We start from the raw sequence: 144,179 nt of genomic DNA, 5'->3' as shown, positions 1-144,179 counted from the left end.
CGGAGACCCGACGCGAACTCAACGGAGCACCTTTGAGATGAGTTACATCGCCGACCTCGCTCCAGGCTGCATCTCTGGTTTCGCCTCTTCGGGAAGAACGGATAGCCATTCCTCCACAGACATTCAGCGACGTCAATGAAAGTATCCGCAGCAGAGTTCGAGCCATGATGAAAAAGAAACGTGGACAGCCGCCATATTGACGTTCACTAAAAGATGTCCGGTTCCTTTTGACCATACTGTGTAAGCTCTATGGATTTTTTACGGGTAAAACTGTTCACTACATTTGGTTTAGAATCTCCGTGACACTGTTACTCAGACTGTAGAAATCCGCGACGAATCGCGGGTATCTTCTTTGAATGATTCTAACTCTTCCGTTAATCCAAACTGGTAAGGATTTCAGAACGACGATCAATACGACAAAAAGGTGTTAAGCAAGAGTTTGTAAGTGACCTCTTTCGTTCGTGAATTACACTTATTCGGGATTCTTGCAATAAGTGAGAGACTGGCATATGCCTTATCCGTGGCTAGGTTTACGTGGTCGTTCCTCCGCAAATAGCTCCGAACAAAATCTCCTAGATACTTGAAGGCCAGGAGTGATTCCAGTGACTAACTAACGATTACTTAATAAAAGATATCGGATCTATTGTTCTGTTTACGCCGAGTCGTTACATTAAGTTTATTTATTTTTACAGTCAACTGTGAATCTTTGGCCGGCCGCTATGACCGAGCGGTTCTAGGCGCTTCAGTCCGGAACCGCGCTGCTGCTACGGTCGCATGTTCGAATCCTGCCTCGGGCATGGATGTGTGTGATGTCCTTAGGTTAGATAAGTTTAAGTAGTTCTAAGTCTAGGGGACTGATGACCTCAGATGTTATGTCCCATAGTGCTTAGAGCCATTTGAACCATTTTGTGAATCTTTGCACCAAGCACAGGCCACCTATGAGAGTCTCTAGATTTCGCAACAAGTTTGTAATGACGTCACATCCCTGCACACGACTGTCGCGTTGCGCCGTAGAACTACATACGCCATCGGCCAGGTCGTTTGTGTAAGAAGTTTATGGACAGATGATCACAGCCGTTTGAAATTATAACAGACTGTAGACAAGGGGATGCGATCTCCCCTCTGTTTTTTTGATACTGTCTTTGAAAATATGAAGAAAGAAGAAGATCGAAGTTGAGGCAAAAAAATGAAATAGCATTAGAAAGATCTCATAAATAACGTTCATCTGGCATGTTACAGGCATGGTACACTGAAACAGCTGACGTAAAGACTAAAATGCTGAAAACCATCGCTGAAAAGAGAGATTTAAAAGCATATACGAAAAGATAGAAACAATGATTCAGAACAAAATAATCAAAGTGTAAATATTACAGATTTTATCTAGCGGAGTGGATAATCTCGAGCTACAGAGTATTCTATTGCAGGAAACAACATAATGGATGAAAACAACATACCAATTATGAGGAACTGTCTCTGATGGAAAAATCAGTTGCATCATCAGTCAGGGAACATCGTGAGCTCACCTCGCTATAAGGCGGGCGGGCGCCACCTCTACTTCTGACGATGCCTCGCTGTCAAGAACGCCGTACTGAGCTCTGTTTGCTAGGAAGCATTCAGTCTAATCCCCTGTCTCTTCGAATATTCTATTAGCATGTCTTTTCTTTGCTATGCTAAGGGGCGAAACTATAACACTTACGAAGCCTTCAAACCCGGCATCAATTTGAACTGCGCTGTCTGCTTGCTGCCTTCTGGATCTGGCGATGAGCACAGCAAGCTGGGTCCCGCACAGGCAGAGCCTGCGAGGAACATTTTGATTCCTACATATGAGTTCGGTTTCCGGAAAGTCATCATATGCAAGAACAAAATGTGTTGCGTAATACTGTACATGCCACTTACTGCGGACGACTGTCATTGCCTTTAAGTTAGAGTGGACAGTACGGGACGATACATCGACAAGAGATGTTTATCTTGAACGTCCTGCTGTCCACTATATGGTGATCTCATGAACAAATGGATGCCTTTGGTTAAAGTAATACAAATAGTGAAATGTTAACGTTGCGCTTACGGAGCGGTTGTGAAAGATTGCTCAAGGAGTCCCAGACCCTCAAGGTCAATATCTCACATACAGTGCAGACACATTAACTGAGACTTTAGAGATAAGGAATCAATGGTCGGGAATGAATATATCAGGCGGTATGAGCTTTTGATGAGAGTAGTGAGTCTGAGACACGTCCTTGTGAACTGGTTATGTTTCATAACAAACAGCTGCTTGCAGTGTTGACATTGGTGACCGTACCTAAAAAAACAAAAGATAACTCTATCAACGATGGAGTGTACGACTGTTTACTATTCACCACTGTGGTCATCATTTATTGGAGCATTTAAAATACAATGCCCAGACAGCTGGACGTATTTACAGGGTAAATTTTTGCAACATCCATCTTCTTAAATTGAAGAAATTTGTAGCCATGGATAGAAACGCACGAAAAGCAGTGTTATTCAAGCCACAGTATGGTGGGAATGATCCTCGGTAAAGATACGTACTCGCCTCAGAATTAGCGGTTATTCGGCTTGGCAATGATCGGTAGGGTTATCGGATGCCCTCCTGAGGCATATCGTGCCAAATTCTGACCAATTGTCTCGTTAAATCGTTAAAACCCCGAGATGGTTGGAGAGCCCTGCCTATAATGCACGAACGGTCTCAATTGGAGAGATCTGTCGACGTTGTTGGTCAGGGTAGGATTTGGCAAGCACAAAGACAAGCAGTACAGACGCTCGCCGTGTGCGGGCGGGCATTATCTTGCTGAAATGTAAGCCCCGGATAGCTTGCTATGAAGAGCAACAAAATGGCGTAGCAATCGGCCGAGACAGACGCAGCAACAGGGAAGTAATCGATTTTGTGACTTTTACGAGTTCCTAACCAATAGCGAATTGTATAATTTCATCTGTGTGCTTTGATAGTTTAGTTTCTTGAGTTTCTGCGTGCTAATTTAATATCTAATAGCCACACTTCTCACCGTTTCGTTAGCGTCGAAAAGTAAACCGATTTTGTCATATATTACAAGTTCCTAGTCAGGGGCTAATTATTTAGTTTCACCTAAGTGCTTCGGTAGTTAGGTTTTTGAATCTCTGCGTATTAATCTAATTTATTAGACACAGTTTTCGTCAGTGCCTACAGTAGAGTTCCGCAGCACGTGCTGATAGTCCGGTACCCGGGTAGTTTAGTTTCCCACGGTCTTTGGTATGGATAGGGACTGTGACTGTTGTGTGTGGATGCGAGCCGAATTGGTTCAAAATGTTCAAATGGCTCTGAGCACTATGGGACTTAACTTCTCAGGTCATCAGTCCCCTAGAACTTACAACTACTTAAACCTAACTAACCTAAGGACATCACACACACCCATGCCCGAGGCAGGATTCGAACCTGCGACCGTAGCGGTCGCGCGGTTCCAGACTGTAGCGCCTAGAACCGCTCGGCCACCCTGGCCGGCAGCCGAATTGGTGACACCCCGGTTAGTCTGACAAACAGGTTCCAGGTGCTGTCTGTTGCTGACATTGTCGCTCAACCAGATTCTGTCTCCTGACCTGTATCACGCCTGCAAGATCCGGGTAGACACAGAGGGTGGGATTATTGATAATTGGAAGCTCCAGCGTTAGGTGCGCTGTGTACCCCTTAGGGACATGGCTGCCAAGAAGGGAAGCAAAACGAATGTGCACTCCGTCTGCATACCGGGTGGAGTCATTCCAGACGTGGAACGGATCCTCCCGGATGCCATGAAGAGCACAGGGTGTAGCCAACTGCAGGTGGTTGCTCACGTCGGTACCAAAGATGTGTGTCTCTTTGGATCGGAAGAGATTTTCTCTGGTTTCGAGGGGGTAAGAGAAGTGGTAAAGGCTGCCAGGGTCGCTTGTGAGATGAAAGCAGAGGGGACCATTTGCAGCATAGTCGTCAGAAAAGTTCGCGTACCTCTGGTACAGAGCCGAGTGGGGGATCTGAATCAGAGGCTCATCCGGTCCTGCGGCCGTATAGGCTGCAAATTCCTCGACTTGCGCCAAAGGGTGGTTGGGTTTCTGGTTCCGCTGAATAACTCAGGTGCCCACTATACACAGGAGGCGGCTATACGGGTAGTGCGGGCTGTGTGGCGTGGACTGGGCGGTTTTTTAGGTTAGAGGGTCTCGGAAAAACACAAGAAGGGCTTCAGTCACAAAGGGTGCAGGCCGAACACAGGAAGAACGTAGATACAGGAACAATCGGTATAACATATGAAAAGCACTAATAGAAAGCACTGATGCTCAAATCGATATAGGCACTGAAAGCTGGCTAAAGCAGGAGATAAGCTCAGCCGAAATTTTGCGAAGAACCTAACGGTGTTACGAAAGGATAGGCTAAACACAGTTGGTGGTGAGGTGTTTGTTAATTTAGAAGTAGTTTATCTTGTCGTGAAATTGAAGTAGATAGTTCCTGTGAGTTAGTATGGGCAGAAGACATTCTTGGAAATCGGAACAAAATGATAACTGGATCCATTTACTGACCTCATAATTCAGATGATACAACTGTTGAAAGGTCCCAAGAAAATTTGAGTTTGATTTCAAACACGTATCCGACTCATACAGTTATAGTTGGTGGTGACTTTAATTTATCCTCGATATGTTGGCGAAAATACATCTTTCAATCCGGAGGTACGCATAAAACATCATCCGCAATTGTGCTAAATGCATTCTCCGAAAATTATTTCGAGCAGTTTGTTCAAGAGCCCATGCGAATAGTAAACGTTTGAGAAAACACACTTGACCTCTTAGCAACAAATAATCCTGAGCTAATAAGAAGCATCAAATCCTCCAAAAATAAACGAAAAATATACCTATTCCAAAAAGCGTATAAAAATTCACTTGACGCCTTCCTGAGAGTCTCCACTCCTTCCAAATTAACAATGTAAGTGCAGACCAGATGTGGCTTGAATTCAAAGAATTCGGCAGCAGTTGAGAGGTTTGTACCAAATAAATTAACAAACGACGGAGCTGATCGTCCTTGGTACACAAAACGGGTCAGAACACTGTTGCAGGAGCAACGAAAAAAACATGACAAATTTAAACGAACACAAAATTCTCAAAATTGTCGATCTTCTATAGAAGCTCGAAATTTAGCGTGGACTTCAATGCGAAATGCTTGTAACAGTTTTCAAAACTAAACTTTGTCTCGAAACCTGGCGGTAAATCCAAACACATTCTGGCTGTATGTGAAGTGTGCTAGCGGCAAGACACAATCAATGGCTTCTCTGCGTGATAGCAATGGAGATACTATCGAAGACAGTGCTGCTAAATCAGAGCTACTAAACACAGCCTTTCGAAATTCCCTCACAAAAGAAGACGAAGTAAATATTCCAGAATTCAAATGAAGAACAGCTGCCAACATGGGTAAAGTAGAAGAAGATATCCTCAGAGTAGTGAAGCAACTTAAGTCACTTAAGAAAAGCAAGTCTTCTGATCCAGACTGTATACCAATTAGGTTCCTTTCAGAGTATGCTGATGCAAGAACTCCGCACTTAACAATCATATACAGCCGCTCGCTCGGCGAAAGATCGCACCCAAAGACTAGAAAGTTGCACAGGTCACACCAATATTCAAGAGAGGCAGTAGCAGTAATCCATTAAATTACAGGCCGATATCGTTAATGGCGATATGAAGCAAGATTTTGGAACATATATTGTGTTCAAAAATTATGAATTACCTCGTAGAAAACGGTATATTCACACACAGTCAACACGGATTGAGAAACAAGGTTCTTGTGAAAGACAACTAGCGCATTACTCGCACGAATTGTTGAGTGCTATCGACAAGGGATTTCAAATGGATTCCGTATTTCTGGATTTACAGAAGGCTTTTGACACTGTACCACACAGGCGGCTTGTAGTGAAATTGCGTGTCTATGGAATATCGTCTCAGTTATGTGACTGGATTCGTGATTTCCTGTCAGAAAGGTCACAATTCGTAGTAATTGACGGAAAGTCATTGAGTAAAACAGAAGTGATTTCTGGCGTTCCCCAAGGTAGTGTTATAGGCTCTTTGCTGTTCCTTATCTATATAAACGATTTGGAAGACAATTTGAGCAGTCGTCTTAGGTTGTTTTCAGATGGCGCTGTCGTTTATCGACTAAAAAAGTCATCAGAAGATCAAAAAATTGCAAAACGATTTAGAAAAGATATCTGTATGGTGCAAAAATTTGCAGTTGGCCCTCATCCATATGAGTGGTAAAAGGAATCCGTTAAACTTCGGTTACATGATAAATCAGTCAAATGTAACGGCCGTAAATTCAACCAAATACCTAGGAATTACAATTACGAACAGCTTGAATTGGAAGGAACACATAGAAAATGTTGTGGGGAAGGCTAACCAAAGACTGCGTTTTATTGTCAGGACACTTAGAAAATGTAACAGATCTACAAAGGAGGCCGCCTACACTACGCTTGTCCGTCCTCTTTTAGAATATGCTGCGCGGTGTGGGATACTTAACAGATAGGATTGACGGAGTACATCGAAAAAGTTCAGAGAAGGGCAGCACGTTTTGCGTTACCGCGAAATAGGGGAGACAGTGTCACTGAAAGGATGCAGGATGTGGGATGGAGATCATTAAAACAAAGGCGTTTTTCGCTAATCTTCTCACGAAATTCGAGTCACCAACTTTCTTCTCCGAATGATTTTGAGTCCGACCTACATAGGGAGAAACGAACACCATGATAAAATAAGGGAAATCAGAGCTCGTAATGCAAGATATAGGTGTTCGTTGTTTCCGCGCCTTATACAAGATTGGAATAATAGAGAATTGTGAAGGGGGTTCGATGAACCCTCTGCCAGGTACTTAAATGTGATTTGCACAGTATCCATGTAGATGTATATGTAGATGTAGACGTACTGCTGCATTGTAAAAATGCCGCGGATGACAACCAAATTGGTCCTGCCATGAAATGAAATGGCGCCCCAAACCATCCCTCCTAGTTGTAGGGCCGTATGGCGGGCAACAGGTTGGTATCCCACAGCTGTCCGGCGCGTCTCGAGACAAGTATCAAGTGGTCATCGGGCCTCATTTCAACTCCAGTCAGTGAGATTCCAAGGCCATTTCATTGCCATCCGCGGCACCCTTACAGCACAGCAGCACACCCACTATATCATACTCCTGTTTTGTGCTCTTCATGGAAAGCCATGCCGGCCTTATATTTAAGGATGATGATACCCACATTGATAGTTTCTCCTGCTTACCTTCGTGTTTTCCAAACCCTACCTTGGCCAGCAAACTCGTCGCATCTCTCCACAATTGAGAACGTTTGGAGCATTATGGCCAGAACCATGCAACCAGCCCGAGATTCTGTGGATCTAACGCACCAACTAGGCAGAATTTTTCCCGATATCCCTTAGGACGTCCAACAACTCTATCAAGCAGTGCCAAGCCGAATGACTGATTGCATAAGGCCAGAGGTGGACGAATGCGTTATTGACATGCTCCAGAAATGTTCAAACGTTCAAATGTGTGTGAAATCTTTCCGGACTTAACTGCTAAGGTCATAAGCCCTAAGCCTACACACTACTTTACCTAAATTATCCTAAGGACAAACACACACACCCATGCCCGAGGAAGAACTCGAACCTCCGCCGGGACCAGCCGCACAGTCCATGACTCCGCTCGGCTACTTCCGCAAGGCTGACATGCTCAGTTTGTGAAGAGATTTATCGTGAATAGATCGTCCAATTTTTCTGAAATTGTAATTATTTGTTTGTGTGTAGATGTACGTCACATCTACCGATATGCGTCCCTTTCGGATAATTCCTTCGTGGTGCGTGGTATTTTTGTCTTAGAGTGTATTTATTTATTTGTTTACGCATACATGTCACCCCTCTGACCGTTCTCTTACGGCTAACCACACATCGCCAGTGAGCTAACATTACTGTGTACATAATAAATGAGCAGTACATAACGATTTTTGCACGAATGACATCTAACAGAAACGTATGTTAGCAGTGTCCGGAGAGTACTGACAATTATAGATCTCATGTCATCCCTGATACTGAAAGTTTGTTAACTGAATTAGCCCATCTTGAGGCTATCTTTCATCAGAATGGGTGTTCTGGAAGACCCGTCAGACGCGCTTTGAGCGAATGACAAACTGTGTATCGGATGACTGATGAGAGTAGTGAAAGAGGTCGGAGTCTACAGGTTTTTTGCCTCATGAATCAGTGTTTCCAACAGAATTATTCATATTCTAACGAATCACAAGTGAGTTTTACGACCACCATCTGAAGTAGTGCCAGGGTCTGTGAAGGACAATCGGAGTTTACGTAATGTGGATGACTACTCTCGTAAAGTTTTGGCATGTCGCACATCAGTCAGAGCACCCTGCAGGACCAGTGTTTAGAGCATAACCGTCACACATTCTTACAAATGTTAGGTAAATCTGCGACTGAAGAATATTGCTTTTTTACCGGTCATCCTGGTGTGTGTTTCCAATTACTGGTACAATGTTATTACGAAAAGGGTTAAACTAGCAAGTGGCCAAGTGGCCTTGTAAAAAGAAGGGAGGTTTTTGCTTAAATTATGCCTGTAATGTTGCTCTCTCTCTCTCTCTCTCTCTCTCTCTCTCTCTCTCTCTCTCTCCTCCCGCCCTGGTTAAACAAAGAGTGACAAAGCACTACTCGATCGTTAGATGTTGGTTAGTATTCCACTCTCCATAACGTCTGGCGTTGATTGTCTTTGGTTGCGTGATGCCGCTAGTTGTGTACTACGTGTATTTCTTTCTGCAGTACGGTCTTTTGGTTTTCGCGTCGGTGCAGCCCCTCCCACTCGCCGTTTAAATTGCCATACATGCCGGATCTCGTTGTATTTCTGCCTTACAGATGACGAGGAGTTCTGTCTAAATATCAGTGACTGTCGAAGACATTTTTTTTCTCGTAACATAAACACGCGATACGCCGAAAAAAGCTAAAGTTTCAAATTAATTTTTTCAAGTCTTTAAACGTCGCACAATGCCGCAAGTCAAGTGTTTATTGCCGCGCTTTCTTAAAACGATAAACTGAGATATTTTAACGTCACAATTTTTTAAAATGCTTACTCTCACTGAAATTTCGACCTACATTAGAGACGCTTAATAAGCAGTTTGCTCCTTCATTTTAAACACTTACGAAATGGGCCCCTGAATTCGAACGTGGCCGTAGTTGGAGGAGAGCACAAATGAACACATCGAGAAATCGTACAGTATGCTATTGGAATAAATGGTGATTAAAGGTGTACAAAACAGACGACGTCACACAAATTCCAGGATAGAGACGATATTACATTACTGACCATTAAAATTGCTACACAACGAAGATGACATGCTACAGACGCGAAATGTAACCGACAGGAAGAAGATGCTGTGATATGCAAATGATTAGCTTTTCAGAGCATTCACACAAGGTTGGCGCCGGTGGCAACACCTACTACGTGCTAACACGAGGAAAGTTTCCAACCGATTTTCATACACAAATAGCAGTTGACCGGCGTTGCCCGGTAAAACGTTGTTGTGATTCCTCATGTAAGGGGGACAAATGCGCACCATCACGTTTCCGACTTTGATAAAGGTCGGATTGTTGCCTTCGCGATTGCGGTTTATCGTATCGCGACATTGCTGCTCGCGTTGGTCGAGAACCAATGACTGTTAGGACAATATGGAATCGGTGGGTTCAGGAGGGTAATACGCAACGCCGTGCTGGATCCCAACGGCCTCGTATCCCTAGCAGTAGAGATGACAGGCATCTTATCCGCATGGCTGTAGCTGATCGTGCAGACACGTCTCGATCCCTGAGTCAAAAGATGGGGACACTTGCAAGACAACAACCATCTGCACGAACAGTTCGACGACGTTTGCAGCAGCAGGGACTATCAGCTCGGAGACCATGGCTACGGTTGCCCTTGACGCTGCATCACAGACAGGAGCGCCTCCGTTGGTGTACTCAACGACGAACCTGGGTGCCCGAATGGCAAAACGTCATTTTTTCGGATGAATCCAGGTTCTGTTTACAGCATCATGATGGTCGCATCCGTGTTTGGCGATATCGCGGTGAACGCACATTGGAAGCGTGTATTCGTCATCACCATATTGGCGTATCACCAGGCGTGATGGTATGGGGTGCCATTGGTTACACGTCTCAGTCACCTCTTGTTCGCATTGACGGCACTTTGAACAGTGGACGTTACATTTCAGATGTGTTACGACCCGTGGCTCTACCCTTCATTCGATCCCTGCGAAACCCTACATTTCAGCAGGATAATGCATGACCGCATGTTGCAGGTCCTGTACGGGCCTTTCTGGATACAGAAAATGTTCGACTACTGCCCTAGCCGGCACATTCTCCAGATCTCTCAAAAACTGAAAACGTCTGGTCAATAGTGGCCGAGCAACTGGCTCGTTACAATACGCCAGTCACTACTCTTGATGAACTGTCGTATCGTGTTGAAGCTGCAGGGGAAGCTGTACCTGTACACGCAATCCAAGCTCTGTTTGACTCAATGCCCAGGCGTATCAAGGCCGTTATTACGGCCAGAGGTCGTTGTTCTGGGTACTGATTTCTCAGGATCTATGCACCCAAATTGCGTGACAATGTAACCACATGTCAGTTCTAGTATAATATATTTGTCCAATGAATACCCGTTTCTCATCTGCATTTCTTCTTGGTGTAGCAATTTTAATGGCCAGTAGTGTATATTTAACACATCTGAAGAAAGTTGGTGAGATTCCAGACAAAATGTAGTCCCCCAAGGGACTCCTGTCTTGGGAGTACGTCGGTGGCAACCACATGGGCCCTTAGTTAAGTCTGACATTACTTCCACTTACTTGTGTCAGACATCTTCTGGTTTCTTTACTATCGGTCTCCCTTGGCCAACTCTTACACTTTCGACACCAATGGTATTAGGTTTCGAGACCTGAGGGTATCTTTCATTTCTCTTTTCTATTCTCCAACAATCAATGGTTGGCAAAGGACCCCGACGTCTGCTCAGGCTGCCGATACCCGTTTTCAGAAACAAAACTCTGGGAAATGTCCACTGAAACTTGAGAAATCAATCAGACTTCAAGGATTTCAATGCAGCCTTGGCAACAAACCATACTCCCACATCCTAGAGGGCATGAGTCGTGAGGCCCCTAGACAATGCATGACAAACAATGGATACAGGCTACGAAGCCAACGGGAGAGGATGAAACGCGAACTTATTTCCGGCGCCTTTAAATAACCGGAACATATCGGCTAAAGAAGATAACCCCGAAAGAAAATCCCGGTCCTCCTAGAAAGGGGGCTGAGCAGATGGCTGGTAACCAACTCTCAGAAAACACAGACTACTCGCAGTGCCCAAACGAGCCTCGGAAACAGGGCGGTCTCAAATGTAAATGACAAGGCTATGAAAAAGGACAAACGAAAATCGATAAATGGACACATAAAAGTAGCAACCTGAAAAGTGAGAGGAATTTCTCAAAAGGAGGTAGAACTAGTAAATATACTAAGCGACATGAATATCGATGCTGTAGCACTCACAGAAACTAAAAGGAAATTAAGAGGAAATAAATATGTAGGGGTTTACATTATGCTCTATAGTTGTGTTGAACAACATAAAAGAGCAAGCAAAGGTGAAGCACTACTCCTGCATAAAAAATGGGAAAAAGACATTCAAGATTGTACATACATAAGGGAAGAATATTTACAGTCAGGCTGAAACTGATAAGGGGTAACGCCATCTTTATAAGTGTGTATTCACCTGAATAACGGAAAAAGATGAGTCTGAAAGCTTCTATGAAGAACTACAGAAGACTCAGTAAATACAGTGCAACTGATCGGATTATTATGATGGTTATTTCAATGCCAGAATAGGAAATATGTTAGTAACAAACGTTATAGGTCCGTTTGGAGAACCAATGTGTAATGAAAATGGGAAATCACTAAGAGATTTTGCTCTTACAACAATTTACAAATCCCAAATTCGTTTCTGAAGAAAGAGGATATACACGAGTACACTTGGGCCAGCAGAGGTCTTAGATCAATAATGGACTACATCTTAGTAAATGATAAGCTAACGGGCCGAGTAAGGGATACAAGAGTTTAAAGAGGACAAGATATAGGATCAGATCATTTCTTACTAATCTCCAGAATAGATCTTTTTACAAAACGGAAGAAAATAACTAAACAAGTAACAAACCAACAAGATCAAAGCGTTTATAGGGTATACTTGCTTGAAGAGGACAGTATCAGAACCTGTACCTAAGGAGATTAAATGAAGAACTGCCAAACTTAGAAACTAAAGACAATATAGAAGAAGAATGGAAAACTCTGAAGAATACTGTATGCAGAGTAGCAGGAGAAGCTCTCGGTAAAAAGAAAAGAATATGGGAAAGAAAAGGCCTAAAAATTTGGAATGAGGATGTGATGAAAGCTGTCAAAGGAAAACAGGATGCATATATAAAATACTTAAGCAATCCCACTATTGAGAACAAACAGTACTATAAGGAGAAAAGAAATAACGTTAAATGCATAGTAAGGAAAGCACATAAGGAACACTGGGATAGGTTTATTTCTAATATCGAATACGATATCCACGGAAGACGACAAATGGCATATAAAGTTTTAAAAACCTTAAACACAACAGAAAGAGATAAGTTACAAATAAATAGTATTGAAGAAGAACAGTGGATAAATCATTACACCGAATTGTGGTATGATCACACATCACAAAAAACTGAAATTGAACAACTAGACGAGAAAGGATTAGATGAAATACAGTCTGACGAATTAACAACATCTGCACTAACATCACTTAAGAACAGAAAAGCAACAGAAAAATGCTGAATTATTAAAATATGGAGCAACGACTGCTACATCCCTTCAACGAATGTTCGAAGAAGAAGAGTATACCCAAAGACTGGAAAACAGCTAGAGTGATATCAATTTTAAAAAAAGGCGATAAAAGCCTATGCAGTAATTATAGAGGAATAAGTTTACTGGACTCACCATACAGGGTGTATGCTAAGATTTTAAACATAAGACTTAAAAACATTAGCAGAAGCAGTACTGCATGAGGAATAAATGGGTTCTAGGAAAGGACGCTCCACAATAGGTGAAATTTTTATTCTACAGCAAATAATAGAAAAACGGAGAGACAGTATAATAAAGAAACACACATTGCTTTTATCGACTTTAAAAAAGTTTTTGACAATGTCAATAGACAGAAACTTTGGGAAATAGTGACGAATCGCGGATATCCAAAGCATCTAGTAAATGCTATAGGAAGTTTATATCAAGACACAAATACCACTCTAGATCTCAATGGCAAAACATCTAATGAGGCACCAACTAACAAAGGGGTATGACAAGGCTGCTGCATCTCTTCAACTTTGTACAAGATCTACATTAATGAAATAATACATATATGGAAATCAGAATTTTAGAAAGGCATCTACCTAGACAGGAACATTCATTTAAATAATCTACTGTATGCTGATACTGCAATGATTCTAGCAAAAAATAAAGAAGAAGAAATTCAGAAAGGAATCTACTTGCTACAACAGATGAGTGCAAAATTTAACATGGAAATTTAAGAAACTAGGACAATGGCGTTCATGGGGAAAGAACCAATCAGAACCAAAATAGTGATAGATCAGAAGATTTTAGAGCAAGTAAACCATTTAAATTACCTCGGATGTGAAATGACACACGGATACAGCAGAGATATTGAAACTAAGCTTAGTAAATTCAGCCGGGTATGCGGAACAATTAACAGAAACCTAAAAAACAAAACCAGGAAAGACACTCAAATTAAATTTTACAAAACTGTTACAGTTCCCACACTGCTCTATGGAAATGAGTCCTGGGTGATTACCAAGAAGTAAGAAAGCCGGATTCAGGCACAAGAAACGAAATTCCTTAGAGGTGTTAAAGGTTTCACAAGAGAAGACAGGCTAAGACATCAAGATATTAGAGAAGAACTGCAAATCTTCAGCCTCAATGATAAAATTCGAGATTACAGAAGAAAATGTAACGAACATCTACAAAGAATGGAGAGTGAGAGACTTCCCTTAAAGACAAGAAATTGTAAGTGCCATGGGAGAATATACAGAGGAAGACGCCGACAGAGATGGGTACCGTAACAGGCAATTCCTGCCTAATACCCGAAGAGAAGAAGAAGAAGAAGAAGAAGAAGAAGAAGAAGAAGAAGAAGAAGAAGAAAAGGAAGAAACTATGAGTAAGCTTTTGTGCAAGATTTGTGCCATATTTTTTGGACGGTAAACAAAAGCTAACGCGTAAAACCAATTTAACGACCAACTAAGTTCCTTACTTAATCGGCGATCAGGGACCTCGCTGATGACGCGCCGCCCTTACAGACTGCCTCCAACAGATCCTGCCCTGTGCAACTCCCATGCTGTTTCCCGTGATCCACAGACGTTGCAGGTCTTCTCGTAGTCCGTCCTCTCATCTTGTTCGCGGTCTTGTCCTGGCGTGGGTGCTTCGTCTTTGACCTTCCCACTAACACTTTTCTGGTTTAGCATCATCTGCCATCCTCTGAACATGTCCAGCCCAATGTAGTCGCATAACATCTGATTTTTTGTATAACATTGGGGTGGTTTATCATAGCGTATATTTCTTCAGTTTTTCGTCCCCTCCACCCTATTTCTTCCTTCACTGGCTCAAAAATCTTTATCGTGATCTTTCTCTCAAACATCATCAGTTTTTCTGGTACTCAGCGATTCTATGCCATGTAACAGCACTGGGCCGTTATTGTATTACACGCCTTCGTTATAACTTTCGTTGAGATTACCTTTGGTTTTATGTTTGGTTGTGGGCTCTTTTATGATCTGGTTTACGTCTAGGTGGATATTATCCCGCCAGCTGAAGTATGATTCTAAGTACTTGAAGTTCTCAACCATCTTCAGCTTCATCTCTCCCATCTCCTACTTAGTTCTGGGTCTGTCCATATGCTAGCATCTGTAGATTTCGATTTAGATTGATGCCCTTTCCTGCTCTTTTCATCTCGCGTGCAAGTTTTTCAAGAACAACGTGAAGTAATTTGGGTGACAATGCGTCAACTTATCGTGCCTCAGTTCGTACTTTCACTTCCTTTGCATTCCTTCTCGATATCTTAATTTAGCTTTCGTCTGTATTGTACATGCTTCTCCCCGGTTGACTAATTTCTCAGGTAATCCAAACTCCCTAAGGATGTTGCTGTATCTCATATTGAGACGCCTATGAAATAACACGCTCCAGCCGGCCGTTGTGGCCGAACTGTTCTAGACGCTTCAGTCTGGAACAGCGCTGCTGCTACGCAGGTTCGAATCCTGCCTCGGGCACAGACGTGTGTATGTCCTTAGGTTAGTTAACTTTAAGAAGTTCTAAATCTAGGGGACTGATGACCTCATATGTTAGCTCCCATAGTGCTCAGAGCCATTTGAACCCTTTTTTACACGTTCCAAATGAACAAAACAAAAGTTTGTTGAAATGCAACAGAACAATGACAAAACAAGAGACTTCTTATAACAAAACTTAGTACCAAACTCAATCAGGCGTTCACCTGGAGAAGAACTAAGATAATTAAGATGGTTGGGCTTAGAGACTAATCCGACGAAGTGTTCCAGTGGTAGGAAGGGGAGTACACTCGGCAGCAGCTGGCCAACGGTACCTCTCGGAAGCGACGTTGGATAGGTCCGAAGTACGGCTCTGACTCTGATTGCAGGACTAGTATTAGCCGGCACACGAGACTGTCTGAGCATCGGCGGAGAACTGCTGACGGGTGGAGATGCGTCGCTATAAACAGCAGGTGCCAGAGAAGTGTATTTGTGGACCTGTGTCCTTGGAACGTGATTAGGCGGAGGGGTGCAGGTGCCTGCCCGGCGAACAGCAGCTGTGGTCGCGCTTACCCCGCCGTCTCTCGGCTGCGATGCGGTACTCACCGGCGGTCGCAGTCCTGGGAGACGACGCCTGCGAGATATGCATGTTCGTGTGTGCCCAGCGCCCGCAGGGTTGCCGATCCGTCAGGCGTACTGCTGGTATATGACAGATGTACAGGTTCACTCCATGGATACCATTGCATGCCTTTGAGGAATCTAGGAACATGGCGAACATTGGTTTGTAAAATTCCCAATACTTTTCCTATACCTGTCTCATAATAAAAGTACAGTCGATCGTAGATTTTTCTGGCTTGATGCCTGCTTGGTAATGCTCTACTATTTCCTCAGTTCATGTCTTTAGTTTGTCTTACATTATCAAGGATAAGACCTTGTAGCTTGTGTTCAGCAGTGAGATCCCTATTTAGGTATTACAGTCCGTTTTGCTTTTCTTATTATGGACTTCTACAACCATAGCTAACTTCCATTCCGTTCGTATCTCCTCCTCCTTCCATAGCATTTTGTCTAGTCTTGTCAACTCTTTAACGAGCTCTTCACCCCCTTCATTGATCATCTCTGATGTTTGATCACCTCATGGCGTGTTCCTTTGCTTCAGAGTATTTACTGCCTATTGCTTATCCTCATCAGTAATGTCAACTTTTTCATAGTTCTTTTCTTGTTCTGTTTGTCGAAACATCTCTTCTGGTTCTTCCGCGTTTGTTAGACTAGTAGAGTATTTCGCCCATCTTTCTATGATTATTTGTTTGTCAGCTATCATCTTTCTATCTTTATCACTAATGATCGCAGTCTTGCCTCTTCTTCCACTTTTCTTTTGCTTGATAGGTTTGAACGTTTGTGTCTGTTATTTCTCTGAAGTGCCTCATTTACAACAGGCTGTTATTTCCGATTAGTACATTACTAAGCGCTTCCAGCTAGTTTATCTGCGTGTGATCACTGTCAAGCATTTTTTTTCTCACCCGCTACGATTTCCTCTGCTGCGCCAACCTCTTCATCTGAGAGAGCTTGTTTCACCGTAGGTCCTCTGTTATCTGCTGGATGTATTCCAATCTCTGTCTTCCTCTACGGTTTTTACCGTCTACAGTTCCCTCTAGTACCAGGGAAGTTATTCTATGATGTTTTCACACATGTCCTATCCTCCTGTCCCTTCTTCTTGTCAATGTTTTCATTACGTACCTTTCTTCGCTGATTCTGCGGAGAATGTCATTCTTTGTCTTATCAGTACAACATACCAGTACACCTTCAAACATGATAATACACCAGAATTAAGCATGATTCCTTCAATTTAATTGTGGTGTGCTGTTATGTATGCGGACGCAAACACAATGACGACACACCGAAAACTAGCTACTTGTACTAAATGAAGTACTTACTGATCGAAAATAACAGACTGTTGCAGACGAAGCTGTTTTATTTAAAATCGATGCTGTGGTGCTCTCCCGCAAGAAGTCAACCGGAAAACAATAGATAGGCAATGTTCGACCACTTTTAGAAGCAATCAACATGCTATTATTCAACGATTTTCTTTCTGTGGATGAGGCACGGTGCCGCCGTTAAGTCTGGCAGCCATATTTAGGAGATAGCTGTGGGCCCGCCAGCAGGTGGAAGGTCGCACTGCGTAGCAAAAAGCACTACTGGCTGTGTTTACTCCGCGGCTGTTGCAGACCTTGGCTCTGCGTTATCGCTGCAAGTCACGATTCGCCGCGCACTACAAAAAGATGTCACTCTGGCTGCGAGTCGCGCCAGCGACTTGCGTAACCAACACACGACTGAGATGTCCAGCGCGCATGGTTGGTTCCAGAGTACAGCAATGTAATTCGATCGAGTGATCGATCAATTCGATAAGTAGCAGTTATTCAAACTAATCTTTGAAAATAAGTCTAGATCGCAAAACACGTTTATTGAACGGTGACCGGTTTCGATAATCACACGACCATCTTCAGACCTACAGCCATTTTGGTGGACAATGCTTTTGCATGGAGCAGGAACCGCTGAATGACGAAAAATATTCAAAGTAAGTGGGAAAGAGCGTCATTTACCATGAACTGCGATCACAGATTAGTTAAAATTTGCTGTATACCAGGAAGTTTCTTTTCACCGAAAAAGGGACTCTGATGTGGTGAACAACCACACTATTTATGTTAATTGATTACCCGAACGATGCATGATGCATGGGGCATTTGTTTAAGTCTCTTAGCTCTCTGTCCATTAAAGACAACTCTGACTCAATACGTTTTATTAAAATGCCCTCTGAAAAAAGAATATGACAAAAGGAAGAGGAATTAAGCTTTAGAAGAATTTTGGCACGTCACGACCTCACATAGAATTTAATAAACCCAGTAAACTTCAAGACAGGAGGTATCAATGTTATTAACAGCGTGAAAATACTCCGAGCGTCCTCACTGAGTCGGACACAAAGGCAGACAGTGAAATTAGATGAGCCAGTCGCAGATGTGCAGTTGATTACACGAGCAAAGAAGGCAAGAAGAAAGAAAGAAATCGTCGAAACAAAGACCACAACAAGTAGTGTAGTGGCTGAGTTAAAAAAATGTTTAAAGTGAATGTATACATACATTATTGATGTATGTGAAGCGTTCACACCTTTGTAATTACATATTCTCTCATTGTAACTCAGTGAATTAAAATTACGTAACCTTAATGATATGTATCTCAACAAAATATTGTGTTATTCTTTTTACAGATGGAAGAAACCCTAATTATACCCAGTAACCCAGAATACGTTTTCCAAGTTGTTGTTCTCATCAATATACAGGGTGGTCCATTTATAGTGACCGGGCCAAATATCTCACTAAATAAGCGTCAAACGAAAAAACTACAAACAACGAAACTAGTCTAGCTTGAAGGGGGAAACCAGATGGCGCTAAGGTTGGCCCGCTAGATGGCGCTGCCGTAGGTCAAACGGATATGAACTGCGTTTTTTAAAAATAGGAACCCCCATTTTTATTACGTATTCGTGTAGTATGTAAAGAAATATGAATGTTTTAGTTGGACCACTTTTTTCGCTTTGTGATAGTTGGCGCTGTAATAGTCACAAATGTCTAAGTACGTGGTATCACGTAACATTCCGCCAGTGCGGACGGTATTTGCTTCGTGATACATTACTCGTGTTAAAATGGACCGTTTACCAATTGCGGAAAAGGTCGATGTCGTGTTAATGTATGGTTATTGTGACCAGAATGCCCAACGGGCGTGTGCTATGTATGCTGCTCGGTATCCTGGACGACATCACCCAAGTGTTCGGACCGTTCGCCGGATAGTTACATTATTTAAGGAAACAGGAAATGTTCAGCTACATGTGAAACGTCAACCACGACCTGCAACAAATGATGATGCCCAAGTAGGTGCTTTATCTGCTGTCGCGGCTGATCCGCACATCAGTAGCAGACAAATTGTACGAGAACTGGGAATCTCAAAAATGTCGGTGTTGAGAATGCTACATCAACATCGATTGCACCCGTACCATATTTCTATGCACCAGGAATTGTATGGCGACGACTTTGAACGTCGTGTACAGTTCTGCCACTGGGCACAAGAGAAATTACCGGACGATGACAGATTTTTTGCACGCGTTCTATTTAGCGACGAAGCGTCATTCACCAACAGCGGTAACGTAAACCGGCATAATATGCACTACTGGGCAACGGAAAATCCACAATGGCTGCGACAAGTGGAACATCAGCGACCTTGGTGTGTTAATGTATGATGCAGCACTATGGGAGGAAGGATAATTGGCCCCCATTTTATCGATGACAATCTAAATGTTGCAATGTATGCTGATTTCCTTCGTAATGTTCTACCGATGTTACTACAAAATGTGTCATTGCATTACAGAATGGCCATGTACTTCCAACATAATGGATGTCCGGAACATAGCTCGCGTGCGGTTGAAGCGGTATTGAACAGCATATTTCATGATAGGTGGATTGGTCGTCGAAGCACCATACCATAGCCCGCACGTTCACCGGATCTGACGTCCCCGGATTTGTTTCTGTGGGGAAAGTTGAAGGATATTTGCTATCGTGATCCACCGGCAACGCCTGACAACATGCGTCAGCGCATTGTCAATGCATGTGCCAACATTACGGAAGGCGAACTACTCGCCGTTGAGAGGAATGTCGTTACACGTATTGCCAAATGCATTGACGTTGACGGACATCATTTTGAGCATTTATTGCATTAATGTGGTATTTACAGGTAAGCACGCTGTAACATCATGCGTTCTCAGAAATGGTAAGTTCACAAAGGTACATGTATCACATTGGAACAACCGAAATAAAATGTTCAAACGTACCTATGTTCTGTATTTAATTTAAAAAACCTACCTGTTACCAACTGTTCGTTTAAAATTGTGAGCCATATGTTTGTGACTATTACAGCGCCATCTATCACAAAGCGAAAAAACTGGTCCAACTAAAACATTCATATTTCTTTACGTACTACACGAATATGTAATAAAAATGGGGCTTCCTATTTAAAAAAACTCATTTGTTGTCGTTTGACCTATGGCAGCAACATCTAGAGGGCCAACAATATCGCCATCTGGTTTCCCCCTTCAAGCTAGACAAGTTTCGTTGTTTGTAGTTTTTCTGTTTGACGCTTATGTCGTGAGATATTAGGCCCGGTCACGATATATGGATCGCCCTGTATATCTCAAAATTATATAAATTTCGACTACATTTACATCTTCCTTTCGTTATAATGATGAACATGTACTACAGTGCAAAACTACGTGATACGTGCTTCATTTTTGCGGAATCAGCCAGTGCCTTAACAAAAAAGCATTATTCACGTCTTCTCTGTTGCCGATTATTTGGTTGGTTTAAAGCAATATTCCTAATACCTGCAGAACAAACTGATTAAGAATTACTTTGCGATAAAACGGCAGATCGTTCACATATAACAGAAGAAGCGGCCGACCAGTAACTGACTTTATCGAAAACGCATTGTAATTTTCCTTCGTGCCGATCATGCAGCGTCAGTTGTCTGAAATAATGAATTTTGAACATGTCGTTTCTGAGTCTGTAAAGACGGGTGTTTACAGGAGTAATCACCCGGTTTGGAACTGAATTGGGACATAAATTTTACATCCACCTGAGTGTAATCGGACGGGTGACCGCACCGCGGGAGGGGACTTGTTGGCCGTCACCGAAGCAAAAGTCAGCGTTCGCAGTAGGGACGGACTGCTCGATGTTGTTTGAGGCTGGAAGCTGATGTGTTGGCGTCCCCAAGTTCATAGAGCGTGCTACAGTGTGTGAGTGCAGAATAATGTGGTTGGAAACTACTAGGCTTGCTTAAGTGGTATACAATTTCTCATGGCCATAGGTATTGTTCGACAAACCATAGATGGAAAATAATGCTGTGAGAAATTTCGCCGGAAAGCAGCGCTTACTAGAGAAGTGTACAAGGTACAACTTTCTCAGGTCTTTTTTGAGGATGATTTGAAAAATACGATAGCTCTCTAAATGTATTTTAGTTAAATGTATGCAGATATTTCCTGCACACGAAAAACTGTGATAAAAAATTAATTTTTCATTCTTCAGGTTCTTCTTTTTGATTTAAACTCATCCACTACTGGACACTGCTGAGAAGAACGATACCGGTACGTCTAGCCGTGAATAGCAGAATCTTTGGAAAGACAGCGATGTTGCTGATGACTGAGGTGGAGTCTACACGAAGTATTCAGCACCTATTACATTTTACATCATCTGAGGACCCACAAATTAAAAAATAATTGAATTTATGGTGATGTCAAATATAAAATGTTATCTATAAGTATTCTCTCTGATGGGCCAAACTGTGAGGTGAATAATAATTATTGTAAATATATAAGCATCGGTGGAGCAGGCTGTCAAACATCTATGACTGTTATTATAAGCGTGATCACTAACATATGTAAGTATTATTACAAACGTGATCACATGGGAGAAATACCAACATCATAAAAGCTGACAGGTAATTAAACAGGTGCTCCAGGATGCAATATTTTAATACACGTCGTAACATCTTAGACGTAAAGCAAACACCTATTAAGATATACGATCACCTGAAAATGGTGAAAATTGACGAAACGAGCTCGTCCTAAATTTATGTAACAAGTTAATAAAGTGCCAATTGGAGCAAAAACCTCGTAGAATATGTATAATATTAGTGAAGCCTGACATTGTCACGAGGAGACGGTGGGCTTAATGTGGTTTATTAAATAATTCTTTTTAAATAGACCGCCAATTTTCTATCACAATTATAGTATTATAACTAGTTTTGGTTGCTATCTGCAAGCATCTTCAGACCGTTCAAGATGTGAAAAAGCGGTAACTACGCATTGGAAAGCATCGTTAGCTGTAGTCATGCAATAACAGTATATAGTTTAAAAATACCACCGTGAGCAAGGCAGGTTGAAGACCTAGTCTGTCAGGAAGACGGTAATGCAACTGGACATTTTCCTATGTCACCGTGGTCCTACGAGTTTACGGTCTTCAACTTGGCTTGCTCACTTTGACGTTTTCCAGTTAAATTATATTATTGCTTGGTATTTGCGAATGCATGTTATTGAATGACTACAGCTGATGATGCTGTTCAATGCATATTCAGCGCCTTTTCATGTTTTCAACTATCTGAAGATGGCTGCAGACACCAACCGAAACTAGTTATCTACTCTAATTGTGATAAGAAAATTGAGGTCTAGACATTAAAAGTTTTTTACTATTAAAAATTTTTATTTAGTAAATTCTATAATATGATAAAGTTTCATCTTTGGTAGACATACATAACGGATGTGCGCATTAAATTCACCCATATGTTTTGCCAGATATTACATAGGCAATGTCTGTAACTGAATTATTGTTTTTGGTACACGTCGTATTTTTATGTGTATTGAATAAAATGAAATAGGAAGAGATTATTTTTGTAGCTATGAAAGCAGAAAAAATGAATTAAACGAAGTAGATTTTATGTTCATTATAAGAGGACATAGGTGAATTAAATGAGATTATTACTCCAATGTTTAAGTATCTGACATTTTTGTCAATATTGAATTTACTGTAGATTCAATGGAAATTACGAGACAATTTTTGTGCACTTATATCCCGCGGCCCTTTGTGTCAGAAGTATCTTGTAACCTTGTCAGTGGATGTGGGTACTGTGCTCCTGGGTCGGTTTTGCCCTTTAGGAGCGTAATCTGTTAGTACTACACCACGAAAGTACCTAAAACCACGCAGCATCATCATGCCTACTAATGGTTGGATCTTCACCTTTTGCGGCGGTGACGAATCCACGTGATTCAGCTGCTTGCTTTGCTCCTTTGTCACAGTGAAACACCTACTCGTCCACCGTGATTAAGTGGCTTAAAAGACATTTTCTATTCTGAAAATGTGTTCGCAGTTGCGAATACGGACAATTATCACTTGTATAATGGAATGACGATAGGGAAATTTGCACCAGACTGTGACTCGAACCCGGATTTCCCACTTTTCGCGAGCGGTCGTCTTAACCCCTTTGGCTATCCGTGCACGATTCACTGCCAGACAAAAACTTCCACATGTAGTCGTTCCTGCGTCACAACCTGCACTCGTACACACATTATGTAATTCCCGTATAGTGGATGACATTTGATTGTAAGATACGATACTGAAGTGCATGCGTGTCCGAAGGAACATCGCATCGCGCTTCTTAACAACACAGGCACTGCAGTATCGTATGCAACATTTCCACTGCTGCTTCGGTTCGGTGTGCTTTTCGAATGGCACCCAATGGGCGAGGACACTGCTGGCCATTAAAATTGCTACACCACGAAGATGGCGTGCTACAGAGGCGAAATTTAGCCGACAGGAAGAAGATGCTGTGATATGCAAATGATTAGCTTTTCAGAGCATTCACACAAGGTTGGCGCCGGTGGCGACACCTACAACGTGTGGACATGTGGAAAGTTTCCAACCGATTTCTCATACACAAGCAGCAGTAGACCGGCGCTGCCTGGTGAAACGTTGTTGTGATGCCTCGTGTACGGAGGAGAAATGGGTACCATCACGTTTCCGACCTTGATAAAGGTTGGATTGTAGCCTATCGCGATTGCGGTTTATCGTATCGCGACATTGCTGCTCGCGTTGGTCGAGATCCAATAACTGTTAGCAGAATATGGAATCGGTGGGTTCAGGAGAGTAATACGGAACGCCGTGCTGGATCCCAACGGCCTCGTATCACTAGCAGTCGAGATTACAGGCTGACAGGCATCTTATCAGCATGGCTGTAACGGATCGTGCAGCCGCGTCTCGATCCCTGAGTCAACAGATGGGGACGTTTGCAAGACAACAACCATCTGCACGAACAGTCGACGACGTATGCAGCAGTATGGACTATCAGCTCGGAGACCATGGCTGCGGTTACCCTTGACGCTGCATCACTCAACGACGAACCTGGGTGCCCGAATGGCAAAACGTCATTTTTTCGGATGAATCCAGGTTCTGTTTACAGCATCATGATGGTCGCATCCGTGTTTGGTGACATGGCGGTGAACGCACATTGGAAGCGTGTATTCGTCATCGCCATACTGGCGTATCACACGGTGTGATGGTATGAGGCTGCCATTGGTTACACGTCTCTGTCACCTCTTGTTCACATTGACGGCACTCTGAACACTGGACGTTACATTTCAGATGTGTTACGACCCGTGGCTCTACCCTTCATTCGATCCCTGCGAAACCTTACATTTCAGCAGGATAATGCACGACCGCATGTTGCAGGTCCTGTACGGGCCTTTCTGGATACAGAAAATGTTCGACTGCTGCCTTCACCAGCACATTCTCCAGATCTCTCACCAATTGAAAACGTCTAGTCAATGGTGGCCGAGTAACTGACTCGTTATAATACGCCAGTGACTACTCTTGATGAACTGTGGTATCGTGTTGAAGCTGCATGAGCAACTGTACCTGTACACGCCATCCAAGCTCTGTTTGACTCAATTCCCAGGCGTATCAAGGCCGTTATTACGGCCAGAGGTGGTTGTTCTGGGTACTGATTTCTGAGGATGTATGCACCCAGATTGCCTGAAAATGTAATCACATATCAGTTCTAGTATATTTCTCCAGTGAATACCCGTTTCTCATCTGCATTTCTTCCTGGTGTAGCAATTTTAATGGCCAGTAGTGTACGTCCAAAAGCTCAGGCACGTCGTCCATCGTTGTGGTGAATGTGCCTCACTGTAGGGTAAACGTCTGGAGTCGGCCTCACAAGTTCTTGGGACAGATTTTTGCGAGGCTTCGAGACTACCACTCGTAAAGGCCTGGTGATCAGCTTGATTCCTCCACGGTGATAAACGTCCAACATTTCCAGATAGGAGCGCCAGTAGTTGAGTAATAGGTCTGCGCCGCTGCGGCGGGTACTCACTGCCCAGGAGAGGGTGCGCCGGCGGTCTGCCCAGGGGTTGTGTCCGGCGGCTCCGGCGCCGCAGTCTGAGGAGCCGCTGCTGGACGCCGTGGTGGACTGCGCAGGCGCGCGCACGCTGCCCGCAGACAGCGCCCCGCTGCCCGACAGGATCCACGACACGTCCGCCCCTGCACAGTAGCGGCCGACCACTGACATACAGTACAAGCTTCTCTACATAGTACCACACTCTAACATAACAGTCGCGACACTTCGCCTCGATTTTGTTGCCTACCGTGCCAGCAGCGCCCCAAGCGGCCAGTAACAAACTGTGAGTTCGGCGCGATCTTGAAAGCCAATAGTGGTTGTTTCTTTTGATTGCTACAATGGTTTTTACAACCGGGACCGTTTGTAGCGCAATAAATTGCAGCAACAACAGGAGGAAGACACCACAGCTGTCTTTTTTTTACATTTCCTAAGGATCCTGAGAGGTATATACCATCATGTTACTAAACTGTATCGTCAGGATTCACTTGCAATCTACATGTGTATAAATGATTAATGTTTCGTTTTAGGAGCAGAAAATGGCTAGTTAATATCGGACGAGAAGACCTTATGAAAAAATACGCAGTTTGCCTGTATAATAATATTAGGTTTTGTTCTCTACATTTCGAACAAAACCAGTTCATGAACGCAGACAATAATAAATTCGTGTGGAATGCAGTACCCAAACTGTTTGACATCCCAAATAAACCACCTCAACTAACGATAAAGAGGAAACTGCCACAAAGATTCGACAATCCATCTAAAGCTGTAAAACAGTCCTATGACACAGAAGCAGCCAGTTCAGCTCTCCATGTATCAGTGCCAGAGTCGTGTGAATCGTCAACACAGACCTGCTTTGACGGTGAAGTGGTTAGATTAAGTGCAGTTATTCATCTCTTACAAAAGCGTAATGTATGGTATGTATTTCATTCACTTCTGTTGTTGCTTACTTAATTTTCCTTGCTTCCTTCGTGTGATGACATTATTTTATTAGCTCCTTGTTCACTGACAGATTGTTTGAAAATTATTCAAATATTTGGTTTTGCGTAAAATGTAATGTAATCAGCTCATTATAATGTTTTCAACATATTCCACCCACTACTTGGCAGTTGCTTGTACTACTTAGAATAATATAAAGATTAAGGTCGTACTTGTGGCAACAGGCGACAATGTCAAACACAGTAGGCCTACCGAACGATAAATGAGCTGTCGATCGCTTTTGCATGTAAAGGTACATGTCTGTGCTTCTTACGTGTGAAGCTGTGTGTTTATATTTTTTTGATATCAACGACGTAAGCTGCAATTCTATCCAACGTCACAAGTGTTTCTTCACGAATGTGTTGTAGCTTGCCACTCGATTCATAGTTTTTATCCATACTTGCGCTTATTTTAGAATCATTTTTAGAAACATATATTCCTTCTGATACTACACAAACCGTTGAAGGCAAGAAAATAACTCAAATATTTCGTAAATTACGTAGGAAATGGATGCTAAACAAACATTATGCTTACGACGCGTCTGATGTTCACCTTACTCAGCGCTTGGAGCGCTAGTGTCGCTCCATCTGTCAAACGGTAACAACTTTTACAGCAGTGAGTGTCGCGACTGTTATGTTAGATTGTGATAGTACACTGTGAATACAATTCTTTTTTGGTACTATGAGCTAGGAATGAAAAAGTAACAGTTAAATTTTATATCGTTTCTATTCGTCATTCTCGACACATATACCTGTTTCAAAATATTCGTTACCTGTTACTTTCGTTACTGTATGTCTTTACCGATAGCTAAGCAGTATCTTCCAAAACGCCGGGGCTCAACCCCCGGGTTCTGCTGCTGATACAAAAATAGGGTCAAGTATTCTGGACGGCACTTGGGCTAGCGACCATTGGTATACCAAACAGAAGCATCGCCTTATTGTCACTATCCTACAGCACAAGGTCAAAGTTTAAATATTACACACTTTCTCTAGCTTAGGCAAATGCAGCAAATCACTTGGTACCTTTTCTGTTAGATGTGGTCCACCGAGCGCCTTAAGAAGGTTGTGAAGGCACCATTTCCACTTAAGAGCCAAAGAAACTGGTACACCTGCCCAATATGGTGTAGGGCCCTCGAGAGCATGCGGAAGTGCAACAACAACACGTGGCATGGACTCGACTAATGTCTGCTGGAGGGAACCGATACCATGAATCCTGCAGGGCTGTCCACAAATCCGTAACGGTACGAGGGAGTGGAGATCTCTTCTGAGCAGCATGTTACAAATCATCCCAGATATGCTCAGTAATGCTTATGTCTGAGGAGTTTGGTCGCCAGCGGAAGTGTTTAAAGTTAGAAGAGTGTTTCTGGAGCCACTCTGTAGCAATTCTGGACGTGTAGTGTGTCGTATTGTCTTGCTGGAATTTCCCAAGTCCATCGGAATCCACAATGGACATGAATGGATGCAGGTGATCAGACAGGATGCTTACGTACGTGTCACCTGTCAGAGTCGTATGTCCACTTATCAGGCGTCCGATATCACTCCAACTGCACGGCATTACAGAGCCTCCACCAGCTTGAACAGTCCCCTGCTGACATACTGGGTCCGTGGATTCATGAGGTTGTCTCCACACCAGCACACGTCCATCCGAACAGGCAACATCTTTCCAGTTATCAACTGTCCAATGTCGGTGTTGACGGGCCCAAACGAGGCGTAAAGCTTTGTGTCGTGCAGTCATCATGGGTGCTCGAGTGGGCCTTCTGCTCCTAAAGACCATATCGATCATGTTTCGTTGAACGGTTCGCACGCTGACATTTGTTGATGGCCCAGCACTGAAATCTGCAGCAGACTGGGATAGGGTTGCACTTCTGTCGCGTTGGACGATTCTCGTCAGTCGTCGTTGGTCCAGTTCTTGGAAGATCTTTCTCCGGTCTCAGCAATGTGGGAAATTTGATGTTTTTCCGCATTCCTGATATATACGGTACACACGTGAATTGATCGTACGGGAAAATCTCCACATCATCGCTGCGACGGAGATTCTGTGTCCCATTGGTCGTGTGCCGACTATAACACCATGTTCAGACTCACTTGAATCTTGATAACCTGCCATAGTAGCAGCAGTCTACGCACGTCTACGCACACCATCACACAGGAATTACTAACTGTATCAGGATCCACTGAAAGTACTATGGCAGTTAGGCGGGAGGTGAGAAAACTTGGATTTCATAATCGAGTGGCTGCTCATAAGCTACACATCACGCCGGTAAATGCTAAAACGACGCCTCGCTTGGTGTAAGGAGCTTAAAGATTGGACGATTAAACAGTGGAAAAACGTTGTGTGGAGTTACGAATCACGGTACTTAATGTGGCGATCTGATGGTAGGGTGTGGGTATGGCGAATGCCCGGTGAACGTCATCTGCAGCGTGTGTAGTGCCAACAGTAAAATTCGGAGGCGGTGGTGTTCTGGTGTGGTCGTGTTTTTCATGGAGGGGGCTTGAACCCCTTGTTTTTTTGCGTAGCACTATCACAGCACAGGCCTACATTGATCTTTTAAGCACCTCCTTGCTTCCTACTGTTGAAGAGCGATTCGGGGGTGGCGATTGTATCTTTCAACACGATCGAGCACCTGTTCATAATACACGGGCTTTGGTGGAGCGGTTACACGACAATAACATCCCTGTAAGGGACTGGCCTGCACATACTCCTGACCTGAATCATATAGAACACCTTTGGGATGTTTTGGAACGCCGACTTCGTGCGAGGCCTCACCGACCGACACCAATACCTCTCCTCAGTGCAGCATTCAGTGAAGAATGGGCTGCCATTCCCCAAGAAACCTTCCAGCACCTGACTGCACGTATCCCTGCGATAGTGAAAGCTATCATCAAGGCTACGGGTGGGTCAACAGCATATTGAATTCCAGCATTACCGATGGAGGGCGCCACAAACCTGTAAGTACTTTTCAGCCAGGTGTCCGGATACTTTTGATCACATAGTGTATCTCTGTATTTGAGTACGCATGCATGTACCAGTTTTTCTGGCGCTTCAGTGTAGGTCATGGGTGGATCCTGAGAAAAACCAAGAAAATGGTTTTATTCCATTTCTTGGCCGTCAACCGCGGATATCTGACTAACCAATCATAGCAAATTGCGGAGCTTTAAACGGTATAGTCTCTGAACATTAATCTCGAAGTATCGTCTTCCCATTTTCAAAAATCCTTATCCATAATCGAGAAACATATGGCTTTTGAGTACCAAATCCGAGCAGTGGATTCCAAGATGGCTATGCAGTGCAAATGGCTCAAATTCTCACGACATATTGATAAGATCCAGATCTCGAACAATGTTGAAAATTTCCTTGACATCTTCATCCATTTCCAGAATACATAGGTTCAACCTTGAACTACTTGTACACGTAAAATGCGCATTTAAAAATCCGGCTTGAGGCGAGAACGTAGTTTATAAAGTCTCGCAGCACCTAGGAATAGACTGTAAAATGTCTTCGTTATCATCGGAAGGGTTCTGGGTCCCCATGTTGTAGTACTGAGGCACATGCAAAATTTTTGTGAACTTAAAATCCTGTCTGAGGTGTTAACTTAGTTTTGCATTATTTCAGTTTCACCCAAGCAGGCTATCAAAATTTTCAGAATGAAATTTTCACTCTGCAGCGGAGTGTGCGCTGATATGAAACTTGCGGCCATATTAAAAAGCTGTGTGTCGGACCGAGACTCGAAGTCGAGACCTTTGCCTTTCTTCCAGGAGTGCCAGTTTGTAAAGTTCGCAGGAGAACTTCTGTGAAGTTTGGAAGGTAGGAGGCGATATATTGGCAGAATTGAAGCTGTGAGGAGGGGGTGTGAATCGTGCTTTGGTAGCTCTGTCGGTAGAGCACTTGCCCACGAAAAGCAAAGGTCCCGAGTTCGAGACTCGGTCCGGCACACAGTTTTACTGTGCCAGCAAGTATCAAAATTTTACTGACCTATCAAATTCTTTTCATATGAGTGACATGCCCTGCTGTGGTAGGGAAAAGCAGGGAAGAGGAAAAATGCCCCTATCGGGTCACTAAAAAGGCGAATATGCTCCTGTTTAAAAGATTCTGAAAAACTGGGTTCCTGTTTAAAAGATTCTTAAAAATGTGGTACCAGCTGCCTCATTCTACCTTACTCAGCACTTTTAAACATTTTCCCAAAAATTTCGGCCTGCGAAGTTATTCGCGCTGTTTTCTACTGACAGTGAAGCATTTAGTGGCAGTGGGAAAGAGACGTAAAACTAACAAACACTAGAAGACAGTGGTTTTGTTGTAGAAAGAGCGAAGGAGACGATGGCGACGTGACAGAAAGAGAGAGAAACAGCGGCACTGGGATACAGTTGACGCTGACAGAACAGTGCTAGGAAAAGAGTGATGGAGACAGTGCCAGTGGGAGAAGAATAAAGAGATGGAAAAAGTAGAAGTGAGCGAGAGACAGAGTCTATGACAATGACAAAGGGGAAGAGAGAGAAATAGTGACAGTGAGAAGAGACAGCAGCAGTGGCATGGAATGAGTGAGATAGCAGCAGTTAGAGAGAGAAAGAGGGAGCTTGTGACAGTGCGAGGAGAAAGGAGTAGTCGTAGGACAGAACGAAGGCGACTGTGAGTGTGACATGGGAGACAGCGACAGTTACAGAGACACAAAAAGATAACAACAGTGAACTGGGCTGAGTGAGAATATGCAAGTGGGAATGGGTGGGTATGAGCGACTCACATTGTTAGACTAGTGGGTGTGAACGAGTTACGGGTAGGGGAGCTTGTGGGAGTGACAAGAGAGTTGCTTGTTAAAGTCCGCTTCCATAGCTCAGCAGATGCCGGCACGGTAGCTCAGCGTGTTCGGTCAGAGGGCTGCATGCTCTCTGTAATAAAAAAAACTGAGTCAATGCATCAAAGATCAACTTGAACGGTTGTCTTGTGACGTCCGCCCAGACCAAACGCAACGAACTATATCGAACAAAATGGAAAAAAAAGCGGTAGCGTTATCGACTACCACGCAGGGGGCCCGGGTTAGATTCCCGGCAGGGGACTGGGTGTTGTGTGTCTTTCATCAACATTGACTCGCATGTCACCGATGGGGCGTCACCAAAAAAGGACTTGCAGTGGCTGAACTCCCCCAAATGGGGCCTCCCGGCCAACAATGCCATACGATCATTTCATTTTTTGTTTGTTAAAAAGAGTGCCGAATATATTCGCTTTGCAAAATTTTTGGAAAATACTTCCAAGTTGTTGAGGAATGTAGAATTAGGCTGCTGATACCCAGTTTTTCAGAGTCTTTTAAACAGGAGCATATTCGCCTTTTTTGTGTTCCGGTAGCAGCATTTTTCCGCTAATGATTAATCGACTAAAAAAATCCATTACCGCTGAGCAGTATGACTCCTTCCGAACGTGATCCATCGGATTCAGGTGGGGCCTCTGGGCAGGCCAGTCCATTTCAGGAATTTTATTGTCTACAAACAATTGCCTCACAAACTGCGTTTTATGACATAGTGAACCGCCATGCTGATGAAAAGAATCATCATCTGCGAATTGTTCCTCTACTGTACACAGTGCAGAATTCTGTAAACTGTGGTCAGACTCTTCAGCATTTAGCGTTTTCTTAAGCGCAATAAGGGTATCATATCGTAAGTATGAGAAACACAGCTATAGTATATCATCAGCTGATCTGTAGTTCACTACAGGCTGTACATTTGATGGTAGGTGATGTTCTGCAGGCAGCTGCCGAATTCAGACCACTCCATCGGATTACCACAGGGTGTGGTGTGATATGTAACTCCAAGCCCCTCGTTACCAGTGATCCACTGTGCAGTGGCTTCGCTCTTTAGACCACCTCAATCGTCGCATAGCACTGAAGACGGAAATGTGTTTCTTATGGGGACCTACTCCACCACTGTACGCCGTTATTTTTAACTCCTCACGCACAGTTATTATGTCGGCTGGACTGGTGGGCTGGCAGCACTCTGGAACTCACGACTGAGTCGTTCCGCTGATTTTATGCGATTTCTTAGAACGACCCTCGATAAACCTCGACCGTCGCTCTCTGTCATTACACGAGGACTGCCTTGTCTCCTTTTACCTGTGATTCTCCATTCGTGATTCTGCTTCACTATGGCATTACAAACAATCGACTTAGGAGGTTCGGAAGTGTTGAAATATTCCTGTCATATGTGTTACTCAGGTGATAACAGATGACTAGTCCACATTCGCAGTCACTGAGCTTTCTGCAGCAATACATTCTGCTGTCACTATTTCTCTGCTGGTGGCACAATATCTCCGCCTCCTTTTCTACTGCCGAGTCTGCCGGTCGTGGTATCTGGTTGTGAATGTAGCATTACATAGTTTTCGAAGAGATTTCAGGATTGCAGCCGGTTGCCATAAACTTCACTCCACAATATTCCGACTGGGCACCTGCCAGCCATCTTCAGGTGAGCTGTCGAAGAGTGACAAATACTTTTTTTTCCTTTATTGTAATTTCATTCCCCTGCACCACATGGGCAGGGGAGGGCTGGCAGTGGCACAGCCCACCACTCTACAGCCAAATGGCTTTAACAGAAATACAAGGGGAGCTCTTACATAAAAAATGGGGGAAAAAGGGGGACATAAAAATACAGTGATGGGAGTTAATATATACACTAATATGGGGATGTTGGTGGACAATTAAAAAGTCGACATAAAGTTAAAAGAACACAGCTGGCAATTCGTTGTGTACTTAAAATCACTGGAGTCAAACACAAGTTAAAAGTCGGCCACAGTATAAAAATCACACAAAGCAAGACATTTAAAAAAACAAAACCACTGGAAACAAGAGAACACTCACAAAGAATAAAAACCACTGGTAGGGACCAGCCAGAGGACTGGAGGTCGGAGAAGAGGAAAAAAGAAGGGAGGGGGAATGGGGGGCGGGAGGAAGAGGAAAAGGGGGGGTCAGGGGGCGCACCAACCGGCAGGAGACGGTCAGGGTGGGAGATGAAGAGCGAAGACAAGGCAGAAGGGAGTGCAGAGACACTGAAGCGAAGCACAGGAGAGGGAGGGGCATAGGAGGGGGAAAGCCGCTCAGGAGAAGGGAGGGGGAGGAGGCAGGAGGAAGGTGGGGTTGGAGTTGGTAGGAAGGGTAGACGTCAGGGCGAAGTTCATCATCCGGGAGGGGTACATGCTGGAAGTTGCGTTGGGAAAGAAGGTGGAGGGTGTGGAGATGAAGAGAGAGAGTGGAACACAATGGTAAATGCACGGCAATGAGGCTGGGGGTGGAGAGGAAGGGAGACACCAGAGAGTGAGGGGGATCGAGTCGGCGGACAATATACAGGGTGCGGATGTGTTCAAGGAAAAGGAGAAGGTGGGAAAAGGGGATGAGGTCATAGAGGATGCGCGTGTGGGACGGGAGGCGGGTGGAGAAGGCGAGGCGGAGTGCATGGCGTTCGACGATTTGGAACGCTTTATAGAACCTGGGAGGGACGGAAATCCAAGCAACGTTGGCATAACAGAGGATGGGGCAGATCAAGATTTTGTAGGTGTGAAGGATGGTGGAAGGATGCACTCATCATGTCTGACCAGCCAGGAGTTTCAGTAGGTGGAATCTGTTGTGAGCTTTGTGTTGAATTGTAAGGAGATGAGGAGTCCAGGTGAGCTGGTGGTCGAGGGTGAGGCAAGGTATTTGACGGTAGGAGTGAGGTGGATAGGACAGCCATAAATGGTGAGGTAGAAATCATGGAGATGGAAGGAGCAGGTGGTGCGGCCTACGATGATCACCTGAGACTTGGAGGGGTTGACACAGAGAAACTACTGGTTGCACCAAGCAGTGAACTGGTCAAGGTGGGTTTGAAGGGTACGTTGGGACCGTTGAAGGGTTGGATAAAGGGCGAGGAAGGCGGTGTCAACGAATACATTAGCCGGTCTGCCCCATATAATGCGCTGAGACTACTGCTGCGCGTGCGTCAGAGGGACGGCGTTGCCGCTCGGCGCAGTCATCGTCTGGAGCAAGTGTCGGAGATGACTGGATTCCGCGCATCATTCAGCTGGTAGCATCTGTCACGATTCATTAGATTTTCCGCGATGCATATTTCAACGAATTCCTTTATAATGGAGTCCCAGAAAGATACTGTTTTGTTATACTTAATTGTACGGCTGTGGAGATAAAATGTTCCGCAACTGCAGACTTGCTGCGTTGTTGAGTGCAACGTTTATGTTCCGTGCAGCGTTCATCCACTGAGCGTGTTGTTTGTCCTATATAGGCCATACCACACTCCGTGAAGTTGTCAACGGAACTTCGTGCAGCTGTTCCCTGTGACGACGTCTGTTGTGGCACCAAACGATCAAATTTTAACATCTGCCGAGAACTTGCATCCTTACGTATCCAGTCAAACTTGGCTGGAGGCACTCCATCGAACCAATCCCAGGATAAAGGAGAGAGAAGTGCTGCAACGTTCGGATATAAGTGGAACATTTCTTCTGAAATGGCATCCAATTTCATCTCGTATAACAGATTCTCTCCTTAACAATAGCATGACTGACCTTCTCCGTTATTTTGCTTGAAGTGGCAGTCTTAACAAAATGTGTCACTCTGGCTCTGACCCTCGCGCGGGAATACTACCAGCACGCTGTAGGGGGCGGAGCGGTGGACGTCTTCGTCAGTCTTCCGTGGCTCATGTGAAGACGACTGGCAGGTGTCCAGTTGAAATATCGTGAAGCTTACGTCGACCGGCTGCAATGTCGAAATCCCTTCGAACATTTAGTTCGCCGGAAAAATTTTAAATTTCGCGTTACATAGGGTGTCCGGATATTTTTGACCAAACAACGTAAGCTGGTTACATCTAGAAAGCATAGTTTTAATACATGTGTATAATATTAGACTCTGACTCTCTGAATCACAAAACATTGCAGTGCATCTGATTTATAGATTGGAAAGTGTGTGGACCCTCTTTGCGAAGGTCATTTATTAATCCGAACTACTGTAGATAGTCTATGAAAAAGTGAGCGATCTTCAGATCTGCGGCAGACAGAGCAGAGGGTACCTTGCGGGGCGGCGAAGGCGGCGGCGCCCCTGGGCAGGTGGAGGCCGTAGCGCAGCAGGCCGTCGGGCGCGGGGGCGGGCAGCTGGGGGCGGGCGAGGCGGGCGCGCGCGGCGGCGGCGGCGGCCGGGGAGCGGCTCTCCGCCAGCCCCCGCAGCGCCGCCTCCAGGCGCCGGGGGTCGGCGCGCGCCGCCGCCGCCGCCGCCAGCTCCAGCGCCGCCTGGCGCACGCGCCGCCGCCCGTCCAGAGACAGCTCCAGCGCCGCCTCCAGCAACGCGTCCGCCTCCGGCGGCGGCGACGGAGGCGGCTGCAGCGTCGCCGCGTACAGCGCCACCAGCAGCGCCGACTCGCGGGCCTGGCGGGAAAGGAAAAGCAACGCGCGCGCTCCTTAAGGCGCCCTCTACGTTGTGATGACCTCAACCCACAGCAAAAATAATTATCAAAATCTAAACTGTGAAGTCATTCAAAATTCTAGTTGGAAAACCACACTCTTTGTTATACTTCTCAATTGGTCACGATCCCACTTTGTTTATGAACTGAAAACTCTAATATTCACGAGAAACTGCTCTGAAATTGTGTATACAGGGTGTTACAAAAAGGTACGGCCAGACTTTCAGGAAACATTCCTCACACACAAATAAAGAAAAGATGTTATGTGGACATGTGTCCGGGAACGCTTAATTTCCATGTTAGAGCTCATTTTAGTTTCGTCCACCAACGCTCAATGGAGCACGTTATCATGATTTCATACGGGATACTCTACCTCTGATGCTAGAACATATGCCTTTACAAGTACGACACAACATGTGGTTCATGCACGATGGAGCTCCTGCACTTTTCAGTCAAAGTGTTCGTACGCTTCTCAACAACAGATTCGGTGACCGATGAATTGGTAGAGGCGGACCAATTCCATGGCCTCCACGCTCTCCTGACCTCAACCCTCTTGACTTTCATTTATGGGGGCATTTAGAAGCTCTTGTCTACGCAGCCCCGGTACCAAATGTCTCTACGGCTGTGATACAATACGCCATTCTCCAGGGCTGCATCAGCGCATCAGGGATTCCATGCGACGGAGGGTGGATGCATGTATCCTCGCTAACGGAGGACATTTTGAACATTTCCTGTAACAAAGTGTTTGAAGTCACGCTGGTACGCTCTGTTGCTGTGTGTTTCCATTCCATGATTAATGTGATTTGAAGAGAAGTAATAAAATGAGCTCTAACATGGAAAGTAAGCGTTTCCGGACACATGTCCACATAACATATTTTCTTTCTTTGTGTGTGAGGAATGTTTCCTGAATGTTTGGCCGTACCTTTTTGTAACACCCTGTATATTCTCTGAAACTTCAAAGAATATCTGAAAGGAATTAGAAAAAGTGACAAAATTTCGTGAATCACACTCAATACTGTTAACAATTGCACGAACACTGGGGAGTTTCACCATACATACATAACCAGTGTCTCTTAATACTACGACTCGTAGCAATACAATATCAAAAACTTTTACTACTGGGTAAACAGTCCCTACGTGATTTGACAGCTGACGTTTATAAGTCACGCTCACGTCGGGAATAGCAGCTTTTACGTTATTGGTCAGAACGCAAACAATTATGGCGGTCGCCGTAATTTTCTCGCGAAGCCATATTTCGCTACAAAATACTCTTATTAGTCACTGTCATATATCTAGTCTCGTAACAATACATAAAACTACATAAAATAACTACAATAATTTTCACATGCAAGGAGAATTAGTTCTAATGAGAGGAAGAAGTTTATTTTTACCGGTGTTTCAACAATGACTACCAGGCAACTTTTAATTCACTGATTGTAATTTTATTTTCGTTAGGAGAAAGCAAACATAAACTAAACAAAGAATTTATTTGAATAGAGTCTGTAATTCTTATACTTTTAATAGACAAAGAAAGTTTCTAGGTCAGGGGATAGCGTTCGGCGAAATCTCTTAACTTTTTGTTGCATACGAAGCGTTGCGTTGGGCAGCACGATGTCGGCGGGTTACGATGATGAGAGCAGGATGCAGGCAGTTCCGCTGGGTAATCTTCTCCGGCGAAACGCATATAAAGTTCCGGCACAGCTGTATCATTAACCCCGTCGTGATTAACAAACCACAAGACGCCAGTATACGACCGTTGTTGGCATGCCCTCTCTTTCAAAGTACATTACGTAGACATCGATCGTTTTTACACTTTATGCACTGTCCGTGTCGCTATCGTCTATAATTACACAGTTCGTCACATTCATATAGTCTTAGCCACAAATACACAGTTCACAGAATTATTCTTGTGTGTGAAGCACACCGTAAACAATGTCCACTCTGTTCTCGCATTTCAAACTTCGACAACGTCACTGAAAGTCATTTATATTGCATAGTTAGTTAAAGTCTTCACTTTCACGGCTTGATAGAATGTGATAGACAACAGTTCCACCACACAAAACCAATACCAGCAAAGTTCATTCGCATGAAAGCACTGTTCGTGTCGGCCACAACAAAGTATTGTTAGCGGCATTTTCGCAGTCCGGTTTATTTGCTCTTAAAGTTCGCTGACGATGGCATTACATACCGCAGTGGTAAAGAGAATTAACAATCTGATAATTTGGTATCACTGTCCATACAATTACGTATGCTTTTCATAAAACACAGTACTATTTTTTCCGCGCACGCTTCACAGACACACCATCTACCATCCCCTCTACTACACAACAACCTTTCGACTATCGATATCACTATCGCTGTCCCCTGTTTATAGAAGTTATATCGTTATCGTAAATTACATAAATCTTTATAATTGTTATCGACTACATTTTTCACAATTAATAATATTCCAAAAGAGAACTTTACAAACTTTACCACAGGTACAAAGCAAGAAACATATTTATCCATTGGCAAACGAAATAGTCACAATTACATCTTTACATTTAAAAACCACAGTAGAATGTTACATAATCACAATTAGAAATGCCCATATGAACAAAAGAAAAAGCATAGAAATCTAAAGAAAATCACGAAAAAAAATATTTATATGCGTAATTAGGAATGCCTTCACAACGTGCGGCAGTGCCCACATAAAAGTTAGACATTAATTCTAATTTTGTTTCGGGACAGGCTTTAATTTTTGCTCGTCAGCTCGAAGCTGCTGTTTCTGCCTTCAGATACGGCACGCAGCTGCACAGGGTGATCAGAAGCAGCCTTCAAAGATCGGGCCGTTGCGTCCGCAAATTCGAACGGCCCGTGTCTAATTTTTGTATCGCCGTATTGGTCGCTTTTAGGAAAGCAATCGAAGTACAAATTTGGCGGCACCGTCTGTGGCGTGCCGTTCCAATTCGCACTAGCAACGGCCTGACTGCCTAACTCCAGTACCAAGTAATTCGGAAACAGGGCAACTTTCTGACTTTTCCTCTGAATACTTATTTATCAGCACAACCCACCCAGCAACACCATTGCTAGATTTTCAGGCTGTTTCCAACCACCTTGTCTGCTGCCAGATTCCAGTGTGGGAACGACAGCCCACCTGTGCGGTCTAACGCACGGCTTTGCGGGCGGGAAGGAGCGCCTGGTCCCCGGCACGAATCCGTGCGGCGGACTTGTGTCGAGGTCCGGTGAGCCGGCCAGTCCGTGGATGGTTTTTAGGCGGTTTTCCATCTGCCTCGGCGAATGCGGGCTGGTTCCCCTTATTCCACCTCAGCTACACTTAGTCGGCGATTGCTGCGCAAACAAGTTCTCCACGTAACCACGTACGCGTACACCACCATTACTCTACCACGCAAACATAGGAGTTACACTCGTCTGGTGTGAGACGTTCCCTGGCGTGGGGAGGTCCACCGGGGGCCGAACAGCACAATAACCCTGGGGCGGCGGAGGGGTGAAGTGGACTGCGGTAGTCGTCGAGGGGTTGTGGGCCACTGCGGCTGTGGCGGGGACGGAGCCTCTCCGTCGTTCCTAGGCCCCCCGTGAACATACAGTACATACATACAATGGGCACCAAACGTCTATGCTCAGTCGCCACAAAAGGACGCATATGCTCCCACGATAAATCTGGACTCGTTCACTTCACCCGACTCTACTTGGGAACTCGGAAGAGACTCATAATGACGTGTGTTCCATTAAAACTCGATGCGAGCACTACACTCGATAGCAATCAATAAGCGAAGAGCTTAGCATACGATATCATGAATATACGTGTTTCGTTGTGTTTGTATTATAACACTCATGTTACCGATAGTATGGCTTTTCAAGGCAACATCACATTAAACGTTTATCACACACATGTAGCTCGTTGTACGTACTGTTACAATAAATGTCAGTTAATGACACATTGGAAGTAAACGTCGTAAGGACGTCATAACAGGAAAGGTAATGTCAGAAGACGTTAATACAATAAAACCGTGCTCTGCAATATTATTTACATTTTTAATTAACAGCCGACCGGGGTGGCCGAGCGGTTTAGGCGCTACAGTCTGGAACCGCATGACCGCTACGGTCGCAGGTTCGAATCCTGCCTCGGGCATGGATGTGTGTGGTGTCTTTAGGTTAGTTAGGTTTAAGTAATTCTAAGTTCTAGGGGACTGATGACCTCAGAAGTTAAGTCCCATAGTGCTCAGAGCCATTTGAACCATTTTAATTTACATATGAGTCCTGTCTCTCAACATTCAGTGTCTTCCATTTTGCGACTTCAGTCACGACATTTCTATTCTTGTTTGTCTCAAATGTATGGCTGTCTTTTGCGATTATGTTGTGATTTCCAGGAATGTGGTCAGGCGGGAACCTAAGAGCACAGCTTGAATTGCTGTGTATGAAATGAGTGGCACTGACATTCACACTGTTGCTTGTCAAGAATATACGACTGTTTACATGCTAATATGTCACGATTTCCGTTGGTTTGTTTCGGCACGAACCTAAAACCACAGCTTAAGTTGCATCAAACCAAACGAGCGGCAACAGCAGTAGTATTCTTGCTTGTCACAAATAATATCGAGGGGAGAAAGCAGTTTCACCAACCTCTGGATGTGACACGCCATCACGAACCTCGATAACAGTCGAAAATTTTGACGTCACTTCGCAGCAAGAGATTCCCCTGTAAGTCATTTGCATCCGACGCAGTATGCTCTGACGCCACGGAGGAAACTGATTACGGGGACTACATTTTACTTCCGCCTGACATCAGAAAACGGTTCGAAATGAGTATTTGTCCACCAACCACTGACTTAAGCGGACGCTCAATCCCACTCGGCCAGTTGTCACAGCACGGAACACAGCACTTCCCGTCAGCTGGTATCACTTCTTGCGACTGTCACCAGTTATCCAGTGGTCGCCGAGTGGTCACAGCGTGCACTACTAACGAGCCAGGACTTCACACACGGTCTCCAACACAAGAATAACACTGGAACTACTATCGGATTAGTTATTCATCATTCACAAGACCGGTGTTCAGAATTTTGACATCAGCGCCACGCCTTCACATCTTCATCGTACTAAATCTGAATATTTATACATCATGCTTTCAATGAGTTACTTCTGGGATTCGGGCAGGTCTGACAGCCCCCCGGTTCGAATCCACCTAAAGGGTTAAGGATGAGGGCTGGTGCGTCAGTGAGCCTGGATGTCGTTTTTATGCCGTTTTCCACATACGACTATGTAAATACCGTGCTGATCCGCAAGTCCTGCCTGAGTAACGCGATTCGCAACCATTCGTGAACGTTGGCATACACTACACGGAGACAGTTAAAGTACCCTTACTTCTTCCACAGGGATTACTGGGTCAGACAGGAACGGCGTCCTGTCACCCCTCCAACTGACCGTCTTATGTACCCACAGCAGATGTAAGGTACCCTTGTTACGTAAAACATTGTTCTTTTATGTGACCCAAACATGTTTCATAACCTCTGCGCCACTGTCTGTGGGTTTCCTTTACTAAAATCTGTGAACATGTTTTGAGTAACTAATCTACGAAAATTAGGCCTGAAGGACATTTTTCTCTGTTTTCGTCATTACGTTATTTTACATTACACTCTTCCGCAGGTCCGTTTGTAGATTAGATGTAAAGGTAACGTCTCATCTGCAGCCAAACGTTATATGAATTTAGTTTGTGTTTAAACAAAGTTTTGATGTGCCAAGATATTTCGCTCATATATTTTCTGTTCTTACGTTATGATTTGGCAGGTCCGTTTTCGGTTTTGATCCCATGAGTTACTGAGGAGCACACACACATACTACACATATTTTGCAGACTCTGTCTGTAACGAACGCTTTCACTTTGCCAGAACCTATTGTCAATGTTGTAATTGTGAGTAATGTCCCAGTTGGTGTTCACTTGTTCTCAGGTGAGTTTGACACAGAATTTGAGTTTTGTTTACACTCTGTCTTTTCTCGATCCTCTCTCTCTCTCTCTCTCTCTCTCTCTCTCTCTCTCTCTCTCCTTCTGTGCGTCTGTGTGCGCGTGCGCTTGTGTGTGTGTGTGTGTGTGTGTGTGTGTGTGTGTGGATTTTTAGCTGTATGTGTTGTCTTTTCTGAAAAGTTTTTTTAATGTATTAAACAGTGTGTTTTTGCGTAGCGTAGTGTACTCATTTATTACCTGTTTTCCTTCTGCTGTTGCCTTTGTATGTGGAAGTTTTTCTTTATTACTAGTTTATGATTTAGGGTGTGACTGGTTTTTACTACATCAACTCAGCTTAGTTCATCGTTGTAGACAACTCTGTTTACTGTGTTGTATTTCCGTCAAAATAAGTTCTGTTTTGAAATTTTTGTCTCGAATGTTCTTCAGTTGACACTGAAATGCGTTGTTACTCGTTTTGCATTGTGAATAAAACTTTTTCACCGATGTTTCTTAGTTCTTCACGTAAGGAAAAACTCTCCTAAAGGTCAGTCGACGTTCGTGGGGTGAGTCCAAAACCATGCATTTCTTTTGTGGTTCGAATTTCGACGAGTCACAATGATGTGAAAACAAAACCAACGGAAAAAATGGAGTCATTGTTACGTAAGGTGGCTCTAATTGGATAGCGGTGAAGATCCCTTGCTGCCAGGGACAAACCCAACAAACAGGAAAAAAAAACAACACGGAAACAAAAGAAAATGGAGCGACGCAGGGATCTCATCCTCTGAACTAGTTTGAACTGCAGCAGGATCCAACCCATCACTCGACACTGTTTTATTTACTTGTCCCGCAGTGTTTGGGGCTACGGTGATTCCGTGCATTCTTCTTTCAGTTAAAGTGGAAGAATCAAAATGGAAGCAGCTTAGGGACAAGGACAACTTAATAATGTTATCATCGAACGATCCAGAAAAACGTCCATTGAAACGCAGTTACACATAGCTTTGGATTTATTGCGGTAATTTCCTAAAATAAATACTATTCGTAAGAGCTATGACAATTTGTTCGAAAGTGGATATAGGGTCGCTCTGAAGCATATAAGTATTAACACCATGTGGTAGTACACTTCCTCAGAACTACAAAATCGAAATTGTCAAAAAGAACATCTTGCATATAACACAAACTTAGAAATAGAACATCTATAGATGTAGTTACATTTTTCAGCATCTGCCGTTTTTCATCTCCTACTAGAAAGGAATTGAGTAGAATATTATTAGAGTCTATCGATAGCAAATTCTCATCTTAAATTATTCTTCTCTTCTGCTTCTAAATAAGAAATGTACATTTCAGGATGTGGATAACAAGTTGCGGCCGTTGTGGCCGAGCGGTTCTAGGCGCGTCGGTCCGGAACCGTGCTGCTGCTACGGTCGCAGGTTCGAATCCCGCCTTGGGCATGGATGTGTGTTATGTCCTTAGGTTAGTTAGGTTTAAGTAGTTCTAAGTCTAGGGGACTGATGACCTTAGATGTTAAGTCCCTTAGTGCTTGGAGCCATTTGAACCATTTGATACCAAGTAAATGTTTACCTTTTATGCTGTGAGGTGTGGTCCACTGTAAAACCGTAGCAGGTGATTGGCCAGTTAAATTGGATTTTGTCGAGAGAAAAATTCGTACATATTAGGATTTTTCGAGACATGAGTAATTAAAATAATACGAGTAGCCAACCCTAGGCGTGAAATGATAGCTAGTTACTCGATTCTTACATCCTGCAGTGTTTGATACTACACTGAAGCAAGCCAAACCTGTACCCGTAGGGTTACTATCGCGGCATTGACGCCACTCAGTAACTTCCATTTGCTTGTGAATGGACACAGACATCAGTGTCACAAACATTTCAAAAATTATTTTGTGCCTTTAGCCACGTTTCACTCGCAATAATGTGTGGTCTAAAACGTATCTAACAGCAAGCTACTCACTATCAAACATTTTCTTTTGAAGATTTAAAAATCAAGCGCACGTGGTTGACGAATAGCGTCATTTCACGATGACTGTTTCGTCTTATGGAAAGGTAAATGGTTTATTAACAATATAAGATGCTACATTATCAAGCGTGCAAAAATCAGATTTTTTAACCGCATATTTTTTTTTCAAAAATCGATTCAGAAACATTATGGAATTAAAAAAATTGTACAAACGAAAAGTAGGGGCTTTTTTCTCACGAGGAAAGTAAAGCTTTTAAGGAAATAGCAAGTTCATAAAACGATGTGGCGTAGTCTTCGCCAAGAGGTTTCACAACATGAAAATCGGACACATGGATTTTCCCCTTTCTCTTCGTACCGGACACGGTGCGCAACGTGAACACCCACGGGAGAGGCTTGAGCTGGCTAGGCACAGGCCGTATCGGTACACACGGTACCAGGTGTAGCAGTATGAAACCGGAATTTCGTTGCGATAATTACACGTCTGTTGTTTGAAACCGTTAAGCAATATTTTATTCAAAATAATCTGCATTGCTATTTATAGATTTCTTCCACCAGTCCGGCAGACTACGAGTACCACGCCAAAAAAAAAAAAAAAAAACAGTTCTTCTTTTGAAGCGAACGAGTCAGCGAACCATTTTCGTACATTTTCATACGAACTTAAGCGCTGTTCAGCGAGAGCGTGTCCCAGTGATGCAAACAGATGATAATCGGAGGGAGTCAGGTCTGGAGAACAAGCCGCATGCCCCAGCATTTCCGAATTGAACGCCTCGATCGTTTCTCTGACACGTTTTGCTGTGTGATGGGGCGTTAACGGTTTCACCAGGTTTTAGCAGCTCATAATAGATTAAAAACTTTCTGGTGCCACCAAACACAGAGCATTATCTTCTGTCCAAAGCGATTTGGTCTTGCAGTGGATGTCGATGGTTTGCCTGGATTCACCCACGATTTAGGACGCTTTGGATTCTCAAAATTTATCCATTTTTCATCACCTGTCACCATTCGATGGAGAAACCACTTTCTTTTGTGTTTGGCGAACAGCACTTCATAAGTGGTCTTTCAATTTACTTGCTGTCTTTCATACAGTTCATGTGTAACCAATTTTCCCACTTTCTGCACCTTTCCCATAGTTTTCAACCGAAGAGAAACGGGTTTCTGCGTCACAGTCAATTTTCCCGCGAATTCCTGTTAAGTTTGAGTATCATCTTCATCCAATAAGGCCTGCATTTCGCTGTCTTCGAACTTTTTGGTGCTTTCTAGCGCTCGTCGTTTATCACGTCAAAATCACCACTTTTGACTTTTTGAACCACTCGAAAGAGTATGTTTCAAAATGGTTGAAATGGGTCTAAGCACTATGGGACTTGACATCTACATCATACTGTCTATCTATCTATCGCTTGAGCCTTGTCCCGCAGTCCAGATTTGGGTAAGGGGTTGCTGGATGCCCTTCCTGCCGCCACCCCGTACCCCCCGAGACGGAAATAGTGTACCCCAATTGTCAGCGTCGAGTGTAATCTATGGAATAGTGCGAATGTGTTCAGAAGTCCGCGAGCTGTGTCACTGAGGTGGAAAATGTGGACCAGCCCGGTATTCACCTAGCGGGGTGTGGAGAACCGCCTCATACACTTTCTCTATCTGTTCATCTTCAGCTTGCGACGTCGGCATGTATACCTGAACTATCGTTGTCGGTGTTGGTCTGCTGTCGATTCTGATTAGAACAACCCGGTCACTGAACTGTTCACAGTAACACACCCTCTGCCCTACCTTCCTATTCATAACGAATCCTACACCTGTTATACCATTTTCTGCTGCTGTTGATATTACCCGATACTAACCAGAAATCCTTGTCTTCCTTCCACTTCACTTCACTGACCCCCACTATATCTAGATTGAGCCTTTGCATTTCCCTTTTCAGATTTTCTAGTTTCCCTACCACGTTCAAGCTTCTGACATTCCACGCCCCGACTCGTAGAACGTTATCCTTTCGTTGATTATTCAATCTTTTTCTCATGGTAACCTCCCCCTTGGCAGTCCCCTCCCGGAGATCCGAATGGGGGACTATTCCGGAATCTTTTGCCCATAGACTTACAACTAGAACCTAACTAACCTAAGGACATCACACACATCCATGCCCAAGGCAGGATTCGAACCTGCGCCCGTAGCAGCAGCGTAGTTCCGGACGGAAGCGCCTGGAACCGCTCGGCCACAGCGGCCAGGAAGAGTATATTTTCCCAAGAGCACGTTCGCCGAAAGTTTCGACAAGCATTCTATGGGATTCGATTTTCTTCAAATGATAACAGAATACCTATACTGCCCCAAATCGCAGTTCGTAGGCACAAAACTCGACGTGTCTACGGGTTTGAAACAGATATCGATGTATGGAACTGTGTATTGACATTTGTCGTCAGCCGTTACAGGAAGCAGATGGCGCTGCATACGCGGTCTTACGGGCCCTGCACTGACGGGTAGCACCGTCTATCGGGAAATTCCGGTTTGACACTTCTACACCTGGTAGTCATACAGGTCCGGCTCCACGCGCAGTGTGAACGCAGCCTTAGCAGCAAGCCCGGCAATACGGGAGATCCAATGTTTACAGAATCGGCGATTTGATGGGATTTTCGTAACTGAGACATTTACCTGCGTACAAATGACAAATTGATAAGCCCCCCCCCCCCCCCCCCCCCGGCACGGAGTAGGCTCGTGCTGACCTTGGCGTTGACCTGTCGCGCGGCGTCCTCGACGGCGATCCGCGCTACGTGTGGGGCGGCGCCCGGCAGCGCGGTGAGGCGTCGCGCGGCCCCTGCGGCGGCCACCCTGACGGCCAGCTGGTTGCCGGCGCCGGCGCGCCGCCCCACGCCGCGCACCGCCAGCGCCAGCCACGGCGCCGCCCCCGCCGCCGCCCCCGCCTGCTGCTCTGCGGCCGCCGTGGCGAGGCGTCCCGCGGCGTCGAGCGCGGCGGCGGCCACCCTGGCGTTGCGGTCGGCCGCCAGCCCCGGCCGCGCGCCGCCGTCTCCCAGCAGCGCTGCCAGCAGCGCCGCCACCTGCCGCGGCCGCACGCGGGACAGCGACGCCGCCGACGACAGCTCCCGCACGCCGCGCAGCCGCGCGCGCCAGTCCTCCTGCAGAACACACGCACCCGTCTCTCATTCAGACCGACCTAGCGTCTTCTCTTTTTTTCAGGGTTCCGTACCTCAGGTGGTGAAAACCGAACCCTTACACGGATACTTTGCTGTCGGTCTGTGCATTAAAACATTCAAGATTTATTAAGGAAAAGGAATTCTTATGAATTGTTGTCCAATGTACGGGAAGGCGGGGCAAGATGGGGAAGCTAACTTTAAACCCTTACAAAAGGGACAAAAATAAACAAATTCAAGTAGGTTTGATTATCATTTGTTTACTTAACCACTGAATTACAATGGCCTGCAAAGAAACCTGCAAACTTGTTACATTTAGTTAGAAATATCTCGATTTGAAACATAAACTACCAATTCCCCGTCTCGCCCCATATGCGGGGAAAGATGGGGAACTAGCATGAATTCATCTCTAAAATAAGGACTGGAATAACGAAATCATGTGACGATAAGGTTTTGAAACATGGTTCTGCGAATTGTAGAATCAGGTTTAGGCCTCTTACTCTCACATAGTACACAAGTGTGGACAGCCTCGTCATCATCACTTTCTATCCCTGCTCAAGTGTCGTGGGCCCAGCGTCCGCAGCTAATACACCGTATCCAGCCTCCTTCAGAGAAGTCATAGCAGTATAAACATTCTTCACTCTCTTCCTCGTTGTCATTCGACCTCAGTTTATTATCCCTTGAGCATGAAGGGGTGGTTGAGACGTCAGTAACGTTCGTCACTTTTTCGTTGTCATTGTGTCCTTTTGGTGGTATCCCAGGTTTATTAAACGTCTTTGAGAAGAGTTTTCGTTTACATGCAGCACGTTTGGGGACTCCTTTTCGTTCAATTTCTTCAGATAGTTCACTCCTATAAGGAGATTCGGTTAAAACAACGGGTTTTCCACGCCTGTTAGATGGTTTCCTTTTGGTTTTTTATCCACCTTTGGAATAGCCAACACCATTTTAGGGCTAGTAATCTGAAAGTTAGACGAAACAAAGGCTTGATCGTCAGTTGTTAATTGTTCGGGTGTTTTACGTCTTGACAACGTTTCTGGTATTTGGTCTTCCGTTTCTGTAACTTCAGATGTGTGAGTTTGATGAATGTCTGTAGTTCAACAGAGAAGGTAATCACTTTCTTGAAACACATTTCTGTTTACAGGCCAAATGCCTGTTTTCCGAAACCCGTTCACTGCCGTGGACATTGTAGCTGAATCAATGAAGGCTTCGCCGAATAAACTTGCTATCTGATGCAGCGTAACAACTTTTCCAGGATGGGTGCGAAGCCACGATCTTACTTCATCTTCGTAAAATTTACTGAGAGGTTTCATAAATGCCACGTCCAATGGTTGAAAACAGTGTGAGCACTGTGGTGGCAAACACAGCAAGAGAACCCCATTTTCACGGGCCACATATATCAGTTCTAAATTCTTCGTGTGCGTTTTGTGGCCGTCCAATATGAGAGCTATTGGTATTTCCTCTGACGCTCCATTAAATGCAACAAACTTCTTAAACCAAGTCAAAAATAGTTCTTTCGTCATCCAACCAGTTCCTTGGACTTCTGCCCAGGCACCAGGGGGCAGGCCAGTCTCAAACGCTTGTTGCATTCGTTTTCGAGGATAAATTAACATAGGTGGTACGAAGCACCCCGACGCTGAAACACAGATTTCTGCAGTCACAGTCTGGCCTCTTTCTGCTGAAGTAACTGCTCCCACCTGTCTGCGCCCTTTCAAAGCAACCACTTTTGTGTGACCTTCTGGAGTGACTGTTAAACCAGTCTCATCGCACATCGCAATTGAAAATTCTGTCTCCCGTAAACTTGATAGTGTCTAATTGCCTTTCTAACTGATCGAAAAACCGATCTACAGCAACTCGATTAAACCCCATTGCTCGTGCGATTGATGTGGCCTCTGGTTTTCGTATTGTTAAGGTAGGATTTCGTGCAAGAAACCCATTTAACCAATCTCTTCCAGCAGATTTGGCTGCAGTATTAAATGGATGTTTGATGTTGTTTCGTTCAGCTAGGTGAAAAGCAAGCTCACGAAGTTCTTTAAGTGTTAGGCCAAAATAATGTCCTTCCATCCGTGTTAAGTAGTCTCTAATTTCTTCTTCTTGTTCTGGGGTAAACGCACGAATGATTGGTCCTAACCTTTTCACAGCTGTATAGCCAGGATTAGCACGTTTCTTTGCCACATGTCGTTCAATCGTTGTCTGTGGCACGTTCAACTGTCGAGCAGCCCTGAAAGAACCCATATGACCTTCTATAACAGCATTTACAGGGCCTTCCATTGACTCCAATGACCAATGTTGCCTAGCCGTTTGTCGCCGATACTTGCGAACCATCTGAAATAACACACTTGGAACGTACTATTGAGTCAGATCATTCCTGGTAATCTATATTATATAGTAAATACCATATTTCCAATAGTCAGTCGTTAAAGCATAGCAAGAATACTGACTTTGCACGTTTTGTGTATTTTTATTCGCCATATAGCCTAAGGCATACTTTGTAATTAATTAGAAAACGTTTGAATAACGAATACCATTCTATATACAATTGTATTCAACGTATAGTGTACGTGTTCAAAACCCGCAGCGAGGTAAACACATGAGACGATAAGAACGTAATGGTTGGACAAATACAAATAGTAGGGGCAGCACGGGGAAGCTCCCCATCTTGCCCCACCCCGTCTTGCCCCCTACCATGCTGTCAGGTTATGTTACGCCTACACGAACACTATTTAGTGAACACTGGCTACTGACACAGCAGTTTACTGTTAATAAGACGTACTATTTAGTGATATACAGCCTGGACAAATGTTCACGAAACACATGTTTTAGGACCTCGAAAGGTGTAAAACATTGCAAATCAGTATAACATTTGTACGTACCTTGCAAAGCTCACAGAAACCGCCGCGAAACTAAGGTTCAACAATGTCAACACACTGGGACCTGTGTATTGATGATGTTGACGTAGCTATCCACAGATGTCAGCACTCTTAACTGTAGCTTACAGCCCTTCCCCGTCTTACCCCACCTCCCAATCCTGCCCGTCTTGCCCCGCCTTCCCCTAATATTAAACCACTTATTGTGTTTATTTACTTCTAGTTTTATTTAACGATTTTCAACACATTGTTTGCATTTAGTTCATCTTTTGTCCCTGACCACTGTTAATATTGCAATGATACCTCATTTAAATTAAATTAAATTTTTAATATTGTATTGAGGAATTTGGTTGTGTTCAACTTCCAGCTACCTGAATATTTGTGTATCTATTCTTGTCTGTGTAGCCGACCGGTGTGGCCGAGCGGCTCTAGGCGCTTCAGTCTGGAACCGCGCCACCGCCACGGTCGCATGTTCTAATCCTGCCTCGGGCATGGATGTGTGTGATGTCTTTAGGTTAGTTAGGTTTAAGTAGTTCTAAGTTCTAGGGGACTGATGACCTCAGATGTTAAGTCCCATAGCGCTCAGAGCCATTTGAACCATTTTCTTGTCTGTATAAAAATTTTGGCTTCAGTTATTACTAATAACTTTCAAATGTTATCTTTTACTTCTATCGTTATATGTTAATATTCATATTGTTTTTATTATTCATGTGAAATTTAAACCTCATTTATAATCTCATTCAGATAAATCTAGTTACGTTAAACTTCAAGGCACATACACCTCCTCTGTATTCTGGAATTGCGTGAGTGAGAATTTCGTTTCAGGTGACACCATATATTTTAGAAAATTCATTGTCTATTTTTATTTTCTTTTATACTTAGTATAATTACAGTATTTTTATTAATTATCCTAATTTTGGTAAGCCTTTGTCTCTAACCATTGTTGATTTGTAATGATATATCATCTTTAAATTGAAATTTTAAAATTAATTTTGTATAGGGGAATTTGGTTATGTTCAACTTTTAGCTACTTGCTTATGAAAGAATTTTGGCTTTAGTTATCACTATCACTTATCTTGAACTTCTATCATTATATGTTAATATTCATATTGCATTTATGATTAATGTGAAATTTAAACTTCATATATAAACTCATATAGAGAAATCTAGTTTTGTTCAACTTCAGGGCACATGTAGAGCCTTGCATTCTAGAATCGCATGAGTGAGAACTTGGTTTTATTTGACACTATAAATTCTAGAAACTTCTCTGTCTATTTTACTTTTCTTTTATATTTTGTATAATTATATTGTTTTTATTAATTATGCTAATTTCAAACATCACTTACAGTATTATATAGTGCAGTAACACGCAGAGCAACAGCCAGGGCAGAAATATTAGAAATAGGTCCGCCTCCTCGTGGCAGGGGCGCGCAACGGAATGGGCGCTTCCCAAGCTAACCTAACTTGTGAACAGCCATGACGGCAAAGAGACCTACACGCTGCCTGGCTTGTTACTTGTCTTACGTAGCACACGGCCCACCTTAGTAACCCAGGTGGTGTGCTGCTCTGAAGTGTTTAAATGGAAAGAAATGTCCGTCTGTTTGACTGTTCAAAATCCTATTTTCTCAAGAACGGATCAAGCTGAAATTTATGTCACATACTGAGGCCTACGGTCGCTTGCCACCGCAGCTTCTAATTAAATGCAATCAAAAGATACGGCCATTTATGTCACACGTTTAGATACTCACGAACTCGCTTATCAAAAGCTATGGGGTACTCCCCGTTGACATAGCACCGTGAAATTTGGCAGAAGCAAGGTTTCACAGAAATGGAAGAGGCAAAAATACGAAAAATGTTCATTTGTAGGTTTATCACAGGAAAGATATTTCTGTTGTCATTTCTTATCCGATGTCAAACTTGAAACTAAAATTTTGCAGCATTTTGAAATCCCTAGGACCAATATCTTGCCAGTATCAATAACAGACAAAAATCGTCAATTTCCTCGATTGCCAGAATCGATTAACTGTCCCTATACGTAATTAAGTTCTTACGGAAACCTCAGTGCGCGAGTCCCACTCGTATTCACCGCATTGTTTTGTTTGTTTTAAATTTGTTGGCTTTCGGAACTTGCCCAATGGCTATACCGCCACCTCAACATCGGATGTGTTGTACCGTATTTGACAATTCACAGCTAAAATAAGCTTAAGTCGTAATTCGGTCCGAAATTAATTAGGGTTAACGAAGAACAGCTTCCGACACGAAACAAATTTTCACATACGCTGTATACTGAAGGAAGTAAAGAGGACGAAACTTTAACACGACGTACGCAGGGGTAGTATACTACAAGAACCCTACTGGTAACACAGTAACATGTGATAATTCGCCGTTGCTACACATTTGTGATATTCCCAGTTAAATCCATATTAATGACTATTGTGTGAGTGAGTAGCCTCCGGTTGTATGTGTGTTATCGTAAATACAAACCTGGGAATGTGAACTGACGTTCTAAATGTGCTACTCAGCTCAAAGCCACATCACTTACATGAAATTGAAAAGAATCCTATGTGTGTGAAAACTGATTTCATTCGTCAGCAAATAAATAAACAAACCAATAATTTCACACTCACAAGGGGAAGGCCTCAGACACGGCCAAAGGATTCGGCTCAAATTTGGCAGGTCGCTTGTGTACAACCTAAAACGAAGGAATCTAAGTTATTTTGGCTCAACACCCCTGAGTTTTTGAGAAAATCACCTCTAAAGGTTGTGAAGAGCAATCTACTCAACATTGGAGGGATCGATAGATAAATGTAAATAGAGTATTTTTCGTCATCGGGTATGGGGTCCGCAAACGCAAACTTTTCCAGAAATCGAGGAAAGAAACTTATATAACTGCCGCTTCTGTACCCACATGGTAAACGCTATTCTGCGACAGCGCTGATAGCGCACCGGCCTAGGTAACTGGCTGGGACTCGAAGAACCCGGGTTCGAATCTCGAAAGAAATGACACAACAAACAATAATTAGTTACTACAGCATAAAAAGACGAGCTAATTACTACAAACTACATACGTTACTCGCCATATGTTACTTACGAAAGGACACTGTATTCATCCACAAAACGTATTTCATTCGGCGCATTAACGATGGAAAAATCACTACATGTATCCGCGAGGTTCGCGGCAGCCTAATGACGGAAAACAACTCTTTCCGATTGACTTCTATAAGGCTCGTGCTGGACACCTTCACCCTTCCAGGTTCACAACTATGATATGACGAAGAGGCAGCCGGGACAACTTCACTCTCCGCTCGTACATTCTGTCCCGTGCCTCGCTATAAACAAGCGTCGCGCGGCTGGCTATCTGTGATCCCTTGTGAGGAATTCGTAGCATTCTTACTAGGAGTTGTTTCCATGTGACAAGGCTTAAAAGTTTAATACTTTACTAACTCACGGCGTTTGGGAAATAAGTTTGCCTACTTTATTATTATCATTCCTTATTGATTTACTTACCTTATTAACCCTCCTATCCCTATCAATTGAGATAAGGAAATATACAGACGAAAAGAATAACGTCCGCTAGGTTTCTTCGAGATTCGAACCTGGGTTCTCCCATGCCGAGCCAATTACCTTGGCCATTGCGCTATCGGCGCTGCCGGCGAAAAGCGTTTTGCATGTCGGTACAGAAGCGGCAGTTGTGAAAGTTTCTTACCCCAATTTCTGGAAAATTATGCATTTTAGGACCCCATACCTGATGATGAAAAATGCTATCGATCCCGCCAATTTTGAGTTGATTGCTCGTCATAACCTTTAGGGGTGATTTTCTCAAAAACGAGGGGGTGTTGATCCAAATTATCTTACATTCCTTCGTTTTAGGTTGTACACAAGCGACCTGCCAAATTTGAACCGAATCGGTTGGCCGTGTCTGAGACCTTCCCCTTGTCAGTAGACTTGGTCAGTGCGAACTGCTCGAAAAAAAAAGTAACTCTATATATAAACACTGTAGTGTCGACCTGTATAAGAATGTAACCTTAAACACACGAAAATTTCTGCACTGACATATGGCTCTGGTAAAATAAAGAAACTGACAGAACCTACATTGCGCAAAGAAAACGAAACAATCACGTATTATGAATCTCGCCTGCAAAGTGAAGTAGTGGCAGAAACAGCAATAAATCAAGACTGCACAAGAGCTAAAAAAATACTGCTAAAAACTAACTACAGTTGGTCCAGGAAAATTGGGTTCACTATCTTGACACAGAATGCCAATGAAACACATTACTCAACCTTTAAGTTCTGAAATTTCAGTCAGGATGGAACATACAAAAAAAAAAAGATACATTATAATATGAAAATTCGCTTAATCTAGTAACCTCCACGGTACAGCAAATTAACTCAGAAGATCAATCAATAGAATAATGATCAAAAACTCGACTGTGACGATTGTGAAGTGGACCAGCAATAAAGCCTACAAAATTAAAAATAAACATTTTACCTCATAATACCTTGTTCTTCATTTCAAAATCTTTTTTACGTCCGTATGCTGTCCAGCCATTGTTCTGAGTCATCATTCCTCGTTGTAATAAATCTGTAACTCACATACTTCCAAAATTGCGTCCGTGCATTACACTGTGCACTGAACGAACTCCCGCCTGCTACACGCCGCACCTATCATCTGCTGACTGTCCAAGATTCTACAGATCCACAGTGCTGCCATCGCAGACACAGATACTGTTGCCTAACAACTGTTTCTCCAAACACAATTCTTCAGATATATCATTTTTCTTTGCAAATATTAACACATCCAATAACTTCATCAAAAAATAGTCATCTTAACTATCTATCAAACTTATCATTAACGTGCTGTAAGAATAGGTTCAAAAGCTGCGGATAGAGAAGTGAATATTTGTGCAGGTCTGCAAGTACCATCTATATAGAACATGAGAACATTATATAAGAACCACACGTATATATACAGTACTATTCAGTCACATACTTACAGGAGGTACATAGTGCCAAGCATCTACAGCAGCCTTACGTCTTTTTTTATCGCTTCAGTTTTGTTAAGGCCACTGACTGTTATATCGCAGCATCAAGTTTCACGAACCGCAAACTTTTCGGAGGACGAGGGCGTGCATTTCTCAACAATAGCCATAAGGTAGGCACGATCCCAATGGCAGAGTATCTATGGGTACACCGGTAAACATGTGGTCCCTAAAGAGGGGCAGTAGTTACTCTGGACGATTGAATGAGCTGGCCTTGTGATCTGAGCCAACATGGTCTTGCTGTGCCGCTACTGCGAAAGGCTAAAAGGCAGTGGAAACTACAGCTACTACATGTAGCTCTACTGTATGGTTAAATGCTGATGACGTCCTCTTGGTTAAATATTCCAGAGGTAAAATAGCACCCCCCTCCCTTTCCATTCGCATCTCTGGCCGGCGACTACTGAGGACGATGCCGTCACCAGGAGGAATGGGACATGGGTAAGCTGAAGTTATATAGAGTGGGAATTAGTGATGTTCGGTGGCATGAGGAACTGAACTTCTAGAAGATGAATACAGCGTTTTAAATACAAAGTAAAATAGGGGTAATGGAGGAGTTGGTTTAATAATGAACAAGAAATTAGCAATGCAGGTAAGCTTCTATGAACAGAATAGTCAACGCATTGTGATAGCTAAGATAGTTACGAAACCAACATCCATCATAATAGTGCAAGTTTATATGCTAACTGCCTTTTCAGATGATGAAGAGATTGAAGAAAGTATGATGAGATGTTATAAATTATTCAGACAGTTAAGGGAAAGAAAAACTTAGTTGTGTTGAGCGACTGGATTTCGATAGAAGGAAATGAAAGATAGTTGCGCAGTCTGCACCAGTAGAAAACAATTGCTTGGGAGGTTCCTGGTTGAATGTTGCGCAGATCATAATTTTTTCACCGCTAACACTTGGTTTAAGAGTCACGCTTCGATAGCTCAGTCAGCAAAGCTCTCGTCCGTGTAAGGCAAAGGTCCCAAGTTCGAGTCCCAGTCTGGTACACAGATTTAACGTGCAACAAAGTTTCAGATCAGCAAATAGTCCGCTAGAAAGTGAAAATTCATTCTGGAAATCTTGAAACAACGTTCTATACATGGAAGAGAACTCGAGATAGTGGACAATTCCAATATAATTCTAACACAGGGATTTCGGAACCATATTTTAAACAATAGGACATTTTCGTGGGCCATGTGTACACTGAACATAATTTATCAAAAAAATGGCTCTGAGCACTATCTTCGGGTACATTACACTTGCTTCCTACAAGGGGTGTCGTATTTTATTTGCTCCGTCGTACGGGGTGGAAAAAGACAATTCACACCAAGTTCAGGCCAGAGTATGGGACGACGGATCCAGATAACGATTTCTCGGTAACGCAACATTGTGCAATTACAACCATAAAACGGCAGACAACGACGAGGGGGCAGAAATACGTCAATTAAAAAAAAAAAAAAAAAAGGCTGAGAGGCATGTTTGGCAGTGCAGTTTTGTCTGAGTAAGCCGCTGCTATGAGCTTCGAGAGGTCGCGGCATTAATTCTTCAATGACGTCAAATTTGTAGATGTGTTAGAGGCAGAAATGGCGAGCATTTGTGATATGAGAAAGAAAAAGATTGTTTAAATTTAATCTCTGGTTTCTTTCTCACGACTGTCTTACAACGAGAGACCACGAGAGATGGATTTCTGCGCCCTCTATACACTGAAGAGCCAAAGAAACTGGCACACCTGCCCAATATCTTGTAGGGCCCCGGCGAGCAGGCAGAAGTGCCGCAACACGACGTGACATGGACTCGATTCATGTCTGAAGTACTGCTGCAGCGAACTGACACGATGAATCCTGCAGGGCTGTCCATAAATCCGTAAGCGTACAGGGGCGGAGATGTCTTCTGAACAGCACGTTGCAAGGCGTCCCAGATACGCTCAATAATATTCATGTCTGGGGAACTTGGTGGCCAGCGGAAGTGTTTAAACTCAGAAGAGTTTTCCTGGACTTACACTGTAGCATTTCTGGACGTGTGGCGTATCGTATTGTCCAGCTGGAACTGTCCGTCGGAAAGCACAATGGGTATTAATGGATACAGATGACCAGACGTGTCAGAGTCGTATCTAGACGTATCAGGGGTCCCATATCACTCCAACTGCACACACCCCACGCATTACAGAGCCTCCACCAGCTCGAACAGTCCCCTGCTGACATGCAGGGTCTATGGATAAATTACGTTGTCTCCATACCCTTACACGTCCATCCGTTCGATGCAATTTGAAACGATATTCGTACTACCAGGCAAAATTGTTTCCGGTCACCAACAGTCCAATGTAGGCGTTGACGGGCCCAGGCGAGGCATGAAACTTTGTGCCGTGCAGTCATCAAGAGTACACGAGTGACACTTGTTGATGGCCCAGTATTAAAACAACTGCAATTTGAGAAAGGGTTGCACTTCTGTCACGTTGAACGATTCTCTTCAGTAATAGTTGGTCCCGTTCCTGGAGGATCCTCTTCTGGCCGCAGCGATGTGGGAGATTTGATGTTTTACCGGATTCCTGATATTCACGGTACACTCGTGAAATGGTCATAGGGGAAAACCTCCACTTCATCGCTACCTCGGAGATGCTGTGTCTCATCTCTCGTGCGCCGAGTGTAACACCACAGTGAAACCCACTTAAATCTTGATAAACTGCCATTGCAGCAGTAACCGATCTAACAACTGCGCCAGACACTCGTTGTCTTATATAGCCGTTGCCGGCCGCAGCGCCGTATTCTGCCTGTTTACATCTCTATATTTGAATACGCATACCTATACAAGTTTCTTTGGCGCTTCATTGTACACTCCTGGAAATTGAAATAAGAACATCGTGAATTCATTGTCCCAGGAAGGGGAAACTTTATTGACACATTCCTGGGGTCAGATACATCACATGATCACACTGACAGAACCACAGGCACATAGACACAGGCAACAGAGCATGCACAATGTCGGCACTAGTACAGTGTATATCCACCTTTCGCAGCAATGCAGGCTGCTATTCTCCCATGGAGACGATCGTAGAGATGCTGGATGTAGTTCTGTGGAACGGCTTGCCATGCCATTTCCACCTGGCGCCTCAGTTGGACCAGCGTTCGTGCTGGACGTGCAGACCGCGTGAGACGACGCTTCATCCAGTCCCAAACATGCTCAATGGGGGACAGATCCGGAGATCTTGCTGGCCAGGTAGTTGACTTACACCTTCTAGAGCACGTTGGATGGCACGGGATACATGCGGACGTGCATTGTCCTGTTGGAACAGCAAGTTCCCTTGCCGGTCTAGGAATGGTAGAACGATGGGTTCGATGACGGTTTGGATGTACCGTGCACTATTCAGTGTCCCCTCGACGATCACCAGTGGTGTACGGCCAGTGTAGGAGATCGCTCCCCACACCATGATGCCGGGTGTTGGCCCTGTGTGCCTCGGTCGTATGCAGTCCTGATTGTGGTGCTCACCTGCACGGCGCCAAACACGCATACGACCATCATTGGCACCAAGGCAGAAGCGACTCTCATCGCTGAAGACGACACGTCTCCATTCGTCCCTCCATTCACGCCTGTCGCGACACCACTGGAGGCGGGCTGCACGATGTTGGGGCGTGAGCGGAAGACGGCCTAACGGTGTGCGGGACCGTAGCCCAGCTTCATGGAGACGGTTGCGAATGGTCCTCGCCGATACCCCAGGAGCAACAGTGTCCCTAATTTGCTGGGAAGTGGCGGTGCGGTCCCCTACGGCACTGCGTAGGATCCTACGGTCTTGGCGTGCATCCGTGCGTCGCTGCGGTCCGGTCCCAGGTCGACGGGCACGTGCACCTTCCGCCGACCACTGGCGACAACATCGATGTACTGTGGAGACCTCACGCCCCACGTGTTGAGCAATTCGGCGGTACGTCCACCCGGCCTCCCGCATGCCCACTATACGCCCTCGCTCAAAGTCCGTCAACTGCACATACGGTTCACGTCCACGCTGTCGCGGCATGCTACCAGTGTTAAAGACTGCGATGGAGCTCCGTATGCCACGGCAAACTGGCTGACACTGACGGCGGCGGTGCACAAATGCTGCGCAGCTAGCGCCATTCGACGGCCAACACCGCGGTTCCTGGTGTGTCCGCTGTGCCGTGCGTGTGATCATTGCTTGTACAGCCCTCTCGCAGTGTCCGGAGCAAGTATGGTGGGTCTGACACACCGGTGTCAATGTGTTCTTTTTTCCATTTCCAGGAGTGTATATTTGTGGAAGGTGGAGCTCAGAAATCTAATATCAATTAACCAAAACGGTTCGATGCAACTCTATAAAATGCTCGAAGAAGTCCATTTTGAGGTTTTCCAATCGCTTTTAATGCCTTAACGTAAGGTCGATATTTCATCAGGCAGAGTAGCACTTTGGTGGTCCAGACTCGATGGCTGTCGTTGTTTCCTTCTTTTTGTGTTAAGGTTCATGTAAATGCTAGTAAAAGACGCACCTTTATTTAAAAACCTGCATCGGCCAGGAATCGAACACAGGTCCCCAAAGTAGCGAGCGGTCATTCCACCAGAGGGCGACAACCCTGTTGCAAAATCGACCTTACGTTTGCGAATCACAGGTGCTCAGAGTACTTCAAAATCGATTTTGTGGGAATTTTTGACAGTTGCATCGAATTGCTTTGGTTGACTGATATTCGATTTTTTAACTTCACGTACCATAAATGAAAAATTACAAAAACCCAACTGTTACTTCACTTCAGTCTTACTTGTAATTTTTAGAATAAAAGTTCGTTTATGCTGCCCGCGCATTGGCAAAAATTGAAAGTGAGCTTTAGAATTCGATATTAAGAAGATTGCATCTCACAGTACCACATGTCGACTTCCTGCAGTGCTGCTTCTAGAAAATAGCTTACTATCTTAACAAATTACTGGCATTGCGGCAGTTCTTACGTAGCTCATAGCCATGCCTTACACAATAAACATCAGTGACAATTCGTCTCAAACGTTACCAACCACGGATAGGAATTTAAAGTTTGCCTAGCTTTGACTATTCACTCGAAATCATTATCTTCAAATAAGTCAATTAGTAATTGGGCTTTTCAGAATAACAGGTTTTAGCTGGGGCAACTTAGTTTAAAATCTAGACACTACTGCGCGCTCCCCGCTGATTGACCGCCGTCTCACGGCCTTAGTTCCGGCTAAGTAGCTGGATGGTGAGCGCGGGGACCCGCGATCAATTCCAGGTCCTGCCAGGGTGTTTTCCTCCGCGGTAGGACTGCCACGGGCGCAGCCAGCCTCGTTATGCCAACCGAGGAGCTGCCTGACCGACTACTAGCGGCGGCTGCGCGGTCAACAAACCCGACGACAGACAGGAGAGCGCCCTCTGTGCTGCTGACGCCATACCGCAGCCAATGACGCCACTGGTAGAGGATGGCTCGGCGGTCGGTCGGTACCATGGGGTCCACAACCAGGGTCCGTGGATGGAGTTTACGTTTACTTTTATGACCGTAGCTCCACAACTGCGCATTTATTCACAGAATTTTGTTCTATTCCACTTCCCTTACTCTGTTCTGACCTTATTATCGTTTTTTTTCCTATCCTGTCATCTTACGAAGCGAACACAGAGGTAAAAACGAAATAAATTGCAGCCCACGCCAAATTTTATCGAAAGTCTTTCTAATAGCGTACCATCTCGAATGTAACAGGAAAAAAGGGAGAGGGGTGGGGCAGTGCTACAAGAGCTACCATTTCACCTGAAGAGTTGGAACGAAAAATTATTAATACAGTCACTGATATTGACTGCGACGTTTTGCGATGTGTATGGCAAGAGTCTGGCTACCGCACTCAGACTTGTAACGTCGTAGAAGAAAGGTGTCCATGTTGAGTACCTATAAAGTGAGGCAAAAAATCGCAGAGGAGCACTGTCAACTGACGTGTCTCTGTTTTCTGAAACCGCAGAGGTACTTATGACTAACCCCATACGTAATTATTCTTCTATCATTAATCGCCACTTAGTATTGATGTGTGTTGTAATACGAGTAATTCAGTGATTATACGCCAACGGCATGGTCACCTGCTTATTCGGCCGTGAAGCCTACAGACGCCGCATTGGCTCATAGAATTAATCTGATGACCACACCTTTCTCTGAATTATACATCGATCCAAAGAGGATCAAACATGTTCTGTCGCTTTCGTGAAAGCAGTAACCGCTCCCCCGCATTAAAACTCGGCAGCGACTCTTCCACCCTTCTTCTCTACCTCTCGTGGAAACGTTATTTTGGTAAAGTCAGCCTCTAACCCTGTTACTAGCATTTTTATGACTTTGTTTATCAGTTGCTAGTGCATCTAACTGACGATGTTCTCTGAACTGTTAAACCACGCTATTTTTCGATGCTGTTGTCGTCACGTTCACTTCACTTTTAGTATGAAATAGATTGGAAGAGTTTCTAAATATACAGGGTGTTTCACAATCCATGTTACACACTTTTAGAGGCTGTAGAGGGGGCTTAGTAGATCAAGTTTTTCATAGCAATTCATATCCGGAAACGTCATCTAACGAACCTACACAGCGCCAAAGTTACAGACGCCGGCGCCTGTAAATGTATGTATACAGATTGGTATAAGAAATGTTTACAAACTGACGTGGCACATCGGGCATATAACAAGAATCAGTAAACGTACAACAACCGTTGGTCGCAAACGCCACAAGAGGGCGCTCCGGTCACGAGACCGAAGCTTCACAGCGAGTATCCTCTTCACCGATAGGGCTGCGTCATCACTCGAGTGTGTGATGAACCTTTACGACCTGCATACATGGACGGATATGAATCCACATGCTACAGATACGCATGCCTCACAACGCAAATTTACCCTTAACGTGTGCGCTGGAATCGTCGGCGACTGTTTAATTGGGCCCTACATTCACCCTGACAGACTTGGTGGTCGCACGCAGCTCGTATTACTCCTAGTTGTTGTGCCGAGCACGCTGAGTGATGTTCCCATGCCTGTTCGTCGCCACTTTCGAATTCAGCACGACGCGACGGATCCCCGGCGCTTTTCAGCAGACGGGTGAGGGCACATCTGCAGGCAGCATTTCCCGGCCGCTTGATTGGCGGCGGTTGGCCAGCTGCATGGTCACTCGATCTGTTCCCAATCGATTTTTTCCTGTGGAGAGTATCTGAAGGGCTTGCGCATGAAACACCTGTTACATTGCGGAGGCTCTAGTGGGCAGAATTTCTGCGGCAGCAGGATGTGAAAAATGGTTCAAATGGCTCTGAGCACTATGGGACTTAACATCTGAGGTCATCAGTCCCCTAGAACTGAACTTAGAACTACCTAAACCTGCAGTTGGCGCAGCAGCGTGTAGCGTCCTTCTTCGTACAGTGGCGCGAATCGTGTGCTTGCGCACACCGAAGGCACGCCACTGGATTCCGACAGTACTTGGCAACGTAGCCAAGTTTTTGGTAGCGGTAACTCCTTCCGCTCCGTCGTCTTCTTGCGTCCTCCGTCTTCTGTTGCAGGTCCACAGAGCAGTCCATGATATTCACTATCACTGATCACACAGTTCATCAGCAGATATTAATCATTCCTAAGTGTCACACATTACGTTGAAAAAGTGCAGGTAACAGTTCATAATATTTACCATCACTAATCAGACAGTTCAGGCATGAACAATAGTTTGAATGCACATACAAATTCTTTTACACTAAACATACAAATCATAACAAACACACAAATGATGTCAGATAATTTTCATATTAACTGTTACAAATACTCAAATATCAGTAAACCTATAATATTTATGGGTGTCAGTGCAAGCCACTACAAACAAATAAAATAATATTTACGAGATAGGTGGGTAGGATTAGGAAAGGAAAACACACAAAACACACTCATTCATCTTTCGTCCACATTAAGTACTACTGTGTAATTGAATAGTGTTAACTGTGTAAATGTAATTCTGTCAAAATCTGATGTTCATCATGTGTATCAAGTAGTAGTGGCAGCAATGTATAACAGTCAATAATAGTTAGGTCAACGTCATAGTCATCATGTCAAGATCAATGTTTGCCAAGCCAGATCAAATGTACTGTTGTTGAACAACTGTCAGTGAGCCAAGATATGCAAATACTTCCTCTCTTCAAAAAAAAGTATATACTGCTTAGTGATTTAACAAACTGTGTGTATAGACTATCTTCCTTCTACTTTAGTGTTCTAGTCTGCTATCTTCATCCTCCTTGTTCCATAAGACCAACAACAAAAAATATGCTCCTCACTTACTTTACCTCTTATATACGAATACTCCAATAATCATCAACTTCACATAATCTCAATAATACCTCAATAATACCTCTTCAATGCGTCGATACTTATAAACCTTAGTACCAATATCATTTCACTTCCATAACAACTCTTTCCTCTAGTCAGTCTCCTCGAACAAGTACAGATAAAATCCTAATGCAAACCTCATCATCCCATACAATCCGAAGACACATTGTCAACACACAACCTCTGTGTAATCCATCTGAGCCAAATCTTCTACTCATTATGAATTATAAACAAAAGAAATGCATACATGACCTCTAACAGACTTAGTTCGGATAACTCTCAGTAATTAAGTACGATAACGGAGTGTGAATGATCATAATATTTCACAGTGTGTACACCACTTCAAGAATTATGGCAAAAGCAAACATGTGGAGTATTTCTTGTGTCAAGTGTCACTTCCTATTTCAATTGCTCGCGAAAAATGCAGTGTAATAACTGTCAATGGTCTAAACCTAGTTTCGGTATGTCATGTCGTTAGCTTCATTCCTATTAGCATAAAGTTATACAGCTTCCATAAAACCTCCAGCTCATGTGACTTCTATGAAGTTTCTTGTAGTGTAAAGTCGTAGTGTCATTACTTTCTGAACCGTCTATTTTGCTGCCAGAGGCCGAAGCTGCAAGTCATTGTCGATTGTTTGCGTCACGTCTTTGATTATTCGCATCATTTCGCGGATCAATTTCAACGATTTGCACTTGTCTCTCAGAAGTTCTGTCACGTGGAGGATGCCAATTAGGTCCCTCCTGTCTGTTAGATGCAAATTCTTGGTTGTATCTGTTATTAAAATTTCTGTTTTCCTGTCTGTCTACATAACTACTTCTTGTGTAATTTCGACTGTCACTTCTGAAATTATTGTTGTATCTACTACCCTGATTATTTCTGTAGTAAGAATTTCTATTACTGTATGAATAATTTCTGTCCTGATGATACCGATTACTGTTTCCGTATGATTGATCATTCCGGTACGAATTACCGTTATTATAATTGTCTGTGTAATTTCTGTTAGAACGTCTGTTATTGTCATAGAGCTGGTATCTATTGTCCTGTCTGTTACGTCTGTCATTCTCAACATTACCCATATAACGCCTGTTCCGATCACTATCCCTTTTCTCAGAAAAATCTATTGTAATTACTGTTGCTGAAAAAGTTACAATTAGTCCCGTCGTCATTGTCATACTTGAGTTCTTGTAGCAAAGTCTTAAAAGTCTCAATGTCGTCTTTACATCTTCCGGCTAAAGCAATTTGTCTTATGGATTGTGGCAGCTTCGTTAAACAAATGCGAATTAATTCAGTCGGGCTATAAGGGTTGGAAAGGAACTGATTCTTTCGAATCATGTCTTCAAAATATTCCGCTGGCGTGCGGAACTCAGACTGTTTGAAATTACGCTGCATAATAAGACTGTGTTTGACTCTGTCTTGTGTGTTTTCGGACCAATATGCCGATAGAAATGCATGATAAAAATCATTCAGATTATCACAATCTCTAACGAGTGCACGCATCCGCGTCGCCGGTTCGTTTTCTAAATATCCACACATAAATTCCAGTTTGTGACTTAGTGGCCAATTTGGTGGAAGTGCGTACATAAATTGATCTAACCATGCACATGGATGTATGTCATTCTTAGAATTGCGGAAGATCTTAAATTTCCGGACAGTCAAAAAGTGTTTATAGTCAAAGTTTTCGCCTTGTGGCGACAAAGACCTACCGCGTCTGTCCCAGTCCGAATGTCGATTATTGTAAAGTTCGCGCGCCTGGCGCTCTCTTGTTGCACCCCGTAAATGAAACAAATTATTTTCTTCAAACCCCTCTGATATCTGTGATTCCAAATTTCTTTTGCTGTCTATTCCTACAATTTCGCCTTCGATCTGTTTGACTTGCTTTCGTAATGCCTCAACTTCCCTTTTAACGCGTTCATTAAATTTCCCCTGATTTTCAACATGTTTATTTATGTTCTGGTACTCTTCGGTTTCTGCGAATGGTAATGGAGCTGTATCATCCGAATCTCTGTCCCCATGTAAACTAATATTTGTCAGTTTATCTGAAATTTCCTCAACTCTTTCCGATAAATCACCTATTTGTTCTTTCTGTTTATTTACGTCTTCCGTAAGTGTCGCGACTCGGGTTTCAGTATTGACACATTTGGTAGTTAACTGTTCATATTGTTGTGTTAGATTATTTAATTTGTCATTTGGTACGGATTCCTCGATTCTCTCAAATATTTCTTTCTTATCGTGTGCACATTGTAAATTTAACTCTGAAAATTTTTGTACTATCACGCGATCTTTTTCTTCCTGTTCCCTGCCCTGTTCCTCTTGTCTAATTTCTGTTGAAATTAAGCTATTATTGTGAGCATTCAAAATCGGTTGTACTTCTTCTCTAATTTCTTTCTTTGATTCATCTTTCATGTTTTTAAAACATGTCCCTGTTCGTGAGCCTAACTGTGTTTCCACTGTTTCCACCTCGGTTTTACTTATTCCTATTTGTGAGCCAAACCCTCTTATCACTGCTCTTAATTCAGATCCCATTTTTTTAAATTCAGATCTTAACTCTGATCCCAAATCTAATATTGCACTCATTAACTGCTCCATTTCTTCTGTCGTTAACCACGCAATCTGAGAATTTTTCGATTTTGAAACATTTTGAACTGTTTCCGGACTATTTTTCCTGCTTATTAAATTGTTTTCCACTACATTATTCATGACACTGTTTTCCTCTGTTGGCGAGTTCGCCATGTTAACAATTTCGTTATTCTGACTATTCATCATTTTTGCCTGTTTCATTGACCGCGTAATCATTTACAAAACATAAAAATTCGTCACTGTACGAAAATTACACACAATGACTCTTTACCTCCTACAATACCATTCACACGAAATATTTCCCTCAAACACAATTAACGAACAATTGAAATAATTGCACTAAATTATCAAACCCATAGACAAGACAACAAAAAAAAAATAAATTTTGAAAAATACCATTAGAAGAATGCCAATTACCAAATCTACACATTCAATACAGACTACAATCACTAAACTCAAATTACTACAACAATACTACAGTCTACTATTTTCACAATCAGAAGATTCCAAGGGACGATCCGAAGCAGCGGTCGCCACGTGCATGGGGGCTTAATTAAATATGATTGAAAATATTTTTTTTGTTTTTTAGTAGCTGTATGTCCGATTACGCTATTCTCGTAAACGGTTGGCCCTGACTAGAATTATTACGCAATCTGACTGCAACAAACAATGAAAGAAAATTTTCGTAAACACAGTTAATTAATTAAGTCCCCAGCAACTATAAAACCTACAAAACCAATAAGCACAAGAGTAACTGTTCTGTATGTGGGAGTGTGACTCAACGTACACATCTGGCACGGTTCTTCTCCAACAAGACAAGAATTTTTAAATACCAATTATACTGACGTGATAAAAGAAAATTAGAAAAACTATAATTACGCAAGAAAACCAGAATTCACTCTAATACAAGAACACAAGCCAGATGCTTTGTTGACTGAACCTGTAATGACGCATTATTTCAGACACACAAATAATAAAAGAACATTGTGGTTTTTACCTTCATATATATTGACGAAATGCACTCTGATCATTACAATAACATCTGCTATCTCTCCCATCAAATAACTGGATAAAACATGGAACAAACACGTCTTACTACAACATCTCGACAAGCCTTGCCCGCTAGCACATCTCAACACGAACTGTCTTCTACGAGCTGTGCCCACGCACTGACTACTACGAGTTCTTAACAGCACTGTCCTCTACGAGCTCTGCCCACACACTGACTGCTACGAGTTCTTAACAGGCACTGACTTCTACGAGCTCTCGACAAGCAGTGGCCATCACAACTTCTCGGCAAGAACTGACTGCCGCTACCTCTCAATAATCACTGCCAGTGGAGGCGGCGGAACAGTACTCTCTGGCGCGATCTCTGGCGCTGTGGCTCAGTGTAGCCACCTTTCAACGGTTCCAGACTGTAGCGCCTAGAACCGCTCGGCCACTCTGGCCGGACGAGGCTCGGTAGCTGGTGCATAGTCTCAGCGATGGAGTGGCCAGCCAGCCCCACCCAGTACAGAAGAAGGACGCCAAGACACAGACTGCCGCCTCCCGGGAAGCTGTAGTAATACAGGAAGCCACGAGGGTGGTAACACAAGACGAAGTCGTACAGACAACCGTCGCGGCGAAGATTGGGGTTGGGTTGATTTGGGGGAAGAGGCCAAACAGCGAGGTCATCGGTGTCATCGTATGAGGGAAGGATGGGGAAGGAAGTCGGCCGTGCCCTGTCAAAGGAACCATCCAGGCATTTGGCTGAAGCGATTTAGGGAAATCACGGAAAACCTAAATCAGGATGGCCGGACGCGGGATTGAACCGTCGTCCTCCCGCGGCGAAGACCAAGGCAACCAAGGTCAACATGGAGGAAGCTCCTTGCCTCCTCTCCAAGACGCAGCGGCAGAAGATAGGTCCTACAATGCCCGCCCTCCTCTCACTCCTGTCGAGTGGGAAGTTCTCGTAGCCTCGATAGAACAAGCCGAAAACGCAACCAAAGAACAAAGGGGAGGACCGCTGAAGAAGCCGAAGCCGCCAGCTGGGAGGACGTGACAGATCCCGAAGTGTCTCAAGTAGACACATACAAGAAGAATACGAAGAGGAAGTAGAAGGACAAGAAGAAGCACCCAGACGCAAGGAGGACTTAGAAGACTCTCCTCCTTACCACGCCGGACACCCATCATCGTCATCATCATTATCATCAACCACTCTCCCTGTCAGTCATTGACTGGCAATCCTAGGCGTCAACAGGGCCAGTCAAGTAAAGACCCCTAGCCGACGCATCGCTGTTATTCGTGTAACCTACCGCCTGTCTGACCGGCAATCATCTTTACATACTACCCACAACTAGCCGAGTTATTCCCCAACGTCCCAGTATACTTCAGTCCATCCTAAGTGGAGTAAATGTCTAACGACAACAGACTCCTCCTTACCTTCCTCAAGATGACGAATTCAAGTGCGAAGAGAGTCGTGTTGTCAGTAGAGGAGCAGCGACAGCAGGATGGATCGGTCAGGACAACTCAGTGGCTTTGAACGTGGTAAGGTCATTGGATGTCACCTGAGCCACAAATCCATCAGGGAGATTTCGACCCTTCTAAGACTGCCCTCGTCGACAGTGATGTGTCTGTGAAGCAGAAAGGGAAGGCACAACCACAGCTAAAGCAACATCGGGTAGATCTCACGTAGTGACGGACAGGGACGGTCGAACATTGCGGAAGGTAGCTGTAAAAAACAGCATGAAATCAGCGGAAGCAATCACTTGTGAGCTCCAAAGTGTTACCAGCAGTCCAGCTAGAACAGTGACTGTGCGTGGGGACTTGAAAAGAATGGGGTACAAGGGTCTAGAATCTCCTCATAAGCCATGCATTTCTGTGGTGTAAAGAGTCACGTCGGGTGACTGGAAAAGAGGGATTTGATCAGTCACGCTATACCCTGTGGAAATCCGATGGGTCTGGGTTTGACAAAAGCTTGCAAAACGTTACCTGCCGTCATGTGTAGTGCCAACAGCGTTAGGGTATGGGGGTGTTCATCGTGGTTGGCTTGTGGTCTGCTTCTTGCGGTTAAGAAAACACTAACTCCGGAAGGATACGAACACATCTTACGGTATTGTGTGCTCCGTGCAGTAGAGGGACAGTTCGGAGACGATGATTGTTACTATCTACATGACAATGTACCTTGACAAAGAACATCGTCTGAGAGGCTATAGTTAGTGAAGAAAAACATCCCTGAAATGGACTGGTCTGCCCATGGTCTCAAACTGAACGCATTGGTACAGCTCCGAGTGTGAGTCCAAACGTCGAGTTCGCTCCGCACCCCAGCGTCCAACATTGCTACCGACTGTTGTTAAGTCTCTTGAGGGAGAATGGGCTGCCGTTCCTCCACACACTCCGACACCTCACTGATAGCGTCCCCAGCGCAGTTCAAGCCGTCTTAAAGGCGAATAGTGGACTCACCCCACATTAACGTCCTGCAGTACGCGCCCGGGTTCTTTTCAGGAAGTATGTGCTAACGGCCGCCGCACGTCAAGGAGCCATCACGGACAATATACAGAACGCTCAGCTGTCACTTGACAGACATAAATAAAAAACACCGAGATCTTATTGAGAAGACGGTCAGGAGTCGTATCGTCACCTGAAAATGACACGGGGCAATTGTTGTATTTATTCTGGCGACTGAAGAAGGTTCAAAAAATGGTTCAAATGACTCTGAGCACTAAAGGACTCAACGTCTGAGGTCATCAGTCCCCTAGAACTTAGAACTACTTAAACCTAACTATCCTAAGGACATCACACACATCCATGCCCGAGGCAGGATTCGAACCTGCGACCGTAGCAGTCGCGCGGTTCCGGACTTATGCGCCTAGAACCGCTCGGCCACCGCGGCCGGCACTGAAGAAGGGTTTCACAAACAGGAATACGGTACTAACGGGTCTGACTTTCGACACAATATATATTTGCAACTAGCAGAGAGAGGTTGTCGGAAAATAACATTTGAATAATCATTTATGCATCCGGCGAACAAGTGGTTGCCGTTCTGCTCTTCACGACGTGCACACAGCCGGCACGATGTGAGATCGATGCGGTGGAACTGTTTATTGGTGCGCCGTGACTGAAGCTCAGACGTGTCATGGTAATTTTGAAACAGGCGATTAGCAGACAGTGGTATACTACTAACAAAGGGTGTAAATTGTTTGTACACAAATACTTCCTCTACTTCTGGAAGGCTCTTGCAGTTTTGTATTTCATGACTGAAGCTATTACCTTTCGTAGCAAATCGCAGTTGAGTTTCCACAATGAATAATTTCTCCTCTGTTGCCCTCTTCGAAACATTTATTTCGTTTTCCTTGAACTATGATATGCAGTTATCCAACGAAGTTGACTTCCTGTAGAAAGACGGGGAACAATATTATCAATTTTTGTGCATCGTAAACAACGTAGTGATTATTTCTATCACTGTGTAAACGTATCAGAAGAATAAGTTCTGATCTGGAATTCGAGAGCTTGACGAGCATGAAGATCGATATTTAGACTTGTTAGGAACTGTATCGCTGTATCATGGCTGTAAGCTTTAATTTTAGAATTGTAATGTCCAGCGTAAGTATTCTTTCTTTGTTTTTGGGAATGAATTCAAGCACCCTTTTTCACTTACAGAAGCACTAGTGTGCACTGTTTGAGAAAAAGTATCCCGACGTAAGTTAGTGGAGGTTACCATGTGGTGTGTTCACCCTTCGCCTTTACTCACGGCTTCAACTCCGCTTGTGTCACTCTCAGTGAGGAAGTAGCAGCCCATTTTTCTTCAACAGTCGAAACCAGAGGAGGTAGCGGACACTTGGGTCTGAAGCTAAGTCGACGCTCTCACTCACCCTCAGAGCTGTACCATTGCGTTGAGTTTGGGACAATGGTCTGACCAGTCCATTTCAGGAATGTTTCTATTCACCAAACATAGCCTCTCAGACGATGCTTTATGACAAGGTACATTCTCATGGTGATAGAAACAATCATCGTCTCCGAACTGTCCCTCTGCAGTAAGATGCGTTCATATCCTTCCGCATTTAGTATTGTCTTAAAAACAAGAACGAGACCACGAGCAAACTACCATAAACACCCCCATATCGTAATACCACGACCTCTGAACTTCACAGTAGGTACTACATACACTGAAGCACCAAATAAACTGGTATAGGCATGGCTTATTCAAATACAGATATGTAAACACTCAGAATATGGCACTGCGATCGGCAACGCCTATATAAGACAATAAGTGTCTGATGCAGCCATTCGGTTACTGCTGCTACAATGGCAGGTTATCAAGATGTAATTGAGTTTGAACGTGGTGTTACAGTCGGCGCACTTGCCATGGGATACAGAATCTCCGATGTAGCGATGAAGTGGGGTTTTCCAGTACGACCTGTTCACGAGTGTACCATGAATATCAGGAATCCAGCAGAACATCGTATCTCCGATATCGCTGCGACTAAAAAGAGATACTAGAAGAATGGGACCAACGACGACTGAAGAGAACCGTTCAACACGATAGAAGTGCAACCCTTCCACAAATTGCTGCAGCTTTACGCCTCGCCTAGGTCCGTCAACGCCGACATTGGACTGTTGGTGAGTGAGACGAGCTCATGAATGCATGGACCCTGCGTGTCAGCAGGGGACTGTTCAAGCTTGTGGAGGCTCTACAATGGGGTAGGGCGTGTGCAGTTGGATTGGTATTGGACCCCCTGATACGTGCAGATACGAATCTGAGAGGTGACACGTGCGCAAGCATCCTGTCTCGTCACCTGCATCCATTCATGTCCATTGTGCATTCCGACGGACTTGGGCAATTCCAGCAGGACAATGCGGCACCCCACACGTCCAGAACTGCTACAGAGTGGCTCCAGGAAGACTCATATGAGTTTAAACACTTCCGCCGGCCAACAAACTCCCCAGACATGAACATTATTGAGCATGTCTGGGACGCCTTGCAACATGCTGTTCAGAAGAGATCTCCACCCCTGGTACTCTTACGGATTTATGGAGGGCACTGCAGGATCTATGGTGTAAGTTCCCTCCAGCACTACTTCAGAAATTAGTCGAGCCCATGCCAAGTCGTGTTGCAGCACTTTTGCGTGCTCGCGTGGGTCCTACGCGATATTAGGCAGGCGAACCGGTTTCTTTGACTCTTCGCTATAGGATGGCACCTAAAGTTCTCCAGGAATTCGTCAAACCCAACCCGTTCCATTGGATTGTCGCAGGTTATAGCGTGGTTCATCACTGCAAATCAGTTGTTTCGCGTCACCCACTGTCCAGTGGCGTCTCTCTTTACAGCACCTCAAGCGTCGCTGAAGACTAACTGCAGAAATGTGTGGTTTATAAGGAGCTGCCCCATTCTTCTTGACTCATTGCGTCATCTGGACTGCTGGTAACCTATTGGAACTGTGGAGTGATTCCTTCCGCTACTTTCTTGCGATTCTTACAACAAGCCTCTAAATTCTCGACTGCCTGTGACCATCGGTACAGGAAGTCTTCCTGATTTTGGTTTAGCTGTGGTTGTCACCGACAGTCGACTTGGCAGCTAGGGAACGGCTGAAATGTCCCTGATAGATTTGTAACAGATGCATGGCAGAAGTACTTTGATCAGTTCAGAAAGGTGCCAAACTGTTTCCAGATGTATTATTTAACATCGGCAAGGTGATATGTGCCGAATGAAGCCTGTTTTCAAGACGAGCACTTTGTTTTCATTTTTCTACTTCGCGTTTCTTACTTGTTCTGTGACACCATTCAGTGAAGCTCGAAACTCACCTTGCGTGGGTCACAGGTATAGCAAATAAAAGTACGTTGATCTTGTTTGGTGTTTGACTGTACAAAAAGTCCAAGCAATAATATAAGGAAAATAAGAAATATTTCGTGTAAAATATAATGAAACGTGAGTCTTTTTGTCATCAACAGCCACCGCTAAAATGAACGTGAGCGAAGGTAGATGCACGCTCGCGGGGTGCACCGGACTGGCGTTTAGTGGGCAGCTTTCTCAGGGAACGGAGAAGCGAGACGGCCGGATACGACTGGCTTGATTACGCCGTAATGGTCGCGCAACCGGGTCACCGCGGCACCGGCGACCGCATACTAATCCAGGGCGCCTTGCGATTATCGGCTCCGCCGTGGCAAGCCGGCAAGTCGCGGCGAGACACGAAACCAAACGACGGCAAGGGCCGCCTGCACGCCATACATAATCCCCGGGTCACAGAGGCTGCTAAACGGCGCGGCTGTGGTCGGTGGCTCAGGAGGGGGAGGGAGGGGGGATGTTAGAAGTACTCATTAGCAACTAAAGGCTTCCACCTCGTTATATTCGTACAACGTCAGCAGCGCGTGTTACACTATGTGATCAAAAGTATCCGGACACCCCCAAAAACATACGTTTCTCATATATGGTGCATTTTGCTGCCACCTACTGCCAGGTACTCCATATCAGCGACCTCAGTAATCATAAGACCGTGAAAGAGCAGAATGGGGCGCTCCGCGGAACTCACAGACTTCGAAAGTGGTCAGGTGATTGGATGTCACTTGTGTCATACGTCTGTACGCGAGATTTCCACACTCCTAAACATGCCTAGGTCCACTGTTTCCTATGTGATATGGTTCAAATGGCTCTGAGCACTATGGGACTTAGCATCTGAGTCCGTTAGAGCTTAGAACTACTTAAACCTAACTAACCTAAGGACATCACACACATCCATACCCGAGGCAGGATTCGAACCTGCGAACGTAGCGGTCGCGCGGTTCCAGACTGAAGTGCCTAGAACCCATGTCATAGTGAGTTGGAAATGTGAAGGGACACGTACAGCACAAAATTGTACAGGCCGACCTCGTCTGTTGACAGACAGAGAACGCCGACACTTGAAGAGGTTCGTAATGTGTAATAGACAGACATCTATCCAGACCATCACACAGTAATTCCAAACTGCATCGGGATCCACTGCAAGTACTATGACAGTTAGGCGGCAGGTGAGAAAACTTGGATTTCATGGTCGAGCGGCTCCTCGTAAGCCACACATAACGCCGGTAAATGCCAAACGACGCCTCGTTTGGTGTAACGAGCGTAAACATTGGGTGACTGAACAGTGGAAAAACATTGTGTGAAGTGACGAATTACGGTACACAATGTGGCTATCCGATGGCAGGGTGTGCATATAGCGAATGCCCGATAAACGTCATCTGCCAGCGTGTGTAGTGCCAAAAGTAAAATTAGGAGGCGGTGGTGTTACGGTGTGGTCGTGTTTTTCATGGAGTGGGCTTGCACCCCTTGTTGTTTTGCGTGACACTATCACAGCACAGGCCTACATTGATGTTTTAAGCACCTTCTTGCTTCCCATTATTGAAGAGCTATTCGGGGATGGCGATTGCATCTTTCAACACGATTGAGCACCGGTGCATAATGCAACGCCTGTGGCGGAGTAGTTACACGACAATAACATCCCTGTACTGGACTAGCCGGCACAGAGTCCTGACCAGAATCCTATACAACATCTCTGGCATGTTTTGGAATGGCGACTTCGTGCCAGGCCTCACCGACCGACATCGATACCTCTCCTCAGTCCAGCACTCTGTGAATAATGGGCTGCCATTCCGCTAGAAACCTTCCAGCACATGATTGAATGTATGCCTGCGATAGTTTAAGCTGTCATCAAGGCTAAGGGTGGGCCAAAACCATATCGAATTCCAGCACTACCGGTGGAGGACGCTACGAACTTGTAAGTCATTTTCTGCCAGGTGTCAGGATATTTTGATCACATAGTGTATGTGATTTGTATACTCATGCTAGCTTCTTAAATTGCGTCTTTCCCCGCGTACGCCTATGTCACATGTACTGTACACATCTATGTCTAAGTCTCTGCCATTTTAAACCGCATGTCTCCAGAGAGGATGATTAATTTATGTGTGGTATTATATCTAGTCCTGAGACACGTTAACAAAACTGTTGGATCGCTACAGTGCTAATTCCCCGCATGTGGTTGCCACACTGAACTGCGCAAATAACAGATAAATTACAGTTCGTACTTTTCAAGAATTGTAAGTCAGTTAAACAGCCTACACAAAAGAAATATGAACGGGTCGTTTTAGAATATTTTCATGTAGTAGCTTCTTCTGATCGCTATCTCCATACCTAGAGGCAGTAAGGATATTTTACTCCAACTATGGCTTTAAGTATACGATACAACATCTAGGAGCACTAAAAGTGAAAAGACACACTCCAAATTAGCATATGACCTCACAACACTGCTCCATAGCGAATAATTATTACGAGTATTTATTGCACAAGAAAACACACTTTTTTGACTCCTAGAAAATAAGACTAAAAGGTATAACCTACGTCGTTTAAACTTAAATGCTGTGGAAAAAAGCTAGTTTTCTTGCGTAATAAGGAAAATGTTTCGCCAAGAACCCAGGCAAGTCAGTTAAAATATGAGCAAATTTAAATGAGAGCAACAGTCATGTACATATCAAATTTGGTTGAAACTGATTTAGGTGTTCCTGAGTTATAGTTTTATTTCAGCCCTTTACGCCCATACACTGAGGTATAGGGATGCTAGGGGGTGCCAACTATCAGTAACATTTTTTCCAGTTTGCAAGCGATACGTATGCCTAGTTTGGTAAAAAATGCTTCAGTCACAGCAGCGGGGGGTGATGTGTTACTGGCTTTCCAGCCTCACCCTATCCTCTGAAGAGCCTAGCGACCCCAAAAACCAAGGGTTCGGTACAAATATCAGTCGTCATTCAATATTTTCACATGTCACGGCTTCTCATCCCCTCCCTCCCCTACAGGGTTGGTATGTACTGTTAGAATACCCACACAGCATGTTTATGCAAATAATATAAATAATGAAGCGTAATATAAAAATTGCTCCATAGATTCCTAAGTTATGTTTCTGTGTCGCCGCGCGGGATTAGCGGAGCGGTCTGAAGCGCTGTAGTCATGGACTGTGCGGCTCATCCCGGCGGAGGTTCGAGTCCTCCCTCGGGCATGGGTGTGTGTCTTTGTTTTTAGGATTATTTAGGTTAAGCAGTGTGTAAGCTTAGGGACTGATGACCTTAGTAGTTAAGTCCCATAAGATTTCACACCCATTTTTTTCTGTGTCTCCCTGCTCTCATCCCATCCCCACCCTATGGAAGGCAGGTGATTATTACTGACACAATGCTCCTTTCCAGACGGTGGTCTTCTTGAAATTATTTATCTGCCTCGTTAGATTCGCCTATCTGTTGGCTACTGGCGATAAGCTCCTACGTAGTGTTTTGCTTAACCACATTTCTTTAGGCACGTCCCGAGTGTCTTCTGGATTTAAACGTCAATTCCGTAGTCCCCAACCCTATGGGGCGTAGGTGGATATTGCTATGCTATGTTAACCGGGGACCTAGAAACGACGGAAAGGCTCCGTCCCTGCCGCAGCCGCAGTGGTCCGCAACCCCACGAAGACTACCGCTTTCCACTTCACCCCTCCGCCGCCCCGGGGTTATTGTGCGGTTCGGCCCCCGGTGGACCCCCCAGGGAACGTCTCACACCAGACGAGTGTAACCCCTATGTTTGCGTGATAGAGTAATGGTGGTGTAAGCGTACGTGGAGAACTTGTTCGCCCAGCAATCGCCGACATAATGTAGCTGAGGCGGAATAAGGGGGGACCAGCCCGCATTTGCCGAGGCAGATGGAAAACCGCGTAAAAACCATCCGCCGGGCGGATTCGTGCCGTGGACCGGCGCTCCTTCGTGCTCGGAAAGCCATGCGTTAGCGCGACCAACCGTAGGTGGATATTACTACCACAGTGTTTCTTTCCAGACACAAAGTGATATGTGTTTGGTTGAAGTCGAACCGGTTGTTTACGCGTATCAGCTTGTGGGAACTTATACGCAGACATTTTTGTAACATACACTGCGCATCACAATTGAAAGATCACTTTTTCGATGCCCTGTAATCGTTTTCCATTGCAGCGCTTAAGTTTGGAATTCTGCTAAAATGTGCTTGCAGCATTCCTCTGCAGTGTTGCAACAGTGCGGTGCTCTGTGACGTCATCCCCGGGCTCGGCGACACTTCACACAGCAAGGTGTCGACACGTGCGAAAGAAAAAGGACAGAGCTCAGAAGTTCATGCGAGGTGTAACGTCCGTTATTGAAGTAACACTGGCATCAAATTTCACCAAAAATTCGGCTCAACGACACCGTCGACGAGTCACTCGATGGAAAGGTCTTCACACACCCTCCTATCCACATTTCACGCCTTCTTTTGACGCCTTTGTGATGGAGGTGATAACCGCGACGCCCAGTGTTGAAATGTCGCAGTTTTCTTATTGACGACCGAGGTAAGCATTTGAGACATCCCACCGGTCAGAATCGGCACGGAACGGCCTCAGCGGACGCCATAAAGGACGTCAATGATACGACCACTTCCCTTGGGGCGTTGAGTCCCACATATTTCAAGGTCGAAAACGACAGCTTGCAGTGCGATGAGTAACTGGAAGACGCTCTCGACAGTCTTTGGTACGCTGACATCTCCCTGATGCTTCAGCCCTTCAATAAGGATATCGTGGCCCTACTGAACGTGATCGTCTACAGTGCGACCGCCATTTTTTTTTTTTTTTTTTTTTTTTTTTTTTTTTTTTTTTTTTTTTTTTTTGGTGTACAGAGTGGAACCACTACGGACCGTTCAAAATCATTCGACGGAATTTCAACGGGATGCAGAGCAGCAAAGGGTTTATGCTTTTTCAGGCCTCTTGTTCTGAGTCCTCTCGTAACGTGATCACGGAGGGATACGACATTGACAAATGCGTGAATACAACGTCAAAGGTACCTCCGAGAACCCCCAGTTTAGCAGTACTCACTGTAACGGTACAGTTTTAAAATTCTCAGTAAATGTTGACGGGCAAGAACCGAGGGGACTGCTGAACTGCGGATCTTAGAGGCACCCTTTTCCATTGTATTTACAAGCGTGTCAATGTCGCACCACTCCCTGATCACGCCACAGGGGGCCGCGAAACAGGAGGGCTGAAAAATCACAACCACCCTTTGCTGCTTCGGATCACGTTCAAATTTCGTCGAATGATTTTGAACAGTCACTAGTGGATCCACCCCATACACCGGATCGATAATTTTCGGTCGTATCGTACTGTAAAGGGGTGCAATCACATTCAGTGGGATTGCTTGTCGGTGATGTCCTTAGAGAAGATGTCAGCAGTGTCATTATTGTAAAGAACATCGTTCTGCTCCTCATCGCACAGTAAACAGTTGTTTTCGGCCGAGAAATGTGTGGGAATCAACGCCCCAAGACAAGCAGTGTTTCACTGATGCCCTTTATGCCGCCCGATAACACCTATTCATATCGATTCTGAGTAGCTGTATGAAATGGTTTGCTCGTCCACTCATAAGAAAACCGCGTGATTTCAGCGCTGGGAGTTAGGACCTCCATCGTTGAGGCGTCAAAGAAAGGTAATGTGCGTAAGACGGGTTGTGTAACCTTCCTGTCATGTGACACGTGCACTGTAGCCTTGGGCAGAATTGTCGTGAAATTTGGTTCCAACGTGACATCATTAACGGACCTTACACCTCGCGTGAACTTCTGAGCTCTGACCTTTCTTTCGCACGTGTCGACACCTTGCTGTTTGAAGCGTCGTTGAGTTTGCAGAGTGCCACGATGTTCTACCATTACAGAGGAAGGTTAAAGGTATGTCAGACAAATTTCACACTTATGTGTCGTAATGGGAGAGGATTAGGGGTTTCTGTAAATAGATCTTTTAACGGTGTTGCGCAGATATAAACTACATATTTGGAGGTTTCGCACCCTCGTGTGGCGGAGGGGTACGACATTGACGCATGTGTGAATACAACGGCAAAGGGTCCCTCCACGATCCTCATATTTTGATATATATATATATATATATATATACTCCTGGAAATGGAAAAAAGAACACATTGACACCGGTGTGTCAGACCCACCATACTTGCTCCGGACACTGCGAGAGGGCTGTACAAGCAATGATCACACGCACGGCACAGCGGACACACCGGGAACCGCGGGGTTGGCCGTCGAATGGCGCTAGCTGCGCAGCATTTGTGCACCGCCGCCGTCAGTGTCAGCCAGTTTGCCGTGGCACGCGGAGCTCCATCGCAGTCTTTAACACTGGTAGCATGCCGCGACAGCGTGGACGTGAACCGTATGTGCAGTTGACGGACTTTGAGCGAGGGCGTATAGTGGGCATGCGGGAGGCCGGGTGGACGTACCGCCGAATTGCTCAACACGTGGGGCGTGAGGTCTCCACAGTACATCGATGTTGTCGCCAGTGGTCAGCGGAAGGTGCACGTGCCCGTCGACCTGGGACCGGACCGCAGCGACGCACGGATGCACGCCAAGACCGTAGGATCCTACGCAGTGCCGTAGGGGACCGCACCGCCACTTCCCAGCAAATTAGGGACACTGTTGCTCCTGGGGTATCGGCGAGGACCATTCGCAACCGTCTCCATGAAGCTGGGCTACGGTCCCGCACACCGTTAGGCCGTCTTCCGCTCACGCCCCAACATCGTGCAGCCCGCCTCCAGTGGTGTCGCGACAGGCGTGAATGGAGGAACGAATGGAGACGTGTCGTCTTCAGCGATGAGAGTCGCTTCTGCCTTGGTGCCAATGATGGTCGTATGCGTGTTTGGCGCCGTGCAGGTGAGCGCCACAATCAGGACTGCATACGACCGAGGCACACAGGGCCAACACCCGGCATCATGGTGTGGGGAGCGATCTCCTACACTGGCCGTACACCACTGGTGATCGTCGAGGGGACACTGAATAGTGCACGGTACATCCAAACCGTCATCGAACCCATCGTTCTACCATTCCTAGACCGGCAAGGGAACTTGCTGTTCCAACAGGACAATGCTCGTCCGCATGTATCCCGTGCCACCCAACGTGCTCTAGAAGGTGTAAGTCAACTACCCTGGCCAGCAAGATCTCCGGATCTGTTCCCCATTGAGCATGTTTGGGACTGGATGAAGCGTCGTCTCACGCGGTCTGCACGTCCAGCACGAACGCTGGTCCAACTGAGGCGCCAGGTGGAAATGGCATGGCAAGCCGTTCCACAGGACTACATCCAGCATCTCTACGATCGTCTCCATGGGAGAATAGCAGCCTGCATTGCTGCGAAAGGTGGATATACACTGTACTAGTGCCGACATTGTGCATGCTCTGTTGCCTGTGTCTATGTGCCTGTGGTTCTGTCAGTGTGATCATGTGATGTATCTGACACCAGGAATGTGTCAAAGTTTCCCCTTCCTGGGACAATGAATTCACGGTGTTCTTATTTCAATTTCCAGGAGTGTATATATATATATATATATATATATATATATATATATATATATATATATATATATGACACGAAATAAGAAGAACGTCGTTAGTATATGAAACTATTTACCTCATAATAAATGTGAACCTTAGAAACGACGGTAAATACTTCCTTCTTTATTGCTGTTCTCTAAGTAATGACTCATTTTGCATTTGCCGGCGCAGTGGCCGAGCGGTTCTAGGAGCTTCATTCTGGAACCGCGCGACTGCCACGGTAGCAGGTTCGAATCCTGCCTCGGGCATGGATGTGTGTGGTGTCCTTAGGTTAATTAGCTTTAAGTAGTTCTAAGTTCTAGGGGACTGATGACCTCAGATGTTAAGTCCCATAGTGCTCAGAGACATTTTGCATTTGGCTTGTTTCCCTACACAAACAGCTGAAATGCATCAAATCATATCGCCATCTTTTCCAGAAACTTGTCAGTGTAGTCAGTGTTTGCCCCTCTGCAAATTAAAGTCTTCCGTGATCATCTAGCAATGAAACGTCTTGACAGATTAAAATTATTTCTAGGATCACGGCTCGAACCTGGAATCTTCCCATTCATTCTGGAATCATCAAACAATGTAATTTGGTCTCGTCGTTAATGAAACCCGTTCTATAAAGAACGTATATCCTTGTGTTCCTTGGAAAATTAGTTTTCTATCCCAATTCACCTAATTAACGTGTCGCTGTCTTGAATGCCCTCTGGAGACACAAGCCATACTTTAGAATAAAGTTGAGGCGCCTTTATGGCACATCTGATCTTTGATTCCCCACCAGTCGAACAGAAGAATAAGTAATAAAATAATTTAAGTCAACCTGACAAAAACAAATAAATCTGAGGCTAACGCCAACTGATAAAACTAAAGATAATAAAAAAACAGGACAGCAATATTCATATTCCTCTGAAAAAGGCTTACCCTGTACGTTTCTGCCCCGGAAATAGTCTCTCGACAGTCTCTGTCGAGGGTCTCTCGTTCGAAAGTTTAAGAATTTAAAAAGAAGTTTGATCAAGTTAGAACATATTCCGTAAATGATTAAACGACAGGACCTGAAACGCAAATCACTTTTAATAACATACACGCATTATACTGCAAGTTCAATCGTTTGCACATCCTCCTGTTTTATTGTATAGCGTATATACCTTATGTTGTCAATGTCTTGTGATGGACTGTAGATTGTATTGTTTTTTTATACGTCTAAATGAAAAGTATGAAGTTATGTAATTAAGTGCTGAAAGAATCCGCTAAATTTCGGTACATGATAAATTACACAAGTCTAAGGACTGCCAATTCAACTAAATCCTTAGGAATTACAATAACTTAAACTGGAAGATCACATAGACAATGTTATGGGGAAGCAAACCAAAGACTGTTTTTTCATCTACACCTACATCTATACTCCGCAAGCCACCTGACGGTGTGTGGCGGAGGGTACCTTGAGCACCTCTGTCGGTTCTCCCTTCTATTCCAGTCTCGTATTGTTCGTGGAAAGAAAGATAGTCGGCATGCCTCTGTGTGGGCTCTTATCTCTCTGATTTTATCCTCATGGTCTTTTCACGAGATATACGTATGAGGGAACAATATACTGCTTGACTCCTCGGTGAAGGTATGTTCTCGAAAGTTTAACAAAAGCCCGTACCGAGCTACTGAGCGTCTCTCTTGCAGAGTCTTCCACTGGAGTTTATCTATCATCTCCGTAACGCTTTCACGGTTACTAAATGATCCTGTAACGAAGCACGCTGCTCTCCATTGGATCTTCTCTATCTCTTCTATCAACCCTATCTGGTATGGATCCCACACCGGTGAGCAGTATTCAAGCACTGGGCGAACAAGTGTACTGTAACCTACTTCCATTGTCTTCGGACTGCATTTACTTAGGATTTTTCCAATGAATCTCAGTCTGGTATCTGCTTTACCGACGATTAATTTTATATAGTCATTCCATTTTAGATCACTCCTAATGCCTACTCCCAGATAATGTATGGAATTAACTGCTTCCAGTTGCTGACCTGCTATATTGTAGTTAAATGATAGAGGATATTTCTTTCTATGTATTCGCAGCGCATTACACTTGTCTACATTCAGATTCAATTGCCATTCCCTGCACCATGCGTCAATTTGTTGCAGACCCTCCTGCATTTCAGTAAAATTTTCCATTGTTACAACCTCTCGATATACTACAGCATCATCCGCAAAAAGCCTCAGTGAACTTCCGATGTTATCCACAAGGTCATTTATATATACGGTGAATAGCAACGGTCCTACGACACTCCCCTGCGGCACACCTGAAATCACTCTTACTTCGGAAGACTTGTCTCCATTTAGAATAACATGCTGCGTTCTGTTATCTAGGAACTCTTCAATCCAATCACACAATTGGTCTGATAGACCATATGCTCTTACTTTGTTCATTAAACGACTGTGGGGAACTGTATCCAACGCCTTGCGGAAGTCAAGAAACACGGCATCTACCTGGAACACGTGTCTATCGCCCTCTGAGTCTCGTGGACGAATAGCGCGAGCTGGGTTTCACATGATCGTCTCTTTCGAAACCCATGCTGATTCTTACAGAGTAGATTGCTAGTCTTTTTCGAAACCCTTGCTGATTCCTACAGAGTAGATTTCTAGTCACCAGAAAAGTCATTATACTCGAACATAATACGTGTTCCAAAATTCTACAACTGATCGACGTTAGAGATATACGTCTATAGTTCTGTACATCTGTTCGACGTCCCATCTTGAAAACGGTGATGATCTGTGCCCTTTTCTAATCTTTTGGAACGCTACGCTCTTCTAGAAAACTACGGTACACCGCTGCAAGAAGGGGGGCAAGTTCCTTCGCGTACTCTGTGTAAAATCGAACTGGTATCCCATCAGGTCCAGCGGCCTTTTCGCTTTTATTGGCAGAACGCTTAGAAGATGCAACAGGTCTACCGAGGAGTTTGCCTACAATACGCTTATCCGTCCTCTTCTGGAGTGCCACTGCATGGTGTGGGAGCCGCATCAAATAGGATTGACGGCGGACATCGAGAAAGTTCAAAAAAGTGCAGCTCGTTCTGTATTATCGGGAAAAAGGGGAGAGAGTGCGACGGATATGATACGCAAATTGTGACGGCAATCATTAAGGCAAAGGCGTTCTTCGTAGTACTTTCTCATGAAATTTCAATCACCAACTTTCTCCTCCGAATCCGAAAATAATTTGTTGGTACCCACTAACATAGGGAGAAATGATCATCATAATGAAATAGGAGAAATCAAAGCTCGCACAGATGGATTTAAGTGTTCGTTTTTCCAGCGCCCTCTTAGAGAATAGAACGACAGAGAAATAACTTGAAGGTGGTTCCCTGAAACCCTCTGCCAGGCACTTAACTATGCAGAGTAGTTATGTGGATGTAGACATAGATGAAAATATTGTGTAGTTTGTGATTACAATTTGATCTGAAATCATTGTTCTGTGTGTAATATCATATTATCAGTCTTCTGACTGGTTTGATGCAACCCGCCACGAATTCCTCTCCCATGCCAACCTCTTCATCTCAGAGTAGAATTAACACCCTAGATCACAAATTATTTGTTGGATGCACTCCAATATCTGCCTTCATTTACAGTTTTTACCCTCTACAGCTCCCTCTAGGAGCATGAAAGTTATTCTCTAGTGTCTTACTACATGTCGTATCATCCTGCTCCTTCTTCGTGTCAGTGATTTCCTTTATGTACATTTCTTCGCCGATTCTGCATTGAAACTCCCTATTTCTTACCTCATCAAGCCACCTAATTTTCAACACTCTTCTGAAGCAAACATGCTTCGAGATATATATATATATAAAACAGTTCGATACACATTAGCGCTTAATTAACACAGTTTACAGTTCTAATCAGTTCAAATCTACGAGCGTTATCTTTTACTAACCTTCGGTCATAGTCCAGCAGCAACCTCTATTTACATAATAATATGGCTACGAAGTTACTATCCCACAGCTTAATTAACACAGTTTACAGTTCTAATCAGTTCAAATCTACGAGCGTTATCTTTTACTAACCTTCGGTCATAGTCCAGCAGTAACCTCTATTTACATAATAATATGGCTACGAAGCTACTATCCCACAGCTTAATTAACACAGTTTACAGTTCTAATCAGTTCAAATCTACGAGCGTTATCTTTTACTAACCTTCGGTCATAGTCCAGCAGCAACCTCTATTTACATAATAATATGGCTTCGAAGTTACTATCCCACAGCCTTCACGTCACCTTCACTTACCAAGTGCAACCAGAAGACTTCTGCGGGACTACTTCTAAAGCTACTCACTGTTCGAGCTCAAACCCGTTACCAAAGTGTCCCACAATAAAGTTACTCGTAAAATTTCCTCGCAGCACGACTGCATACGCTGGTGCGTCCTAAAACCGACACGGAAACTTACATTGTCTTGTTTCAAGTCAAGACTGATGAGATTTTGTTTTCGAAACAAGACGATGTGAGTTTCCGTGTCGGTTTTAGGAAGCACCAGCGTATGCAGTCGCGCTACGAGGAGATTTTACGAGTAACTTTATTGTGGGACACTTTGGTAATGGGTTTGAGCTTGAACTGTGTGTAGCTTTGGAAGTAGTCCCGTAGAATCCTTCTGGTTCCACTTGATAAGTGAACGTGACGTGAAGGCTGTTGTATAGTAGCTTCGTAGCCATATTATTATGTAAATGGAGGTTGCTGCTGTGCTAAGACTGAAGGTTATTAAAAGATAACGCTCGTGGATTTGAACTGATTAGAACGGTGAACTGTCTTAATTAAATGCTAATGTGTGTCGAAATTGTTCTTCATGGCTGTATTAAAAAGAGACTTTCGTGTGGACAACAAACTGAAGCTTAAACAGACAGAAAATGACCGATTGCATAGGCCATTCGCGCGTTTTCCGTATTGTGCGTGCGAACTAAAATAAATGTTCACACTCTGATACAATAAACTTGGAACGGGTGTGTACTGTTGACTGTATTAGCCGTGTCTGGCCTTAATTGGTCATAAAATTCCTATTTTGTCATCCTACCGTCATTGCTGGACTTTCAGCATGTCACGGACTACCTCGCGGTGGACTCCCACCCAAAACCTGAGCACATTGAAATTTTATTCGATGTTTACTAGTATTAAACTTTGGAAATAGGCATTACCAAGATCGTCAATTTTTTCCCACCGTACCAGCGATGGCAAATGTTATCGCAGCACCAGCGAGGTTTCATCATTACAAGGTATGGCTCTGTATTCTCTCTGGTATTTACTGGAAGTCAGAGGTTACAATATAAAGTTGTACGTTATTTTTTTATGATTACATAATTTATAACTACTGTAGTAGCTTCAATATTAAACTTAGTAAAAGCGATAGAAAGTTATCACTTTAAGAAAGAACTGATCTGTAATTACACATAGAAAAATAAAGACAGATTTGTAATTGATCAACTGTAGAATGTTACGTAATACAAAAATTGCGAAAAGTGAAATTTTAGGTTCATTACTTGGCAAAAGTATTCGGCAAACCATTCACACCGAATAACATTTTAATATCATTTAGTATTCCATATATAAAGTTAAAAGGAGATAGAAAGCAGCTAATGTTTATCAAGCAGTTTTGAAGTGTAAGATATTGAATGTCTAACGGGCATGTTTTTCGCATTCGTTTTAGTAACGTATACAGCTTAAACCAAATCTTAACATTAGTGTCTCGATGGTTATCTTCTCTACTCACACGTAAAGTTTATACATCACAGCCTAATGTAACTTACTTTACTGCTCTCGATTTTTCTGTTGCGTAACAACTGTAGTACGTAGATTTTTATTGTGTAGTACGATGTAAAGTGAGAATATATTGTACGTGTGCAAGTTACGATTACCACTGAGACATAGGAACTGAATCGAGTATTTCGTGCCGGCCGCAGTGGCCGAGCTGTTCTAGGCGCTTCAGTCCGGAACTGCGCTGCTGCTACGGTCATAGGTTCGAATCCTGCCTCGGGCATGGATGTGTGTGATGTCCTTAGGTTAGTTAGGTTTAAGTAGTTCTAAGTCTAGGGGACTGATGACCTCACATGTTAAGTCCCATAGTGCTTAGAACCATTTGAACCAGTATTTCGTATTGAAAAATTCTGTTTAGTGGAGAAAACAGCGTTTCTGACCAATCATTAACATAGTCTACTGTTCCGTGTGGTTCATTTTATCCATCAACATGCTGGTTGGAGTAGTTTTCACTGTCATAACAGACTAGATAGTATAGAAAGTACATTTGGAGACGATACAAGATGTAAGCCTAAGTGTTTTAGTCCAGGTCTCTACGGCCGGTGATTGCTTTTTGACCTCGTTCCCGCTAGTGACAGCAACAACCGAATGAAAACAATCGATTCTGTCGATTGTTGGTAATCAATCTACTCATTCGGTTGTAGGTTTACGTGACGATTGAGTTATTCAGTCATTCTTTTGCAAGAAACCAATCACGGGAGCAGCCGAAAGAAATCAGTTCGGTTTTAGTTTTACGTATCTTTGGAATGATTCTTCAGTCATTGGTTTCGAGTGAAATCAGTCTGTGGGAGCAACCGAATGAAAACAGTCGACGCAGTCCGCCGCGTTCATTTCCGATCGGAAACATTCGATTGTTTTACATTGTTAAAACATTGTTGCTAAATGCACTCTATTATCGCCTACAGTCGTTGTTATCGCCGTTCCGATATTTGCTTTTCATTGAGTGCCAATAAAGCTTGTTGTTCAGTTTTTCATCGTGCTTATGAATAGGCATTTACATATGTCAGTAGTGAACTTTGTGTTGAGAATGTTGAAACGCTCAGTGGCTTGCGAATAGAAGAAATCATATAAACTCAATGCGACATGTAGTATCTATAAGAATGATTCGTATTATGAAGCTGTATTAATTATTGAAATTCAAGGAACGTTAACGAGTGATGAAAAGTTTTTCTTGTTAAAAACATAATTCCGACAAGTAGCAGCACATGCTTAAAAAGCAAATGATTAAGTCACCAAACAATTTAAAAAATTGTGGCTTATATGCAGGCTATTCGTATCACCTCAGTATTTACCGAGACACAGTGATGGGAGAGCGACAGACCTTTAATAAATTTAAATACGTATTTGCTCATTTATTTAAAAATAAAGTTATAATGTAGCACCAGCTATTAGCTTTTTAAAACCAACCAAAAATCCATAGTTAATGCCAAAAAAAAAACTAACGATTCGTGTTAATGTAAATATATACATACATTTTGAAAATATATACTTCGTCTATAGAAATATACTTTTTATTCACCTGTGATTGAAATGATAGCCGGCTGGGGTGGCCAAGCGGTTCAAGGCGCTACAGTCTGGAACCGCGACCGCTACGGTCGCAGTTTCGAATCCTGCCTCGGGCATGGATGTGTGTGATGTCCTTAGGTTAGTTAGGTTTGATTAGTTCTAAGTTCTAGGGGATTGATGACCTCAGAAGTTAAGTCCCGTAGTGCTCAGAGCCATTTGAACCATTTTTGAAATGATATGCGTTATTTGTCTTTAAAAAGTTGGGAGACCTAGTCATTGTTCATGTATAACCGAAAAGGCTTAAAAAGCACGTAAATGAAATCACTGAAACCCTGATGCTGAGTGGAAATATTATTATAACTGCCGTAAGGATCAGAGACCTATGTCAATCGGTAGCGTCACATTAAGCGTAAGCACTCAAATCTGGAGAGTGAGTGAAAATATTTATATAACTGTCAGAGACTAGTTTCATTCTGCTATTTCATTCTACTGAAGGAAGCTTCTGAACAAAAAGGCAATTAACTGGCCAACCGGTTGTTAAAACCAGTTGGTTGCCCCGTCCCTACGTTCTGCGGTCCTGAGAGAAAGCTTTTAGAACCCCCTGGCAAACTCACTCGGCTGCTTTGCGATAGGAAATTAATGTTCTTGGTACAGTTCTAGTTGGTGTGGCTTAAGTAATATATCTTGGAATTTGATAAGAAAAAATTCGTGTCGGTAGTAGCTTCTGTCTTGGTGGAGATTTTACGGTAGAGCGCATTGCTCTGTGAACATTATTAATCACTACTCTTTTTGCCAAGACGACACATCCTTCTTACGATTTCAGCATGCTATAGTTGTTCCGTACGTGCTTAAGTGGCACCCACAGTCCACATTGGTGTCATTTAAAAGTTATTTATAACAGATCTGCTCATCTTTTAACCCAGTTGCGTGCGGGTTCATAGTGACACATTCTGTTTACTACATAAGATAACTCTCTTTTTTATCTACGTTTCATAACTTTTTATTTTACTTTACCTAGGTTTTGCATTTCAGTCTTATTATCTAGGAGGCTAAGAAAGTATGTTTTCTTGTGCAATAGGTGTTCGTAATAACTACTCCCTGTGGATCAACACCTACTTTCTCTTTCTCTACCCCTCTCTCTATCTTCCTTTTTCTGTGTGTGTGTGTGTGTGTGTGTGTGTGTGTGTGTGTGTGTGTGTGTGTATTTGTGAGTGTGTATGTGTGTGCTTGTGTGTGTGTGTGTGTGTGTGTGTGTGTGTGTGTGTGTGTGTGTGTGTGTGAGAGAGAGAGAGAGAGAGAGAGAGAGACAGAGACAGAGACATAAGTTTCCACCCTGTAGTATTTCAGTTTCTGACTGTGTTGCTAACAACTGATACGGGTTGTTACTGTGCTGCAGGATTTGGAGGTCTGTTCCTATAACATTAGGAGATGATGGTGTGCTGTGAGGTGATCCGTCATTTTAGTGCTCCTAGGTGTTGTATAACTTGCTTAAGTTTCTACATATTTGCTCTCTGCATACACCGATTTGCAGGTTTACAGCGTATGCCTACATTATTTGTGTGAATCTTGTCGTATCTTTACTTAGTGTTCTTAGTCTTGCCTGTAATGTGTATGATCTGTGTTACTCATATTCCAATCAGACCAGCGATAAATAAAAAATAAAAAGAACCGTGCAAGTTTGAGTAGGAGCCGTATTCTGAGGTTTCCGTACAAATTTAATTACGGACGCAGATAACTCACCTATAGTTTTTGATAAGCGATTTTGCGAGTATCAAACTATGTGACATAAATGGCCGTATATTTTGATTGCATTTTTTAACGTTTTTAAACCGCCAAGGATTATTTAAAATTTTTAAACCGCTAAGGAACCGGAGACCTTAGAATGTGAGATAAATTTCAACTTGATACCTCCACCAGTTACTCAGAAAAAGCAGTCTTAACAGACAGTCGGGCAACAAAGTGATCCTGTGGGGGTACCGTTTTCTACCGACAGAGGTGAGGAATTCTAAAAAGGCGTCAGTTAGGACACTCAGGAGACCGCCTGGGTCACACAGCTACAACATTTACTTTATCAAAAATTATCGGTATGATAACAGGAAAAATTCCACGTGAGAGAGGATATCACTTAGCTCTTCTGTAAAGTGATGCTGAGGGTTAGTAGCAGAGGTAAAGCGGTTAACAATTTCTGAATAAGGAGCAAAAATCTGAACGGTGTTTCTTTCGGGAATCATTAGACATAGGCTACTTTCTCAACCACAAAATATGTACTCATACTTGCGACTCAGTCCACAGTCTAACATTTAGCGCTTTGATAACCACTAAAACATGGAGGAATTTCAGTTAGTACTATGAAAGGTGTTTTGTCATCTGATGATGGGAGTAAGAAATTTGTGTTTTTTGCAGGCGATACTAGTGTTATAATAAATTCCATAAGAGAGAAAGCAACGGAAGAGTTAGTAAATGATATTTTCCAAAGAATTGTTGAAGGGTTTTCCGAAAATGGATTCTCCCTAAAAATTGTAAAAAACACACTGCATTCAGTTCTGTGCAATAAATAGTCATAGCAGCAATTGATGTAGCACATGAGCAGGAGTCAGTAAATACGGTAGAATGCTCCATATTTTTGGGGGTAGATAATAATGAAAACTTGAACTGGAAGAAGCATATCAGTCAGCTTCCCAAACGATTAAGTTCAGTTACTTTTGCTGTCTGTATAATTATTTAATGATGGACACAATCCTATCAACCTCCTGGCATATTTTGAATACTTCCACTCAGTAATGTCGTACGTGAAAATCTTTTGGAGTAACTCATCACTTAGAATGAAAGTAGTGATTGCACAAAAGCGAGCAGTAAGAATAATATGTGGTGTTCACATACGAAGGCCATGTAGGTACCTCTTCAAGGAGATAGGCATTTTAACTGCGATGTCACGATACATACATTCGTCATAAATAGTCCATTACAATTTGAGAAGAACAGTGATGTATGCACCTACAACACTAGAGGGAAAAATAACCATTATTACCCATGTATAAAGCCGTCAGTCGCTCAGAAAGGAGCTCAATACGTAGCAACAATTTCTTTTTTTTGTCATTTGCTCAATAACATAATATGTCTGACAGTTAGTGAACCAAGTTTTAAATCTAATTTAAAATCATCTCTCCTGGACAACTCCTTCTATTCCACTGACGAATTCCTACTGGTAGCCAGTAAAAATAAATAAAATAAAAAAATAATAAATAAAAAATAAAATTAAGCGTAGTTGTATGAATAGGACCGAAAATAATATGTACGGACTCGTTCCACATCATATCGTTGAAAGAATCGTTCGGATGAGCTATGAAACATGTAACCAATCAAGTGCGAAATATAGTGTTCGTTCATTAGCACTCATGCCACTGTAACGAACAGTATGCTTATTACAATAAAAGTTGATTTCATTGCAGCTGTACTCCTTTTTGTTTTACTTTGATGTCTATCGAACATACGCCCTACCGATTTCAAGACAGTGTTGTCTTATCTTCAAGTACCTGCCGCAGTACTGTCTTGATATCGATAGTACAAAAAAGAGATAAACAAAATTTACAAAAAAAACTTCATGGAAATTGACTTTTATTGGAATAAGCAAATACGTAACAGCTGGTAGTCTTATGACATTCGATATGTAGCCGATTCCACGAAAATAAATAGCACATTCGCCAGATGAATGCTGCCCTGAACGCATTTGACTGGTTGATGTCCAGCTGCGACACACAGCAAAAATCATACATTTTACGCTGCTTTACATTCCTGGCCAGTGGCTGCCTTTACAGAGGAGCGTTGAGCGAAATGTTGTTGCCAAATTATGGTCCTTTAGGATGTTGGAGAACTACTCTCTTCCCATCCAGCAAAAGCAGTAGGAAGCGCAGGAGTGAGTGTGAAGTCTCACAAACTGCCTGGAAGGCGGGCCAAGAAGTAACTGATACGTCTTTTATTCCTGATAAAATTTGGAGACAAGAATAGCCTGGATCAGGGTTTTATCAATATCCGTGATCCTTGTTAAAGGATCGTTGGCTTCAACATCCCCGTCTACAACTGGACGAAACTTAACATACGCTGAGGTCGCGAAACAAGTGTCCCTGCTCTCTGTCGGCGTTGCTGGTTGGAGTACCATGACTATAACTCTGGCGCTAAAGAGAAAAGTCTCGGACACACAGGAAACAGCTACTTTCTACGAGAGTTCACTTTTTCGATAGAAGAGCTGAATCACGTCCCTCCTGAGGCATTCGCTTTGCTGGAAGGCTTCGATTTTCGCCTGGGAGACACCGGCGGACAGCCTGAGTCACGCTCCCCTCCTCCACCGCCACCCTCGCACCCCAACCCCCATCCTTCCTCCATTTTTTTCCGTTATAAATATATTTGTGTTGATATCCTCTGTTGTAATCTCTTTTTACCGTAAGGTGCATTCGCAGAATAACGAAGTTCCACGACCAATGTGCACAAAGCATATTTGCGTCTAGACTGTAAATAGCATAACTTGGAGTGTGGTGTCACCGCCAGACACCACACTTGCTAGGTGGTAGCCTTTAAATCGGCCGCGGTCCGTTAGTATACGTCGGACCCGCGTGTCGCCACTGTCAGTGATTGCAGACCGAGCGCCACCACACGGCAGGTCTAGAGAGACGTCCTAGCACTCGCCCCAGTTGTACAGACGACTTTGCTAGCGATGCTACACTGACAAATACGCTCTCATTTGCCGAGACGATAGTTAGCATAGCCTTCAGCTACGTCATTTGCTACGACCTAGCAAGGCGCCATTCCAGTTAATATGGAAATTATAAAACATGTACCGTCAAGAGCGATGTTCTCCAATTATGGATTAAAGTTAAGTATTCCAAGATCTTCGTACTTTATTTGCAATTCTCAAGACACTGTCCTGTTCCAGACCTCACGCCAGTCTGCGTGAGCTTAAGCGCGTGCCTTTCGGCTTCCTCTCATAGTGACTTGGCTGTCTTGCCAAGTCACAACATGGAGCATACTCAGATGAAATTTCCTATACGTTCCTGAAATGAGTGTCTTATTTAATAACAATATCTGCCTTCATACACAGAAAAATACTGGTTAACATTGTGCTCTGATCTTAAAACTGTAACCGATTTGTATCCGCACTGTGCACAACAGCGCACTTTGTAATGGTACGCGCTGCATGTCTTGTTCGGAAACAGACTCGTTCCGTTCACTGAAGACACTTGCTGTTGGCAACGCTAACGCTCTTTCTACTCTTTGCCCTCATGGTTGCACTGAGTACTATTCGGCTGCGTCGGGTTTCATGTTCCGTCTGTGTTAGTTCAACGTTAACACTGGTACACAGCAGAATGTATAGGTTCACTGATAAAGAGCTGCAAAATTTGCAGATGCAGAAGTACCGAAATGCAGACGCTGTCACTGTGGGGACAACTCGGCATAGCGTCTTCGTGCTACCACTCTTCCATAGAATTTAGTGAACACACACAAGAGATGCGTATCGGCCAATTCTTCATCGATAAATCTATCTATGACACTGCTGTGTATCTCTGGAAGCGCACAACTAGCACTGCCGAAAGAACAATACCCTGAAGAGAACCGTGCCGTACTGAACGCAAGCTGATTTGCGAAGAGTATAGAGAGCACCACCGTTGTACTGCGAGTGTATGGAGCATTCCGAACAAACCATACAGCACACATCGTCGACATCTGCGCTGTTGTGCAAATACTTTCAGCGCAACAAAAGTACAGACACAAATGTGGATAAAAAACCAGATGAAACGCAAGTTCCCTGCAATGAGCCACCAGAGACCTCGCCGTTCTGACTACAAAATACTCAGAAAGTATCCCAGAACAGTGTCCATAATTTAGTGAATGGGATCAGAGTTCACCCTACAGAAATCTGCTTGTGGAATCACCGCAGTGATCGATAGCCAGAATCTCACACGAAGCAGGAACAGATATGGTGTATTAACATTGCGAAGAAGAGAAAGAAACAGAAAAAGAAACATCACTCCTACGAGAAATGGCGCTAGGTAACAAATTTTTCCGTTATTTAACGCAGCAAGATGTATGAGACAGGCGAAATACCCTCAGCCTTAAAGAAGAACATAATAATTCCAATCCTAAACAAAGCAGGTGTTGACAGGTGTGAAAATTACCGAACTAACTATCAGTTTAATAAGTCACAGATGCAAAATACCGACACGAATTCTTCACAGAAGAGTTTCCACTGGCAGAAGCCGACCTCGGGGAACATCAGTTTGGATTCCGTAGAAAATTTTGCAACACGCGAGGTAATATTGGCCCTACGACTTATATTAGAAGATAGGCCAAGGAAAGACAAATATACATTTATAGCATTTGTAGACTTAGAGAAAGCTTTTGACAATGTTGACTGGAATACTCCCTTTCAAATTTTGAAAGTGGCATTGATAAATACAGGGAGCGAAAGGTTATTTATAAGGTATGCTGAAACGAGGTGGCAGTTGTAAGAGTGGAGGGGCCTGAAACGGAAGCAGTGATTGGGAACGGAGGGAGAGAGGGTTGAGCCACTCAAAGTAGTAGATGAATTTTCTATTTGGGGAGCAAAATATCTGATGGTGGTGGAAGTAGAGAGGATATAAAAAGTAGACTGGCAATGGCAAGGAAAGCGTTTCTGAAGAGGAAAAATTTGGTAACATCGAGTATAGATTTAAGTGTCAGGAAGTCGTTTCTGAAAGTATTTGTATGGAGCGTAGCCAGGTATGGAAGTGAAACATGGACGATAGATAGTTTAGACAAGAAGAGAATAGAAGCTTTCGAAATGTGGTGCTACAGAAGAATGCTGAAGATAAGACGGGTAGAGCACATAACTAATGAGGAGGTACTGAATAGAATTGGCGAGAAGAGGAATTTGTGGCAGAACTTGGCTAGAAGAAGGGATCGGTTTGCAGGACACATTCTGAGACATCAAGGGATGATGAATTTAGTATTGGAGGGAAGCGCGGTGTGTAAAAATTGGAGATCAAGAGATGAATACGCTAAGCAGATTCAGAAGGAGCCGGCCGAAGTGGCCGTGCGGTTAAAGGCGCTGCAGTCTGGAACCGCAAGACCGCTACGGTCGCAGGTTCGAATCCTGCCTCGGGCATGGATGTTTGTGATGTCCTTAGGTTAGTTAGGTTTAACTAGTTCTAAGTTCTAGGGGACTAATGGCCTCAGCAGTTGAGTCCCATAGTGCTCAGAGCCATTTGAACCATTCAGATGCAGAAGGATGTAGGTTGGAGTAGTTATTCGGAGATGAAGAGGGTTGCACAGGATAGATTAACATATGGATAGCTGCATCAATTCAGTCTCTGGACTGAAGACTACAACAACAACAATGCAGATATACCAGGTTTAATACTCTAACCTTATAAAAGGTTTGTGTTACAACGGTAAGTCTTGTGACTCTGTTATTAGCATGGGTAAATTACTGCAAGCGAGGAAGAAGAAACGAAAATCTCTACGGTGCAGAAGCGAGTGAGCTCCGTTATACTCTCACAGCAGCCTGCACACAGCAATTAGATGAATGCAGGAGCGAATGGGCACTATCAAAAGTAGAATCCGGTCGTCACAGGCCGCTGTCGGTCGCACTTTAAGCGCGTGATAACCTCTCACCGTAGTCGGTCTTAGTTGGAGGGGCCTTTGCCGCTATTCACGTGGCTCGTGGGAACCGGACTGCCCCCGGGCCGCGAGGGGAGCGACGACCCTTTTCTCTGTCCAAGGAGCGGCCGCCACCCTCGGGGGGCAACGCCGGTTACGCGCTGGCTCTTGGGGATTGCGGTTCCCAGCCGATCGCCGTAACGGAAATGGGAGAACCGATTCTTATAGCGGCCACGCATTCTTACTCGAGAGAAGAGTAGAACACAAGTACGTTAAAGGCCATTAATTTATTCCAGCCCCATTTCCCAGCTGGCTGCTTGGTAAGAACCTTTTCATCGGCGTTGTCAGATGCAGGTACCAACGATGACTAGATTTGTGTAACAGTGTTAGTGGTTAAATACTATGTTTACTATGTAGGATAAAAAAGTCTTTGATGTCAGCGATCATTCTTGCCTCTAATACACATAATTGTCCAGAGCGTACGGATTTATTAAATCGTTTTAGCATTGATCATCACGGGACCTGCAGTAAAAGTGGTTACATAAGGAGAATTTTGCATAAACTTATGCAGTGGAACCACATTATGGTAGTACAAGGACAAAATCAAACTTGAAACATAAAAACGGTGCTACCGAACATGGAGGACTAGAACGCGGTACAAGGGGAATGAACAGAAGGAAGGATTACGGGAAAGAACAAGTCCATGTAGGAATGACAGAGAAAAAAGACCAGTTGACTTGTACGATATCTGGTAGTAGTAGCGAATACATTGTGTAAGGACTACAAGATGAGGGAGTTGTCTTGAAAAAGTTATTAAATTACGAGTAATTAGATTATTAGATTTTTTGCATTAATTAGCGCTCGAGGTGTTCAAACTCACACTACATGCGGAACATGACGGTTCGCTCTCAGAAATCGTTATGCGTCATAAACAAAGGAATGATATAGAGAAGTCCTTCTGACTGGAATTTCTCTTCCTCGTCGACATAATTCGAAAGGCGGATCTAATTTTGATATATAGATACTGTTCCGTGAGAAAGGAAGGAGAGATTATAGATTAGCACGCCGTCGACATTGATGTCATTAAAGATGGAGCAATCATTCACCAGGACAATGTACGACACTAAAACTGTCCTGGATATGCAATGTCTTAATTCACCTGAAGTGATATAGAGAGAGAAAAAAAACATCTGGATGGTTGATTGGGAAGCTGAATCCAGCTCTTTAGGATGCGACGCCAGTGTTTCAGCCACTATGCCATCTCACTGACTGTTGAGAGAAGACTGTGACAAAATAATCTCGTGGAAGACAGATAACTCTACAACTGAAACTTACTGGTAGATTAAAATTATGCGCCGGACCCGGACTCGAACACGGAATCTTCGACTTTCGCAGGCAAGTGCTCTGCCAACTGAGCTACCCAAGCACAGCTTTACCTGACCCAGTACCTCGTCTCCTATCATCCTCACAGAAGTCATCGTGCCCACTCCGTTGCAGAGTCGAAATTTGATTCTGGAAACATCCTTCAGGCTCCGAGTGGCTCCGAAACGTCCCTTCTCCCGGAAGTACTAGTTACGCAAGTTTCGTAGGAGAGCTTCTGTGGAATGGGAACGTAGCAGACGAGGTACTGGCGGAAGTAAAGCTGTGAGGAAGGGTCGTGAGTCGTGCTTAGGTAGCTCAGTCGGGAGAGCGCTTGCCCCTGAAAGACAAAGGTTCCGACTTCGAGTCTTGTACGGCACACGGTTTTAATCTGCCAGGAAGTTTCATGTCAGCGCACACTCTGCTGCGGAGTGATTGAGTCTGGAACTCTATTCAAACACTAATAAATTAATCTAAAAATTAATCCTACGTTATCTATACGATTGTAAGAACAAGACTGAGGATTATAAGACAAGGATGTAATCTTTCGCCCCTATTGTGCAGTCTATATATCGTACAATCAGCTCTGGAAATAAAAGAAAGGTTCAGGATGGGGATTAAAATTCAGGGAGAAACCGTGTTAATGGTGGCATTCGCTGATGACATGGGTAATCCCAGTGAAAGTGGGGAAGAATTACAAGACCTGTTGAATCGAGTGATCAGTCTACTGAGAACTGAGTATGGCTTGATAGCATGCAAAACAAATACGAGAGTCATGACGAGTAACAGAAGTGAGATTAGCTATAAACCTAACGCAAAACTGGGCACCATATAATAGACAAGGTGAATGGTTGCTGCTACCTTGGAAGCAAAACAACACGTGATGGACGAAACAAGGATGTAGAAAGCAGACTAGCACATGCGAAGGGGGAATTTATCTTGCTAAAAGAAGTCTACCACTATCAAAACAAATGGTTCAAATGGCTCTGAGCACTATGGGACTTAACGTCTGTGGTCATCAGTCCCCTAGAACTTAGAACTACTTAAACCTAACTAACCTAAGGACATCACACACATCCATGCCCGAGGCAGGATTCGAACCTGCGACCGTAGCAGTCGCGCGGTTCCGGACTGCGCGCCTAGAACCGCTAGACCACCGCGGCCGGCACTATCAAAACAGACATTAATTTACTTTAATGAAGGAACTTCAGAAATTTACGTCTGGAGCATTGATAGTTGGAAATGAGGAACGCGCTGAGAAAAAACCGAAGAAGAACAAAGCCGAAGCGTTTGAGAAGTGGTGCTACAGAGCGGTGGACTAATACGGTAAATGCAGTCGTTCTCCACAGAATTAGCGAGGTATGGGATACACGCAAAATTCTGATTAGAAAGATGAACAGCATTCTAAAGTATTTGTTAAGACAACAAGGTATAACTTTCGTCGCTTTGGAGGGAGCCGTAGAGGGCAAAAACTCTAGAAGACTGAAGAAATAAGTGAGGACGTGTGGTGCACGAGCTACTCTGAGATGAAGAGGTTGGCAAAGGAGAGCAATCCGTGGCGGGCGGCATCAAACCGATCAAAAGACTGAATCTACCGTGACTGGACAATATTCTCAGAAAGCTAGATTCCATTTCTCGTTTCCTTATTTTCTCGTAACAAACAGCAGTAGTCCACACTTTCGCACACAGGCTGGTTTCATGTTCTTGTGTTACTTCTTTATTTGTTCTGAGCGACAGAGGCATGGTGTTAAACGAGCACAACTAAACATATCATTGATGCATTTATATACTGTAAACATTAGTTATAATGACAACTTTTAGATATTAATGGTTTGGCGTAAGTAGCCCGTAGTCTTCAATGGCACGTAAGAATGTAAGTATAAATACACGTCCCAATAAATTGAAAGGAGGCGTCTACAGAAGAATTATTGAGTATGCATAAATATTGTAGTAAAAATCCAGTCATATGGAATCAGTGATTTTATTTAATCCGAACCTTGGGAGCTTATCTTTCATCATTTTATCTTGAATCTCTTTCATTGGACCGTGTATGCATAAAAACAACAATATCGAACTGTGGGTCCGCCTTGATGCAAAACACTTTAGTTTTTCATTTACGTATTTATTTCCCAACTGGTTTCTCGACAATACCGCCATCTCCAGTGTCCTCCTTAATTCTTATGTGCTTTACGTCACATCATGGTCTTTACGTTTGTTGCCGTTGTTTCCCGCATATTTTTGTGTTTTTGTTGCCATTTCTTTGGCATACAGCATGACATCTGCAACTGTACGTGTGGATGCTATTAAAAAAAAAAAATGAAAAACAGAACTTACGTATGTCAGCTTTATACTGCTGGTACTGCGGTAGTGTTGTGGATACAGTTTTTCGACATCTACATCAAAATGCGTACTTTGCAAATATTTAAGTGCCTGGCAGAGGGTTCATCTAACCACCTTCACAGCTCTCTATTATTCCAATCTCGCATAGCGCGCGGAAGGAACGAACGCCTATATCTCTTCGTACGAGCTCTGATTTCCCTTATTTTTTCATCGTGATCGTTTCTCCCTATGAACATCGGTGTTAATATAATATTTTCGCATTAGAAGTAGAAAGTTTGTGATTGGAATGTCGTGAGAAGATTCCGCCGCAACGATAAACGCCTTTGTTTTAATAATGTCCAACCCAAATCCTGCATCATTTCAGTGACACTCTCCCCCCTACTCTCCCCCCTATTTTGCGATAATACAAAACGTGCTGCCCTTCTTTGAACCTTCTCGATGTTCTCCGTTAATCCTGTCTGGCAAGGATCCTGCACCGCGCAGCAGCATTCTGAAATAGGACGGACAAGCGTAGTGTAGGCAGTCTCCTTAGTAGATCTGTTACATAGTCTAAGTGTCCTGCCAATGAAACGCAGTCTTCAGTTAGCCTTCCGCACAACAAATTCTTTGTGCTCCTTCCAATTTATGTTGTTCGTAATTATAATTCCTAGGTATTTAGTTGAATTAGCGGCCTTTAGATTTGACTGATTTATCATGTAACCGAAGTTCAACGGATTCCTTTTAGCACTCATGTGGATGAACTCACACTTTTCGTTATTTAGGGTCAACTGCCAATTTTTGCACCATACAGATATCTTTTCTGAACCGTTTTGCAATTTGTTTTGAACTTCTGATGACATTACTAGTCGATAAACGACAGCGTCATCTGCAAACAACCTAAGACGGCTGCTCTCCCAAAACGTTTATATAGATAAGGAACAGCAAAAGGCCTATAACACTACCTTGGGGAACGCCAGATATCACTTCTATTTTACTAAATGACTTCCCGTCAGTTACTACGAACTGTAGGGGCCGATGACCGTAGCAGTCAGGTCCCTTTAATCCCACAAACCAACCAACTACGAACTGTGACTTCTCTGACAGGATATCACGAATCCAGTCACATAATTGAGACAATATTCCATAAGCACGCAATTTCACTACAAGCCGCTTGTGTGGTACAGTGTCAAAAGCCTTCCGGGAATTCAGAAATACGGAAACGATCTGAAGTCCCTTATCAATAGTACTCAACACTTCGTGCGAATAAAGAGCTAGTTGTGTTTCACAAGAATGATGTTTTCTAAATCCATGTTAACTGTGTGTCAATAGTCCGTTTTCTACGAGATAATTCATAATGTTCGAACACAGTATATGTTCCAAAATCCTGCTGCATATCGACGTTAATGATATGGGCCTGTGGATTACTCCTAATATCTTCCTTGAATATTGGTGTGACCTGTGCAAGTTTCCAGTCTTTAGGTCGAGCGAATTGTTGTACATTATTGTTAAGTATGCAGCTAATGCATCAACATACTCTGAAAGGAACCTAATTGGTATACAGTCTGGACCAGAAGACTTGCTTTTATTAAGTGATTTAAGTTGCTTCACTACTCCGAGGATATTTACTTCTATGATTCTAATTCTGGAATATTCACTTCGTCTTCTTTTGTGAAGGCATTTCGGAAGTCTGTGTTTAGTAACTCTGCTTTGGCAGCACTGTCTCGATAGTATCTCCATTGCTATCGCGCAAAAAAGGCATTGCTTGTTTCTTGCCGCTAACATACTTCACATACGACCTGAATCTCTCTAGATTTTCTGCCAGGTTTCGATGTGGAAACTATTATAAGTATCTCCCATTGAAGTCCGTGCTAAATTTCGAGCTTCTGTAAAAGATCACCAGTCTTGGAGATTTTGCGTCTGTTTTAATTTGGCAAATTTTGTTCGTTGTTTCTGTAACAGTATTCTGGCCCGTTCTGTGCACCAAGGGGGATCAGCTCATTCGTTTGTTAATTTATTTGGTATTAATCTCTTAATTGCTGCCGATACTCTTTCTTTGAATTCAAGACACATCCGGTCTACACTTATATTGTTAATTTGGAAGGAGTGTATATTGTCTCTCGGGAAGGCGTCATGTGAATTTTTATGTGTTATTTTGAATAGGTATATTTTTCGTTTATTTTTGGAGGATTTGGGGGTTACAATATTCATTGTCGCTACGACAACCCTGTGTTCTCTAATCCCAGTATCCATTTTGATGCTCGTAATTAACTCAGGATTAATTGTTGCTAAGAGATCAAGTGTGTTTTCACATACGTTTACTATTCACGTGGGCTCATGAACTAACTGCTTCAAATAATTTTCAGAGAACGCGTTTAGGACAATTTCGGACGACGTTTAGTACGTATCTCCGGAATGAAACATGTATTTTCGCCAACATATTAACGTCACCACCAACAGTATCTGTGTGAGTCGGGTACGCGTTTGAAATCAGACCTAAGTTTTCTTTGAACCTTTCAGCAATTGTACCATCTGAATTGGGAGATCGGTAAAAGGATCCAATTATTATTTTGTTCCGGTTTCCAAGAATGACCTCTGCCCATACTAACTCACAGGAACGATCTACTTCAATTTCGGGACAAGATAAACTACTTATTACAGCAGCAAACACTCCACCGCCAACTGTGTTTAGCCTATTCTTTCGGAACTCCGTTTGGTTCTTCACAAAAATTTCGTCTGAACGTATTTCTGGCTTTAGCCAGCACTCAGTGCCTATAATGACCTGAGCATCAGTGTTTTCTTTTAGCGCTTGGAGCTCTAGTACTTTCCCAGCACAGTTACGACAATTTACAACAGTTACACCGATGGTTCCTGTATCTACGTTCTTCCTGCGTTCGGCCTGCACCCTTTGTGACTGTGTCACTGGAGCTCTTCTTGTGTTTTCCCGAGACCCTCTAAGTTACGTAGTTTGTCAGGTACTCAAGTTCATTGGATGATAACTGCTTTTAAACACTAAATATATAGAGAATGTAATATTCAAGAACATTGAAAAACAATAAGGGTACAAAATAATACAGTGATACCGATTTTGGCTGACATAATCTATCTCACAGATGAAACAGAAAAAAGGACAGAAGAGCTACTCAGTAACATCAACACAGTACACCCGCAAATCCACTTCACAATGGAAATTGAAAAAAAGATAAGAAACTAAATTTCTTGGATCTTACAATTACAAGAAACAACAACCGACTTGAGTTTTCCATCTACAGAAATCCACATTCACAAGTCTGCAGCTCATCCAACCACCCGACATCTCATAAATACGCCTGTTTCACACACATGCTCTACTGGAAAAAGAGAACGTTTCTTAAAGCAGGAAAGTACCACAGTAATTAAATATAATCAGACAAACTGGTCTTGTAAAGACTATAAAACAGACATCGCAAACAAGCTCAACAACAAGGTAAAAATAAAAGATAATAATACGGGCCACCCACTCAATAGTACAACCAAAGGATCTGAAAACACAGAGGCAGAACACACGGACAACACAGCAGACCACACCACATCAGGAAAAAGAAACAGATTGTACACACTTACAAAATAAAACAGCACATAGAACTGAAAACATATTTAAAAAACAAGGAATCCCAATAAAATTCATAATAAACAACACAGTTCAACAAAGACTAAGAGCACACAAAAGAACCTCAGACAAATTCAGCAATGCTGGAATATACCAACTCGCATCTAACTCTTCTCAGTCCCAATACGTAGGACAAACAAACAGAAACGTCCGAACAGAAGTCGTCAGAACTCTCGCTACAATTTTCATAACCTTCTCGCAATGTGCTGTACATTCTCAAGACACACGCGAACAGCGAATTAGTTTCATGTTTTGGATTACGAACAATTTCTTTCATCATGAGAAACAGATGTAAATATCTTGAGTGAAGAGCGTAGACCTATAAAGACATCATGCATCTCGAATAAAATCACACTTTATAACTGTTATTACCAAATAATACGGCGAGCGTTCTAACACAAATTATAAAAGATAAAACTAATTTATTTTTTCCTCCAGTGCTATCTGAAACAGGAGTTAATGATAATTTTTGGGGTGAGCCACATCCAGACCTGCGGTGCACCGGAAAATTTGGTACCTTATCAGCCACGCTGATGTGCAGTTTGGACAAGGATAGGTTTGTCGTGGCACGTCCACCATTAGGTCGGCCGCAAAGCATTGTATCGAAATTCTTCTTCGGCGTGTCATATAAAGATGCTAGTTTACCAGACTCCAGCTGACATTCTCGTGGTGACTATTGCTAGAACTGAAGCAGGCGCTTCTATTGTGTGGTAGTCTGAGGGAATTGTCGTGTGTTAGTCTCCTGTTATGTAAGAAAGACTACTGCGGTTTCTGCCTTAAGAAGCAATGGAGAATTTGCTGCTCTTGTAAAGAAAGCCGTTATTAATGAGACAAACATTCATGATGTGTTGCAGCACGTAAGTGGATGTGTGACTGGGATTTGGAGTCAGTTGGAACAGCAAAGTTTATCTTTCGTACAAACATAAGGGACGATGCTACAGTCTCCAGTATCCCAAAAATCTCGTAGTGGAACCCTGGGGAGTACTACAGGAACTTAGAGTCCTAATTATTCAAGAAATACACCTGAAAAGAACTCGGTAGAAGTTGTATTCACCCTCCCACGGTAGCTTAGTGTGTGTCTTGGCTGCTGCTAGGAGGACACGAGTTCGATTGCCGGCGCTGCCAGTGATTTTTGCGCGGTGGGAGGACGGGAACAGGGTGTACTCAGCCTCGTGACGTTAAGTGACGAGCTGCCTGAGTGAGATGTAGCGGCTCCGAGGACTAGAGAGTCAGCAACGGCCGGGAGAGCGGTGTGTTGGTGCCGCCCCCCTCCACACCGCACCTCGTGACGCCTCTTGCAGGGGAAGACAGGGCGGTCGGTCTGTTCAAAAATGGTTCAAATGGCTCTGAGCACTGTGGGACTTAACATCTGAGGTCATCAGTCCCCTAGAACGTAGACCTACTTAAACCTAACTAACCTAAGGACATCACACACATCCATGTCCGAGGCAGGATTCGAACCTGCGACCGTAGCGGTCGCGCGGTTCCAGACTGACGCGCCCAGAACCGCTCGGCTAGGTCGGTCTGTCCCGATTAGCAATTAAATTCAGTAATAGGAGTCTGGACTTTTTCCTTGCCGAATGAGTTCCGCGCTAACGACGTCTTTGCTACCAGAGATACTGTAGACGCTAGTCCCTCGTGACCGATAAATATTAAGATAGTTGTAACGAGACTTTGCTTACGTTTCCTCCGTCGCGATTCAATGTGTAACGCACTCTCTGGCTTGTAGTGACAGCGATCTACGTTAACTCTTACTAGAGTCGATGTATCTGTTTTGCATTATGTTCTGTCATGTGGTAGGGGAACTATAAGTTTTGGCAATTCTACGTAACATTTTTCATTTTTGAAAAAATAGGTAATAATTTTGATCTGTAGTCCAAAAAGTGCAGCAAAATTTTATCAGAATGGAAACTCTACTTAACGTTTGTGCGAAGTTTCATACTACGGTAATGTCAAAGATGTCGCCTCCTTTTTCTTTTATTGTCAATCCATTATTTTTCGGCATCATTTCCCGTTGTATATTTCCACACATCACTTGCAAGTCTCTTCAGTTCATAGTATGTTCAAATGGTTCAAATGGCTCTGAGCACTATGGGACTTAACATCTGAGGTCATCAGTCCGCTAGAACTCAGAACAACTTAAACCTAACTTAAGGAAATCACACATGTCCATGCCCGAGGTAGGATTCTAACCTGCGACCGCAGCGGTCGCGCGGTTCCAGACTGAAGCGCCTAGAACCGTTCGGCCACACCGGACGGCTCATAGTATGTTGTTAACTTTAGATCTCGTGTTATCTGCTAGATATGATGAAGCTATGACTTTCTTCGTGAGATGTTTTTCTGGCACCTTTTCCTCCTTTGCTTTTCTGTATGAAAGGCCAGTGTCTATATGGGTTTCTAATGCACCTTTCCTTCCACTTCTTTACAGTCATCCAAACCTAACTGTTCTCTCCTTTGTAATTTACTCGTACTTTTTCATTAGCCACTGTGACTGGCTGTGAGATCTTTAGGACTCCTCCACCACCGTATGTGAGAGGCCTGGAGTGTTTTCTGTTCTGACTGATCTACTGGCCGTCTCTCGATGAGCGTGGGGACGGAAGTTTTCCCTAAATCTCGTTGTCAGTATGCAGACTCTTGATACTAAGTGCGATTGAAGTGAAAAACAATGCATATAATTGCAACCATCAAAGGGAACATACCGACGACGTGCAACAAGACAGAAAACACTTGCTATCAAGTCATAAAAACGCGTAAAAGCATCTCGTACAATTTCATCTCCAGAATTAACGTGACTTTAGAAATGAAACGACACCCACATGAAATGAAACACTGCTTTCAAAACAGTTTTCTGTTTTGCATAAAGCGGAGTTTTAAATATCTAAATGAAATTAAATTTGTTTTAAATCTTCACATAGCAAGTCGTGTTACGCTGCTTCGTATTACGTTTCCAGAATTCAAAATATATTTTGAACAGTGTACTAGATATGTGAATACAAATTAATATTCCCGTATTTGATCGCCCAATATCGGTTTTTTTATCATTCTCACAATTTCATGTGTTGAATATCATATTGAAACGTCCCCTTACAAAAATTAATGAATGATTGTGCTTATAAAACTCTTACGCTGTTTGATTTTCAAACAGCTTAGCAGAACTGAACGTATTCAGACATTTCGCTCTTTACCTATTCTGATCAACACTAAGCTGACACACAACAGTTTTAGCGCAACACAATCTGACTTTGAAAAATCCCTACAAAAGAGTTGCCCTGACTAACAATAACCCATACCTTTCATGAATCAGTTACCTCACAAAAATCTTCGTTACTCGAACTACTGCAATACAGCGAGCGCCACTACTGCCAGCTAAATAAAAGATTCCATCTACTGAAGGGACTAACTACTGATAGGCGTAGTTATCAAATGAAAGATTTTGATAGAGAACAAACAATGTATTTACCTTAATAGTGTTCAAAAGTCATTATATATATATATATATATATATATATATATATATATATATATATATCAGTTCATGACATCCAGTCTTACAAATTTACTGTCTCTGATGGACACAATCCAGGTCATCCGCTCTCAAAACTCCGCCATCTCTCTCCCCACATCCACCATTGCTTGCGGCTCACCTCCAACTGCGCAACGCTACGCGCTGTTAACAGTCAACTGCCCAACACTACAATAGTAAACAGCAATGCAAACCAGCCACAGACTGCACACAGCACAGCCAGTGATTTTCATATAGAGCGCTACGTGGCGTTACCAACATAAAAACCTAAACAGCTACTTACAATATTTCTTTATTTTCCAATAGCCGGCCGCTGTGGACGAGCTGTTCTAGATGCTTCAGTTTGCAGCGCGACCGCTGCGGTTGCAGGTTCGAATCCTGCCTCGGCCATGGATGTGTGTGATGTCCTTAGGTTAGTTAGGTTTAAGTAGTTCTAAGTTCTAGGGGACTGATGACCTCAGATGTTAAGTCCCATAGTGCTCAGAGCCATTTGAACCACCTTTTTCAATATAGCTTCAAATACGAATCTCTTCAGTCAAAATCAGCATTCTCTTGCGAAGGTGTCCGCAGCTCGTGGTCTAGTGGCTAGCGTTGCTGGCCCTGGATCACGCTGTCCTGGTTTCGATTCTCGGCCGGATCGGGGATTCTCTCTTCCCGGGGACTGGGTATTATTTGTCCTCGTAGTTTCATCATCATTCAGGAAAGTAGCGAGACTGGAAAAGATTTGGAATTTGTATGGGCGTTGATAATCGCGGAAACCAAATCATCATCGTCTCCATCATCTTGCGAAGGATCGCTCTACACATGTAATACCACGATGTCTCGACACAAAATAAACAAGGCTGATGGCATTATTATTTGTCGCGGCCTATTAGTGCACGATTGTTGAACTATGCCTGCCTGAGCTATGACAAATTCCATGAACTTCGATTAGCTCAGTGGTGTTGGAAAAAAAGGTTAACTATAGTGCATTCTTGGGCTCCGCTGGTAAAATGTCGCCCATGACGTCTGACACAAAATAAACGACATTCGTACCGAAAATTTGTACAACGCCAGATGAAAAGTATCCAGACACTTGCTAGTGGATACTAGTGTGGTGCAGGGTGTCCAACCTCCTTCTTTATAGCAGCTTGATCTCTATTGGGGACACTATCAGTCAGGAGTCTCAATCTCTGCAGAGCAATGACAGCCTATTCTTGTTCTAGACACGAAACCAGAGAAGGTTGGACGCTGGATTCCAGAGCGAAGTCGACGCCCCAACTCTTCCCAAAGGTGTTCCACTGGACTCAGGTCTGGAGAGCGAAGTCGACGTCCCAACTCATCCCAAATGTGTTCCACTGGATTCAGGTCTGGACTCTGGGCAGCCAAGTCCAATTCAGGAATGTTATTGTCCACAGACCTTCGCCTCACAGTTGCTGCTTCATGACAGAGTGCATTGTCATGCTGATAAAGACAACCACCGTTGTACTGTTCGGAGTACACAATGCTGAAAATGTGTCCATATCCCCCCACATTTTGAGTTTTCTTAAGTCCGAAGTCACGCAAAAGCATCCCCATACCGTAACACAGTTACCTCCGTACTTCATTGATAGCAGGTGACGTTCACCGCTAGAAATCACTGTCTCCACTCATGCAGCGTGCAGTGGCACCTCTCTTTGCAGCATCTCAAGCCTCGCTTAGCACTGACAACAGAAATATGAGGCTTACAAGGAGCTGCTCGAGCATCCTTCATCGTTCTTTTTACCCCCCCCCCCTCTCCCCCCTCCCCACCTACGCACAGTCACGGTGCTGGCCGCACTGCTGGTGACATTTTGTACTCTCCAGTGATTCCTTCCGCTGTTTTCGCGGGATTTTTTACAGTCACACTCGGCGACGCTACACTGTCCGCGTCCGTCAGTAGGGGGACAGTGTTGTGCCTTGGTGCACTTTTCACGCTTTCGCCTCTGCCCAGGCCTGTAATGAAAGTTTAATATATCTTCTTACCCCATTTTTAAAGATGGCATTCACATTTCATGTCCTGCAGTCCTTTCCTGAAATTAGAAAAATTACTGCGAAAAATTAAGGTTTTTCGAAGCGTGAAAACATATTGCAAGGTACAACATGATCACGTACCTAGAAACAAATATTCGACTGAAATTTAAAAGCGCTTTCACAGTGCTGCATTTGATAGTGTAGCTGTTATATTATTACTCTACTACACATAAATAATCAGTAACTGGAATCAAATTAAGTAAAAGTGTTTTCAAAAATCAGTTACAAGTTAAATATATTTTGAAAAAGAAGCTGCGGGAAACCAACATTCCAATTTTAAGAGACGCAATTCTGTCCAGACATGAAAGAAAGTCAGCTCATTTTCAAGTATCACACGTTCCGTCGCAAAAGAGCTCCTTCTGTTTCAAAGTATAAGAACGTGCACGACCGATGAAGTACGGCTTAACGCTGTACATGTTATATAAATAGTTCTAAAACATGAAGCATTTTACTCACCATAAAATTCTGTAGCTGAAGAATTAACAAGACGTTCCTAACACGAGACTGTAATACACACACATTAAAAAAAGTTTTGCTTCACTCCGGTTCCCTGAACTCCTGAAGAAGATAAACGTTGACTGTGGATACTATATCACAGACACAGTCCCTCAGACTGTTCAGAGATGTCACTAAACCAGCCCAAAGATGTAAACAACCATGCATGAGCAGCGCCTATCAGTTCCAGTCATTCCACCAGGAAGGAGGTACAGAGCTAGTGTTGTCTGTAGTTCAACCATGCCTAGACGGTCAATACCACGAATCGATCGCGTCCGCATTGTTATCTTGTGCCAGGAAGGACTCTCAACATGGGAAGTGTCCAGGCGTCTCGGAGTGAACCAAAGCGATGTTGTTGGGACACGGAGGAGATACAGAGAGACAGAAACTGTCGATGGCATGCCTCGCTCAGGTCGCCAGAGGGCTACAACTGCAATGGATGACCGCTATCTACGGATTATGGCTCGGAGGAACCCTGTCAGCAACGCCACCATGTTGAATAATGCTTTTCGTACAGCCACATGACGTCGTGTTACGACTCAAACCGTGCGCAATAGGCTGCATGACGCACAACTTCACTCCCGACGTCCATGGCGAAGTCCATCTTTGCAACCATGACATCATGCAGCGCGGTACAGATGGGTCCAACAACATGCCGAATGGACCGCTCAGGATTTGCATCATGTTCTCTTCACCGATGAGTGTCGCATATGCTTTCAACCAGACAATCGTCGGAGACGTGTTTGGAGGCAACCCGGTCAGGCTGAACGCCTTAGACACACTGTCCAGGTCCGCAGCTCGTGGTCGTGCGGTAGCGTTCTCGCTTCCCACGCCCGGGTTCGATTCCCGGTGGGGTCAGAGATTTTCTCTGCCTCGTGATGACTGGGTGTTGTGTGATGTCCTTAGGTTAGTTAGGTTTAAGTAGTTCTAAGTTCTAGGGGACTGATGACCATAGATGTTAAGTCCCATAGTGCTCAGAGTCATTTGAACCATTTTGAACACTGTCCAGCGAGTGCAGAAAGGTGGAGATTCACTGCTGTTTTGGGATGGCATTGTGTAGGACCAACGAACGCCGCTGGTGGTCATGGAAGGCAACGTAACGATATGTGAATGCATCCATGCATGAATGCAACTATATCAGCAGCATACTGGCGGGACATTCATCTTAATGGACGACAATTCGCGCCCTCATCGTGCACATCTTGTGAGTGACTTCCTTCAGAGTCACCAGCATGTCCTCCAGATATGAACTCTATCGAACATGCCTGGGATAGATTGAAAAGGGTTGTTGTAATGGACGACGTGATCCACCAACCACTATGAGGGATCTAAGCCGAATCGCCATAATGGGACAATCTGGACCAACAGTGCCTTGCTAAACTATGCCACGATGAATACAGGCATGCATCAATAAAAGTGGACGTGCTACTGTGTATTAGAGGTACCGGTGTGTACAGTACTCTGGACCACCACCTCTCAAGGTCTCGCTGTGTGGTGGTAGAAAATGCAATGTGTTGTTTTCATGAGCAATAAGAAGAGCGGATATGATGTTTATGTTGATCTCTATTCCAATTTTCTGTGTGTATTATACAGCTCTTAAATGTATAGAATGCGAAATATTTACAAATTCTCCGCAAAACACAGCTTCGTGTCTAACAACAACAAAAACTGTAGAAAATGGGGCAAACTGCTTGTTGCACTCTTTAGTGGACAGTGCTTCGTGTAACCCTAAAATAAGTTACTAGACTGAAGTAGCACTTCACAGTCACATCACCAACAATCGCCTTGGGCAGCTCTAGAAGGGCTGAAACGCCCATGACAATTTCTTACTCAGGTGGCATCCAACGACCGGCCCACGTTCCATGTCACTGAGCTCTCCCGCTGTTGTTGCCTCCCTACCTAACAACACAACACTCACCGCCTCCTTTTAAAATGGCGGGTCTGCCTTTCGTGACGTCTGGAAGACAGTCAGTGTATATCTACGGAATACTTCCAATTAACGCTTGTCATCTTCAATGGAAGGGCCATTTGTGAGCTCACTCAAGTTTCTTCCACTGCTCGAAACATTCTATCATACATAGTTTCCTGATCTTGCCTCTATAGTCTTCCTGCGGCTATTGTCTACGCCAGACTCGGTATCTGGGAAAAGGAAGTTTCACCAGCTTCTAAGCGATGGACCGACCTTTCACTCCTAAATGAGTTGTACAGGGGGCCCACGACGCTGCCTGGCTAGAAGGTGAGTGGTTCTTCCGTAGTGGTGGGGGTTTCCCACCAGCTATGGGCCTTTGTCAAGCAGCGGACATATTTACGAGGCGCATTGTCCGCACCTCTATCTCTAAGGAATGAAGGAGAACAAACTAACGAAAGAAATATCGGCAGAAACCTTATTTTCGCAGACAAATTGTATTAAATCCGCGTGTAACAGCGAGAAATGACTACATAAACAAAATAAGTGCTTCAACAGCCACAAACATGGGAAACAAGCCTATGAGGAAACAAGACTGCAGCATCAAAAGCTGCAGAATGTATGTTAGACTTATACTCATCAGCACACACAAGTAACAACTTCATGTGAGAAGGAAAATAAGGTAAGTCAGGATGATATGGTGAATCGGGTGAAATGGTGAATTTCTTTAATTCTTTACTGGTTAAACAGATGTCTCTGTATTTCTGCATGCTAACAGTCTCTGATCATCTGTGCAATGTACACGTGTTGAAAACCATCTCAGTTTTAAAAACCGTAAGTACTTGTTCAAAACTGTTTTCTATGCTAAATAATTTTTATATGCTGCATGCATTTGTAGATGTTACTTCAGGTAGCGTAGTCCGCGGGGTATTTTTTGATATATTCTGCCTTCTTATACTGCTTATGTACTACATAAAGTAGAAATCGTTGCGTATAGTGTTTTGAACTTCTTTCCGTGCTATTCACCGTTCCACCCATAGCAAATGGGATAAATGGTGAGCTCGGGCAGGGGTGATACGGTGAAGGACTTTTCTTATATGTAAAGTGTAAAGCTTTTATTTAGGTACATCCCAACCAGGGTTTTTGACAAGTCATGAAATGTTAGCGTTTACTATCCCATGCGAGAGTTATATTCTGTTTTATCCGACGTCTCAATACAATCGTTAATTTAAAAATTAGTTTTTATATATTTTTTGCGAGTACAGTTTCGTTTGTCAATGATTGAAAAAGTAAATGTTCTAACTACCGCTATTGTTCAAGGTAAAGATGCCTACATTTTACAAAAGACAAAAAGGATACAGCAGTGCTGATTGGACAGAGGAGCAACTTAATGATGCCATAAAAGCGGTACAAAATGGAATGAGCCTGAATAAAGCCTCAAAGGAGTTTCACGTTCCATGGTCAACGCTCAAGAGACGATTAGCAAACGGGTGCTTTACGAAAAAAGCTTTAGGTGGGCCGCCTGTACTAACACAAGAATGTGAAAAAAAGTTGGTAAAACATACCATAAAATTACAAAACTTCGGACTTGAACCGACAAGGACAGACGTACGTACCATGGCATATAAAGTAGCTGAGAAATATAACCAACATCACAAATTTAACCGAGAAAAGGAAATTTCTGGAATGGACTAGCTACATTTATTCTTAAAAAGAAATCCGGAACTCTCTATCCGCAAATCGGAAGGCGTTTCACAAGCACAGTGAAGGGGTGTAAGTACTATAAACGTTTCAGACTATTTTTCATTGGTGCAGAACATGTTGGTAGAGCATAACCTCCTTGATAAGCCGGGAAATATATTCAACGTAGATGAGTCCGGACTTCAGCTGAGTAATAGACCAGGTTACGTGTTGGCAGCAAAGGGGTCTAAGAGCGTTCTAGCGATAACATCCGGTGATAAGTGTAAAACCAAGTCTGTAATAGCTTGCTGCAATGGAGAGGGCATGTTTTTACCCCCAGCTTGTGATTTGAAGGGAAAAAATGAAAATGCTAAGTAAAAGGACGGTATGCCGCCGGACTCTACGATTTTCATTTCACAAAAGTCGGCGTACGTTACAACTGATATTTTTCTTCTGTGTCTGAGGAACCATTTTGCACCGAGGAAGCCTGATGCAACAGTCGAGCTTATTATGGATGGACATAGCTCTCATTGCAGCAGCGTAGATGCGTTAGAGTTTGCAGAAGAAAAAAACATAATTGTGCTCTGTCTACCCAGCCACACCATACGCTATCTTCAGCCACCTGACAGTACATGTTTTTAAAGCTCTGAAATCCTATTATTACAATGCTTGCAATTCGTACATTAAAATGAATCCAAATAGGAAAATTTCCAGACTAGTGTTCGGACGACTGCTTACAAAGGCATGGGTACAACCAGCTACGACAGAGAATGCAATATCGGGGTTCAGAAGCACAGTAATCATCCCTTTTAATCCTGATGTCATCCCCGAATACGCGTTTTTAACATCAGCTTCAGATCAACATCAGGAAAACAACGAACGACATGAAAACAGGCCTACTTTTCCTGGACCAAGTTGGTCGCACTGGCAGGAGATACCTAATCCTTCGGAAGAAGCAACCGCAGACGTAGATAACGATCAGGGACTTGAACACATACGAGCTTCACCACAACTGGGCTGTTCGCAACGGGCCGAAAATCCACAGGAAAACATGCAGTCTTCATAAGAAGCAACAGGTATGACCTCGACAGTGGCAACTGAAGAATCTCAAATAACCCCTGGCAAACTCTTGGACCATATTTCGCCTATACCTATCCTAGATAAAGTTGCATCTGCAAAGAAGAAGTCCAGAGCTTTAGGTGAGGTTTTGACTTCTCCAGAAAACATTGAGAACCTGTGAGACAGAAAACGACAAAATGAGTCAGTGAAGCGTAGAGCAAATGCTAAAAAGAGGACCAAAGGAGAAACCGTAACCAAAGGAAATACCGTAACCAAAGAAACTACCAAAGGAATTATCAAAAAGAAGCCGCCTAAGAAACGAAAAGCGTCTAACACTGACACCGAATCCGACTCGTCGCTGGCTATCCAATTGCAAGAAGATGATGACAACGCGGATGATGAAGAATGTTGTTGTGTAGGGTACGGTGAACTGTACAGTTGCACTAAAAAGGATGTGGATTGAATTAAATGTATTAGCTGCCAACGTTGGCTGCATGAAGACTGTTCGAAATATGAATCTATGTGTGACGCATGTGGCAAAAAGCAGGGGAAATAAGTTCACCATTTCACCCAAAGGGCATTCGCCATTTCACCCATATACATGGGTGAAATGGTGAAATTGATAAAAATAAGTATTGTTTTTGTTTAATTTTTGTAGTGCCTTAAAGAGGATGTGGTACTGTTAATGTGTTACTTATATATTTTGTGAAAGGAGAGTGTTTTTATTTTGTGTAAATAAACAATTTCTTGTCTTCTACGAAGCCCAAATTTTTTGTTCACCATATCACCCTGATTTACCCTAAATAAAAATTACGCTGAAGACAGCACATGAAGTGCTGAAAATTTTCTGGGTAATAACAGAACTAAAAACGGTGTCGGCCCCGCGGGGTAGCCGAGCAGTCTCGGGCGCCTTGACACTGTTCACACGGCTGCCGTCGTCGGAGGTTCGAGTCCTCCCTCGGGCATGGGTGTGTGTGCTGTCCTTAGCGCAAGTTAGTTTAAGTTAGATTAATTAGTGTGTAAACCTGGGGACCGATGACCCCAGCAGTTTGGTCCCATAGGAACTTACCACAAAATTCCAAATTTCCAAAAAACAGTGTCTTGCATACGGCAGAATAGCTCTTCCGTGTTTCTTTACGATTTTGAGAATAATCAGTCGCCAGCTGCATATATTTTTATTAAAGTACCTTCTTGACTAGTTTTGGCAAATTAATTTGCCATCCTCAGAAAATCATACAATTAAGCTTACATCGGAAAGCAATCGTCAAGCAAACTCTGGGAGATAGAGTCCTTCGTTTGTTAACGAGAACGGAAAATGAGAGGAGCTACAACATCCAAAAGAAGCCAATGAAATTACTTCGGTACGGCTACTAAGGCTGGTTGACTGAAACGCACGTATGTTAAAACCATTTCTGGGAGTATTTTTTGGAACTTACTAAATCGTGTGTCGGTCGGTAGCCTTCGTAGGACTGAGGTGACAAGTTTGCGTTTTAAAGTGGTCATCGTTTCGGAAGTCGGCATTAGTAACAAGGTTAGGTTTGCAGCACTGGAAGTCTACAAAGTACTCGAAAGTGCGTTCCCTTGCTCTGCTTCGGCACTTCCGAGTGTTTGATTGCTGAGAATGGAGTTTCCCGGTAGAAAGAGGCCACAGAGTGGAGCGTAAGTGCGTTAGCTTTCTGTGCGTGGTGCTGGGTAAAAAAGACGGACTCGGCTGGAGATACGTAATGTCAGTACAGTTCATTTGTGTCCTTGCAAATTTGAGCGTGGTGCTTTTAGTGGTTTTTTTGTTATTGACTTTAAACTGTATTCACTTTGTATCGTTGTGGAGTTGTCGTTGGAAGCCAGTTGCAGGTGGTGTATGACCTGTTAGTGTTGTACATGTTGCAGTCCAGTAGTCGCATCTCGGAATGTTCCTGGAAGTAGTTAGCTGGCTACAGGGCTTTAGGTGGTGGCTGTGGCAAGTTTAACCCTGATTCGTGGGTCAGACCGTAGTTAGACGTATTTTACGTGTGATAATTAATCCGCGTCCGCGAAACAGCGTTCCGGATTGAATCTGCAGAGCAGTATGAAGCGTCATTGGCACCGCGCGCCGCTCACCGCGGTACAAGAGAACGCTGTGCATTCTGCTAGCGGCCGCGAGTGTGATTTCTCGCGACGCCGAGATGCTGCGTGGGACGGACGCAAGGAACACTTCAATTTGTGAACTTCGTTCTGCGTGAGTTCCGGAGGAGATCCGCCGTTTTTGTTCCCACCGGTGGGCTACTAAGTCTGCGGAAGTAGACTGCACGTCTGCTTCGATTGAGATAATCGATTGTCGTGGAACTCGTCACAACGTAAGGGCAGAATGCAAGGTCGAGAAGCGGCAGGGCAGTAATAGACCTAAGCCACGATGATCAGTTCGTCCGTAATGCAACCAGTCTACTACCATTTGTGTGTAGGTAGTACTATGTAGAACATGAGAATTATATTGGGTTGTTGCAGCTATTTTACAGGTGCACATTATTTTATACATTACAACAACATTAACTGCGTTTATTATGAGTCTGACTTGTGGCCTCGAAATACTGAAAGCAATTAAATTATTTATATAATAACACCAATTATTTTCTGGAATTGTAGACTATAAATCAGACTCATAATATATGTTTCATCTTCCTGGTAAGTACAAGATAGAAAATATAGAAAACAACTGGGAGAATACCAGAGTGGTTTTAAAAATAATTCGCAGCAGAATGTTGACCAGAAAAGCTATAATAACACCATTTATTGAATTAAAGAAAGCATTTTGTTCGGTAAACAGAGAAATAATTGATAAAACCATTAGAGAGTTTGTTGTTAAAACAAAATTAGCAAACATAGTTCGTGAAACTGTAACAAATGCGGTATGTAAAGTTAAATTTACGGGAGAAGTATGTCAGCTATGTGAAGTAGAAACTGGCGTCAGATAATGAGACGACTTATCACCTTTGGTGTTTCAATGCGTTTCTAAAAATATTGTAATGATCTGGGATTTACAGTAAAAAAGATCTGAAAATTAACGAATAAGTATAGAAAGGAAAACAAATTAAATTAAGATATACTGCCTGGCTCGCAAACGATTTGCAATACTTTCAGAAAATCTGACAGAAGCAGTTACTTATATTTTCTGGTGAAGAAAGCGAATAGTATTGGTCTCAAAATTTAAAATGGTTCAAATGGCTCTGAGCACTATGGGACTTAACATCTCAGGTCATCAGTCCCCTAGAACTTAGAACTACTTAAACCTAACTAACCTAAGGACATCACACACATCCATGGCCGAGGGAGGATTCGAAAATGCGACCGTAGCGGTCGCGCGGTTTCAGACTGAAGCGCCTAGAACCGCTAAGCCACCGACGGCCGGCCTCAAAATTTAAACATGGAGCAAAAAATTCATGACAAATATAAAATCAACTAGCAAACTCCACGCAAACAGATCGCGTAAGAACATTTAAGTATCATGGGGAAACTATTGTGGAATGAACTAGAAAAATGTGCAATAGATGTAAGAGTTTATAAAATAAAAAGAGCATATGGTGTGACAAAAAATATCTACAACAAGTAATGTATATCCACGAAAACAAAAGTAATTTTTAAACTAGGGCAGTCACAGCTCAAGAAACTGTATATAATTGATTCACCAATTTACGCAGTATAACAAGTGTTTACATATAAAACTCAATGAAACGTCCAATAGCTCGCAGTAGGTATACATCTTGAAATCGATTACAGACTCGCACAACCGCTTTTGCAACTTTTAAGTTGCATCCTCTGATGTATATAATACAACACTGAAGCACCAAAGAAACTGGTATAGGCATGCGTATTCAAATACACAGATATGCAAACAGGCAATACGGCGCTGCGGTCGGAGACGCCTATATAAGATAACAAGTGTCTGGAGCAGTTGTCAGATCAGTTACTACTGCTGCAATGCCAGCTTACCAAGATTTAAATGAGTTTGAACATGCTGTTATAGTCGGCGGGCGAGCGGTGGGACACAGCATTTCCGAGGTAGCGTCGAAGTGGGAATTTTCCGTACGACCATTTCACGACAGTACCGTGAATATCAGGAATCCGGTAAAACATCAAATCTCCGACATCGCTGCGGCCGGAAAAAGATACCTGGAGAACGGGACCAACGACGACTAAAGACAATCGTTCAAAATGACGGAAGAGCAAGCCTTACGTAACTTGCTGCAGACATCAATGCTGCGCCACCAAAAAGTGTCGGCTTGCGAACCATTCAACGAAACATCATAGATATGGGCTTTCAAAGGCGAAGTCCCATTCGTGTTTTCTTGATGACTGCACGACACAAAGCTTTACGCCTCACCTGGGTCCGTGAACACCGACATTGGACTGTTGATGGCTGGAAACATGTTTCGTGTTCAGACGAGTCTCGTTCAAACAATTTGAATTTCGTGCAGATGGACGTGTACGTGTATGGAGACAACTTCATGAATCCGTGGACGCTGCATGATAGCAGGGGATTGTTCAAGCTGGAGGAGGCTCTGTAATGATGACATGTGTAGTTACGACTCTGGCAAGTGACACGTACGTAAGCATCCTGTCTGATCATCTGTATCCATTCATATCCATTGTGTATTCCGACGGACTTGGGCAATTCCAGCACGACAATGCGGCACCCCACAAGTCCAGAATTGCTACAGAGTGGCTACAGGAACACTCATCTGAGTTTAAACACTTCCGCCGGCCAGCAAACTCCCCAGATACGCACATTATTGAGCATATCTGCGATGCCTTGCAACGTGCTGTTCAGAAGAGATCTCCACCCCTCGTACTTTTATGGATTTATGGACAGTCCTGAAAGACTCATGGTGTCAGTTACCTCCAGCACTACTTCTGACACTAGTCGAGTCCATGCCATGCCAGGTCGTGTTGCGGCACTTCTGCGTGCTAACGTGGGCCCTACACGATCTTAGACAGGTGTACCGGTTTCTTTGGTTCTTCAGTGCATGTCTTATGCTATAGGGAGCAGTTACAGAATGGCACAGAGTAACAGTTGACGAGGCTAGGCAAAGTTTTCAGCCTTCTTCAATTGACAAAAACTATCATCAACGATGAATGTCCAGTCTTTGTTAAAATCTCGAACTGTCATCACTTTAACTCTTCTAACAAATTTCTGTGAGCCTTTGTCAAGCAGCGGACATATTTACGAGACGCACTGTCCGCATCTCTAACTCTACCGAATGAAGGAGAACAGGCTAACGAAGGAAATAGTCGTGTGCTTCTGGAAAAAGAAACCAACAGTAGCAGCGATTAAAGAAATAAGAAAAGAGCTGGAAAGAGACGACAGCAAAGAATCGGAAATAAAAGAAAGAATTTTTTAAGAACCAAGTGCTAAACTTAAGAGGGCTTTGAAGGTACGGTAAATAAGAAATGGAAGACAATATGAACAGAAGAAACGAAAAGACTGTTTGGGGAGGGGATGGAGAACTGGAAAATAGGAAACAACAGGGAAAGGAGAGGAACTAAAGTAGATACATGATCCTAGTTGTTCAATACCAAGTTAAAAAAAAAACTATGAAATTAAATTTAGTTTTCCTTCGTTTTGAAATGAGCTAATTTACTCTATTTCTTTTTGTCTTGTGTTTCGTAGTGAAATGATTAGTAGTACTATTTGGGTTTCTGGGTTGCAGTGCAGCGAAAAACGGATAGATAAAAGCGTTAGTCGCGACGGGGGAAAAATGCGACGCCTGGTGCACGCAACGTACTGCACTTTGGGTAGCGTGAGCTGGAAATCTTTGCGCTGTCTTCTCCAGCTGGCAGCGAGTCGAGAGGGCGGGTGCACTGACCCTTATCGACCGACCGCTGGCCGCGGAAGTGGCCCACTTTCTGCCTCCCCCTCACCCACCCTCACACTTATTCCAGCGCCACACTACGGGCCAGGCCAGTCCCTTCCGCGTCGAGAAACCCATTCTCCGGGGCCGGACGCACGCACTCGCCGATCGATGCACGCACGATTGCCTCCGCGTCCGGTGTGAGGTCTGTGCGCGCAACCACTTCACCGTTACCCCTCCACTCCTTCCGACTGCTCCAAGAAAACTCGTGCGTTATACCACCGAGGACTTCGTAGCGCGCCACGCACGCGTACAGTCCTCAATGTTTACCAGCTCAGCAAATTTCACACTGTGGGCAGTTAGAAAATCACAAATCTCACTACTCGACCGTTAACGGTTTACCTCTATATCTGTACTGTGCAGTTCAATTCGCGTCCAGAGGGCGGAAACTCTGACCACTTAGTTGCGTTTTCGGATTCTGTAATTAGTATTGTCTTCGCGGTTCCTACGTGAGCGATTTTGTGGGGAGTGGCGGGGGAGGAATTTGTTCAACATTCCTAGATTCCCCAGTTACTTTCTACTGTTTCTTGAAACTTTGTAACCAGGCTTTTGCGGGATAACTGACGTGTGTCTCCTGTTCGTCAGAGACAAGGTTGTCGTCAGGAGTGCCCCAGAAAAGCATGATAGGAAAATGCTAAACAGAACAGGCCATGAAGGCCCAGCGGCACCGACCGACCGCCGTGCAACCTCAGCCGACAAGAGTCACTGGGTGCGGACACGGAGGGGCATGTGGTCAGCACATCGCTCTCCCTGCCGTATGTCAGTTTACGAGAGCGGAGGCGCTACTTCTCAGTCAAACAGCTCCTCAGTTTGCCTCACAAAGGTTGAGTGCACCCCGCTTGCCAACGCTGCTCGGCAGACCGGATGTCACCCATCCAAGTGATAGCCCAGCCAGACAGCGCTTAACTTCAGCGATCTGTCGGGAACCGGTTTTACCACTGCGGCAAGGCCATTTGCGTAAGTGTAATAGGACCGGTTCTTATTCTCTGTATACATGAATGAACTGGCGGACAGGGATACTGTGGGGTACAGGAAGGTGTCGCCTTTGAGTTAGTGTAGGAAGATACGACTTAGACTGAATTTCTGGTTGGTGTGATGAATGGTAGCTTGCTATACATGTATAAAAGTGTAAGTTAATGTAGAACATTAGGAAAAACAATCCCATGCAGTTCGAAAACAGCATTGGTACCGTCCTGCTTCACACAGTAAAATCGTTTAAATAACTGGGAGTAGCGTTGCAAAGCTATATGAAATGAACGAGCATCTGAGGACGTAGTAAGGAAGTCAGAAGGTCGATTTCAGTTTATTCGGAGCATTTCGGGGAAGTATCATCTGTAAAGGAGACAGCTTATAAATCACTGGTGCGACCCATTTTTGAGAACAGGTCGAGTGTTTGTAACTCGCAGCTGGTCGGATTAAAGTAGGACATCGAAGTAATTCAGAGGCGGGCTACTAAACTTTTTACCGGTAGGTTCGAACAACACGCAAGTGTATGGAGATTCTTGGAGCAATCAAATGGCAATCCCTGGAGGGAAGGCGACCTTCTTTTCGAGGAACATTATTGAGGAAGTTTAGGGAACCGACATCTGAAGCTGACTGCAGATCGATTCTACTGCCACCGACGTACATTTCGTGTGAGCACTGCGAAAATAATGTACAGGAAATTAGGTATCATACTGGGGCATATACACAGTAGTTTTTCCCTTGCTCTGTTTGCGAGTGGAACAGGAGAGATGACCTGTAGTGATACTAGGTACCGACCACCAGTCACCGTACGCTGGCTTACGGAATATGTATGTGGATGTAGATGTTCAGTCCGTCTCCGGTGGGACGAATGAAGCTAATTCGTGTTGCCCTTCTTTGTCTACGTTCCTTCCATATCGACTGGTAGTCCTACGTGGTACGGGTCATGTTCTAGGATGACTGTGTCGTAAATAATCTCCTTTTTAGAAACACGGCACTTTGCCATTACCCTACCAATGAACCGAGGGCTACCGTCTGCTTTACTTAAGATTGAGCCTATGTGATCACTCCGTTTCATGCATCTTCAAATGGTTACAATCAAGTATTTGTTTGATTGATTCCAAATGTGAGTCACAGATGCCGTACTCTTAGAGTGCTATGTCTATGCTCTGTGAGAAACGCACAGATTTCGAGTTATACACAGTCCACTAATGTGACCACTGCCTACGTTCGGCGTATCCGTACAATAGCCAATCAAAGGGCGGCGCGTGGCAGTACAAGCAGTGGAGGTTATATAAAGCGTGTCAAGGGGACGCGGAAAACAGTGCAGTCGTTGTAATGCGGAAACAGAGCGATTTATCTGACGTCCAAAAGGGCATGATCATTGACTTTCGGGACAAGGGTGAAAACATTTCAGAAACGGCTAAGTTTGTAAACTGTTTGCGTTAAAGTATATTGTGCATGGGAAAATGGTTCTGTACAAAATTGGCGCCGAGGCATCTGTGGTGCACCACGGGCCATAGATGACAGGGGTGAACGACCTCTATAGAGATGTGTACGGGCGAATAGACGTAAAGATGGTAAGCAACTTTTTATTTATCTAATTGTATGGCTAGGGCCCCCCATCGCGCAGACCGTTCGCCGGGTGCCGGCCTTTCAATTTGACGCCACTTCGGCGACCTGCAGTCGATGAGGATGATAGGATGATGACGACAGCACAACACCCAGTCCCTGAGAAAATTCCGTGACCCAGCCGGGAATCGAACCCGGGCCCAGAGGATTGACAATCCGTCACGCTGAACATTCAGCTACCGGGAGCGGACGGTAAGCAACTGACCGCCCGGATGAATCTAGGTGCTCCTCAACGAACGTTGCTGGATATGGGACTCTGCAGCAGCCGCCTGGTTCATGCACCAATGTTGACCGCTGTTCGTCAGTGACGAAGGCTGAAATCCGCACAGCAGTGCCGCAAGTGGACGTCCACTGAGAGGCGATAGGTAGGATTTTTAGATGAATCTCCTTTTATGCTCCATCGGACACATGGCCGTTCGCGTGTACGTCGTGAAACTTCTGGAAGCAAACATCCAGCAACAATCGTCTGAAGGCTCCAGGCTGGAGAAGGGAGCTTTAGGTCTGGGGAAAGTTTTTGTGGCACTCCCTGGGAGTTCTTGTCATTCTGCAAGGTACAATGGATCGATACAAGTATGCGTGTTTGAGAACCGTGTCCACCGCTACATGCAGTTTGTTTTTCCTCTGCACGTCGGCATCTACAAGCAGGACAACGCAACGTGTCACGTGCGTGATTCGAAGAGCACCACAATGAATTTGCCGTGCTCCCCTGGCCAGCATATTTACCGGATTTAACTTCGGTTGAAGATCTGTGGGACGCTCTCGACCAAGCACGCCACGGGTTCTCAACCGAGAAACACAGCGCAGCTGGCCAGGGCGCATCCCCGCCAGCAGCTTCCAGTGCCTCTTTGACACTCCTCTTGCAGGTGTCGCAGCGGTCAGCGCTGCAAAAGAAGGCTATTCAGGCTTTTGAGAGGTGGTCACATTAATGTCACTCTGACTGTGAAGTGCACATTACTTGAGTTTACACTCAATGTTTCTACTGTAGTTACGAATCTTATTACAAATGGCAGGCTGTTGTTTGTTCCTGTGGAATAGAAAAGTCTCTATATTTTCTACGTGCCCCCGTATCATCCATCACTCAGTGTGCTTTCGGTTTGGTCATAATTCTGGGCCGGCCGGGGTGGCCGAGCGGTTCTAGGCGCTACAGTCTGGAACCGCGTGACCGATATGGTCGCAGGTTCGAATCCTGCCTCAGGCATGGATGTGTGTGATGTCCTTAGGTCAGTTAGTTTTAAGTAGTTCTAAGTTCTAGGGGACCGATGACCTCAGAAGTTAAATCCCATAGTGTTCAGAGCCATTTGAACCATAATTCTGGTACTGAGCGCCGCGGGTTTCGAATCCGCGCCCGACGGCATGGGCCTCGATTACCAACAGAGAGGTCTCTGCAGCCGTCATGCTGTAAGCAGTGGCTGAGCACGCTCCTGGGCCGCGTATAATGTGAGGGTGCCACTGTACTCCACGTAGTTCCAGCGGCCAATAGCGACGTACCCTATTATGTATTTAAGCGCCTGCCTCTCACTCAGTGAGGCCTCTATGACCTCATTCCTTTCCCCCATCTGCTCCTATTCCTCGAACATATTCGCATACTCTACAACTCCCGCCGCCTTGATCCCCCTCACTCCCTGGTTGCTCCTCTCCCTTCCCCACCCCCTGCCACATCTTCACTGTTGTGTCCCCCCTACCCTCCATCTCTACACCCTTCATCTCCTTTCCCAAGGTGGCTTCCATCAACTCCTCCTCCTGGATGATCGCCTCTCTCCCTCCATTTATCCCTCCTATCAACTCTGATCCTCACTTCCTCTCCTTTCCTCTGTCCTTTTCCCGGGCTCCCTCTCCCCCCTTCCATCCTCTTTTTTCCCCGCCTCCCCTCTCTCTGCCCCCTTCTCTCCCCCGAGTCCTTTTGCATTTCCCTCCTCTTCCTCTTCACATTCCCTCTCCCGTCTGCCCTGCCCCTCTCCCCCCTTATGAGTCCTCTCCCTCCTTGGTCCCCCCCTTTCGTTTTTTCCTCTCCTCCCTCCTTGTTTTTCCCCCTCCTCCAGCTCCCCCCTCATCTGCCTTTGGGTCGTGCAGTGTTTTACAGTGAGTGTTCCGTGTTGTGTCTTTTGGGAAGTGTTGCGATCGGCCATCATACTGTCGCTGGGTGTGATTTTTTATCTCTTGCGAACAGAAACCAGACTGTCGCCATGTTTTTTAATTGTGTGTCTACTATGTTACTTGTCTGATTCCTGTGTATTTTATTAACATTGCCAACCCCTTTTGCTTTCTGTTTTAACTTTCCGCATTTTTCCGCCATTTTACACTATAAGTCACCGTTTTGTCGCCTGTTTTTCTTGTTTCTTTTCTTCTTCCGTTTTTACAAAAGTCTGTAGGCTGTAGAGCAGCGTACTAAGCTGCTGCCAGCCCGCCCCCTTCGGGGGGAATTGAAAATCAATAAAGAAAAGAAAAAAAAAAAACTTAGCGAGGCAGTCTGATATTCGCGCGAGTATCTCGATATCTCGATATCTCGCGTCCAGACATCGTGTTTACTTTGCTTATTTCCGTGTACTAGTGGACGTTTTTGATTTCGTGAGGTTTTCGCTTGTTACCCCTTTGCTTATCGCCTGTTGTTATTCTTGGTGTCTTGCTCGATCCTCTGCCATCGTGCGTGTCCATTCTTTCCCATTCGTCCATCTTGTTTGTTCGCAGACCGCTCCCGTTCGGTCCCGCCGCGCTTTCGTTCCGGTCGCGGTTACAACAATAATGTTGAATTTCTTCTTTCTCTAGTATGCGGAATTTGAGGATAGATTTATTTATCAAAAGCTACTGTCACGAACTTATTACGGTACGACTATGAGTATTACGCTGCCCCTGAATGTCTTTGTTCCAGTGTTTGCTACTTATTATTCAACATTTTCCTCACAGCGGTAGCCGCTCTATTAACAAGATTACAAGTAAGTGACAAATTGCCCTCTTTTTCCGCGTAGTAGGTATCGAACGTTTCACACATGGTTGGTACGGAACAATTAAATTGGAACCAGAGTAGCCAGTAACGTCAACCGATGTTCGTTTTTTGTTAAAGGATGGTGAAGCAACAAATTTCAATTAATCGTGTCATTATTTGATTCTGATGGACCTTGATCTTTAACTACAGAGGCTAGACAAAAATATGAACACTACAAATACAGCATATTAGCGTGCCTAATACTAGTACGATATAGGGAAACTGTTGGCACTCAAAACAGTTCCATTCGTCTCGCAATGGGTGGATACGTACCTGAATGGCTTTTCCAAGAGAATCTTATACCATTCTTCTTGCGAAATAGTGGTAAGCTTAGCTAACGACGGTGGAGGTGTATAGCGATCATGCATCTTGTATCCAAAGTAGACCGCGAAGTCTCGATAACGTTGAGATTCGGTGACGGTGGCGCCCACCTTGGAACACATCATGACCATAGGGAGACAAATATTGTACAATGGGATGGACCTGATCAGCCAAAATGTTCACACAAACCTTGTCAGTAATGCAACCGTGCAGATTAACCATGCAGCCCATGGAATACCACGATATGCCTCCTCAGATTACCACCGAACCTCCACCATGTTTCAGCCTTGGGTCGTAAACTCGGCCAGAAATTGGAAACAGTGAGAAACAAATGACATTATTCCGCTGTTCCATAGCCCGGGTTTTATGACTTGGGCAGCACGTTTTCCCGGTACGGACAACTGCATCACTCATGTGCGGTTTCGCAACTCCAGCTCGCCTTGCGAGCCCCAGCTTATGGAGCTCCCTTAGTGTTGTTTTGTTGCTGATACGGCTCGTCAGTGCGATATTTAGTTCTGCAGGGACTTTTGCAACTATCGTCCTCTCATTTTTTCGCCAAAATTCTCTTCAATGACCGTCTGTCGAGATTACTCAACACACACTTCCGTCCATTTTGTGACTTAGCGAAGACGTCTTTCCGCTTTCCCTTCATGCAGTATACATCTTCTATTTGGTGCATCTTGAAATCCCAAACACTTTGGCTACGCTGGTTACGGAAGCACTCACTGTACTGCCATCACGGTCGAATTCGCTTACCTGCGACACAATGCCGTCCCAAATACACAGAACACTGTTCTGGTCACGACTCACACTTGTTACGTCGTAATGTCGTTGCAAAGGTGCCGTTCGTGGTCAAATACAACGGAGCAACTTGTAGGCTTAGCTAGCAACTGCATTTATGTTCAAGCATGTGTATCTCGCTGTGCTTCTGTAGTTTTATACAACCTCTGTATTAATTCAGCAGTTAAGATATTGAATTTCGTTGCGCACAGCTGTGTAATGCATAATACCACGACCTGAGATTTGCTGCTGAATTATTTCTTGTGTAGATACGAGTGTGTATTCCGTTGCTCTTAGCTGTTGGATGCATATTGGTATGAGTTTAGTTTCTATTGATACACAACTTTCAATGTTGGTAACTGTTTCACTTAAAACTTTCGGGATGACAGGCCGAGGTCGACATGTAAAACTTTCCCATAACGTTTCATCTCCGGCTGCGGGAGACGTCCTAGGAGGTGAAGCGCCCGCTTAGGCATACAACAACAACAATGCAACAGCAACAACAACCGATCCACGTAGCCGCAACGCCACCAGGTGACATTTAATATCGCGGTGGACTGTGATTTTGGCTCATCTATGTACGCAGGGTGTCCCAGGAGTAGTCCAGTCAACATGGGCTCTAAAATGCAAACTTTAAGACCTATGGGAACTTTTTCAGTAGAAGAGATTGATTTCACAACACTGAATACGAAGAAGTGCTCATAACTCTTAAAATATGCATTTTAGAACACACTTCTTTGCTTGCAATGACCACTGCTGTCACATATCTGAATATTGACCATTCCTCCTCTTTATATAGGGTGAGCCGCGCGGGATTAGCCGAACGGTCTAGGGTGCTACAGTCGTGCATTTTGCGGCTGGTCCCGGCCGAGATTCAAGTCCTCCCTCGGGCATGGGTGTGTGTGTTTGTCCTTAGGATAATTTAGGTTAAGTAGTGTGTAAGCTTAGGGACTGATGACCTTAGCAGTTAAGTCCCATAAGATTTCACAGACATTTGAATTTACATAGGGCGAGGCGGCTAATTTATTCGTATCGAATTACTTTTCATACGTTAAAAATGTTTGTAATCTGTTTTCACCTACGCGAATGGTAACCAGAGTCTCATGAAACAACAGCGACGCATTCTCGTAACTTCATTAATAACACTACTCAACAGCCATTTTGCATCTGCGATGTGATACGTCAACAACTATGGATTTTGGTGTGTAGAATGCGAATACACCTTTCAAAATGTTCTAGCACGTACCACTTTTGAGTTTTTACAGATTTTTTTTATTTTTCGTATTCAGTATTTCGCTTTTTGCTGTTCTTCTGTTTTGATGTTTAATTGTTTGTTTTTGATTTGCAGAGGAGAGCTGGAAGATCTACAAATCGGCAGCAAATGGTTGGTGTGGTAATCCAGTAGAGTGGAAGGGATCCTCAGTGAGTGTTTCTGTGAAAGATAGTGCAAACTTTTTGTGTTTAAAACTTACACTAAGAAAAATAGCAACTAGTAGATCTCGTTTCTATCTAAACCACCCCAACAACTTTTTTTATGTGTGTAGGAAATTCACTCCAAAAGCCCAAAGAAAACCAGTCACTGATTTGATTAAAGACATATAAAATGTATTTCGATTGTCCTGTTGGTGATCAAGATAAAAATTTTGCACCTCATATTACCTGCATAACCTGTACTGCAACTTCACCGAGTGGTAGAAAGGAAAACGCCGAGCCATGCCATTCGCTGTTCCCATGGTGTGGTGTGATCCTAAAGACCATTATTCAGACTGTTACCTCTGTCTTACAAATATTTCGGGACATTCAAGCAAAACTAGACATAAAATAAAGTATCCAAATGTACCTTCAGTGCATCTGCCTGTGCCCCATGATGAGGGGATGCCTTTTCCTGTCTGTAACTTGAAAGCCACGGAACCAGGCACCGTGTCAAGTGAATCAGAAAGTATTGAACATATAGAAGAGTACTGCCCTCAATATCATGACACTTCGCCTCAGATCTTTATTCAAAAGAAATTGAACGATTTGGTTCGCGATCTGAAACTTCCGAAATAGCAAGCTGAACTCTTGGGGTCGAGACTGCAACAACGGAACCTTTTAGCTCCAGGGACAAAAATTTCCTGTTTCAGATCAAGAGGTGCTTCCTTCGCTCAGCATCTCAATATGCAGTATCCAGTGTGTGTATGTAGAGATGTCAATGGTATGATGATGCAGCTAGGTGTGCAACATAATCCACACTATTTATTGACTCCAGTAAAACCAGCTTGAAAGCAGTACTGCTGCATAATGGCAATGCATTTCCATCGATACGTTTGGCTTAAGCAGGAGACATGAAAGGAACTTATGAAACCATGGCTTTGCTGCTAGAGGCAATCAAATATAAGAATCATGAATGGCAGCTTTGCTGCGATTTCAAAGTTGTTGCATTCCTTACAGGTTTACAGGCTGGATTCACGAAGTATTGCTGCTTTTTGTACCTTTGGGACACCCATGTCACGAAGAACCACTATACAGGCAAGGTATGGCCTATAAGGAAGTCATATGTCCCTGGAAACGTAAATGTGAAGAATACCCCATTGGCTGAGCCCGATAAAATCATTTTGCCTCCCCTTCAAATCAAGTTAGGCCTTATCAAGAACTTTGTAAAAGCTGTCAATAAAGAAGGTGAGGCCTTCAATCACTTAAAAGAAACGTTTCCCAAATTAAGTGAGGTAAAGCTGAAAGAGGGTATATTTGTTGGACCACCAATAAGAAAATTGCTGAAAGATCCAACCTTTGATACCAAACTCAGAGATACCCAGTTGGCTGCTTGGTCCTCTTTTAAAGCAATTGTGAAGGGTTTTTTGGGCAACAGAAAAGACAAAAACTATGTTACCATTGTGAATGATCTGTTGAACAATTATAAGAACATGGGGTGTAGAATGCCGCTTAAAGTTCACTTTTTACATTCTCACTTTGATGTCTTCCCGGAAAATTTGGGAGCCGTAAGCGATGAGCATGGTGAACGCTTTCACCAAGACATTCTTACCATGGAACAGAGTTACCAAGACCACTGGAACCCTTCGATGATGAGTGACTACTGCTGGGGTCTTGGTAGGGAGATTGATGAAATGGCAAATAAAAGAAGAGCTCCGTGGTCGCTTTGTTCCAAAACCAAGGACGATTAAAGATGAAAATATCTTCTGAACTAATTTGGTCCTTTTATTGGTATCATGCCCATATATACATACAAAATAGTATTGATTTCAAACGTTCTGAATGTGTATTTTTGTTTGACTTAATTGTGTCAATTTTCGCTATTACCATTTTTATTCTGTTATTCTGTTGTGTATCTAGAAAATGTGACGTTATAGAAAAAAATGATTTTACCAGTGTATTAAGCACACCAAAATTGGGTAAATCCACCCACTTTCAAATTAAATGCAGAAAAAAAATTTAAATTTGTTCACTAGTGTAACCGGAGAAAGAGGCACCAACTTCTTTTTTTAAAAAAGAATTGAACTATGTTATTTTTCGCCACCACAATAGCAGACCTCGATAAGAAAAATTCGTCTTTATAACTCCTCGTACACCTAACAAAAAACCAAGGAGTGGAAATCAATTTAACACAGGGATTTTTGTGGTGTAGTTGCGGCCGTATAAAGGCCACCCACACGGAGCTGATGATTGGACCTTCTCCTGCATTCCTTCTGTCTGATGATAGTGTTGTAATCGCCAGACTAGAAGTTCTGTTCTTCTTCCCATCCTAGCTGAGTATTTCCCACTTCTCGTTATACATTTTCTTTCTAAATTCTGTAACCTACCTGTCAGGTTGAGGAATCCAACATTGTAAGCTCCTACCCATAGGCTTTTTGCTTTTCCCGAACACAACATGCTCCTGAGTATTGCCCGTACAGAAATCCGAATGTGACACTATTTCACTTCTCTAGTTTATTAGCGTAGAGGATACCATCATTAAAAGATTCGGTAGAGCTACGTTTCGACGGGACAGGTTAGGGTGTAGATTCCTCTTGCTTTCAGCTGTTCACATTAAGAACATAGGAAGGCCATCTCAGTGACCATTGAGTCTGTTGCCATTGCAACTATTAAAAAGAGTGTTACCCTATTCGGAACCAGGGATAACCCTCCGGTGTGTTTGCACGTAGGCTATGGCGATCTGCTGGGTGATCAAAAAGTCAGTATAAATTTGAAAGCTGAACAAATCACGGAATAATGTAGATAGAGAGGTAAAATTGACACACAAGCTTGGAATGACATGGGGTTTTATTAAAACCAAAAAAAACAAACGTTCAAAAAATGTCAGACAGATGGCGCTTCATCTGATCAGAGTAGCAATAATTAGCATAACAAAGTAAGACAAAGCAAAGATGATGTTCTTTACAGGAAATGCTCAATATGTCTACCATCATTCCTCAACGATAGCTGTAGTCGAGGAATAATGTTGTGAACAGCACTGTAAAGCATGTCCGGAGTTATGATGAGGCATTGGCGTCGGATGTTGTGTTTCAGCATCCCTAGAGATGTCGGTCGATCACGATACACTTGCGACTTCAGGTAACTCCAAAGCCAATACTCGCACGGACTGAGGTCTGGGGACCTGGGAGGCCAAGCATGACGAAAGTGGCGGCTGAGCACACGATCGTCACCAAACGACGCGCGCAAGAGATCTTTCACGCGTCTAGCAATACTTTTTTTTTGTTCTAATAAAACCCCATGTCATTTCAAGCATGTGTGTCAATTTTTACTTCTCTATCCACATTATTCCGTGGTTTATTAAGTTTTCAAATTTATACTGACTTTTTGATCACCCAGTATATCATTGAGGTCGCAAGCTGTCTCAGTGACAGATTGTTTCTCCTAAGAGTCGTCATGGGCAATTTCTCTAGTGTTTGGGCAGACATATGCATTTCATTTTTGCATTGTATAGCTTGTGTCATTTGTTTCCAGTTAAAAATAAAATGAACCTTGCTGTGGAACTTTTCGTGTCCATTCTATAGAGTGGTCCCTAATTAGTCTAGTGCGATATTCGTGATATCGATATTTGATAACAGCGACAGTAAAGTGCCGAAACTAACGAGCAGGCTGCTTCTAGAAGGAGAGCACCGGCCGCCCTGGCTCGCGATGACAGCTAACCGCAGCGCAGCAACGCTACTCAATCGCTGCTTGAGTACTGGTTATTTTCCGTGTTTTACTGTACCCGTTAATACATGTCGATAACACGAATTCGCAGTAATTTTGGACCGTTATAATCAATGGCACGTAAAATTCAGATATAAAAATTATTTTGTTTGTAAAGTGTAAGAAATCTTTTCCTCAGTATTGAGCGTTTATTTTGGGCTTAATCCAGGTACATAGTGTGTAAAGGCTCCATGTGAGCCGCTGCATGGCTTGTTACAAGAGTCACATGCTCAAAACATACCTGGGTGCCCTTCCGATACTCAGGGAATTTTAATCCGGAATTATATTATCACTCTTAATGTAGTCTGCAGATGTGAATGCGGGTCGTCTGCTGACGTATGCGTGGGCTGTCGGCTGAGGGGTCTCTGAATGTGGAGATGCAGTTTAGCCAACCATTGTATCAAGTAGAGAGCAACTGGATTGGACCACAGAGACATAAGTTCGCCGCGCGTTAGCAAGCCCCGGTAGGTTGGCAAATAACCGCTGTGCGGACTCTCTGAGTCCTTCCAGTCACCGTTTGTGGACCCCGGACGGGGGGAAACGGTTAGGAATTCCCTGATGAGACTCTGGTGAGTATAGACGCTCTGCGTGATGGGTCCTATAGTCATCTTAGTTAGGAGACATAGTCAGGTTGCATAAAATTGCTATTTTTTGTATCACTGATGACAGGCCAGCATTCTATACAACCGTACCATAAGTAAAGTGAGTGATGAAGGAGTTATTTTCGTTGTTGTTGTTGTTGTGGTCTTCAGTCCTGAGACTGGTTTGATGCAGCTCTCCATGCTACTCTATCCTGTGCAAGCTTCTTCATCTCCCAGTACCTACTGCAGCCTACATCCTTCTGAATCTGCTTAGTGTACTCATCTCTTGGTCTCCCTCTACAATTTTTACCCTCCACGCTACCCTCTAATACTAAATTGGTGATCCCTTGATGCCTCAGAACATGTTCTACCAACCGATCCCTTCTTCTAGTCAAGTTGTACCACAAACTCCTCTTCTCCCCAACCCTATTCAATATCTCCTCATTAGTTATGTGATCTACCCATCAAATCTTCAGCATTCTTCTGTAGCACCACATTTCGAAAGCTTCTATTCTCTTCTTGTCCAAACTATTTATCGTCCATGTTTCACTTCCATACATGGCTACACTCCATACAAATTCTTTCAGAAACGACTTCCTGACATTTAAATCTATACTCTATGTTAACAAATTTCTCTTCTTCAGAAACGTTTTCCTTGCCATTGACAGTGTACATTTTATATCCTTTCTACTTCGACCATCATCAGTTATTTTGCTCCCCAGTTAGCAAAACTGCTTTACTACTTTAAGAGTCTCATTTCGTAACCTAATCCCCTCAGCATCACCCGACTTAATTCGACCACATTCCATTATCCTCGTTTTGCTTTTGTTGGTGTTCATCCTATATCCTCCCTTCAAGACACTGTCCATTCCGTTCAACTGCTCTTCCAAGTCCTTTGCTATCTCTGGCAGAATCACAATGTCATCGGCGAACCTTAAAGTTTTTATTTGTTCTCCGTGGATTTTAATACCTACTCCGAATTTTTCTTTTCTTTCCTTTGCTGCTTGCTCAATATACAGATTGAATAACATCGGGGAGAGGTTACAACCCTGTCTCACTCCCTTCCCAACCACTGCTTCCCTTTCATGTCCCTCGACTCTTATAACTGCCATCTGGTTTCTACAGAAATTGTAAATAGGCTTTCGCTCCCTGTATTTTACCCCTGTCACCTTCAGAATTTGAAAGAGAGTATTCCAGTGAAGTTATTTTCATGATTTTATTAAATAAAATGTTTTAGTTATATAAAATTCTTTGTCTCACAGCAACGTCTTATTTCCGTAACCATTCCAGTTAAGTTATTCGAACTTTCAACTTAAAGTCAACCAGTAATCGTAAATTTTGTACCGATATTTCCTCAGGCAAACGGTCGTTGGCGTGTTCCACAAAAGATACAGGTGCCGTTTCCAAGTTGAGTATGCCTGCCAAGGCTTTGCGGAAAGCAAGTATTGTGCAAGTGCAAAAAAGAAATTTCATATATCTAGCGAAATGTCAGAGAAAATGCGTCTGGTTGTTCTCGGGAGGGACATCTGGGATGTAAACCATTCAGTTCAGCTGGGTAGGCATGGAAAAGGTATACATACACAGTAGACCTCGGCGAAGTGGAAGAAATTTTGCCTCATTAAGGAAAGGAGATTCACTTTTTTTTTTTTTTCATTTAAACACTCCAGAGTAGCCCACCACCTGGATTATTAAGGTGGGCCGTGTGCTACTTAAAACAAGTGACAAGGCAGGCAGTGTTAGGTCTCTTAGCCGTAATGGCTGCTTGGAAGTTATGTTAGCTTGACAAGCCCCCATTCCGTTACCGTCCCTGCCACGTGGAGGCGGACCTTTTCTAATGTTTCTGCCCTGCCTGTTGCTCTGTGTGTTGGTACACTCTTTAATACACTGAGTGACGTTTATAGGCAAAATAATTAATAAAAACTAAATAATTAATTAAGTATAAAATAAAACATAATAGATATAAAAATATATACACAAAGGAAAACAAAGAATAAGAATTCTAAACTATATGGTATCTACAGAGAACCGAGTTTTCCCTGATGCAATTTTAGAGTACAAAGCTAAACATGTGCCCCAAAAATTAAACTGAGCTAGATTTCTCTATGTGAGATTATAAGTGATATTAGAATTTCACATGAAACATAATAGCAGAATGAATATTAAAATATCTTGCATAGACAATCTTAGATACAGGAAGTTTTCAGGTAGCTATGTTTAAACATAATACGATTCCTCTATTCAAAACTTAAAAATTAAATTTAAGTATGAGATAACATACCAATCATCAATTGTTAGAGATAAGTAGTTATCAAAGTTAATATAATTAATAAAAAGAATATAATTGTAGTTAGAATAAAAGGAAATAAGTGTCTGATTATCTCACATGCAATGTGGAGGCTATGTATGTGCCTGTAGATTGAACATAACTAGATTCCTCTATATGGCATTGTAAATAAGGTTTCAAATTACATGTGAATAATAAAACAATATGAATATTAACTATTATATTGGAAAGGAAAGGAGAGTGAAAGGTTATGAAAAACTGTAACGCGACGGCCGCACTCACCGCGTTGTTGATGTCCTCTATGACGCCGGGCGACACGATGCCCGCCTGCGTCCAGTCCTCCTCCCACTCCTCTTCCACCTCCCCCCCGCCTCCGTCGCGCCGCTCCGGCGACACCTCGGACTTCTGCTGCGACTCTCCTTCCAGGCCATCGCCGGACACCTCGTGGTGTTCGTCAGTGGGTGACGCGGGCCTGGAGGGGCGTCCCTGCTGCCTGGCTACGGGTACCGGAATGTGACTCCTCCGGGGAGGCGCCTGTCGCCCGTCCTGAGAGGCCGCGGCCGTTTCTGCAGCCGGCAGAGCGGCCCGCGCCACCTCGTCGCCGGCCAAGCTGTCGGTGTCCAGCGTGGCCGAGGCGGCCTTCCCGGAGTCTGTGTCCGTCTCTTCCACCTTGTCCGCGTTCTCCTCGCCTCCGGCAGCCCCCGCCACCGCGGTCGCCCTGGACGCTTCGCTGGCCTCGTCGTCACCCGTGCCGTAGTCCTCATCCCTCGTGTCGGGCGCGTCCTTGGCCGGCAGCTGCGCCGCCGCCGCCACCTCCGCCATCAGCCTGTCTCCGCTCTCCGACACCGTCGAGCCCGGGGCGTTGTCCGGCTCTGCGGGCTGCCTGCCTTGTGCGGCGCCGCCCTCGTCGGCGGAGAAGTCCTCCGTGTCCTCGTCGTCGGCATCGGCGTCGTCGTCTTCCTCGTCTTCGTCGCCGCCGGCAGCGGCCTGCGGGACGTCGTCGGGCCGCCAGTCGGGTTCCGGGCTGCGCGCCTTGACGCTCTCCCCGCCGAACGTCACCCGCCGCCGCCTGCTCCGCGCCGCCACCTGCCGGGTACACAAGCTAGTCACGTCCTGACAGCGTCTCGAGAGCGAGTGCAGAAGCAGGTGTGCAAGGCTGACTATAGTCGCGATGTGAGACCTTAACTTTTCTCTTCGAGCCGGCCGGTGTGGCCGTGCGCTTCTAGGCGCTACAGTCTGGAATCGCGTGACCGCTACGGTCGCAGGTTCGGATCCTGCCTCGGGCATGGATGTGTGTGATATCCTTAGGTTAGTTAGGTTTAAGTAGTTCTAAGTTCTAGGGGACTGATCACCACAGCAGTTAAGTCCCATAGTGCTCAGAGCCATTAGAACCATTTTCTCTCCGACTTGAATGTTCAAATAACTTACGGGTTTGCTGCCGGGTAACGTCGTCGACAACCGCTGATATTTCGACAGGAGTACACCCTGCCATTCTCAAGGCACAACTGCTAGGAGGAAGCAATGTACAAGGGAATTTAATACCTCTGTTCACAGAGGAGAAACAAGGAAAATATCGCACACAGAACGAGTAACCGCAGAGTCAACATGGAACGCCGGAAATGCATATCCTCCTATTTCCATCTATTGTATTTTTCATGAAACATTCCTCACACACAAAGAAAGAATATGTTATGTGGACACGTGTCCGGAAACGCTTACTTTCCATGTTAGAGCTCATTTTATTACTTCTCTTCAAATCACATTAATCATGGAATGGAAACACACAGCAACAGAACGTACCAGCGTGACTTCAAACACTTTGTTACAGGAAATGTTCAAAATGTCCTCCTTTAGCGAGGATACATGCATCCACGCATGGAATCCCTGATCAGCTGATGCAGCCCTGGAGAATGGCGTATTGTATCACAGCCGTCCACAATACGAGCACGAAGAGTCTCTACATTTGGTACCGGGGTTGCGTAGACAAGAGCTTTCAAATGCCCCCATAGCTGAAAGTTAAGAGGGTTGAGGTCAGGAGAGCGTGGAGGCCTTGGAATTGGTCCACCTCTACCAATCCATCGGTCACCGAATCTGTTGTTGGGAAGCGTACGAACACTTCGACTGAAATGTGCAGGAGCTCCATCGTGCATGAACCACATATTGTGTCGTACTTGTAAAGGCACATGTTCTAGCAGCACAGGTAGAGTATCCCGTATGAAATCATGATAACGTGCTCCACTGATCGTAGGTGGAAGAACATGGGGCCCAATCAAGACATCACCAACAATGCCTGCCCAAACGTTCCCAGAAAATCTGTGTTGATGACGTGATTACACAATTGCGTGCGGATTCTCGTCAGCCTACACGTGTTGATCACGTTGGAATGAAGCCTCATTCGTAAAGAGAACATCTGCACTGAAATGAGGATTGACACATTGTTGAATGAACCATTCGCAGAAGTGTACCCGTGGAGGCCAATCAGCTGCTGATAGTGCCTGCACACGCTGTACATGGTACGGAAACAACTGGTTCTCCCGTAGCACTCTCCATATAGTGACGTGGTCAACGTTACCTTGTACAGCAGCAACTTCTCTGACGCTGACATTAGGGTTATCGTCAATTGCACGAAGAATTGCCTCGTCCATTGCAGATGTCCTCGTCGTTCTAGGTCTTCCACAATCGCGAGTCATAGGCTGGAGTGTTCCGTGGTGCCTAAGACGCCGATCAATTGCTTCGAATGTCTTCCTGTCCAGACACCTTCGTTCTGGAAATCTGTCTCGATACAGACGTACCGCGCCACGGCTATTGCCCCGTGCTAATCCATACATCAAATGGGCATCTGCCAACTCCGCATTTGTAAACATTGCACTGACTGCAAAACCACGTTCGTGATGAACACTAACCTGTTGATGCTACGTACTGATGTGTTTGATGCTAGTTCTGTAGAGCAATGAATCGCATGTTAACACAAGCACTGAAGTCAACTTTTTTTTTTTTTTTGGTCATCAGTCTACTGACTGGTTTGATGCGGCCCGCCACGAATTCCTTTCCTGTGCTAACCTCTTCATATCAGAGTAGCACTTGCAACCTAAGTCCTAATTTATTAGCTTGACGTATTCCAATCTCTGTCTTCCTCTACAGTTTTTGCCCTCTACAGCTCCCTTTAGTACCATGGAAGTCATTCCCTCATGTCTTAGCAGATGTACTATCATCCTGTCCCTTCTTCTTATCAGTGTTTTCCACATATTCCTTTCCTCTCCGATTCTGCGTAGAACCTCCTCATTCCTTACCTTATCAGTCCACCTAATTTTCAACATTCGTCTATAGCACCACATCTCAAATGCTTTGATTCTCTTCCGTTCCGGTTTTCCCACAGTCCATGTTTCACTACCATACAATGCTGTACTCCAGGCGTACATCCTCAGAAATTTCTTCCTAAAATTAAGGCCAGAAATGCCTTTTTTGCCGTAGCGAGTCTGCTTTTGATGTCTTCCTTGCTCCGTCCGTCATTGGTTATTTTACTGCCTAGGTAGCAGAATTCCTTAACTTCATTGACTTCGTGACCATCAATCCTGATGTTAAGTTTCTCGCTGTTCTCATTTCTACTACTTCTCATTACCTTCGTCTTTCTCCGATTTACTCTCAAACCATACTGTGTACTCATTAGACTGTTCATTCCGTTCAGCAGATCATTTAATTCTTCTTCACTTTCACTCAGGATAGCAATGTCATCAGCGAATCGTATCATTGATATCCTTTCATCTTGTATTTTAACTCCACTCCTGAACCTTTCTTTTAATTCCATCATTGCTTCCTCGATGTACAGATTCAAGAGTAGGGGCGAAAGGCTACAGCCTTGTCTTACACCTTTTTTAATAAGAGTACTTCGTTCTTGGTCGTCCACTCTTATTATTCCCTCTTGGTTGTTGTACATATTGTATATGGCCCGTCTCTCCCTATAGCTTACCCCTACTTTTTTCAGAATCTCGAACAGCTTGCACCATTTTACATTGTCGAACGCTTTTTCCAGGTCGACAAATCCTATGAAAGTGTCTTGATTTTTCTTTAGCCTTGCTTCCATTATTAGTCGTAATGTCAGAATTGCATCTCTCGTCCGTTTACTTTTCCTAAAGCCAAACTGATCGTCACCTAGCGCATTCTCAATTTTCTTTTCCATTCTTCTGTATATTATTCTTGTAAGCAACTTCGATGCATGAGCTGTTAAGCTGATTGTGCGATAATTCTCGCACTTGTCAGCTCTTGCCGTCTTCGGAATTGTGTGGATGATGCTTTTGCGAAAGTCAGATGGTATATCGCCAGGCTCATATATTCTACACACCAACGTGAATAGTCGTTTTGTTGCCACTTCCCCCAATGATTTTAGAAATTCTGATGGAATGTTATCTATCCCTTCTGCCTTATTTGACCGTAAGTCCTCCAAAGCTCTTTTAAATTCCGAGTCTAATACTGGATGCCCTATCTCTTCTAAATCGACTCCTGTTTCTTCTTCTATCACATCAGACGAATCTTCGCCCTCATAGAGGCTTTCAATGTATTCTTTCCACCTTTCTGCTCTCTCCTCTGCATTTAACATTGGAATTCCCGTTGCACTCTTAATGTTACCACCGTTGCTTTTAATGTCACCAAAGGTTGTTTTGACTTTCCTGTATGCTGAGTCTGTCCTTCCGACAAACATATCTTTTTCGATGTCTTCACATTTTTCCTGCAGCCATTTCGTCTTAGCTTCCCTGCACTTCCTATTTATTTCATTCCTCAGCGACTTGTATTTCTGTATTCCTGATTTTCCTGGAACATGTTTGCACTTCCTCCTTTCATCAATCAACTGAAGTATTTCTTCTGTTACCCGTGGTTTCTTCGCAGCTACCTTCTTTTTACCTATGTTTTCCTTCCCAACTTCTGTGATGGCCCTTTTTAGAGATGCCCATTCCTCTTCAACTGTACTGCCTACTGCGCTATTCCTTATTGCTGTATCTATAGCGTTAGAGAACTTGAAACGTATCTCGTCATTCCTTAGTACTTCCGTATCCCACTTCTTTGCGTATTGATTCTTCCTGACTAATGTCTTGAACTTCAGCCTACTCTTCATCACTACTATATTGTGATCCTTCAATTGGCCCAACTGGCGGTGAATCGAGGAAGTACAGTACATACTGACGAAACAATTATTTGTATTTTTACACTGAGTCTGGCGTAGGGAAAACAATGCTATCGAACTATTACATCGACAGGTCGTGTGAACTCTGGCGCATGGAGTGCGGGCAGAGGAGAGTCTGGCTGGAGTAGGGCAGTGGAGCAGATGTGTTGTATGACGCTCCCGCTAGTTGCCGCGCTTTCGGGGTTTGGCAGCTTGTAATTGCGCTCGACTTTCTATGATTGGTTCTGACACGGTGTCGCGGACGGGAAGCATTAGCTGGCGCACATCGAGAGCCCGTTTCGCCTGGTGACCGTGTCGAGAAGAAGGCGCGCCAACATCCAGCTTCCTCAACAGCCACGGCCGACAATGAGTGACTGTCGCCACCTCCCCGATCGACGACTGCAAACCTTCAATCAACCAACAAGGAAGACTGGAAGCACGTAAAGTTTTAGAACTGTATGGCAGACCTCAGCTTTTCAAACTGTTGCATCACAAAAATACAGCAACTAAGCATGAACCTTTGTTGCTCATTGTCCCAATTGCATTACCCAGCAGGGTCCCTTCCTTTTCTGGAATGAACCCGAGTGTCGTTGAAATTCATACGCCAGCATTAAAGCAATATCATTCCATTTCACTGCTTTAATTTCAAAGTTCAGTTAAAGTATTCACAGCTGGCTACAATATTTAGGTTACACAAGCAGAAATTAAAAGTGCGAGTTTTGTTAGCATATTTTAGCTTACCTGTGACTGCAGCTCAGCTTGGTACGTACTAAATTTTACTATTGTTAATTGTTCAGAATCATTTAATTCAAGTTCAAAGTTAAATCTCTTATTTCTAAATTGCGTAGATTCAAGTAGCTTTTGAAATAATTGTTGAGGTAGCCCAAAACTAGCCTTATTTTACTGAATTTCGTAGTGCTTTTGAAATAATTGTTGAGGTAGCCCAAAACTAGCCTTATTTTACTGAATTTCGTAGTGCTTCAGAAACAAAGTTCATTATTAATTTCAGTCACTAAATTAACTTTCAATTTTCCAGTTTTATTAATTCTTTTGCTAAATTAAGTCAGCGTGTAGCGAAATTTATTACTTCTGACAAACATTCAGTTGTCACACAACACGTGTCAACCTTCAGTTGCCACGCTTTTAGTGCTAATTATATTTGCATTAATCTTTCATTTTCAGTCATTATAGCAGTTGTCCATAGGACTGGCGACCGTAATTTTCCCCAAATCTCAAATATTTAATTAACGCCAATTAATTGTTAACGTAACGACCGCACATTTACTTTCTTTATTACTTTTACCCTTTTCTCAAAATTAATTTCCATCAATTTCATTTGCATTTTTCCTTTCATTTAGATGTAACTCTTTCCTCCCTCTTTACCGACAAATTAACTTCGGTGACGATTGCTTTTCCCAAATTTCCATTAGGTGCATGCGGTTTAATTTTTCACTGTCATTAAGGTCGATAAGTGAGGGGGAGGTTACAAACGCAACACCAAAGATAACAAACATCAGAAATATCGATAATGACTATGAATCAACAGGTGAGGTAGCACTAATTCTGTCCCTCTGTTTTTTGATGAGAGACAGAGCCGGATTACAAGCAGCAGTTAAACAAAATCCATCATCTATGTTTATAAGGTTGCTTGATAGTTTGATTTCAACACCTTCCTTAATAACACTATCCCAATAGCTGGAGGTGGAAACCAGAATCTCCGTGTTGTTGTATTCCATAGGATGACCAGTGTCAAGGCAATGTTCTGCGATAGCGGATTTTCTCTGCTGTTGTAAGCGTGTGTGACGCTTATGTTCAATACACCGGTGTTCCACAGTCCTGACTGTCTGACCAATATATGACATGCCACAACTGCAAGGAATACGATAGACATCAGCCTTAAGCAAACCAAGATCATCTTTTACGGACGCCAGCAGGGCCTTAATCTTAGAGGGTGGTCAAAAAACACATTTCACATCATATATTCGAAAAATACGGCCAATCCTGTTGGAAATGCTTCCTGCGTAACGCAAAAAGGACGTAGACTTAGGTGCCACTTCGTTGCTATCGTCACTCACCCGTTGCACAGAAGGCTGATAGCGCTACACACGTTTGATCTGCCTCTTACTATAACCATTCTGACGACAGGTGACTTCGAGATGTGATAGCTCAGCTGCCAAACTTTCAGGGACTGAGATAACGTGGGTCCTGTGAATCAAGGTACGAAGTACTCCTTCACGCTGAGCTGGATGGTGACAACTTTCAGCTCGCAGATACAAGTCAAAGTGAGTAGGCTTTCTATAAACAGAATGTCCCAACGTATCATCATTCTTCCTTCTGACCAACACATCAAGGAAGGGAAGGCATCCATTCTTTTCCACCTCCATAGTGAACTGAATATTCGGGTGGCCTGAATTCAGGTGTTCCAAAAACCGGTTTAAATTCTCACTACCATGAGGCCAAACGACAAACGTATCGTCTACATATCTGAAAAAACACGTAGGTTTCAAGGTCGCTAACTCCAATGCACGTTCCTCAAAGTCATCCATAAACAAATTGGCCACAATAGGTGACAACGGACTTCCCATTGCAACTCCATCAGTCTGTTCGTAGTGCTGACCATTGAATAAAAAGTAAGTGGAAGTCAGCATATGTCGAAACAAATTTGTTAACTCGACACCAAACTTAACCTCAATTAGCTGCAATGAATCAGAGAGAGGAACGCGAGTGAAAAGAGAAACCACATCAAAACTGACTAAAATATCAGAGTCATTCATTGGAATCCGGCTCTGTCTCTCAGAAAAAAAACAGAGGGACAGAATTAGTGCTACCTCACCTGCTGATTAATAGCCACTATCGATATTTCTCCCCGCCATGAACCATGAGCCTTGCCGTTGGTGGGGAGGCTTGCGTGCCTCAACGATACAGATACCCGTACCGTAGGTGCAACCACAATGGAGGGGTATCTGTTGAGAGGCCAGACAAACGTGTGGTCCCTAAAGAGGGGCAGCAGCCCTTTCAGTAGTTGCAGGGGCAACAGTCTGGATAATTGACTGACCTGGCCTTGTAACACTAACCAAAACGGCCTTGCTGTGCTGGTACTGCGAACGGCTGAAAGCAAGGGAAACTACAGCCGTAATTTTTCCCGAGGGCATGCAGCTTTACTGTATCATTAAATGATAATGGCGTCCTCTTGGGTAAAATATTCCGAAGGTAAAAAAGTCCCCCATTCCGATCTCCGGGCGGGGACTACTCAAGAGGACGTCGTTATCAGGAGAAAGAAAACTAGCGTTCTACGGATCGGAGCGTGGAATGTCAGATCTCTTAATCGGGCATGTAGGTTAAAGTTAGATATAGTGGGAATTAGTGAAGTTCGGTGGCAGGAGGAACAAGACTTCTGGTCAGGTGACTACAGGGCTATAAACACAAAATCAAATAGGGGTAATGCAGGAGTAGATTTAATAATGAGTAAAAAAATAGGAGTGCGAGTAAGCTACTACACACAGCATAGTGAATGCATTATTGTGGCCAAGATAGACAGGAAGCCCACGCCTACTACAGTAGTACAAGTTTATATGCCAACTAGCTCTGCAGATGATGAAGAAATTGATGAAATGTATGATGAGATAAAAGAAATTAGTCAGGTAGTGAAGGGAGACGAAAATTTCATAGTCATGGGTGACTGGAATTCGACAGTGGGAAAAGGAAGAGAAGGAAACGTAGTAGATGAAATGGATTGGAGCTAAGAAATGCAAGAGGAAGCCGCCTGGTAGAATTTTCCACAGAGCATAACTTAATCATAGCTAACACTTGGTTCAAGAATCACGAAAGAAGGTTGTATACATGGAAGAACCCTGGAGATAATAGAAGGTTTCAGATAGATTATATTATGGTAAGACAGAGATTTAGGAACCAGATTTTAAACTATAAGACATTTCCAGGGGCAGATGTGGACTCTGACCACAATCTGTTGGTTATGGACTGTAGATTAAAACTGAAGAAACTGCAAAAATGTAGTAATTTAAGGAGATGGGACCTAGATAAACTGAAAGAACCAGAGGTTGTACAGAGTTTCAGGGAGAGCATGAGGGGACAATTGACCGGAATGGGGGAAAGAAATACAGGAGAAGAAGAGTGGGTAGCTTTGAGGAATGAAATAGTGAAGGCATCAGAGGATCAAGTAGGTAAAAAGACGCGGGGTGGTAGAAATCCTTGGGTAACAGAACTGATACTGAATTTAATTGATGAAAGGAGAAAATACAAAAATGCAGTCAGTGAAGCAGGCAAAAGGGAATACAAACGTCTCAAAAATGAGATCGACAGGAAATGAAAATGGCTAAGCAGGGATGCCTAGAGGACAAATGTAAGGATGTAGACGCTTATCTTACGAGGGGTAAGATGGATACTGCCTACAGGAAAATTAAAGAGACCTTTGGAGAAAAGAGAACCACTTGCATGAATATCAAGAGCTCAGATGGAAACCCAGTTCTAAACAAAGAAGGGAAAGCAGAAAGGTGGAAGGAGTATATAGAGGATCTATACAGGGGCGATGTTGAGTATATAGAGGATCTATACAGGGGCGATATTCTTGAGGACAACATTATGGAAATGGAAGAGGAGGTAGATGAAGATGAAATGGGTGATATGATACTGCGTGAAGAGTTTGACAGAGCACTGAAAGACCTAAGTCGAAACAAGGCACCGGGAGTAGACAACATTCCATTAGAACTACTGACGGCCTTGGGAGAGCCAGTCCTGACAAAACTCTACCATCTGGTGAGCAAGATGTATGAGACAGGCGAAATACCCTCAGACTTCAAGAAGAATATAATAATTCCAATCCCAAAGAAAGCAGGTGTTGACAGGTGTGAAAATTACCGAACTATCAGTTTAATAAATCACAGCTGCTAAATACTAACGCGAATTCTTTACAGACGAATGGAAAAACTGGTAGAAGCCGACCTCGGGGAAGATCAGTTTGGACTCTGTAGAAATGTTGGAACACGTGCGGCAATACTGACCGTACGACTTATCTTAGAAAATAGATTAAGGAAAGGCAAACCTACGTTTCTAGCATTTGTAGACTTAGAGAAAGAATTTGAAAATATTGACTGGAATACTCTCTTTCAAATTCTGAAGGTAACAGGGGTAAAATACAGGGAGCGAAAGGCTATTTACAATTTCTACAGAAACCAGATGGCAGTTATAAGAGTCGAGGGGCATGAAAGGGAAGCAGTGGTTGGGAAAGGAGTGAGACAGGGTTGTAGCCTCTCCACGAAGCTATTCTATCTGAATATTGAGCAAGCAGTAAAGGAAACAAGAAAAGTTTGGAATAGGTATTACAATCCATGGAGAGGAAATAAAAACTTTAAGGTTCGTCGATGACATTGTAATTCTGTCAGATACAGCAAAGGGCTTGGAAGAGCAGTTGAACGGAATGGACAGTGTCTTGAAAGGAGGATATAAGATGAACATCAACAAAAGCAAAACGAGGATAATGGAATGTAGTCGAATTAAGTCGGGTGAAGCTGAGGGAATTAGATTAGGTAATGAGACACTTAAAGTAGTAAAGGAGTTTTGCTATTTGAGGAGCAAAATAACTGATGATGGTCGAAGTAGAGAGGATATAAAATGTACA

General features: G+C 43.8%; 1 protein-coding gene across 1 annotated transcript; it reads right to left on the bottom strand.

Moving 5' to 3' along the window:
• Positions 1–25,079: 25,079 nt before the first annotated feature.
• LOC124803165 (translation initiation factor IF-2-like) lies at positions 25,080–134,211 on the bottom strand. Its single transcript, XM_047264347.1, has 3 exons — positions 133,672–134,211; positions 35,330–35,681; positions 25,080–25,492 (listed from the first exon to the last, which is right to left on the bottom strand). Exons 1-3 carry the CDS (start codon positions 134,209–134,211, stop codon positions 25,080–25,082), a joined length of 1,305 nt encoding a protein of 434 aa, XP_047120303.1.
• Positions 134,212–144,179: the final 9,968 nt, after the last annotated feature.

This window comes from Schistocerca piceifrons, chromosome 6, assembly GCF_021461385.2.
Source record: "Schistocerca piceifrons isolate TAMUIC-IGC-003096 chromosome 6, iqSchPice1.1, whole genome shotgun sequence".
Taxonomy (NCBI): Eukaryota; Metazoa; Arthropoda; class Insecta; order Orthoptera; family Acrididae; genus Schistocerca; species Schistocerca piceifrons.
This window is presented reverse-complemented; position numbering and strand designations above follow the sequence as displayed.

What these genes read in the sequence shown, in the direction of transcription:
- LOC124803165 (XM_047264347.1), bottom strand. Translation starts at nt 134,211, where the DNA reads ATGGCGGAGGTGGCGGCGGCGGCGCAGCTGCCGGCCAAGGACGCGCCC. An exon ending in TAGAGGACATCAACAACGCG is followed by an intron (nt 35,682 to 133,671) that starts GTGAGTGCGGCC and finishes CTTTCCCGCCAG; the next exon opens with GCCCGCGAGTCGGCGCTGCT. An exon ending in CGCCTTCGCCGCCCCGCAAG is followed by an intron (nt 25,493 to 35,329) that starts GTACCCTCTGCT and finishes ACTGTATGTCAG; the next exon opens with TGGTCGGCCGCTACTGTGCA.